This window comes from Rutilus rutilus, assembly GCF_951802725.1.
Source record: "Rutilus rutilus genome assembly, chromosome: 4".
NCBI classification, from domain to species: Eukaryota; Metazoa; Chordata; class Actinopteri; order Cypriniformes; family Leuciscidae; genus Rutilus; species Rutilus rutilus.
In genome coordinates, this window is record NC_140212.1 from 18,905,622 (window position 1) to 19,049,800 (window position 144,179).

Genomic DNA, 144,179 nt, shown 5'->3' on the forward strand with positions numbered 1-144,179 from the left:
TAGTGAAAACAAACTGAATATGATTAGCTCAGAACATATTACGAAAAACCTCTGTTAAATTATGATTAAAACTTTTTCATTCAAATGAACCACAGTATTTAGTTTTTCCTGCAAGCTGTTTTAAAGTATCATTGATATTATGAATATTTTTTCACTAAACGTTTCCACAGTTTCTCTCTACAGCCAATTCAGTCACGCGGCGGGATATTTTTCACTGCATGGGGCATTCCAGCAATCTGTGTGTTTGTGTTTGTGTGTGTGTGTGTGTGTGTGTGTGTGTGTGGGTGTGGGTGTGTGTGTGTGTGTTGTCCTTTCATTTGTATTCACTGTGAATGACTCGGTACAATCTCAGCATGCGAGCTGCTTAAACAGAGATGGTTTTGAGAAAACTGTTTCATATTCATTCATACTTCCTGTAAAAATAACACTAACAGAAGCAATAATAGAGAAAGTGGTTTCCTATCATTTCCCATAAGCATAAACAGGCCTTATGTTACATTTGCGTTCAATGTTTTCCACACTAGATAAAGAATTTGAAATGCACATTGTTTTGTTGTATAACAGATAAATGATCTTACTCCAGAGTTCATTAGTACAGGCCACACTTTTTGCTTATTAAAAAATAACATTATTAAAGTCTAGTTGGATTTAATTATTTTATCCATTGCTGAAAATAAGTCAAGACCACACACAAGTGAACAACTTTCGTCAGCGCAGATGGTGTCTAAGCGTTTGGGTTTTGCAATGCATCTAATTAGTTTCTAGTTTTATATATACAAACAATATATCTATCTATCCATCTATATATACAGTGGGGAGAACATTTGATACTCTGCCGATTTTGCAGGTTTTCCTTTCAATGTAAAGCATGTAGAAGTATGTAATTTTTTATCATAGGTACTCTTCAACTGTGAGTGACGGAATCTAAAACAAAAATCCAGAAAATCACATTGTATGATTTTTAAGTAATTAATTTGCATTTTATTGCATGACATAAGTATTTGATACATCAGAAAAGCAGAACTTAATATTTGGTACAGAAACCTTTGTTTGCAATTACAGAGATCAAACGTTTCCTGTAGTTCTTGACCAGGATTGCACACACTGTAGCAGGGATTTTGGCCCACTCCTCCATACAGACCTTCTCCAGATCCTTCAGGTTTCGGGGCTGTCGCTGGGCAATACGGACTTTCTGCTCCCTCCAAAGATTTTCTATTGGGTTCAGGTCTGGAGACTGGCTAGGCCACTCCAGGACTTTGAGATGCTTCTTACGGAGCCACTCCTTAGTTGCCCTGGCTGTGTGTTTCGGGTCGTTGTCATGCTGGAAGACCCAGCCACGACCCATCTTCAATGCTCTTACTGAGGGAAGGAGGTTGTTGGCCAAGATCTCGCGATACATGGCCCCATCCATCCTCCCCTCAATACGGTGCAGTCGCCCTGTCCCCTTTGCTGAAAAGCATCCCCAAAGAATGATGTTTCCACGATTTCCATGATTCACGGTTGGGATGGTGTTCTTGGGGTTGTACTCATCTTTCTTCTTCCTCCAAACACGGCGAGTGGATTTTAGACCAAAAAGCTCTGTTTTTGTCTCATCAGACCACATGACCTTCTCCTGATCCAGATGATCATTGGCAAACTTCAGATGGGCCTGGACATGCGCTGGTTTGAGCAGGGGGACCTTGCGTGCGCTGCAGGATTTTAATCCATGACGGCGTAGTGTGTTACTAATGGTTTTCTTTGAGACTGTGGTCCCAGCTCTCTTCAGGTCATTGACCAGGTCCTGTCGTGTAGTTCTGGTCTGATCCCTCACCTTCCTCATGATCATTGATGCCCCACGAGGTGAGATCTTGCATGGTGCCCCAGACCGAGCGAGATTGACCGTCATCTTGAACTTCTTCCATTTTCTAATAATTGCGGCAACAGTTGTTGCCTTCTCACCAAGCTGCTTGCCTATTGTCCTGTAGCCCATCCCAGCCTTGTGCAGGTCTACAATTTTATCCCTGATGTCCTCTGTCCTCTTATCCCTGACAGCTCTCTGGTCTTGGCCATTGTGGAGAGGTTGGAGTCTGTTTGTTTGATTGAGTGTGTGGACAGGTGTCTTTTATACAGGTAACAAGTTCAAACAGGTGCAGTTAATACAGGTAATGAGTGGAGAACAGGAGGGCTTCTTAAAGAAAAACTAACAGGTCTGTGAGAGCCGGAATTCTTACTGGTTGGTAGGTGATCAAATACTTATGTCATGCAATAAAATGCAAATTAATTATTTAAAAATCATACAATGTGATTTTCTGGATTTTTGTTTTACAGACCTCTACATGCTTTGTAAGTAGGAAAACCTGCAAAATCGGCAGTATATCAAATACTTGTTCTCCCCACTGTATATATATATATATATATATATATATATATATATATAATGTTATTTATTATTATATTATATTATATTATATTATACTATACTATACTACCTTGTCTAGTAGTTTTATCAAATTTCACAATTGTCTTGCATTGTACAGTAAAGTTAAATAACAGTAAAAAGTACAAAATACACAGCAAAGTACTTTACTGTGAACATTAAAATTATTTTCCAGTATTGAAATATGTAAGATAGAGTGGAAAACAAAACTATGTAATGACAAGAATTTAAGTATCATGTAAAGTATTGTAATGTTTGTTTGTTTGTTTGTTTTTTTACTTTGGAATTATGAATTTTGTACTTCAATTTATGAAACATGAGTGTAAGTAGCCATGCCATATATAAATATTTCTGCAGATATAGATCTGGTATATCTGGAGGAGTAAAAGGGAAAATATCAGTCAATCTATATATCTAATATCTCGATCATTATCTAAAGAATGTTTAACAGTGATATTCTACAGTCAGTATTTCATTTCTGTCATAATTGGAGTAAATCAATCTCATTAGATAAAATAAAATTAAGAGAGGAGTTAATTTCCCTAGAGCTTTTATTAACTAGCTACACACTGAGATTAAGTGGGGCTTTTGGCAGATCCCTGGGATTTGATCATAAATCTAAATAACAGACACAACAATTGCTTCTTTCCAAAGCTTTGGATTCCATTCAAATAATTAAAATGAAATTTATTCAGACATTCCCACACAATCACACAGGATCTCTCTCTCTCTCTCTCTCTCTCTCTCTCTCTCTCTCTCTCTCTCTCTCTCTCTCTCTCTCTCTCTGTGTGTATGTGTGTGTGTGTGTGTGTGTGTGTGTGTGTGTAGGACTTTCGCTGGGGGTCTCCCAGATATCCGCCAGCTCCCTCACAGGTTTCCATGGCAACAGAAATATAGAGTGAAGGCACGTTCCCTGATGCAACGCAACAATTACTATTCTCTTACTCTTCGTCCCATCCCCCCATATTTCCACCCCTCCCTATTTCTCCTTCATCTTCCTCTCTTTAACGCCACTCACTTAGGCTACTTTCCCCAAAACAAAGAGTGCAATAAAACAAATTCTCACAATTCATCACGCCCTTTCCATGTGTAAAAATGGCACCATACAAATCAATCCTCCATCTGTAGCTGGTTAACTGTCATTTAGATGTTTATAATACCAATTGCCTAATTTATTTATATGTTTATAACTACTTCTAAGCAATGCACTGTATACCCACACCATAAAGTTTGGCTAAAGCTGTTGGCTTTTGTATAATGTTGTCACACATAGTAAATTATGTAATTTAGAGCTAAAAAAAAAAGTTTATTCGCTGAAGTTGTTATTTTGAACAAGTATATACTTTGTTTCTCAAACAGTATTTGCACATACTGATAAATTTTGCCATATTCCTATAGCACCTATAAACACCTTTTTTATCATTTATTTTACTCAAATGATGTTGCTTCATCACTAAAATAAAATAAAATACAAATTTCCGATCACAACACTTTTAGAAAGAGAAATCATTTGCATGTCTCTGTCTTTTTGAGGACATGGGTGTTACTGCGGCGATTTTTTATTTTATTTTTGTGTGATTTAGCGCCGCCTGCTGGCAGAACATTCCTATGATTCATTTTACTGAATCGTTTGGTTTCTAAGAACCGGTTCAAAAAATGATTCACCAACTCCAATCACCAGTCAAAAGTGCATTACGTGTACAGTGTTTTCTGTCACTTATGTTTTGTCTCGATTGAACCTTTCTACTTGAAATAAACAGTGTTTTGGGGCAAGATACGGTATTCTAATTAAAAATAAACATGAAAGTAAAAATAGTCAGCTGTAATTGAATCCAAATATATAAGAATAAAAACAAATCTCCGAAATAGAACAATTATTGCTAGTGTGTCTATCAAATGTCTGTAACATATGTAGCCTATCTGTATTTTGTAAAGACTATAAAGTGCCTATAAATAACGTAATCGATTCCCTTTGCGAGTGAGCCGTTTAAATCATTCAGATTTCAACCCGTTTGACTAATTCATCGAGAAGATTCGACTCAAAAAGAGTCTAAAGAGCCGAGCAAAAACAGCACTTTGTTTGCTGAAATTAAATATGACCGACAAATGTAACATTGTAGCATTCGTTAACACTCACCAGCTTCTAAATAATAATAATAATAATAAAATAAAGCAGGTCACAAAACACATTTTTACGCAACAGGTATTTAGGCTATGTATGTCTACGGATCCAAAAATATACTGAAAAATTAAGAATGAGAACTTGAATGAGAAAATTAAGAACTTTGAGCCTTCCATTCCACATTCATTCCATTAAAAGAAGCTGACCTATATTTTTGTAGGTAACTGCAATTTTGCACACCGCAAAGCACTTGCTTTCTGCTTCCTTTAGTTTAGTGTGTGATGATGAGAGGTGTGAAACGCGCGGCGCGCGCGTAACGTGCGCGCGCAACCTGAACCTGACGCCTTGCAGAAGTTCCATAAGCAGCGAGTCCTTTCAGAGTTCTGCACTGGGTAAGTGCTGGTTTTATTCTCTTTACCTTATATGTATGAGCCTTCAGCTTCATTTAAAGCTTTTTTTTTATTTTTTTAAAAACTCTATAACCTACAGAACAGCATCAATAAAAGAGAAACACACTGGCTGTCAGTGCTGCTGATGTAACCGCTGACTAGAAGTACAAGTTAGCCTAACTGTTGCCTAAAAAAAATCACTAATTATATGTTAACGCACCATCACACACCATTCTGGAACCTTTTCCAGTTGGTTTTGCTTTTAGCTGTTCGTGTGGCAGTTGCAGGAAACCACAAAACGTAGAAGAAAGCTGTAAAAGTTAACTTTGCATTCAAGAACTTAGTCTTCTGAAAACATAATGTGATGTGATCTTTTAAAACACCATGTGTGGGATGTATCAAGAAGATTTATTCTTCAGTTAGAAGAAGGAAACCCACACAAGTGTAGTAAAAGGCAAGTGGATCACGAGCTTTTGTTGCAGTTCAAAGCACAAGCTTGGATTTTCATTCGGATTGAAGGCTTGTGTATCCTTTATTTTATTGCTATTTTGGTCTATTCTAAATCAGTTGTTGACATTCTGAATTGTTGTGGCTTTAGCCTTACCTACCGAGATGTAAATTCTACCCACAGAGGTGAATGAAGCTCTTTTATAGGTCTCAAGAGATATTACTACTCAAATCTGGCTCTTTCAAAGCTCAGGAGACAGTTAGAGTATGTTTCATTTAAACTGACTCCGACGTTTCGCCTAATATTCGACAGTTGTTGACTTGGAGGAATTTGGTGAGAAATGGTGAGTTCATATTGAGATTTCTTTTGATAGCATATTTTGGTATCTTGGCAAATCTGAGCTCAGTTTGAGGCATTGAAATGTCTTCTAAAACTTAAGACACTCGGGTCTTTACCTCAGCAGAAAAAGTGTCATATGAATCAACTGAGATTTGTAGAGAACTTTTTAACTGCCAATTATTGCTCGGAAACAACAACATTATTGTCAAAGAATCACATTTTCTGAAGACATGATTTATAGTTAACACCTAGGTGATGTGTTCAATATATTTTAAAAGCATTTTACTGTACATTACAGTGTGTAATGTGTGTCTGCAAGTGATCCACCATCCATAAAAAAAAATACACATTTGGACAGGCTGGTCTAGACAAAACAAAACTATCAAAAAACAAGACGAAAAAAAAAAATTAACATACTAAGTACCTTCTGTGGTGTGTATGACACAGAATGTGTGAATTAGAGGAACTACAAATGTTGGTCACTGGAACGTCTTACTCACAATCAGACTGCAATTTCCAACCACACTTAAACCAAGAGGAGCAGAGCCAGTGTTACATGATTTAAAACGGGTTACTTCAACATTTAGGCCTACCCTTTTAATATATATATTGCATTGTACCTGAAATAGCGTTCATCTAAAGCTAACCATCAAAAAGGGAATGGTTTGTCATTATAATTACCAATATGATTTATGCTATTCAAAGGTTAACTAAGAAAATGTGGATGCTCAGTGGTTATAACGTTGATTTCTTTACGAAGGTTGACATGGTGCTAAACCTCAAATACGATGCGATAACGGTTTATCGAGGGTGCCATGTTATTTCAACAGCCTTGTGGCAGAAACCCACCATGGGTGCGATACACCAACATGAATAAGTGAATACAAGCATTAATAACAGCAAATAGCTGAATAACAGCAGCTATAAGAATATTGAATGAAAAGGTTGTGAAAAATTGTGCTGTTTTTCAGTTGTTCATCTTTAAGTGATTTTTTGGGTTAAAAAGACACTGAGTCGTAAGTTCTAAGAGATACAGTACACATTCATTTTCTGCTCTTTATCTTTGAATATTATGGAACAGTGGTGTTGCATGAGAGAGCATGTACAGTAGATCTGCTTTTTAGTTATGTATAATATACTTAATATACTATGTTATAGTGCTGAAACCTTGAACACACTCGTTTGTTTACAAAAAAACGCAGGTGTACTTTACCTCTCAGATAGAAATGCACAATATTTCTATTTTTGAATTTACATAGCTGTTAAATCTTGACTCGCATTGTTTGTCAAACAATAGATGTGGTTGTCAGTCCAGGTTCTGGATGTCTTCATTTCCTGAAACACCCAGGTTTCGATCTTTCAATTTACTCATGTGGTGGCTTCAGTGTCACATGATCATTCTATTATGCTGATTTGCTGATTTAAACTTGACAGGACCTAAAACACGTGCAATTGAATAGCTTTCGCTCTATGATTTTTTTAACTTTGAAATTTATCCGAGAATCACGTGCGTTATGAACTGTGGTGCTTGGTCCACACAGATCAACTACAATCCCAAAACTTGTCATCGCACATTCTGCTATGTGACTATCGATGCTAAAACCATATATCATGCAGCCCCAATTCATAATAAACGAGTAAGTCTGGTATCCGTGTTTTTACATTATGCAACACTAAAAACAAAAAGATCTGAAAACAAAAGACTGTCAGGATCTGAGAGAAGAAAAGTAGTCCCATCCAGCTTTATTTTATTTATTTTTATTTTATTTTTATGTATATTTTGAATTAGCTTTTACTTTTGTGTGTTTAGTTTCCAGGTTAATTAGAATTTTTTGTAATATCCTTTTATTTATTTATTATTATTATTATATATTTTTTTTTAAATATTGCTGTTAATTTGTTTTATTTCATATTTATTTCCAGTTAATAATTTTAGTGGGTCAACTTAGGCCTAACCATATTTCCTAATGCTTAGGCCTATATTTTATTTTATTTCAGTTTTATTTGAACAGAAAGGTTTTTAATAGTTCTAGTTCACAATAATAACCCTTGTCCCATCTCAAAAAAAGACAATTTAGACAATGACAGCTCAAATAACACTTTTTTTTTTTTTATATACAGAAGAATTGTTTTAACAAAATTCAACCTTCACATTTCTGCTTATAAACGCTCTAGGTTTACTTGCCCCATAGACTTCCACTGTAGGTGACTTAAAGGGATAGTTCACCCAAAAATGAAAATTCTGTCATCATTTACTCACCCTCAAGTTGTTTCAAACCTGTAAGAATTTCTTTTTTCTGCTGAACACAAAAGAAGATATTTTGAAAAATGTCTGTAACCAAACAGTTGATGGACCCCATTGACTTCCGTAGTAGGAAAAAAAATACTATGGAAGTCAATGGGGACTCAACCCCATTGACTTCCATAGTAGGAAAAATAATTATTTTTTTGTGATTGACAGCCCTAATATACACTTCTGTTCAAAAGTTTGAAGTTGAATGGGAAGTCAATGGGGTCCATCAGATGTTGAACCTGGAATATTCTTTTATCAAACCTTATGAGTTGAACCTCCCAGGAGGCTTGCTAAAGCTCAAATGTATTTATAGTTCAGTTCAGTCCAGTCCAGTGTGTGAGTTCAATAGAGGGGTTTGTTGTTTGATCCCACACTTCTTCCACCCCTGCAGCTTTCACAAGCTGGGATAGTTCAGTATTGACCACACACACACACACACACACACACACACACACACACACACACACACACACACACACACACACACACACACACACACACACACACACACACACACACACACACACACACACACACACACACACACACACACCGTTTGATGAAATATCACTCTCATGGAGTCAACAAAGGCCTACTATAAAGTTATGACATTAAAGTGTCTGTCTGTGTCCTGCTGTGTTGTTTGTCTGTCTTCTGTCTATCCTGGTAGCAGAAGCAGGTAACAGCAGAAACTCGCTATCTGTGCTACAGTCCTTCAGTGATGCAGGAAGTGCGGTTTGAGCTGTCAGTCAAACGACAGGAAGCGCTTGGCAGTCATGCAGACGCATTTACCAAACAAGAAAGAGAGTTTTGAGAAACTTGAGCTGAGGAAAAAAAACTATATATGAATATTGTTAGCTGCTTCCGACTTTTTAGCATAACAATGTGTGAGTATTATTATTATTTTTCTGTTTACACATTACATTTTAGTATATGTTTTTTTTTTTTTTTTGTATATCATCTACAATCATCTTTTGGTATTCACTTTTTCATATGTTGGATGGAAAAAACATGAAAAAACAACATCACAGAGACTTGGAGAAGGGCTATTTTGACACCTAGTAACTACTTAGCAACGCCTTAACAACCACTCAGAAACCCTAGCAACCACTTAGAGCACCTTAACAACCATTTAGCAACACTCTCGCAACATTTTTGTTATGTTGTTTAACACATAAATACTTTTCTACAAGTCACTGATAATGTTATTCGGGCCAACATTAAAATCCTGACTTTTCAATAGGATAGCTATACTAGACGTAAATATTATGCGTACTACATTGATTTTAGTGTGAAGAAATCGCTTACTAAGCATTTCTGTGTAGTTACATCCAATTTTACATCTTTGTTGCAAAGACAACGTAATGCTAAAAACCTAAAACAACCGAAAAAATTACGATAACGACTTTACACAAATTGACAGAATAACTGATGTAAGTGCTTTACTAAAATTGTAAGTTTCACATTTTCGCTTTTAAAGCTTCCAAAAATTGGCTCCATTTACTTCTATAATAATCACTTCTCCGCAATTGATTTTTCCTTCTTTTCACCTGTTTTTTTGTTTTTGAGGCAAAGGATGAGTGGACATGATATTATGTTGTAATTAACATTACACCCCAAATGCTGTCGATTGAGCATAACAGAATATTTCTATAACAATATTTTTAACAAATATTTCTTGGTTTGTTATGCCACCTTTAATATTGTGGTGGTAAGTTAGTGCCACTCACAATTTATTGCGTGGAAAAATCGTCTTTTTTTTGTTAACAGGGTTTTGTGAAAACAAGAAAGAGAGTTTTGAGAAACTTGAGCTGAGGAAAAAAAACTATATATGAATATTGTTAGCTGCTTCCGACTTTTTAGCATAACAATGTGTGAGTATTTTTATTTATTTTTCTTCTGTTTACACATTACATTTTAGTATATGTTTTTTTTTTTTTATATATCATCTACAATCATCTTTTGGTATTCACTTTTTCATATGTTGGATGGAAAAAACATGAAAAAACAACATCACAGAGACTTGGAGAAGGGCTATTTTGACTCAGAACACCTAGTAACTACTTAGCAACGCCTTAACAACCACTCAGAAACCCTAGCAACCACTTAGAGCACCTTAACAACCATTTAGCAACACTCTCGCGACTTTTTTGTTATGTTGTTTAACTCATAAATACTTTTCTACAAGTCACTGATAATGTTATTCGGGCCAACATTAAAATCCTGACTTTTCAATAGGATAGCTATACTAGACGTAAATAGTATGCGTACTACATTGATTTTAGTGTGAAGAAATCGCTTACTAACCATTTCTGTGTAGTTGCATCCAATTTTACATCTTTGTTGCAAAGACAACGTAATGCTAAAAACCTAAAACAACCGAAAAAATTACGATAACGACTTTACACAAATTGACAGAATAACTGATGTAAGTGCTTTACTAAAATTGTAAGTTTCACATTTTCGCTTTTAAAGCTTCCAAAAATTGGCTCCATTTACTTCTATAATAATCACTTCTCCGCAATTGATTTTTCCTTCTTTTCACCTGTTTTTTTGTTTTTGAGGCAAAGGATGAGTGGAAATGATATCATGTTGTAATTAACATTACACCCCAAATGCTGTCGATTGAGCGTAACAGAATATTTCACAATATTTTGAACAAATATGTATTGGTTTGCACCTTTAATATTGTGGTGGTAAGTTAGTGCCACTCACAATTTATTGCGTGGAAAAATCTTCTTTTTTTTTTTTTGTTAACATGAATTCTCATAATTTATCATTTTTTTCATACTTTTTTCTTTTGTCAAATCAACTTGGATAATTTATGTGGTTCATATAACATAATATTTTCTGTTTTTCTGTTCATTGTATTAACAATTTTTTTTTACTTCGATCAACTTAAAATTTTAAGGCAACCAGGTTGGTTACTTTAAGTTAAACCAACTATAATGTTTTACAGTATAACATGGAAGCTCGTTTCCGCCACTGAATTAAATAAAAAGAGGTAATTGAGACTTTTTATCTTGCAATTCGGACTTTTTTTTACTCAAAAAGTCAGAATTGAGAGATACATTTTTTTTTTTTACATTTATTTATTCCATTGCGGAAACAAGCTTCTATAATAACATGCAGAGTTTGAGCAAAGTGTAAATCGCTGACCATGACGTGTGTGTGTGTGTGTGTGTGTGTGTTACTGTATGTTTGACTGTGACTCAGCGGGGAAGTGAATCCTGGCTGTTTGGATGGTAGTTTTGTATTTCACATCTATAAATAGTCGTTTCTCTTGGTTTCTCTCCCTTCACCAGTTACCTTACGGCTTTCAACGGGTAAGTACTCTGTAAGTGTTCACTGTGGTTCTGTGGTCCAACTGTTTAACAAGCCTGCTTAGTTTCCTTGTTTTCTGCTGAGTTTTATGTAAAGTGTTATTGATTGAGTGAAACATTGGTGGTTGGTGTGAACTGGTGTCATGTTAATTTAAAGGGCATGTGTACTGTGTAGTATGGAAAGAAGTTAACTCATGTCTTCAGCTTCAGTGTTGATCGGGTTTCCATTCAACAGAGAGAATGATCTTATGATCTTACAACCAGATTGTTTGCAGATATTTTTCTTCTATAGGGTTTAGTGAATAGTTCAAGTCATTTTTCCTGGAGACTTCGTTATTAAACATCATGTGGTCTTCTTTAACAGATCAGATTCATATGAACATTAAAAGATGAAAACATGAGTTTTACGACATTTCTAACCATTAAAACACTGGATGTACTTCCAATGAATTGTTCAATTCTGATTGGTTTTCTTATTTGATTAGAAGATATTTTACTTTTCAGTTAACTTATATAACTATATAAAATATATATTATATAATATATTTAGATATAAAATTTTTTACATTTAGAATCAATATATTACACACTGTAGATTTTATTATGCCATTTATTATTAGTTTGTTTTTCCTTTTTATTATTATACTTTACTATTATTGCATTTATTATATTTTATCCTTTTCTTTTTAGATATTTCCCAAGTTTTCATCCCAACATCATTCCTTCTAAAACTGCGGCTATAAGAGAGACAGATTTGATGGACTAAGGACAAAGTTAAATGTTCAATTTTGAAAAATATTACTTTGGATGCCACAGAAACAAAGGACACCACGATTCCAGACCAGCACTGTCCACTTCTGAGAGTTTGGAAACCCATATGACGGACACCACAAATATGAAAATAAGCATCAGATAGGAGTACATCACTGTTCAGAACATTCCCACAGTGGAATTAACCAGCGGACACTGTATATCAGAGGCTATTGCGGTTGGATCTGAGAGTTTACAGTCATGTCTCCGTTCCTGAGGATTGGGTTTTCCAGCTTCGAGATGGACCCAGGGCTTGCCTACCACGAAGAAGTACTCAATCCATACTGTGCTGTCTACATGAAAGAGGCTGTGGAGACTGGTAAGATATCTTTGCTACAGATATATCAGGATAGTTTAAGTGTAAAGTGCAAAAAAAAAACACACTAGCTAGAATATAGACACCCCCGAAGTAGTTTCTTCAGTTATGGCCATTATTAAGTTTTTATGGTCACACTTTAGTTTAGGGTCCAATTCTCACTATTAACTATGACTTTTGCCTTTATACACTCCTAATTACTACTTATTAATAGTTAATAAGGTACAGTAGTTGTTAAGTTTAGGTATTGGATAGGTTTAAGGGATGTAGAATATGATCATGCAGAATAAGGCATTAATATGTGCTTTATAAGTACTAATAAACAGCCAATATCTTAGTAATATGCATGCTAATAAGCAACTATCATAGTGAGAAATGGACCCTAAACTATAGTGTCACCATTTTTATCAGCCAGATGTTGAATTTAACTTTTGTTATATGAAGGTCACATTAGAATTGGCTTTTTACCATGCTTTCATAATTTTTTTTGCCACTTTTTCAAATGCATTTTCTATTTATAGATTTTTATTTTCCTATTTATAGATATCTATTTATTTATTTTATGTCTTCTAGGACAAAAGGTAAATATATATAAATATGTACAATATGACATTTTTACTTTTACTTACAATCTGGTGTCATTACCACAACAACCAATAATTTTACCCCCAATAAATATTTTGCAAAAGTTAGTGTGCTTAGTTATTAAGTAGACAACAGTATCAGTGAAAAGCATGTTTAAGATTAAAAATGAATTATGTGATGCGCAAAGAAAACAAAGAACAATCTAAGTAAATTATTTAGAAAATAGAATATTTTTATTGTGCATCAAGCTGCGATTTTGGCAAAGTATGAAAAAAAAGTATGAAAATATAATTTAATTGTGTGTATTATTGTCATGATTTATAAAAAGCTATAATGCAAACATTTATTTTTAAAAAGTAATTTATACCACAAAATAAATGGTGGTTTGAGTTGTGGTGGTGACGATGGTTCAAAAAAATTCAATAATGAAATAATTTTCCTGTGATGCATACATGTTAAAATGTTACATGTTAAGAAACATGAAAAAGGATATTTTTTTAGAAGTATATTTTCTAAAAGTCTACAAGGACAAAATTGCCCATAGTGGAAAAATAAACACCCACATGACCCACCTACTCAGTTCTTCTTAGTAGGTGAAACTGAGAAATTGTGCAAGCAATGTGTTTGGTCAAAGTTTATTGAATATTATTTGTCTAAAGTGTGTCATTGTCAGTAAAAGGGTGGTATTTGTTTCTTTCCTATTATTCTTAAGAATTTAGCTTGTGATTCGTCTCACACACTTCCCAGAATTTTAAAGAGGGGCACTTTCAGTAAGTCATTAGACTAACTATTCAGCCAAATATTTCGTTTATGATGACAGACAGTCAGTTCCCAAAAATATGAAGCCAGCACAATTTTCATCATGTCTGTTAGCATTTGACAGCAAAATATGTGATATTTCAAGATGTTTAGAAGATGCTGTCAAGATATGTAGGTACTGTATATGTCAAAAAGTGCAACTGGATAATTGATTTAGTGAGAAATTGAGAATTTAATCTATTTAATCCAATTTTAAACTGAATCAACCAATTCATTGGTAAGACTTATAATAATAATGAATTATAGACTGATCACCGCTTCTGTACTGCAAGTGATTGTGACAATTAGAATGCCAAAATCAACGCAGCAAACGAATAAAAACATCGAATTTATATTAAAGGAGTCATTTCTGCAAAAGTGCATTGGGACTCACCGACTGCATGCATGCGTTTTTTGAGGACTGTGGTTATTTTTTTAAGCACATTTACTTGCACTGACCTCTAAATGTGGGTGTAAATCAGATTAGATGAAATGATATGCAGTTGTACACACACACACACGTATCACTCAGACATGGCCACTGAGCAGTATTTGCAGAAACAAGGATTTCCCAGCAACCCCTTTGGTTTCAATCTTTAGAACCAAACCACAACCACACATACCTGTCAAAATATAAAGTGTCACGTCATTTCCAAACTTCTATGAAACGTCTTCACTGCCAGATAAACTGCATGTCCAGTTGTTGTTGTTTTTATGTGTTGGATGCAAAATTACTAATTTAACTCGACGTGAAAGAGTGTTCGCGACCTGTTTTAAGTATGTACTTCCGAGTGAAAATGTAATTTAAAAAAAATCCAGGGCTGAATGTGATTTTATTGAATTTGGTGGATTGTGAAAAGTGGGTGTTACACACCATCAAGTCCTTTTATTCTGAAACTGAGTTTCAGAGGCGGAGCAAGTAATGAAAAATTACGTAGACAAGTTTTTTTCTAACATTCATTCTTGCATCATAAGACCAGGAATAAAAAGGTAGAAATAGAGCTGATTGTAAATGTCATGTTGACTTTATGTCGACATTCTACCAAAATTGCATGGGTTCATTTGAATGGTTCTATACATGTATGTTTTTCCTGCTGTAAAAGCTGTCAGATTACTATATCACACAGTCAGAGCATTGTATCATTCCAGTAGCATTAGTTTCAGATCCGATAAATCCAGTCATAATGCTGTGAAACACATAGAGGATTGTTTTGCTGATACTTTTAAAGCTTAGTCCAGTCAGGTTTTCAGTGGTGTGAGACTCTGATTTAGTGTGTGTGTGTGTGTGTATCTGTAGAAAAGGGTCAGGTGTACAAGCAGAAGCGTCCCACCATGTATCCCCCCTGGAGCAGCACATTCGACGCTCACGTCCACAGAGGACGGGTAATGCATGTGGTGGTCAAGGACAAGACGGCTGAGCTAAAGACGGAGGCCACTGTCCAGCTCGACACTCTCGCATCGCGCTGCAAGAAGGAGAACGGCAAACTGGAGATCTGGGTGAGTGTTTGTGTGGCAACATGCTCACTATACCAAAGCAAAACGAAATGGAAACAAGTGTGTTCCCTCAGCTGATATACTGTACATCCATTGACTTACAGCTGCATTTTTTGTTATTAAATGGTATTTATTTAAAAAGATACTTTTTAATTAAAACACTAAACACTCGTATTAAAAGAATATATGTGAACCTGGATCACAAAACCAGTCAAAAGTGGCACGGGTATGGATACAATACATTGTATGGGTCAGAATTATCGATTTTTCTTTTATGCCAAAAATCATTAGGATATTAAGTAAAGATCATGGTCCATGAAGATATTTTGTAAATTTCCTACCGTAAATATATAAAACATTTATTTTTGTGAGTGAATGCAGCACAATTGCAAACATAAATGTACAACTTTAAAGGCGATTTTCTCAATGTTTCGATTTTTTTGCACCCTCAGATTCCAGATTTTCAAATAGTTGTATCTCGACCAAATATTGTCCTATCCTAACAAACCATACATCAATGGAAAGCTTATTTATTATTATGAATAATTCTCAATTTAAAAAAAGTGACTCATGTGACTGGTTTTGTGGTCAAGGGTCACATATAATTGATTGCTAATTGATATCTAATATATGTTTTCAATTCATTTTCAATGATTTGGTAAGATTTATTTTTGTGTATTATAGGTGGAACTGAAGCCACAGGGTCGCTTACTGATGGAGGCGCGGTATTTTCTGGAGAGGAGTGGTAAGTGTTTCTTTTATTCAGATCTACACACCGTCTCACACAGATTAGTACATTTAGTGCTGGGCAACGATTAATCGCGATTAATCGCATCCAAAATAAAAGTTTGTGTTTACATAATATATGTGTGTGTACTGTGTATAATTATTTTGTATATACTGTATAAATACACACATATGCATGTATATATTTAAGAAATATTTGCATGTATATAGATATTTATACATAATTTATATTATATATAAATATTTTAATAAATAAATAAAAAATCCTTAAATGTATACATGCATGTGATGTGTATTTACAGTATATAAACAAAATAATTATATACAGTACACACACATTTATTATGTAAACACAAAATGTTATTTTGGATTCGATTAATCGTTGCCCAACACTAATTATTATTTATATTATGATGTTATATGTCATGTTTTCATATACTGATGGATCAAGCCCAGTGGTGGAATGTAACGAAGTAAAAATACTTCGTTACTTTACTTAAGTACATTTTTCACGTATCTGTACTTTACTTAAGTAGAATCAATAGTGCATACTTTTGACTTTTACTTCGTTACTTTTTGCAGCAATTATTATACTTTCTACTCCACTACATTTCTACAACGTTTCGTTACATTTTCGTTACATTTTCTGATCAGTTTTCCCCTTGCCAAACAGGGATTGAAAAAAATCTCCATGTTTTCGGTGCTGACGCGATCATGTAACATGCAGCTGTGGCGCTACCAATAAATCTGTCACAAAGAACCGGCAAAAGTAATGATTATGAATATGTAAAATATAACAAGGAGACATTTTAATTAATGCTGATGCGCGATCTTTGCAGTGAACGCGCCAGAGAGAAATGCACATTTCATACGGATTACATGCAGAAAACAGTCTGTTTTCTTTCGTTTTGAATTGTTCTGTTTAAAAGTACACATTTCAAGTTTTCTATATATATATATACATCTCAGGTCTGTGAGGCAAGTACAGACCTGAGTTTCGGTTCATGAGTTTAACCAGTTCACGCGCCCGCGCCTCCGTGTCCTGATCTATTTTCTGCTATATTTAGCCTACTTATTTATTAAATCCATGAAACATGAATGAAATATTGATTAAAATTAAGATACAATTAATACAGAACGAAATTCACAAGAAGGGCTTTTGAGGTCTCTGTGAATGTTTTAAAGCAGTATTTTGGTGCCGCTTTCAGAGCGCTCACGTGCGAAACGGAGAACTGACACGTCCGTAACATTGTTTTTTCCTCATAAATGTGAACACAAAAAATAAAATGAATATGATATGTTCTGTAATATGTTCTTCACCCGGTGGGTATTACTTTTGGTTTGCACAGTGAAATTCACAGAATTACTAAAAAATATTTTGCCACCTAAAAGTTAAAGATTTTTTTTGTATCACGTCCGTTACGGATTTATATTTCCCTCATATTAAAATATAAAACGCATGTGTCTGTAGACTAGTATTTTTCTAATGTCTGGACTTCTTTATTAAGGGAGTATGGATATATAAACAATTTCAATTGGTATTTGAGAATTTACATTTCAAGTTTTTACTGCAATTGTCACGACCATAACGCTGGGATTGCCCAATTTTAAAGAATTTATCCAGGTCTACGTATTGTATAATGTTAACTTCAAATAAGGGGTGTGTCGCGATTCTGCCTTCTCACACTCACACCGCGACACAGGTTCGTGGATCCGAGTGTCAACGGTTTCATATTGCATATTGTTACAGCCCTAATTATTAGAATATAGACATTAAGAGAATAAATTGTTATGAAAGTACTTTTACTTTTAATACTTAAAGTACATTTAAAATCAGGTACTTTTTACTTTTTACTTAAGTAGGGTTTTCATTGTGGTACTTTTACTTTTACTAAAGTAAATATGTCTCTGGTTATTTGTACTTTTACTTAAGTACTGAGATTCAGTACTTCCTCCACCACTGATCAAGCCCAGCGTTTTTCAACTAGGGGGCTTTTTTTGGTCTTTTTTTGTGTGGGTTCTTGTTTGTTAGACGCTGCAGGTCACGGTGAAGCGGATGGAGAAACTGAACGGGAAAGAGAAGGGATGTTCGCCCTGCACCACAGACGAGGAGCCATCAAACAGGCCAAAGTTCACGTGGTCAAATGTCACGAGTTTACCGCCACCTTTTTCCCTCAGCCGACTTTCTGCTCGGTCTGCAAGGAGTTTGTCTGGTATTATACACACTCTCAAACTACCACATGTACAGTAAAACAACCCTGATACTAAGAAATTAAATAGATTTTTACATACAACCCAACTTCCATAATTTCATGCATTTTTGAGTGAAAACTGAATATTCAGGGGGAAATAATGTGGGCCAAGACTTTATGGATTTATCTATTGTGATTTGATTGGATGGAAACATGCAAAAACAATGAAAAAAATTAATAAAAGAAAAATTGGTTTCACTTTATTTTAAGGTGTCCTTGTTACAGTATAATTATAAATTTAAGTATTATAAATTTGAGTATTATTAACTAACTACATGTACTTACTATAGGGTTAGGGTTATGTTTAGTTGCATGTAATTATGCATAATACGAGGCAATGCTATAACATTTAGAAGAAACATTTTGATAAAGAAAACTTTAAAATGCTGTGAACTGAGGAATTGTGAACAGTAAGACTTTTTGATGTTTTAAATCTTTAAAATATCACAATCACTAAATCAATCAATAAAAAATAATTAATTTACGCTCTAAATATTGTCTAAATATTAAAATCCAATGAAAAATTTTATTTATCTTTTATTTTACAGTGAAGTCGTTGTATGATATGAAGTGTATGATATGCTGATAACATAACAGTGGAAATATATATATATATATATCTTTTGTATATTTTTATTTGTGTAATTTAGCACTGTATATTACATTACAGTACACATTACAAATATTTTCTTTTGCTACTTCAGGGGCCTGAATAAACAGGGATACCAGTGTCGACGTAAGTACTTTTTCTCACATCCTCATTGCTTTTGCAGTTCTTAAACAAGTTTCCATTGACTCAGAGTCAGGATCCCTCCTACACATTTCTTGTCATTTTTTATTCCCAGAATGCAATGCCGCCATCCATAAAAAGTGTATCGACAAAGTCATCGCCAAATGCACAGGCTCAGCAATAAACAGTAAAGAAACTATGGTAAAAACAAGTTTTTCATCTCCCTTTCATACAAACACATCAAACACACAAAGCGTTTTGTTTTCGTTTTCGTTTTGTTAGTAGACTCTACACTCTGTAGTAGAAAATCTTGCCCTGATTTTTAAGCCAGAGACCTTTGGACATTTTGTGCAACTGTAGGCTAAAAATAGATTCAGCAAAGCTTTAGTAATCTGCAGATGAAAGTATAATTATAAGTATTGAAGAAAATGAATCATCTTTTTGTCTCAGACTCCTTCCTCTTTCAGTTATTGGGAGACGTCATAAAATAGTCTTTCCACAGAAAAATTCATGACGTTTTGGATATTTTCCATGTTGACATTGTGTATCAGTATATGTTCAGTATGTGTTCTATGCTAAATATGTGTGTGTGTGTGTGTGTGTGTGTTTCAGATCCATAAGGAACGATTTAAGATTGACATGCCTCACAGGTTTAAAGTGTATAACTACATGAGCCCGACCTTCTGTGAGCACTGTGGAACCCTGTTATGGGGTCTTGCCCGGCAAGGCCTTAAATGTGAAGGTGATTCATTACACAACCACATGTCAACTATGAATGTCTAAGGGTCATTCTGTGAAACTGTCGCCTTTTAGATTTTAAAAGGTGATTTTTAATGCAAATTTCAATTATATAATTCTGATATTTAGCAAACATTTGCTTGTTCCTTAAGTTCATTTACCAGAAGGAGGATGTATTTTTTTATTATGAACATATGGAGTTATGGAGTTTATTAGTTTAAAAGGGTAAAGATATGATGTTAGCAAAGTTTATGCACAACCTTGGCACAAGACTTTTTAATAATATACTATAAATAAAGAGAATAAAGTCAAAATGTTAAGTAAAAATAAAGTTGCTAAGTTACTAAATAAATAAAGTTTGAAAAATTCATATATATGCATAAATTAAAAGGCATGAGATAAAACTGTATAGAGAACATTAATATGGGAAGCAAATGTCATCTGTTTTGTAGAATGACCCCTAAGGCCTTTTTTAAGCATTTGCATAAGGAAAAGTTGCATTTAGATGAAACCCACTGATGCAACACAAAGTAAATGCAATGCAAAGTAACTGCGTGAAATGCATGACCATGTTTTTATATACTTTTAAATGTATTAAGCGTGTTTTCATTGCAGAATGTGGCATGAACGTTCACCATAAATGTCAGAGGAAAGTAGCAAACCTTTGTGGCGTCAACCAGAAGCTAATGGCAGAGGCCCTGGCTATGATTGAGACCACACAGCAGGTTGGAAGGCACACACATGCTTTGGAATGAAACAGATGTCACAACATTTTACATTTTACACAATTTACTGTTGTTCTGCGAATTTCAGCGAATGTAATCCAGCAATTTTAGCAGGTAACTGTAACATTTAGTTGTATTTTTTAGGTCAACTACTGTCAACAGAACATGCTAGTTAAACTCCAAGTGTTAATAGCATAGCAACCTAATAACACAAACATTTGAAGGTAGCTCTATCGCCCCCTTTATTACTAAAGTTTGTTACTATCTTCATAGGCAGCACTTTTGTTAACAAGCCACTCAAAGTACAGCAATAGCGCAAGAGACTCAAGTAATGCACAGTTTATTCCAATGGAGTTTGGCATTAGCATGATGCTAAGCTAACAATGTCATGCTCTAAAAACAATTTTGAGTACTGGATTCAATAAATGTATAATCAATCCCCCGGTTCCACAGACAAAAGGCAAAAGTCCCAGACTAAAATGCTTTATTGAGGTGTTTTAACTGAAAGCAACTTTCACTGACATATCTTAAAATATATCAGTGCCATTGTTTTGTCTCAAGATGCACACCAGTAATGTTTTTTTTCTGAGGCATGTTTATAAACCTGGCTAAATCTAAGCCCAGTCTGTGAAACCAGGCCAATATCTATTGACACTCGTCTGCCATATTTATTTAATGAAAATGTTCACAATGCAAATTAAAACAGTTATGTACAAAGGGACCATAGTGCGTTAGAGCAAGTTTCTGGACTAACTCAACTTAGTACGTGCTGGGCACAACATGACAAAGCCTGAAGGGTGTGTATGACCTACATTATCATGTGGTGTGAGTTGTTTAATCTGATATGAATTCAATGTGCTTCTTTCCATAGCAGGCTCGGAGTTCGCGGGATAGTGATATTGTTGGTCGAGAGGGTCCAGTGGGCGCAAGTCAGCCAGGGGTCACTAGAGAGCCTTCAGGACACTTACCCATTTCTCCTCTCACGCCTCCACCAGCTCTGCCACGCAAAGGTACGTATACCATATGCCAAAACGACGTGCACTCACACACTTGAGTGTCACAGAGTGTCGAACTTGCTACTAACCAAAAACTAATTTAATCAAATTACCTTAGACCAGGGGTTTTTAAAGTGTGGGCGCGTTTCAAATGAATGATTAATCATTTCGATCTATACATTATAGTGGAAACAATACTTTAAAAAAGTGAAAAATAAGCAGGTTTTTGGACAAGAGATGTCATTATGTTTCCGAGATCATTTTAAACCGTAAATATAGCTTAGAAACTGAACAGTTCTAGCATATATTTCTTAGTCAATAAATCCCACAGCTGCACTATTAGTCACTAATGCATTAATATAAATGTAATCTTTACTGTGCTACTTTATCTGTTTCTGATTTAGAACAAGCAGAAATCTGTGAGAAATATGATGACCCAAAGACAATAATAAAATAAGCTGAAGGAGCAATAGCCTCGTGGGCAGCGCTGTCATGTGTCATATGCCATATGCCATAGCAGTGTAACAAAGTTCAGGCTTATCTTTGTTCATTAATGACGTCATCAGGGACTAGTCGACTCGACTTTAATAACATAAAAGTCGACTTTAAAGTCACTAGGTAGTTATGTAATCCATTACATTACACATTTAAGTTAATATAATTTGACTACTTTTAGATTACTTTTGATGTAACTCATTTATCACATTGATTTGAAAAGGATAATCTTGTACCATATTGATATAAAAATACAAAGAGAAAGAAAATATATTCCATTCTTTGTTATCAAAAACATGAAGTGCATTCAATATTACATTATGTCAGGGTTTCCCAGACTGGGGTTCGTGAGTTTAATGAAAAGCTATTAATTAAATTCATAAATTTTTTTAATTAAAATAATTTTTTATACAATTTTAAAAATAGATTAAATATTGTATTTGTTTACCTGCATGTCATGTGACCATTAACCAACATCAGAGAACTGTGAAATGAATTGTATTGTTATTGTTGTTATTATTATTGATTTTATTATTGACCTAACTCTCAGGGGTACTTCAAGTAAATATATCAGGTCAAAGAGGTTCAGCTGACAAAAAAGTTGGGGAATCCCTGCATTGCATGTAAATATGAAATGAGGTGAATTTGTACATTTTTGAAAAGTAGGTAAAAAGCCTTCCAAAGACAGTAATATATGGTTAAATGAGTCACTGTAGTAATGAGTCACTAGTAAAGTTTTGATGGATGACGACTGTAAACAAGATAAAGACGATTACATTAGGCACACGAGAAGAGAGTACGTTATTATTGATGCACGAACAATGTGGATGACGTGTGTGTGCGGCGGTCTCTGCGCACTGATCGCTTTTGAAAATCAGGAAAAATTGGGGGTGGGAAGTGCCATTGTGTAGTTGTCATACAGGAAGCCCACAGTCTTTGACTTTGAAAACCCCTGCCTTAGACAGTCCGCTACCGATAGTTTTAGGTGACTGAAACATTCCCTGTATGAGGAATGGTTTCAATAAAAACATATAACATTCCTTCTCTAAAACTTCCCAGAATGGAGTTGTGCTTATAAGGAACTAGGTAGTTGATTGAGAGGTCTCCTGTGACACTGAATTTAAATTTAAGCTCAAATTACAGTTGATTTCAGTGGAATTTGACATTAGCATGTTGCTAAGCTAACAGTGCCATACTCTAATAAGCACAACATTTACATAGTACACAAAAAAAACAGGATAAAATAGGACGTTTTAATTACACAAAATTATTTTCTGTGAAAATTCGACCAGTACTTGATAAAATATCTATTGACATTCATTCATCCATTACTGAGCATTCTGGGATTGCCTTACACCAAAAAAACATTGCCGTTCTGAGAAGCTAATCAGGTTTTGGAACAGAGCAATTGATTTATTGATGCTGTCTTGTTCCATCTATTGACGTCCAGCTCTTCTCCGTTCCTCCCAACAGAGCATCAAGGCATTTCTTGGGACGCTACAGCTAAAGGTCGCAGGACAAGTCTTGAAGAGCCTGAGCCCCTGTATGCCACCCCACGCAAAGAGCACCACAAATTCACTCTAGACAATTTCATTCTGCATAAGATGCTGGGCAAAGGAAGCTTTGGAAAGGTACGAGTTTCTCAAATTTCAATTATATATACGGCTACCATATATTAACTTTTGAAACGACTGGCCTAAATACAAGGTATTTTTTGATTCTTTGGGTCAAACTGAGACAAAATAAAAATCTTTAATGAATAATCGTTGAATACCAAAAAGGAAATGAAGCTAAATCTTGGGAAAACATTGCCGTATTGAAACTAAACTTGGTAATTGTTAGCAACATACCTCTACAGTATGACCAGTTCCAAATTGGATACATAACACCTACTGGTCAAAGGCTGCAAAGCACAATTAAATCTGCTTTTTAAGCAACTGGCATAGAACCATAGTTCTGCTGTACTTCGACTTAACTGCTTACTCAATGTCCCTTGAAGTCAGTTCATTTTGTGGCTATTTTGGTAATGTCTATTGACAGCTATTATAAAAGTCACCACTGAATATGACTGTGTCCTATTAAACTGCATCTGGGAACATCATTCTGGATGCATTTTCTATAAATCTTGCATATATGCGTATGTGTGCTTGCAGGTTTTCCTGGCCGAGCTGAAAAGCTCAGGGCAGTTCTTTGCAGTGAAGGCCCTGAAGAAAGATGTAGTTCTGATGGATGATGATGTTGAATGCACTATGGTGGAGAGGAGAGTGCTGTCTCTGGCCTGGGAACACCCCTTTCTCACACACCTCTACTGCACCTTCCAGACCAGGGTAATACACACTGACACACTTAGCGATGGGCAGTTCGACATATAGCAATGTGTCATCTGGTAGAGACTGGTTGTTATTTGCTATGCTTTTGTTCTGTGGATTTAAAAATATTGTTATTAAAAAATCTTTTAAGAAAATAACAAGGGTTTGCAATGAAGAAGGGCCATTCTATTTCAAATATATTCACTTTATTTAGAATTAATAAAAACATTGTGAATAAAAAATAAAACATAATAATTATAAAAGGCCCTGAAATACTACAATATAATATTTTGTACATTCCACCCACTCCTATGACACACATTGAGCCACCCCCACATACTGAAGTAATTTGGTTATGTTAGACTGATTGTTTCTGTATTGGTCTTTAAAGGAAAATCTTTTCTTCGTGATGGAGTACTTAAACGGAGGCGACTTAATGTTCCACATTCAGACCTGCCACAGATTCGATCTCCCACGGTCCACGTGAGACTCATATGCAGCCCCCACAAACACATTTTAAAAGCTGAGACTCTGTGCCTACTCTTCTTTTCTGTGGTTTCACCCTCTTCCACCTCCTCTCTTCTCTTTGCTGATAGGTTCTACGCAGCAGAGATCATATGCGGCCTGCAGTTTCTACATTCTAAAGGCATTGTGTACAGGTATTCACTACTGTGGAAACTCTATACCATAAAATGAGCTAGATAGATAGACAGACGGATGGATGGATGGATATTTTATACTGTAAGTTATGTTTATTTAGCCTGGAAAATGTGTCAACATTAAAGGGGCCATGACTTGTTTTTTTATTTATTATTATTATTATTATTTTAATATGTTCCTTGAGGTTCACTTGTTAATGTTAATGGGTTTTTTTGCACAAAACACACACACACACGTTATGATTGGCTAATGTCATTGCATAGGAAACAGTATCAACGCCCACTTGCTATTGACTGAATGCTATGGTGCGATGATGTGTAACTATTCATCAATGTCTTGCTCTGGAGGAAGTCATACGAAAATATGTTTTCCCTTGTGACGTCACAGATCCCGCAATATGAAAATAGTAATTTTTGAAGCTTGATTAAATAAATGCATTGTAGTATTTCAAGTATTTCACAAGTAAGGTGTACATTTTCGAAACTCTTGACGAAAATCAAAACTGATAAAACAGCTAGTCATTCTTTCAAAACCTGATCCCATGCTTTTTCGTTAGTTTCAGTCCACATTATCATTGTTTCGAACACTTAATTATTGTAATGTAATGAGGACATTTGGTTTAATTACTGTATGATCTTCTTTCAATTTAGTACTTTTAACAATCAGTTCATTCAACAGCAAACAATGCAAGATACATGTTTCAAATCACCCTTGTTGCTAAAATAATTACAGTGATACAGACTACAGTTACCACATTAGAAAATACACTTGCATTACCTAACTTATGTAATCAAATCCATAATGTTTATAGTAATGTAATAGCATCTAGTGTTTTATCAAAAGATGTGATGAAGTTAAACTATAAACTATAAAACATAGTTTGCTGGCAATACAGTAAATGTTCTCACTGTGCCATATGACTGAATCTATACTGTAGTTGACCTTTATAGGGGCGAGTTACAGTAATGTGCCAATCTCTAACCATGGTAATCTGTTTACACTATCACATGGCATACATACCTTAATGCAAAATGCAGTATTTGATGCTGATGTTTCCTCTCCCTTGTACTCTATTCTGCTCTAACTTCACAAATGGCAAATTTCGCTGTCTCTCTCTCTTGCACACACACACACTTTGGACATAGTAGTGGTTATTATCTACAAATCACTCATGTAAAAATAATTCATTACATTTGGTTATCCATATCTGAAATTGCAAACAAGTTCTACAAAAATAAAATAAATCAATGTCTGTAGAAATCTATAGATGTACCAAATGATGATTAACCATTAAGTTCAGTTGGATTAAATAATAGACAAAAGCATTAGCCTAAACTGACCGAGAAGAGATACCAATCAAAAGTTGAATAGAAATACCATTATGAAAAGCAGTTTCTGTGAATGAAACATTTATATAGATGAAACACTTAGTTTGTGTTGTGAAAGGATACTTTGTGATTTTGTGTAAAACATATTGAAATGTTTGAAAAAAGTACACTTTTGATGATTGTGATATTAGTACTAAGAGTTTTGAAAATAGTATCAAAGCGAATAAAAAAACGAATAATGAGGAGGGCGTTTCAAGTTATGAAACTTACTGGATGTTTTAATAGTACAAAGACCTCTTATGTCAGAAGATCAAGACAAATTTGATTTCTCATGTCATGACCCCTTTAAGTGTATCTGGAACATGAATTTGCATTGAATTACAATGCACTTCCTCAAAGGCCATCGCTGATTTATTTGCGTGTTGTGACTTCGCAGAGATCTTAAGCTGGATAACATTTTACTAGACATTGATGGTCACATCAAGATTGCAGATTTTGGCATGTGTAAAGAGAACATAATTGGAGAAGCTAGAACCTGCACCTTCTGTGGAACACCAGACTACATCGCCCCTGAGGTGAGGATCTCTACCACCATTCACATATGTTAAAATAAAATAAAAATACTTTTATTACAATAAAAAATATTTGCATAAAAAATTTATTTAAGCAAATAAATCAATCAAATGTATTTGAACTATACGTTGTATGTTTCACAGATTCTGCTTGGGCACAAATATGGGACTTCTGTAGACTGGTGGTCATTTGGTGTACTTCTTTATGAGATGCTGATTGGCCAATCCCCATTTCATGGACACGACGAGGAAGAGTTGTTTCAGTCGATTCGCACTGATGACCCATGCTACCCACGCTGGTTAACCAGAGACGCAAAGGACATTCTTGTAAAGGTACGTAAGAGCCAATGATACAAAAAAATTAACCCTTTACTCTGATTTGTGAGTATAAACTATAACTGGGGTTTTATGACCGGTTCTAGCTATTTGTCCGGGAATCGGAGAAAAGGCTGGGCGTGAAAGGAAATATACGACAGCATCCGTTCTTCAGAGACACAGACTGGAACGCACTGGAGAAACGACAGGTGGAGCCGCCCTTCAGGCCCACTGTGGTAAGTTCATTACAGCCGTTGAAGTCTGTTTGTTCTGTTCCAAAACCTAATGAGCTCCCTACACAGGCATAGGATCACATGTATCATGAGTCTCAGTCTCAGTGGAACTACAACTGTCACAAAAATATGAAGACAGAAGTAATTTTTGCCGCTTTTCCACTACACAGTAGCAGCTCGCCTCGACTCGACTCGCCTTTGTTTGGTTTTTCACTGTGTAAAAGTTGTACCTGTACCTTTTTTTCGTATCACCTCCGGCGAGGTTCTGAGCGAGCTGAGGCGATACTAAAATGTGACGTGAAAACACGGCAGACTGCTGATTGGTCAGAGAGAATCGTCACTATTCACTGCGTCATCATTTCACACCGCCAGACGGTGTGTGTCGCGTAGAAGATTACGTCACGGCAGTTTCCTGCGGCGTCGCTATGATGACCAGGGACTATTGTGGAGGTACTATCTGCAATGGAAAACGGAGCGAAAAGCGAGCCGAGACGAGGCGAGTCGAGTCGCGTTGAGCTGGTACTGGTAATGGAAAAGCGCCTATAGTTCCTCATATTTTCATTTTGGTGACTTAAATGCATGGAATATTGTGCATAGATGTTGAAACCGAAACAAAAAGCTTTTAGGGATCCTACTCTCAGCCATCAACTGGTAAATTTTCACGAAATTGCTTTGATTCTTTCAAATAAACAATATACAATTGCATAAATTATTCTTAAACTGACCAAAGTGTGCAAAGGGAGAAGGTTACATTAAAAACACATTTTTACATAAAATTTTGATGTTAAAGGTACAATATGCAAGAATTTTGCATTAAAATATCCCATAATCTCAAGGCCAGTGTTATATATTTTGTTAAGTTGATTACTTACAATATCCCAAATGTTTCCAACTATTTTTTAATTGTGAGAAAATTGCGATTTTAACCAAGGAAACGGGGCGTTAGAGCAGGGGGGAGCTGGGAGTCGCCAGTCAATTGCGTCATATCCGCGTTATCCTCGGTTTCCGCTCGTACTGCGTGGAGTCCTGGACAAATGCGGAAGTTTTAGTTGTAGCGTCTATCAAGCAACAAACGTTAGCTTGTTTTGTGCAGTCGTTATGGAACACATTTATTCTTTACCGATTGTAGCTGGTTCTGTCGACAAAGCATGCTTAATTTTATATTTTCCAAATGTAGCATTCGGTAATAGTTATGTTTATGTAAGGGAAGTATTATTGCTTTAGATTTGTGTTTAGTTCATTGACATTGTTTATGGTGTTTATGGCCATGTAAATAAATATAGCATGTGTTATACATAAAGATTCATCAGTATTTTGGCAAATGATGTGGGTATGTTCGAATGTACTTTTACAACAATTGTTTAGAACACGTAAAACTGCGCCGCGTTATCACAACAATGAATTCGACATACAGTAACATCTATGATAACCAATTTAGTATTAAACCTTACTTTTCTTGCGGTTAATTCATTTTAATGAAATAAAAGTGTGATGAGGTTCAAGAGTGAGGAAGGAAGAAGACAGGGGTCGGCGTGACTGGGACTTTATTAAAATAAAGCAAAACAAACAAAAGTCCCGCACAACGCGCATTCACCGTGGCAACCGCGACGGCACAAAACAAAAATGAGAGCTCGGATCCACCGGTTTTCTTTCTCTGCGTCCAATTTTCTCTTCAGTCTCTCTCTCGTTCCAGCGCGTGGCTTATAAGCAGTCTCTCCACGCCGATCACTGCAATAGACCTTTCTCACAATAACCGGAAATACGTAATCGTTGTGGAAGCGGCGTTCCTGTCAAGCGTCAACACACCAGAAAAACATAAACGCGGGCAAGTTTAAAATGGATCAAAGAGTCTACACAACTTCATTAACGGATTTGCCAAATATTACATTTGCTGATGTGACGACTCGTAGAGGAAAACTCCATCACCAAAAAGAAAAAACTAAATAAAGGGTAAAAAAATTTCCACACGGAATTTGTCCATAAATATCAAGGTAAGTAGAGAGCGAGGCTAACTGTTACTGAACTGTTAATTAAAATGACACATCATTAGCGTGTCAATAGCTCTTGCTAGTTGCTTGCGCCATTTGTTTATGTTGCTTTGACTGTGGAGGAAGTAGATTACCACGACGATTGCGTATTTCCGGTCACAAATACGGAAGTTGTGAGAAAGGTCTATAAGACACAGGTGTTCGTCATTTGCACTTGACCTTCTTGCTCGTCTCTTCTCTCTCCCATTACAGACCGCACTGAACCACACCCGCCTCGCCACAAAAAGCATGTCATTATAAAAATAGAACTTAGCCTCATCCATGAACATGATTTTTCGATTCCCGTCTGACTGATTTACATCCACGTTGGAGTTTAAAACGACAGTTCCCATCATTCCACACTCCTTCACATCGTCATCAAGCTACGCCGTTGTTGTTGTTTGGAATGTAGCGCCCTCTAGAGGTCAAAAATTCTTGCATATTGTAGCTTTAAAGCCCCACTATGTAGGATTTCCGTTTTGGTCAAACAACGACCCCTAGAGTCGCTGTGGACTACTTGTATTTAACGTTACTGTCGTAAATACCACTCACGCAGAGCAGTCTCTTCACTCACGGCCTGATTCCCTCCCCCCTGTATACCGGTCCCCGTTCAGTCGGAAAGAAGCTGTAACGAGTGGAAATAAGGTGTGTCCCCTTTAAGAGCTGCGCGCGCCCTGTTTAACTTTCGGCAGTCTGTATTGTATGTGCGCCTCGAACACCCCGTAAGCGGGTTGTTTCTGTTTGACGCTCATTCTTGTCCTATTTTTGTCTATCAAGTAATGCTGTGGACGGTAGAACATGTGACAGACAGTTACACGAGTTCGATTGGGGAATAAACACAACGCGTTACAAATCGTCGGACATCGAACAAGCACAGCTAGCCTCCGAAGATGTCTACTAATCCATCTACAAGAACGCCAGGTGCTTGTCCGAGTGATATACAATATAAGCAATATACTTACAAGTCCAACAGCATGTGAGGACGTGTTGGGGGAAGTGAGGTAGCCTATGCCGTAAAGCAGTCGAATTTTGTAGTTCTTTTTGTGCGCGGGTGTTACTACCCGAAACCCGAAGTTTAAAAGTACGATTAAAAACTATACAAACCCCGTCAGGCTATGGCAGACGTGTCATTCAACCTATTTTAAGTCGATGTACCATCACAAGGATTTTGGAAATATATTATGAAGGTTGAAAAGTTACTTAGTGTTACTTTAAATCCACTGTTGTTTTATACAGAATTATTCTATAGTCCATACAGTATTTAATGCAATTACATCAGAAGTAACTGTAATTAAATTAACAAACATTAAGAGTAATCCCCTTACTTTACTTTTTAAAGGGAAAAGTAATTAAATTACAGTAATTAGATTACTTGGTAATTAATTACACTCAACACAGTGTGCGACATTATTCCCTATGAAGATCATTTCTCGGGAACTTTTCAGGTTCCATTTCAGTTAAAGGATTAGTTCACTTCAAAATTAAAATTCAGTCATCATTTACTCAACCTCAAGTTTTTTCAAACCTGTATGAGTTTCTTTCTTCTGCTGAAAACAAAAGAAGATATTTTGAAGAATATGGGTAACCAAACAGTTGATGTACCCTATTGACTTCCATAGTATTTTCTTTCTTCCTACTATGGAAGTCAATGGGGTACATCAGTTGTCCGGTTACCGACATTCTTCAAAATATCTTCTTTTGTGTTCAGCAGAAGAAAGAAACTCATACAGGTTTGAAACAACTTGAGGTTGAGTAAATGATGACAGAATTTTCATTTTGAAGTGAACTATCCCTTTAAGGACCTGACTTAGCAGGCAGTTCCATATGTAGACATTAAACTGCAAAGCAGCAGCTCACTAGATTTTAGACTGTTACCTGTGACTAACACATTGAGCCTTTCTGTTTACAGAAATCAGCAAGTGACTGTAGTAACTTCGACAAGGAGTTCATAAATGAGAAGCCTCGGCTCTCCGTCACAGACCGTATCATCATCAACAGCGTGGACCAGAGCATGTTTGAGAACTTCTCTTTCATCAACCCCGCCATGGCCCGTCTCAAGAACCCCTGACTCACAAACATTCATTAAAGACATTTGTGCTAATACTGTGAACAGGTCCAAAGCAAAAGACAAACACTCACATGAACATTATATCAGCCTCTGGTCAACCTCATTTCATACTACAGTATGTGCAGTGATTAAAAGACACAGTAATGTCAAATTATATATAATATAAGATATATATATATTGTTATTATTATATTATTTAGTGCCTCCTTGCATTTTTGTGAGATGAAACAAAAAAGAGCATATGAGCAAAATAACCACATGTTGGATTAGGGGTTTCAAACAACTAACTAACAGAAAAAGTTAAAGTCCCCCTGTAGTCGATCATTGTATCCCTTATATCCACTCATCTTTGGCATATTTAAACATTTTTTACTGTGATTTTTTTTTTATTATTATTACTATTCATGCCTTAAAATAGCTTGAATGTAACTCTACACCCTTCCCAGACAGCAATATAGTGTCTGCCCTGATCCGGCCCACATCTGGTATGTGGATTCCACGTGTATTAGATGTGGGCCGGATTTGGGCAGACACGTTGCTGTCTGGGTTGCTTCATTTAGTATAACCGGAGTCGTGAATATGCAAATGAGCCCCGCCTCCACTCACTCACACAACGACAAGTCGATGTATCAGATTGGTAATGCGTTTTATGTATCGCTCTCTACAACGTCGAACACATTACGATGATCAATATGATTAAGCGCCTTTGGCTTGATGTTATCAAACAGCTGATAATGTGTTGCTAATGTTACACAAACCCCTTCACCATCTCAGACTCAGACAGCTGCCTTCTAACAATCAGCATCCTTAGAAATGTTTTGAACAACTTAGAATCTCAGTGGAGAAAACATAACATCATAATATACATCATATAAATAATTCACCCAATATATTGCTAAATGTACCCGAATTTTAATATCAGCAGAATTATATACCATGAGAACTTGGCTTCTCTTGAGACTCTAATGATATGCTAAAGCCCACCCCCCTCATGACGTGATTGGTTACAAAGTAGTTTGTGACGTCAGAAACACCAGTAATTTGAAATTATGTTTTTGAGACTGTCTTTGGTTCACTGCAGTTTTAAAGAGAAAGTACTCAGCAATGGTGTTGACATGAATTTGCACATGGTTTGTCTTAAAGCATATTAAAAACACCACATAGACAAATAAACAACATTAAAAGATTGATTTTCACCACAGGGGGACTTTAATATTGACTAACTTACAATTTTTTGCTCAGCCAACCGAACTCGAAATAGAATCAAACACAACAGATGTGAATGATACCTGAATGAATTAATCCATATTGAACGAGTCAGAGTGAATGAGGCACTTATCGCCACCTACTGGTATAATGACGCAAGTTACAAAAAAAGGCCAATGAAGAATCCCAGACAACAGTGTTGCCCATAGACATTATTAAATATGGAAGTGACGAAAGTGAAGTTGTGCAGGTGATGAATTTGAAAAAAGGTTCACATTTCATATTGTGGGTTGTATTTGTTTGAAATGCATTTATTGTCATAGGCTATCAAGATAGTTGTGCCTGGTTGTGCATCATCAAAGTCACACACACACAAAAAAAGAATATTAGATTCAATATGTTTTATTAGAATGAATGTGCTGGTGTCCTTATCTTTAATAATGATCAGATTTATGTGTTCCATAATACTGAATTCTAAATGCCTTGTATAAAAGTGTTGTGGCAAAATATCACACTGTAGCAAACTGTACGTTCAGTGGAATTCTGCTATGTTCTTGGATTGTACAAAGTTATATGTGAATTCTTGAAAATTAATGTGTAGTGCATAAAACTGAATATATTTAGAGAGACTGTTGTCGTGTCTGTGTAGTCAGCATTATGATTTCTTGTGAGACGTCTAGAAATGATTTCCTTCATTATATTAGGCTATGTATGGTTATTTTACGGTGCATGAAAATTAAAGCTTTATTGTTGAATAAATTAAACTGTGCTACAACAAAGCCACGAATAATAACAACAACAACGAAAGCTGAATTGTTGATTGGGGTCTTTGGGACAAAACTAATCGAGGAACAAGTGTTTTAGACGAAAGGCAAGTCAAAATTGAAATGTTGGCATAGTAGCCTATATTACATTTGCTATAGTATAACATAAGTATAACTCAATAGGCTTCTTTATGAAAACGTCTGTGACAACATGCTACTCAATAGGCCTATTGAGCTACAAAAACTTTGTAGGCTACATGAATATTTTTAAGTTTAGACGGCTTTTAATCTAGGTGTGAAATCAACATAGCATTTACATATTTGGACTTCTGACTCAAAACATGGAGTTACAAATATTTAGCCCTTGTGAATACAGTGAACAGTGATATGCAAACGCTTACATTAAAATCAACAATGGCACATTGAGTCCACTAGAGGTCAGAATTTACTTCAGAATGAAATCGGAGAGCGAGAGACCGGAAAAACAACGAGACAAATGTTTAGCGCACATGACCATTGAGTCATAGTCAGGAAAATGAGTCATGTTTTGTATCAATGTGATATAACACTATTCCATGTGTTTTAAAGATAAAATAGTTGGCACACGGATAAAAAAAAAGTTCTCAATTACTTGAAGTGACTCTGGTCATTAGCATTTTATTCGTTTGCAGTGCTTGGTTCGATTCATAGAGAGATGGACATATTCACTATGCCCACAGACTCGGAGACAGATTATTGTCTCGACGGTCACCTAAGATGACCTGACCGGGCGGTTTAACTTATCTTTCACCTTCAGACAACTAATTTCATCACCCTGAACTTGTATAAACTGTCACACACTCTTCCTCGTGACATTTCCCCTACACCACACACACACCCTGCCTGCAGTGCATACGCAGTTCACTTTATGATGCTATGCAGGTGCAAGACCATAAATGGAAGTGAATTTCTATCACGTGATATCCAATATCACTATTACACACATGTTAATTACCAGCTGTAATTTATTTATTTTATTTTATATATAATTTTTTTTTTTTACTGAACTATGAATTTGCGTGTATGCATGTACTTTCAAACACTGTCTGAGTGTCTGTACAAAATACTCCTCGTTTGATGCGGTTTGAAAGTGTTCAGATTGTACACAGCCAAATGCTTTGGGTAAATGCATGAGCTGCCCATGAGTTCATTTGCATGAGTTCATGCAAACTCGCTGTCACACCCTGCAAACCACCATAACCTGGCATCACCTAATTAACCCATTTCCAAGTAGGCTGATTGCTCAGTTTGTATATTCAAAGGCTCCATAAACAAACACGTGCACAACTGACTCCACTGTGGTCAAGGTTAAATAATGTAGCCTAGACATGTCACTGTAGCTGAAGTACTTTGTCCCCAAGGGATTTATTGTTATAATGCTCAAAGTCTGTCTATCTATTTATCTGTCTCGGTCTGCCTGTCTGTCTATCCATCCATCCGTCCATCCATCCGTCTATCTATCTATCTATCTATCTATCTATCTATCTATCTATCTATCTATCTATCTATCTATCTATCTATCTATCTATCTATCTATCCGTCTGTCTGTCAATTGATCTATCCATCCATCCATCTGTCTATCTATCTGTCAAATGATCTTCCCATCCGTCCGTCTATCTGTCTGTCTGTCTGTCTGTCTATCTATCTATCATCCATCTATCCATCCGTCTGTTTGCCTATCTATCTATCTATCTATCTATCTATCTATCTATCTATCTATCTATCTATCTATCTATCTATCTATCTATCTATCTATCTATCTATCTATCAATCAAATGATCTTCCCATCCGTCCGTCTATCTGTCTGTCTGTCTGTCTATCTATCTATCATCCATCTATCCATCCGTCTGTTTGTCTATCTATCTATCTATCTATCTATCTATCTATCTATCTATCTATCTATCAATCAAATGATCTTCCCATCCTTGTCTGTCTATCTATCTATCTATCTATCTATCTATCTATCTATCTATCTATCTATCTATCTATCTATCTATCAATCAAATGATCTTCCCATCCTTGTCTGTCTATCTATCTGTCTATCTATCTATCTATCTATCTATCTATCTATCTATCTATCTATCTATCTATCTATCTATCTATCTATCTATCTATCTATCTATCTATCTATCTATCTATCTATCTATCTGTCTGTCTGTCTGTCTGTCTCTCTATCAAATGATCTTCCCATCTTTCTTTCTTTCTTTCTTTCTTTCTTTCTTTCTTTCTTTCTTTCTTTCTTTCTTTCTTTCTTTCTTTCTATCTATCTATCTAATGACCTTCCCATCCTTCCTTCCTTCTTTCTTACTTTCTTTCTTTCTTTCTTTCTTTCTTTCTTTCTTTCTTTCTTTCTTTCTTTCTTTCTTTCTTTCTTTCTTTCTTTCTTTCTTTCTTTCTTTCTATCTATCAATTGATCTATCTGTCCGTCCGTCTGTCAATTGATCTATCCATCCATCCATCCATCCATCCATCCATCCATCCATCTGTCTGTCTGTCTGTCTGTCTATCTATCTGTCAGTTGATCTATCTATCCATCCGTCTGTCTGTCTATCTGTCAAATGGTCATTCCGTATGTCCGTCTGTCCGTCTATCTATCTATCTATCTATCTATCTATCTATCTATCTATCTATCTATCTATCTATCTATCTATCTATCTATCTATCTATCTATCTATCTATCTATCTATCTATCTATCTATCTATCTATCTATCTGTCTGTCAATTGATCTATCCATCCATCCATGGCCATCTATAGTTTAGTGGCAGTGATCTATGGGCAGTGTTATTTTGAGAATGCTGCTTGATTCAGTGCACGTATTTGCGCGACCCTGTACTACCTGAAAGTAGGCATGCGTTTCTCTTTGTGTATGTGCACGACGTGCTTGGCTGATGGTCCAGCATTGAGAGTAAGTTAATCTAGATGGGGGCCAGAGTCAGTGTGCAAAGTAATGGGATCTAAAGTGATCAAGGTCAAGAGCAGACAACAGTCTCACACATCCAGCCTAGACACTTGCGAGATTAGTCTATTAAACAGTCAGCATTGAAGAGATTTCTTACGCTCGAATGAGTGCAGTGGAGAAACTATTTTATCATGTGAGAAGAAAATGGAGAAAATTACATAGGAGAAAGTGGAAAACTGGAAAAGGATGCTGAAAATGTTAAATAAAAAGTGGTGAGACGTTGACATGGAATTATACATTTAGAAATTACATAATTACAAAACACATTTAGATTATGAGGTCTTATACTGTAAGGCTGAAACACTGCAAGACAGCCAGTGACATGACGCATGGCATGTTCGGGAAGTGATCTATTACTGATTTCGTGATAACAGGATTAGGTTTAACAGTGAGTGTGCATGATGCAAGGTTAGCAGGGAGAGCACTGTATCGTCATCAAAATCCATTAAAGGGTTAGTTCACCCAAAAATGAAAATTCTGTCATTAATTACATATCCTCATGTCATTCCAAACCCGCAAGTCCTTAGTTCATCTTCGGAACAATATTTTTGATGAAATCAGAGAGCTTTCTGACCCTCCTTAGACAGCAATTTAATTACCACTTTCAAGGCCCAGAAAGATAGTAAAGGTACTACGCTATTCACATAGTAAACACAGCGCTTCCAAAACGCTTCCAGCGCTTTCTACGCCAAAACGCCGCCTCACTATTGGCGGACGCATGCGTGTGATGTTGACACAGCCAATGATGAGCCGCCGTTTTGACGTAGAACCCAGAGGCGCTGCACTGTTTACTATGTGAATGGCACAGGAGACTGACATGGAAGATAAGAGATTGTTGAATAAAGTTGCTATCTTTGTTTTGTTTTTGCGCACAAAAAGTATTCTCGTCGCTTCATAACATTAAGTTTGAACCACTGTAGTCACATGGACTATTTTAACAATGTCTTTACTACCTTTCTGGGCCTTCGAAAGTGGTAATAACGTTGCAGTCTTTAGGGCAGTCAGAAAGCTCTCTGATTTTATCAAAAATATCTTAATTTGTGTTCCGAAGATGAACGAAGGTCTTACCGGTTTTGGAACGACATGAGGGTGAGTAATTAATGACAGAATCTTCATTTTTGGGTGAACTAACCATTTAACACAAGTAGTCAGAGAGAAAAAAAGAACCTTCATTTAAAGTTCACATTGTGCAAGGTCCGTGATAAATAGGAAGTTCTAAGCACTGTTCCCCCACACACAATGTGCTCTCATCTTGTTGTAATTCTTTGCTGAAATGTATACAAAACCAGAAAACTGACTAACATTCACCTAGTCTGTCAGTTTAGCAACTCTGGACAAACACAAACCAATAACAACCTCTTCAGGAAAAGACACACAGAAGCAACCGTTTAACCCTTGACTGATACTGGGAATTCCTAAAACACGTAATATTGAAAGCGGTCCAGAAAACGTCTTTTATATCCTTTTATCTCGGCCTGGAAAGTACTGTCATTTAAGGTGGTCTATTGTATTTTCTAAGCAAATGGACAAAAAGCTCCATAGACTAGGCTACATTGAAGGTGAAACTTGTGAGTGGGTTGTTTTGAGGCAAGTAAGACCTTAGCAACCACCTAGATCAACCCAATCGAAAAGCAACAAATTAAAAAACACAACAACTGCTTAGCAACACCCTGGAAACGACAGAACACCCTAGCTAACACCTGGCAAGGCCTAGCAAACATCCAAAACACCCAAGCAACAAACGAAGCTAGCTAAACTTCTAGCAACAAACTAAAAAACCAGCTGTATAGTAACATAATTGTAAGGGAACACTTACCTCAACGTCATGGTAGTAAGTTCTGGTTGGTCAAACATCATATTTTCTTCAAATTAGGTTATTTTAAAGCTGAATCGCTGTGGTAACTTTTGAGCTACAGTATATGGTCAGAAATGGTAACTGACACATTAGCATAACCATTATTTTAGGTGTACTCAGTTCATTTGTTTTTGTTGAACTGGCTGATAAGATTGTCGTTTTGGGATTTATACTGACATCTAGTGGCATGGATGTATTATCAAACAAAGCTAAAGTTTTCCGTTTGTCACTGTAGAAGTGTGCTATTTGCAGATAGTCAACCGTTACTTTATTCTGTGAGCATAAGTGTCCAATAAAGGTTTTACAGAGATAAAAACGAGGCTGGATAAAGCCTATGGTCTCCATGTAAAATAAATAATTATAAAAAGTAGTCTAATAAGCAGTTTTTATTAGGCTACTGATATATGATTGCATCTCATCTTCTTAAAGGAACCGTATGTAAGATTGTGGCCAAAACTGGTACTGCAATCACTTTCAAATTACTGTAGAGCGGTGTATCCCCTCCCCCTCCCCCCTGACTCGAGGTTGCCAGATAGGCTGCAGGATCCAGCAGGAACGTTTGTAGCTGCAGCTGTGGTAACTAGAGCTGAGCTGGCAACCCGGATGCCGAAACACTACTGACTTCGTGATTGGTAGATAGGTGGAGGGTGGCGCATCAGGCCAAAACACAACATGACAACATCAACATCAGTTGAGGGCTGCAACTTCACTTTTTAAATGACAATATCCTGGCCGGACTACTGTTGTCAGTGATATAAGTATTTGAAATGAACATGATTTCTAGTGACATATCAGGGCCATTTTATGATGAATTGAAATACATTTCTTACATACGGTTCCTTTAATTTTAAATAAATGTTTTCAAATGATTTCACTTGTACACTCTAAGAAATAAAGGTGCAATGGTGTTCTATATAGAACCCTATATGGGTTCTTGACTCAATTTTAAAGAACCATTTATGCCAAAAAGGTTCTATATAAGGAGGAATGTCTTTAATGATTACACTTAAAAAAAATTGTTTAACTGTTTTATTATTATTATTATTATTATTATTGTGATAAAGTATGTTACGATCTGTTTAATTCATAAAAATTCAAATAAAAAATAAGGTTCTATTTTTAATGAGTGAATAAATATTGAGTGCACCTTTTAACATTGTCTAAACTAAGTATTTTAAACTTTTTTACTTTAATTGGATGAAAAAACCTAACAGCTGTCCAGTACATTTTGAAATGTCCCATGTTAGAGGTCACGGTGTCACACCATTTCTGGCCCAACAATGCCAGTAATCGTGTGATTGTGATGTAATGGTCTGGCAAATGCAGTGCTTGTTTATTTTTCTCCTTCGAATTCCTGTCCACTCAATGACATCATTCCAAAAAAAGGGCAAGGGAAATGTACTGGGAGCTCATGAGCAGTCTAATTCAAATTCATTGGGTCGCTCATGCAGTGTAAATCAATGGGATTTTTCCGTTTCATTGTCTGCCAGTAATCCAATCAAATAAGCCAAGAATATTACATCCTCACTTTAAAACAAAATACATAATTATCCCCCACAAACCACTCAGTAAATGATGCAAAACAAAACAAACACTGCTAAATATGTTTTGTGTGTGTGTGTGTGTGTGAGTGTGTGTGTGTGTGTGTGTGTGTGTGTGTGTGTGTGTGTGTGTGTGTGTGTTTTCTTCTCACTGGTATGCCTCACATTGCTTCCTGTACATTTTAAAGCACAATGAAGCTTTTGTGGTCACTGTCAGATGTCTAGGCCACATGTGCACAGATACACATTTTGGAAATACCACCATTTGCAATATTAAAAAAAGAGTGTGACCTGTCCTTTTGTCCTTTTGTCCTTTTGTTTGCCTGTCACTTCTGCATTTGTGTGTACATGTGTCCTCATCTGTCGTTTTGTAACTGAATGGCAGTATTAAGTCAGTTTTTCTTGGGCAACTATAGTTATGACAACTCTTTTAGCAGGGCTAATAAGCGCACGCTCACCTGAGATCTGACTGTTCAGGACTCCAGGGACAGTTGTTGGATGACATTCAGGAACTGGTTTAGGTTACTGATGCACACTCGCTCCTTTGAGGCTGGACTTGGAGCAAGGGGAAAAAAGGAACTGAACCAAGCCCCATCCAGTGAATGTGAGAAGTATCACGTCCACCTGAAAGTCTGTCCTCCACCCCCCTCTATCCCGTTCTCTCACTCCGCCCATCTTATTCTTCCTCCGCTGTTCAAACCGTAATTTAGAGACAGAACTGGGCGAGGTTTGGCACAAATGAGACGCAGACATCCCATCATTTTGTATCTGCACTGTAAAGAAATAAAGAAAAAGAAAAAATGTAGTGTTTGTCAAGCTCAGAAGATGAAGAAAAATCTGGCTTTACAGTTTTTCTCCATTGGTTTGGCTCATTTCTTGAAACAGAAATGACATTCTCAAAACAACATGGACAAACCTCCAAACCACTTGGCAATTGTTCACAACAGAATTTAATTTCTCATTCATTTCATCAAATTGCAAATGTCTAAGTACATGTCTCAATGTCTCAGAACATCTTTGCAAATGATTAAGTACAGGTAGCCTACATTTAGCACAATTTCCAAGTGAATAGATCTTGTTGATCTAAACTGATTGTTGATTCTCAGTCTAATGGTTGTTTGCTCCAAAACGTGTCAGCGTCATTTCATTGTATAAGTCATCACATGCACAATAGTCTGTTCAATTGTCAAAATTAGTCAAGAACATAATACCATGAATACCATATATGTGTGTGTATAATTTTTTTTTTTTTTTACATTTTCAAACGTAACTAACATTTTCAAACGTATACCATATTATATACCGTATAACATTACTGGCCACCGGGCCACGGTGGATGTCCCAGGCCAGTGACGGGGCAATATAAACTATGTGTGCTGCCATATCTGAGAATGGTGTGGCCACTCACATCGCAGTCTTGGCCCATACAATACACAGAAGCTCCTCATCTTCTTGGACCGCCTTCATTTTGATTTGATCCCTGAAAATGAGAGAGGCCTTGTAGGGCCTCACCTACCACAATATGTCATTGTATGGGACATATTTTCATAATATATTAGAGTATATTATGCTGTATACATTTTCTTTTTACTCTGATGTATGGAAGTTACTTTATATGTATGAATGATAATGGTTACAATTTCCTTGGCAGTATGAGTGCAATATGTGATGTCAAACCTTGGAGGCTACTCTTAGCCTAAAATCCTATTCTTTTTTTTTTTTTTTTTTTCTGTCTTATACACAATTGTATTCTGTTAGCTAGACAAAAAAACAGTACAGTAACCATTGTCAATGAAGGACTGGGCTAAGACTGAAAGGTGGACATGAGGGATATTTCAATGGTCCTCTGCCATAGTGACAAAACATCGAAACATTTTGACTTGCAGTGCTTACACAATGCCAAAGGGACGAAGCATTTTGGGGGCACTGACTGTTTAAATGAGAAGGAAATTTAGTTTTGACACATGAGTGAACTGTTTTGGGAGAGGTATGAACTTTTACAGGTGAACCATGGTGTTGTGCCGAACCATCCACGTTATTCTGGCAAAAGCACCAAGAGTGTTGAGAATGTCCGATCTGTTTCAAGAAATGAGCCAAAGCAATTGAAAAGGATATTTGCCATTTTCGTGGCACTGACTCTTTATATGGGAAACAAATTTAGTTTTGAAGCATGAGTGAACAGTTTTGGGAGAGATGTGAGCTTTTGCAAGTGAGCTTTAGTGTTGTGCTGAACTGTAAGACTGTTTTGCCAAATGATCTTAGAGTTTTGAGAATGTAATTTCTGTTTCAAGAAATGAGCCAAACCAATGGAGAAAAACTGTAATTGACTTTCCTCACTAAATAGCCAAGGGGGAACTTTTATAGAGACTTTTAAGAGGCTTAATGGAGTTTGCATTTATGCTGGCTTATAAATTTGTCTCAGGTGTTTCTCCTAAAATTCATTTCGATAAAAACTTTTAGAAGCATAGATTGTGATGTTGAAAGATGGATGGATGGATGGATGGATGGATGGATGGATGGATGGATGGATGGATGGATGGATGGATGGATGGATGGATGGATGGATGGATGGATGGATGGATAGATAGATAGATAGATAGATAGATAGATAGATAGATAGATAGATAGATAGATAGATAGATAGATAGATAGATAGATAGACGGACGGACGGATGGGAAGACCATTTGACCGATAGATAGATGGATAGATAGATCAACTGACAAATAGATAGACAGACAGACATACGGATGGATAGATCAATTGACAGACAGACAGATGGATGGATTGATCAATTGACAGATAGATAGACAAACTGAGAGATAGATAGATAGATAGATAGATAGACAAACAGATAGATAGATAGATAGATAGATAGATAGATAGATAGATAGACAAACAGATAGATAGATAGATAGATAGATAGATAGATAGATAGATAGATAAAGAAAAGGAAAATTTGAGCCATTAAAAAGATCACATTTATAATTTTTTCAATGTAAAGTTTTATTGCTAGAGACTGTTGAATCACTCCTCCAGTGAATATGAATACTGGGCACAGTGAAAGTGAAGCCTGCATGATGTAGCGTTTCCATGGAAACCCTGAAAGATGCCAAGTTAACTAAACTAAAGACTGTCTCTTCTGCAGTCTGGTACACTTTTATGGTCACTTCTGAAAAAAAAGAAAAAGAAAGTTGACTAAGCATTTCTTTTCTATTTGAGTGTTCATGTTGGCCAGTATGAGCATGCATGTGTGAAAGGGATGGTTAGAGTGGGGCGGAGAGACAGAAAGTGAGTACGTGAGTCCGAACACACCATACTCTGGGATTAATTATTCAGCCGTGAACGAGGGATAAAGAGAGAAAAAAGGAGGAGAGGCAAACGTGAAAGAGATCTGCGTGCCACATAAGGACAGTGGTGCCAGTCTGCCATCTCAGTCGATATCTTAATACCCCATAGATCCGTTGATGAACGTTTGTTTTTCTTTGATGGGTGTTTCTCAGTGAATTTTTTTTTTTTTATTCAACTTTTTTTTTTATGTGAAGGTCACATCAAAAATGTGTTCGAATTTTTTTTATCATTTACCTTTGGTACTTTAACATATGCTGTTATGTATTTATTTTATTGTCTCAAAACCAAAAATCTAATCATAAAATATGAAAAATCTATCATAAAATATTAACATGGTTTTAAACCTTCATAATCTAAACAAAAAGTGAAAGAATCACACAAACTGTTTCAATTTTCATTGTGTTAAATTAATTATTTATATATATTTTTGGAGAAAACTTTATAAGAGGCAAATTTGTTGATCTTTAAATGACCCCATAAAATTAGCATTAGTTTAACACTGGTGATAAATAAAATATAATCTTTATATTTTTTAATTTTAAACACTACACTTGCTTCCACTTCCATTGTAGTGCATTACTGTAATTTTTTTTGTTTGTTTGACACACAAAAATATGAGATCAAATTCTGTTGTCATCGACAACAGCATTGAAATGTAATACAAATATTAAAAATAATTTCTGTTATTTGCTAAAATAAAGAAAAAAAATATATATATACGTATATATATATATATATATATAATAAACTAATATAAATTACAAAAGCACATAACCATACCAAAATGACCCAAAAAAGCTAAAATGAAAACCGAAAATATGTAAAAGTAATTTATTTAAAAATATATATAAAACCAGCTAATTTAAAACAGTAATAAATACTTTAACAATAATACTGAAGTTACACTGAACCTGGAACATTACTTTAACAGACTCTGCAGATAAGAGTGTTTTGCATAGAGTTCAAGGTGCAATTAAGTCTTTTATCTCTGATAAAATTGTACACAGGTCGCTTCTTCTCTGGCTTCCGACAGGCCTTGCTGAGCACGTATAGCGTCGTCATTTTAGGCCCAGTGACGCATCATGTAAACCTGTGCCTGATGGGTCAGCTTTGACTGACAGGATTAGAAACCGGCCTTCCTGTCCTTATGAGATCAAACAAAAGATCTGACTCAGGGTTTTACGAAAACCCCATCCCAAATGAATACAGCACGTCAACAGGATGTGAATTCGCCCTTTTATTATGTGTAGTGAGTAGCATGTCCCATTTAGCTGCAAAAAAGAACATTAGCTCAGCTCTTTTTCCCTTCAAAACCACATATCACTTAATAGGCGCTAATTGATTTACATGAGAAAGTGAATGAGAAGCCGTGGGAGCGGATTCATTGGTATCCTGCGTTGCGTGTGTGTTGCCAGTCATGCTAAGTCACCACACTGAACTAATCTCCTGAGAATTACAGCTCTATTTAAAGACACAGAGCTTAGCAGGATCATGTCAAAACAGCCAGTAGAACAACTATATAATTTATTTCAGCTAAGCCAAACAGAAAAAGTTTTTTAAAGGACAAGTTTGGTATTTTACACTTAAAGCCCTGTTTACAGATCGTTTCTGATGAAATAGAACGGTTAAGATAAAAATTTGGACACATGCTGCTGTCCCGAGAATTTTAGGTTTATTTCGCTTTCCCCCCCACCTACAGAATGGCTGCATAGGTGCACTCGAACATATCCTTCCTAAAACGCATTAAACTTTCGTTTACAAAGAGATGAAACTCACCGAGTGGTCAGGGGTGTTCACTGATATGCTCATACAAAAATCGCTGCAAAAGATGCTTTCCAACAGGTGTTTTACCATTCGTTGTAAAACTGTGGATCTATTTTTCCAAACGTCTCACACCCGTAGATTCTTCCGATGAGAGCTTGAATAATAGACACTCCAGCCCAGTTGGTGGCGATAATGCACCTTTGCCAATTGCAAGCAAACCACTGGCATTTCATTGAATACACAGAAGAAGCAGAAGAAGAAGCGGCGGAGTAATACCAGAGCCCGTCTACGGAGAGCCTGCCCACTCCCTATTAAGCCCTATTGTACCGAATTTTGGTTGTAGTACCACCAGAGTTCCACTGGGGGGCGATCGCCATGAGTGCAAAATGAATGGGAGTCAATGGGGCTAGACAGCTAAATTTGTCTCTTTCACCCGATTGCCGTTGAGAAATCTCAGATCTGATTGTAGATTTTGCAAGTTCAACATGGGTTTTAGGTCGAAAGTTGATTGAACGAGTACTTATGTCCTTTCGATTTCTTACAGGTTGAGTTGTTGTTGCCCATAACACGCTAGCATTCTGCTAATGACGTCAGCATTCTGACGTCATTGACATTTTGAAAGACTTTTTAAAGCAAATAAGTGACTCTAAAAAATCTAACACCCAGCAATGTGTAATTTCTTTGCATCTCCTTTCGAATACAACATTCAAATTACTAGACAAAAAATTATATCCTGAGAAAAGTGGATTTTGAGGGGTATACCGCCATTGACCTCCATTCATTCTGCACTCGTCCTGTGAGCGTCCTCATATGGAATCAGAGTGGAACTGCAACCAGTTCAGAAGCCGGAAGTGTAGTGAGAGTGAAACTTCTCGCCATATTAGACATTCTCTGGTAATACCGTACCTCACACAGCTCTTTCAATACAAGTCAATGGAGTTGGACAAAAACTACAATAAAACCTGTTGGAAAGCATCTTTTGCAGCGATTTTTGTATGAGCATATCAGTGAACACCCCTGACCACTCGGTGAGTTTCATCTCTTTGTAAACGAAAGTTTAATGCGTTTTAGGAAGGATTGTTCCAGTGCACCTATGCAGCCATTCTGTAGGTGCGGGGGAAAGCGAAATAAACCTAAAATTCTCGGGACAGCAGCATGTGTCAAAATTTTAATCTTAACCGTTCTATTTCATCAGAAACGATCTGTAAACAGGGCTTTAAGTGTAAAATACCGAACTTGTCCTTTAAGAGCTTAGAGACAAACGTTGATGGCCATGACACGTGTGTGAAGCCATCATAACTGCATGCTAAATGCTAAAACTCTTAGCTAGTCATCAGTCAGTTGTTACTTTATCTTAGCTAATTATATTATTTATGGCTAAATGCAAAGTACATATTTTTCACCCAACAATGCTTTAGTGTTGGCTGCGCTTTGTTATGGAATTGCTACATGCTAAGGTGTTTTGAGGGTGCATGTTGAGGGAGTCGTCGGCCATTTTGTTTCAACCACAAAATCCTTCCAGTGCACTGAAACGTTCACACAATAAAAGGTCCCACAATGCACCGTGAAAACAAGGTAGCATCGATGCTCACTATGTTCCCTTAGCGTGAAACATAAATTGCGCAAACCAACTCAAACACCATGAGACGGGTGTTTTAAAAAAAACATAATTTAACCATATTTCAGCACGAACATAAGTGAACATACTGTATGTAGCCACCATTTATAGTTAATTTGCAGCTGAAATGTTGAAGAGATTTGTAAGAATCAAAGTAATTATCATAATGTATTGTAAATACCATTACAAAAAAAAAAAAAATCAGCAAAAATCTGTTTCACTACAGCGGTTCGGGCTGCAGGATTGCCGAATGACTAAAGAAACGTTATCAAAATATGTGGGAGAGTGTTGCTAGAGTGACGATATTGCAATAGCTAGCATGTTAATGTTAATACTGAGTTAGCTCAGGTTATAATTGAGAAGATTTAATAACAGTATTTGGCTATGGTTAAACTTGACTTGGTTACAAATTAGATGAATGAAATTGTATAAAACACAGTTAATTGTACCCAGCATTTATGTAGAATGTTACCTAAGAGATAGAGAGAGCAAGAGAGAGAGAGAGAGAAAGAGAGAGAGTGAGAAAGTGTTGAGAGAAAGACAGATGGAAGGCAGAGCTCAGGTAGAGAGGAAGAGCAACGCCCCCAAGAAGAAGAGACAAAGAAAAGAAAGAAAACATCAGAGAAAAGCCCTAGAAAAAGAGACCAGAGCAACAGATACAATCTTCTTTTATCACTTCCATGTGACCATGTGGCTGAAACCCAAATGTGAGACATTCGAACTGACCAATCAGAATATTACAACTTCCCCCACTGCACTAAAGGTGTGACAATTAGCGGACCCGCAAACATTTTGGCCTACAAGCCTTGAGCACTATCAACACCTCTTATGCCCTTGGAGGGGGTTGACACAGGAAAGCAAAAGTCATTGTTGATTGTCATCCTTACACTGTTGTTCATAAATACCTGTAGTGACGTGATGAAGGTGATTTCAGCCAGTGCAACATGTTCCTGGATAAATATATTTCATGCTCCTAGAACAACATTCCTACCAACCAATCAGAAGTTTACAGTTTATGTCCAGTTTAGTCATAGAACTTCTACATCAGTTACCTATAATTCCCCTCTGATTTTAGGGATAACTTATGGGTAGGGTTAGGTTGAGGGATAGGAATATGGTTAGGACTAACAAAATATGTTGAACATGTCTTACTTGGCAAAATTATGACCGTAGTGATGATGTCCCAATGTCAGTGTCCCAATGTTTAGTGAGCCAGGGTCCTTACCAGAGCCTGAACTTGTGTACACCAGGAGTGCCCAGTCCTGTTCCTGGAGATCCTGTAAAGTTCAGCTCCAACCCTGATCGATCACAACTAAAGCAGCTAATTAAGATCTTCAGGAAGAAGGTTTTACTGTCATTCATGAGACATTTAGACAATGTTGCACAAACAATACAACACTCAAAACGCAAACTTTTGAAGCGGATATCGCTATCATCTCCAAGTAAACTAGAAAAACTTGAATTTGTGAAATGGTGACGTCATGCGCATGCGTAATATGTGTTTACTATATAGGTGCGTAGTGTTTCTTTACAAAGTGACATCGCCAACTACTGGTCTGGCATGAATAATACAGCGTTTTTAGTCGTTTACGCGGATCTGTGTAAACGGGGATCGTTTTGACAATGTTGTAGTCTATACGTGAAAAAAGTACAACTTTTAAGGGTACCGTTTTGTCACGTAAACGTACCCTTAGATCAGGGTTTCTCAAACTCGGTCCTTGGAGGGCCACTGTCCTGCACAGTTTAGCTCCAACCCTGATCAAACACACCTGAGCAAGCTAATCAATGTCTTCAGGATCACTAGAAACTCACAGGTAGGTGTGTTTGATCAGGGTTGGAGCTAATCTGTGCAGGACAGTGGCCCTCATAGGACCGAGTTTGAGAAACTACTACTTTCTGCTACTTGCTACTTTCTCTCACATTCTAACACTGGCCAACTGGATGTTACATGTTATGAAGGTTTTCCACGGACCAAAATAGACCAAAATATCCACACACACACAAAAAATAACCACCTCACAGGAACTTCATAATGTCTGTCAGAGTTTATGAAGTCTCTTTAAGCAGATTTGAGAAAATGAGCGTTAATTAACCAGCGCAATTTGCCAAAGTAATTAGAACCGTCTTTGTTTTCTGAGAACGAGTGGAATTTCTAGCCCATTGCACATTCATGTCAGCTCTACTCAGAGGAAGCTGTGTGGTTTCATTATTATCATGACCCTGATCCAACTTCCTTCAGCCACAATCTCCGGTTGTAAGAAAACAGTACGAGAAAACACAAGTCTAGCACTTTTCGTGAAAAACAAAACTTTAAAACATTAAGCGATGACATTATATTGATATAAAGCGACCATGTCAAAAGTAATCCAATGAAATCAATATGTTAATTACTGTATGTGGATTTTCATCCATGTCTTTGGCTTTAGATCTGAGGTCATCTATAGAGTGCTGCAGGAATGAGTCCTAAAACCTGGAAACAGGGCAGTTTTGCTCTTCTGGTTTCATTGTCTAAAAGTCAATGGGTTTTTGAATGGGTTTTTGGTTAAATGGCTGAAATAAAGCCTGTGGTTTGAACAAGCTCAAGATTTTACATTCATGTTTTATTCTATGACATAAAATACATCAGTAATACATCAGATTTAAAGCTTTTACTTTCCTTTAAAAAAAGCAGTTGCTAGGGACTGCAGAAGACTACAGACTTTACACATCATCATGCAAAACAGGAAAATTAATCTACTCTAGTCCGCAAACTTTTCAAACTCAACTTAAAGAGGTGCAACTGTAGTTTTGTCCGTTCATACCCTTACTTCAGTTTTTTACTTCTGCCGATGTTATTTAGGGTTCCGAATTCATGAAAGTTGTTAATATGTGAAAATGATCAAAACGTGTAAGAATCATACACTTTAGTTGGTCACAGAGCTTACTGCCTGCAATGATCTAAAGCCAATGCAAAAATTCCATTGGATTTTTGACCCATGGTGAACTTCTGGGTTGGCTTACAAAAATGTACATGTTAATGTACTCCTAAAAATAACACTTTTTTTGCATATGTGTGCATTTAAACCTTTTTCTTCCTGGAAAACCAAAATATTAGGCAACAAATATTGGCAACATACCACCTGCATCCAAGTAGAATTAGCACACTAGTACATCATGGTTTATTGCAATAATGTAACCCAAATCCAACTAAAAGAGTAAGCCCTTTAAGTTCCCGTTCAAATGGGAAATACTCCCTCACAGGAATTTAGATGAAGCTCATCAATAATAACAAACTACTTTCATTTTAAATATGTGTCACATTCCACAATCATCAGCTGCTTTTACAGATATTATAGATATTTCCAAAACACAGCTTGTGGGACATTTCCATAGCGCGTGCAGCATGAGGTGACGGTATCCATGTGCACGTGAATGACTGTGGTGTTGGGTTCCTCTCATGTGATAAGCTGTAACACCGACGACCTGATTCACACTGATCTGATTGCAAGCTGTCGATATATGTTCTGCATTTCTTTAGCCTGGAGCTCAGACTCAACACTGAGCTATAAATAACTATTAGAGATATCCCTGATAACAGTCACATAGACTCTTGAGCTACACTGTCATTTACTACATGGTCATTTTAAATTCATAGGTACAATTAAGTATATTTAGGGTGTTATTTATTTAGTCTGAAAAGTATTTTTGAAAATTATATTGTCCAATTTCAGTACCATGCCTGGTATCGTATGACATTTGGGAAGATGGAGTCCTCCAATTTTCAGATACATTCAGGAAGGGTTGACGGTCAGTGAAAAATGGCCTTAAATTGCAAATATGCTGGTTACACCACAGCACATTATGTACAATCACTATTCTCTGTGCTTTGTGTATATATATATATATATATATATATATATATATATATATAATTATTCTTTTTTTTCTCTAATTAACAGTTGATTATTGAGCTTGAAGAGGTAATTAATAAAGACATTTACTGAAATTACACTGCACCTCTGTTTTAACCATGTGTCTGCAAGATGAAACTGTTTAATTAAAAGGAGAAACATAACAGGGTGAAAATTAAGTGCAGAAACAAATGTTGCATTTTCTCTGATAATGCATATAGTAAAAACTATGCATATTTTAAGTTTAACCAAGCAAAATATTCTTTAAATACGAAACAAATAAACAATCCAATGTATAAGCAAACAAATGCAAAGATTTATATATATATGTATACATACACACAGTATACACTCACCTAAAGGATTATTAGGAACACCTGGGGCCGTTTTCACAAAGCATTTTATCTTACCACTAGGAGTACTCCTAAATTGCACTAAAAGATTTTAGTTAGGAGTTTTCTCTTAAAAGTGATTCACAACGCCTTTCAGACCTACTCTTAGTAAAGAAAAATGACAACTCCTAAACTAAGAGTGAGTCTTCGTTGCTATGGATGACGTCATTACTCATGCACGAGCTTGACTGAAGTGACCACCTTGATTGGCTGATGATTGTAACGCGGGAATGATTCCAAACACCTCCCCTACGATGATGAGTGACAGGTGACAGGTCTGAGAATGCGTGCGCTTCACAAGTAGTGCGAAGGACGGAAGATGATGAATAACTGAATAAATAGCCTAAATGAATAAAGAGTAAGGCAAAACAAATAGCCTAGTAGCCTAATGAAACATATGGATTGATGCAATATCTTTGCAACATTATTGAATTAATCTGTCACTATATGCCTCTGCCTACGTTTGCAAAGAGAAGAACATTTTAATTTGATTCACAATGAAACGTTACAATTAGTTTACATGCTATGAGTAGCCTAGTTTTGGTTGTTGTTGGTGGCGTTATTGCAGCCCTAGTTATGCCTACAATGCAAAATTGTTCCCTCGCGATTGGAAGCTCCTGTAGCCGCCGCATACGCATTTCAAAACATTGCAACGTGAAATGCCACAAAAAGCGGTTTGTGAATAGGTCTTAGTGAGTTAGGAGTCCTCTCGACTTCTTTTAAGCTGTCCCAGGCTTAGGTGCTACTTTTAGGGCTAAAATGCTTCGTGAATTACTCTTAGTCAAAAAAATTAGGAGTCCTAAAGTTACGAGTGACACGCCCATTATTTTTAGGAGTTGCTCCTAAATTCGCCAGTTAGGAGCTACTTTTAGCCTTAAAATTCTTTGTGAATACGGCCCCAGTTCAATTTCTCATGAATGCAATTATCTAATCAACCAATCACATGGCAGTTGCTTCAATGCATTTAGGGGTGTGGTCCTGGTCAAGACAATCTCCTGAACTCCAAACTGAATGTCAGAATGGGAAAGAAAGGTGATTTAAGCAATTTTGAGCGTGGCATGGTTGTTGGTGCCAGACGGGCCGGTCTGAGTATTTCACAATCTGCTCAGTTACTGGGATTTTCACGCACAACAATTTCTAGGGTTTACAAAGAATGGTGTGAAAAAGAAACATCCAGTATGCGGCAGTCCTGTGGGCGAAAATGCCTTGTTGATGCTAGAGGTCAGAGGAGAATGGGCCGACTGATTCAAGCTGATAGAAGAGCAACTTTGACTGAAATAACCACTCGTTACAACCGAGGTATGCAGCAAAGCATTTGTGAAGCCACAACACGCACAACCTTGAGGCGGATGGGCTACAACAGCAGAAGACCCCACCGGGTACCACTCATCTCCACTACAAATAGGAAAAAGAGGCTACAATTTGCACAAGCTCACCAAAACTGGACAGCTGAAGACTGGAAAAATGTTGCCTGGTCTGATGAGTCTCGATTTCTGTTGAGACATTCAGATGGTAGAGTCAGAATTTGGCGTAAACAGAATGAGAACATGGATCCATCATGCCATGCCACTGTGCAGGCTGGTGGTGGTGGTGTAATGGTGTGGGGGATGTTTTCTTGGCACACTTTAGGCCCCTTAGTGCCAATTGGGCATCGTTTAAATGCCACGGCCTACCTGAGCATTGTTTCTGACCATGTCCATCCCTTTATGACCACCATGTGCCCATCCTCTGATGGCTACTTCCAGCAGGATAATGCACCATGTCACAAAGCTCGAATCATTTCAAATTGGTTTCTTGAACATGACAATGAGTTCACTGTACTAAAATGGCCCCCACAGTCACCAGATCTCAACCCAATAGAGCATCTTTGGGATGTGGTGGAACGGGAGCTTCGTGCCCTGGATGTGCATCCCACAAATCTCCATCAACTGCAAGATGCTATCCTATCAATATGGGCCAACATTTCTAAAGAATGCTTTCAGCACCTTGTTGAATCAATGCCACGTAGAATTAAGGCAGTTCTGAAGGCGAAAGGGGGTCAAACACAGTATTAGTATGGTGTTCCTAATAATCCTTTAGGTGAGTGTATACTGTATTTATATAATGAAAATGATCCAACAACATGTTCTGACGATGCAAAGTTAAAAAAAATTTTTTCTAAGTTGAAAATAAAAACAAAGATTATTTGACTATGTTTTACAAGAAAATTAAGTCTTTATACTTCAAAATGTCATATTTAATTCATTGTATTACTTGCTGTTTCTTTGTAAATAATTGTGAATTTCTATAGCAATTTCTGGGTGAAAATCATCTCTACTTAATTTTTTTTTATCACTTTTTTCATTTTTGTTCATGAAAACTTTTATTTAAAAGGAATCAAAATGTAGCATATAATGTTCTAAATAAAATATTACGTTTTTTATTAATGAAAGTTAAATAAACATATACAAATACAACGATTTAAAATAAACTCAATTTTTTTTTTCCTGAGAATTAACTAAATATTTTATCCATGCAAAGATATAATGTTTTAGTGTTGTTTATAACTAAAATCCCATCTGTGCTGATCCTGTTACCAGTGGCTGTTTTTGTTTACGCTGGTTATTAAACTGTTTATGTTATCCAATGTTTTAAGGTTTAATCTAATATTGCCTTCCTGCTGCAGGGAAAAGTTGGCATGTGACAGATGCCATGTGACTAAAGTGACATGTAAATTGCATCATCTCACAATAATTTGAATGGTAAATGAAAGGCTGACTGGTTATACAATGAGTTTCCATTGAGGGCAACAGTTAATATCTGTTCCAACAGGTAAGCAAAGCAAAGAGTCCAGAGGGCCATAAAACATAGATAGTGCTCATTAGAAATGAGGCGGATGTGGATGAGGACTGACTGATACTTTGTAACTAAATAAAAACAGATGGGAAACCGTCGCCCTGTATCTGACCATTTATGGAAAAATGTCAAGATAAGGAAATGCAGTTCTGTGAAAACAAATAAACACCCACAAACCCTCTTTTAGACCGTTTATTGATTCAGTAAATGCATTTAAATGATTCACTTTCCTTTAGAAAGAGACAATTAGACTTGATGATATGCTATACAAACTCAGCAATGAACAAAGTGCTTAATAACACAAAGTCTAGTACAAATAAATAAATATTATTTTAACAAAAAAAGGAAAGATATTACAAAATAAGTTTCAAGTATCAGAAGCGAACAAATGAATTACCATTTCGAGCCAATGTACAACATTGCACCTATAGTTGTGCGATGAATAGAAAACATAGAAACCATACATTTACAGTTAAAGCTGGTACTTAGATTCGAAGAGTTAAAATTGGACTCTGTTCCTAATAATTCAAACCGTAAACATTTGAATTACAAGGGTACATCTGTACACAAATTATCAAATACTAGTTTAATCTCTTGTTCAGGCTGAGACATGCTAACAAATTAAAAAATAAGAATTAATTTCTTTCAAATGTTATTTTTTTTTAAACATAATTCTCATAGTAGAATGTACAAAAAGCAGGTCTGGCTTGATCGCTCAAGCACTAGGCACTCTAGGGAATCAATCAATAAGCAGTATAAAAATGTATCTGATATGCGTCACGCCATAAAATACATTAATTATAAACAACAAATATAAACACTGTTTCAATTTGTCTCATCCAAAGATGCATAAAACACCCTGTTTTTATAACCTCGCACAGTGACCTTGTCACCAGGTCTTAGAAACACACAAAAAAGCACTCACAGTCCATAACACAAATCATCTGAAACTGCAGTGGACAACATGAGAATTTTAAACAGCCTTCAAAACTGCCAGCAGCATAAAAAATGGTAAGATTCATTGTTGCACTCAGAAGATGCAACTAATCTAAATGTGCAATTGTAATGTGCAATTAATTTGCAGCATATCTTTGAAAGTGTGTGCAGAATAGACATAAATCAGCCCGCAAGCATCTGCAGGAGATCTTTGGTCTGTTTTAGTATCATCCTTCAAAGTTCAGGGCATATTCTTACCGTCAGTGTTAAAAAAACTAGCCGAGACTAGAATAAAAACGTCTACAAGTGGTATCCTGTTACGCAAACAGGGAATAGTGTCCAAAAATGTGGGGGCGGTTGACAACATCACTTAGCCGAATGTTTAATCCCTGCCACTGGGCTCCGATTTCTCTTCATACACAAAACACACATAGAAAACATTAAACTCCACACTGGTTCAATTCATAGACGAATAGAAAAACCCAGGTGGCACTAAGTGTCTATTTTTTGGGAGAAGGATGCACACTCCTCTGTGAGAGGAAAAGAGGAAGCAGCCTGGCAGGAAACTCGTCCGCGCCGAGTAAAGCAATATAGCCGACCAATGTCACAGGCAGCGCTGAGGGGGTTCGTGGCACTCCATAGAGCATTTTTTCAGGTTCTGCGAAAAAAAATGATGCAGAACATTCGGTTAGTTACTGAACAGTTGGTCTACTCAACAAGCTAACAGCTAGCTAATAGCATTTAGCAATTAGCATAACAGAAACTTGCTATTATTGTTATACAAGTCTACATGGAATCTGCGCTCAAATATTTTCAGAGAATTCTAACAACGAATGCAAGCTCTACATATTTTGCACGCCTTTCGCGTTTGTTTATTGAATACTTGGCTAATTTGCTAGTAATAACCCAGTTTACACCTGGTATTTTGATATTGACATGTTTCGGATGGTTAGCAAGCACTAAATGTAAGTACCAGATGTTAATACCAGTTATAAACAGGGCTCAAAAGTGTAATTCTACCTCCATTTAACCACATTCAAATGTATTCTGCAGGATTTCTGTAGATTTTGTCCCAAAATGAGTTCTTATTCACAAATTGCTATACTATTTAGCTACTCTACATTATTAGGTTCTGTGAGCATTACCTCTGAAAGAGCAGCACTGAAACCACTTGTAGGTAATGTAAAAAAGTGCGCCTTTAAGCATGGAAAAGATGAGCAAGAGACAGACTGTGACCATTTGTAGAACAAATGAGAAAGCTGGTATCTACATATAAATGAAGATATAAACATGAAGTGATGTGTAACTACTGTGCTTGTGTACATGTATTTCTTCATCAATGGTCGTAATTTGGTTTTACGTGGCCATTTTCCACCCTCTCTCTAAAATAAACAAGATTGCTACTGTACCTTTAAGACTTATATATGCAAATAAGGTCGGTTATGATTGGCTAATCTTTATGCCATGGTTCACAATAACGTTCATTAGGGCAGGCCAAGTTGTAAAATACTGAATAGGTAATGTTATGTAAATCAAGGCTGTCTTATGTTAATGAACTTGTGACATCATAATCACAAAGTCTTCTGATTGGCCCCTTTTTGCAGCGTAGTTTCAGTAAATAACTACGTGACATTTGCACTAAGATATAGTTTGAGTTTGATTGGATGTCAACAACGAAAGATATGAGAAATGTTTTCTTGTTGCGGTTAAAAGTCGATACACCTATTTAAGAAAAATGTATTATGGCATTTATGGCGCAAGTATGAGGAAGTCAAGTTGGAAAGGTTAGACGAGGTGAAATGATTTAAAGAAGATAAGAAAGAAACAGAAATACTTACAGACAAGCTTCACTAAGCCAGTGCTGTAGCACATAAAGGAGAATGAGGAAGGATAAATGGAAGGAAACAGGAAGAGAATGTGAAAGGGCGAAGCATGAAATGATTAATATGTCACTATAGGGTTATGAGAGTGAAGATATGACACAGGTTATAGATCTAAGAACAGTAACTGGCTCACCTGTGTGGACAGAGCGAGTGTGGTGTGTGATGTTGAACACAGGGTCAGTTGGGCGGGCGTCACTTCTCTGACGATCGGGTCATCTAGACCCTCAATGCGAGGCTTTTTATTGGGTTCAGGGCTGGTGAGAGGGGTCACACTGTTTCTCCTTATCAGAGTGCTGGGGCCTCTCTTCACCTCCTAGTGAGAGAGAGAATACAGAAGAAGATATCAGAAGCTGAAATGGTACAGCTTTTATGTGTATGTATATGCAAATGTGTGAGTTTGTGCTTACCTCTGGTCTGTCTCTATGCGTGTTCACTGCGTCCACATTCAGAGAGATAGATTCAACCTTGCACCCTTTAAAATACCAAAAATAACACAATTAGTTAGCATTATACTTTTCAATATTATTCAGATTTGATATGTCAGAGATAATAAGCTAAAAAAAAAAATCTTACCATAAGCCACTGGGGTCAGCTTCAGGACTGTGTGGAGTGGACACTTCAGGTATGGCATCTCATCTGCCAACAGGAAATTAAAGGTTAGTATGATTGCACTTCGGTCACACTTTAGAATAGGGTCCAATTCTCACTATTAACTACGACTTGGGCTCAATAAACTCCTAATTACTTCTTATTAATAGTTAATAAGGTGGTTGTTACGTTTAGGCATTGGGTAGGATTAAGTGATGTAGAACATGGTTATGCAGAATAAGGCATTAATATGTGCTTTATAAGTACTAATAAACTAGTAATATGCATGCTAATAAGCAACTAGTTAATAGTGAGAATTGGACCCTAAACTACAGTGTTACCTGCACTTCTATTGAGGACGGAAAAGTGTCAGCTGATGAAGATGAGGGGATGAATTTAAAGGGATAGTTCACCAAATCGGACTTTTTCTTACATGAAACACAAATAGAGACATTTTGATGAATGTTCATGCTGCTCTTTTCCATACTATGAAAATGATTGGTGCTGTCACACTCACATAATTAACATAATTAAAGTAGTCCGTATGACTTCTGGGCTGGTTGAATAAAATGCTTAGACTAATCTTAAGTTTATCTGATTTTTTTCTTTAAGCCTGGTCATAACAGCTACATAAAGATGTAAATCGGCCTAATTTGAATCTGAAACATTAAGTCTAATTACCCCTTGGCTAACTGCTAGTTCCTAGGACATGGTCTTAATATAGAAGCTATGTGTATGCAACTGGCCCCTGAAGTCATATAATAGCTTGGTATCATGAACAGGCCAAAGTTTTAAGAAAACAATCTTGCCCTCAATGACATCAAACCTGACCACTGTCAATAATAAGTGTGCTTAATTCTACTGAATGTGCACTTGTAGTGTACTTCAAATCTTAAAAGTACATTAAAAAACTGTATTTGACGATAATAAATTATTAATGAAATAAAAGCCAACTTAAGTGTACATAAAGAGTTTTATGACTGTTTCTTAATAACACACTTAAGTATACTTTATAACTGCGCAAGTTTGTGGCTCTTTTGTTTTGTCATGCTTTATAGAAGTACACATATTTTGATGTGACTAACATACTAAAGCACATGTAAAGTTCGTGATTATAATTTGAACTGTAGTGTGTTATTCAATTTTACATTTAAAGTTAATATATGTTCTCAATTGCAACTTCACTGCCAATGTACATGACACAAGTTTCAAAAGAGATGACATTCAAGTATATGTTTGCAGTGCACTTTATCCATATTTCAAAGACAATAGAAGTAATTATATAATTAATTACATATAAAGTAAAAACTTAAGTGCAACAAAAAAGCACTTGAAAGTTCATCTAACTGCATTTAATATAATTTTCATTTAAATACAATTAACGTTACATTCAGTTTATAGGCTACTTAAGTATATTCTTTCCATAATAAGTACCCTTTTAAAAGTATGCTAAAGTACCTTTTTTTTCATTCAATGAGGAGCAGAACAACAGCTTAATTTCAGTCTGTTCCTCACATGAACCTACAAATGGTTTCAGAAGTCATTTGGACTACATTCGAAGCTCAACAGCACTCCCATTCTCTTCAACTTCCACTTCCATTAGTGTGAAAAAGAGTATGTGGGACAATATGCTGAACTTCTCCTATTGTGTTCCATTGAAGAAAGAAAGTCATATGAGTTTGGAATGACTTGAGCGTTAGTAATTCATGGCATGAAATTCAATGGCTATTCATTTAAGAATCTCACCTGCACTTTTATCCAGGAAGTAGGCGAGTAGGCAGCGCATCACAGCCTGGTGACAGATGACGAGAACGTTCTCCTGTCGTTCCAGCTCCATGATCAGTGGTTCCACCCGCTGAACCAAGTCCTGATATGACTGGGGAAACACAAGCATTTAATTAAAGGACACTTTCTTTTACTTTGTCATATTAAAATGAAGGCGTTTCATCTGTTTGTACCTCTCCGGAGGGGTAGCGGTAGTAGTATTTGTCCTGATCTCTCAGAGCAAACTCTTCTGGAAACCTCTCCCTTACTTCTTCATAGGTCATCTCCTCACACACACCCTGCAGACACCATACGCACGTTTAACGGGAATGGAAATCAAGTAACGTAGCCAAAAAAACAAGTTATGAATGCGTGAGAACTTACAGCATCAATCTCATTCAGGCCTTTCCATTGCTCGTACGGCACATTGAGGGCCTCGGCGGTTTGGATACTACGACGCAGCTGGCTTGTCCAAACCTTCAAGTCCTTCAAGTTCTGTTCCTTCACAAAGTTAGCAAGAGCTCCTGCAAACTACAGAGTGGGACGATTTATTACTCTGGGGAGTTTAGACAAATTGGACACATGGGTAATTTAGTACTCTGTACTAGAACGCACTGTTTTTAAACTTTACAAATACCATCCTTGGCACCAAACTGAGCTTCATGGCAGAACATTACTGTTTATGAAGGCTTGTGAAGTTATATGTCATTTTATAATGAGGCAAGGGCTATTTAAAAGTAACTACCCTCGTACCTTCGCACTGCATTATGTTCATTCTTTTCCGAGATTTAAGAGCATAGTACCTTTCGTCCACGTGTAGACAGCCCAGAGTCTCCTCCCAGTCGGCCCTGCAAGTTGTGTTGGCTCTCGCCGTGACGGCACAAATAAATAGACCGCGGCTGCACGTGGATGTTCATCAGGTAGTAGACGATCCGACTCTGGATGTGGTCTTGAATACGGTTGACCAGGAATCTGCGACCGACGTCAATCACTTTGATGAAAGACAAATTCCTGAGGATAATCAAGGAAAAGTGGTTAAGCCTGTGATATTAAAGACACAAAGTCAGCGCCAAAGAAAGTATATAGGTAGTGTACCTGTCATATTGGTCAGGGTCAAGCGGTTGATAGTTCACTCTGTAACATTCGATTCTTTTCTTAAAGTCCTCCACGGCATCCGTCTTGTTGCAGTCTTGGTAGTCAGGACATGACACCTTCACTTCCTGTTTAGGGATTGTATTGTTTAGAGGTTTTGCAGGTTTGATTATTACTAGTTATCTCACTGAATACATATAAGACTAAACAATCTTTATCATACGACTTACCAAAATATTACAGGCGATTACATTTGGGTCATCACAAACAGACTCAATGAAGAAAATCTGCAAAGTACATTTGTATTAGTGGTCTTCTTCATCACTGTAATTGTCCTCAAAAGCAATCTTCAAGAGAATACGACTGACCTTGAAGCCATTTTCGGCACCAAACTCCAGGATTATATCCCGCCGCTCTCTGGTTGTGTTTGTAGCATCAAAAACCTGTGGAAAGATCATCGGTGATGATCTACTCGTCTTTTTAGCGTGTCTAAACTGTTTATGCATTTGCAGCAGATACTTACAGCCACTTGACCTTCCTCTTCAGTGAGATAAATCTTGACATCTCTCAGAGCGGCCAAAGCACACTGCCTGGGGACAAAACAAAATTATATGGATTACTCCATTTATATTGCCATCTATATTTATAAAAATTACATATATATATATGATTTGTATATAATGGCATTGAGTAGCTTCAGCACACAACTCACTGTCGAATTTTTACAGCATCCTCATTGTCTGATTTGAAGAAATCATAGGAGCTGAAGTGTTTCACCGCTTCTCGACGATACTCGCCAACATTAAAGACTAAAAATACACAAATTCAACAATTAAGAATTCCAGCTAAATGTTACCATTGTGAATAGGTGAAATAAATAAAGCTAATATATTATATTAATGTAACATTTTTTTGTGATATATTTGTTTGGATTTTGTACCTTTTGTGGGAATACCAATCCAGTTGAGGTAGCGTGTGAGTTTCCTTGAGATGTAGGTTTTGCCCCGAGCAGGAAGCCCGACCATCACTATCACCGTTGGAGGGTTTGCCAGGTGGGGGCCTCCATGTGCTGAAATACAAAGATGAAGTGAAATACACGGTCACACTTTGCTTAAACAACAGAAATGCCATTAGCCTATATTTTAAGGGTTTTATAAAGGGAATGAAAAGGGAAAGGCACTTTTTTTCCTTTCAATCTCACTCCAGTGGTTGCCCGCATGATTTCTCAGCACGTGCCCTGGAACCTGTTAGCGACCCTCCTCGCCAGCCAATCAAACAGCACAGCCATGGGCCGGGTCATGTGCGCACAGAAGCATTTTAAAAACTAAACATTTACTACACTTAAATGCACGTGCACATTCCACGCCGCCAGCGGAAAGATGGGTCGGACGCAGATAAGTCTCACTTTCTCGTACACACGCAGACACATAAATCCTCTAGAAAGTAAATGTTTGTGAGTATGTCTTATGTTTCATGGGAATTGCCACAAAATATATGTATTTACGCAGTTGTGCATTAGGCTAGGTCTACTTCATCATATCATTTATGGGTTAGAGTGATCCCTAACAGGGAGAGAGAAAGGACACAGCTGTTTTTCTCATTGAATTATTGATGTCCATTGGCAGGTGGCCACATGAATGGGCAGTGTGAACCGGCGCAGTCGGGGTTAATCCTTCAGAACATCCTTAAGAAGATCCTCAAACTCAGCTCAGTCAGCAGAGACAGACAATGATCGTATTAGGCTTTCACTGGCTGTCCACGTATACTGAGCAGACAGAAACTGCTCATGTCTAGGTCATGATTCACCCCAGAATTAAAATTACATTTTTATTAAATTAGATTATTATATTTTTTGAAGCCTATTCTTGGAGCTATTAACATTTTAGACATGTGTTCATGTTATTTGACTTAAGAATGTTTAACCTCAAATGTTTAACACACATTGTGTGTGTGTGTGCCTAGTTAACTATATTTTGTGGACAAATTTGTTCCCAGAAGTGACCAAAACCTGGCAAAATCTCCAAAAACCTTCCTTTAGGGACGTCCTCATGGTATAAAAATAATGTAATTAAAGTTTTTTTTAGAAATGTTAAAATACAGAAAGTTTTTTGTGATGGGTAGGTTTAGGGGTAGGGTTAGTGTAAGGGAACTATGGAATTTAATCGAATTAAATGTGAGTGTATTTATAATTCTCATTATTCCTTATATTCTCATTATATTCTACAATATATTGTAAAACAGATATTAAAAAACACTGTTCTGGATCCTATCTATTTTTTGTATTAAAATCTGCATAAATTCGAAGTGATACATAAAAATACTACCATGCCAAAAAAAAAAAAATACTTTACAATATATCATTAAATAAATTATTAAAATCATATTGTTTATATTGAATCTGTTTTATCGAATAAAATGAACTGCTATATTATATTAATATTTAGACGAAATAGAGCTCCTATTATTATTATAGGCTATACTTGTTCACTTTCTTTCACACATCCCCGCACAAAACGTGAGTTCTTGTGTATATTTACTATTTATTGCAGTAAATGTTGCCTAAGGCCACAGTGATATCATTGACGCATCATATTAAAATGCACTTTTAATGAAGAATAATTCATAAGCATCTGTTACAGTCATCATCATGCTCTGCCAATCGCAGGTAAATATATTCGACCAATCATAGCCCACTATGAATGAAAAACGTAATATTCCCACATTCCTCTGTCGAATCCCCATTCAGAGCTCGATTCAATGCATGATGTCGTCATCAGTGTACCATTGAGTTAGAACGTCTTTACAAAGGCGATGCTCGAGGGTTTCCTTGGCAACCGAATCACGCGAGGCTTAGAATCGAGAATCAAGAATGTGCATAGAACCAGTTCATTCTGTTGTCATGGCTACCGATGACCATCACCTTAAAGTGTCTGTTTCAATGCACATGAAATTAAACTGCTCGTTACAGTTAAGTCACATGTTCATTTATATTAACCAAATATTTCACTTTATTAAATGTAAAGTGCTCTTTACCGTTGAAATGATAATATTAGGTCTTATACTACTACTACTTGTACTACTACTAACCTACTAGGCTTACTAAAGATTAATAATAATAGTATGTATGTATGCCCTATATGTGCAGAAACATTATGGCAATACTGGACAGAAATGTTGTGCTTTTCATTTTTAATATGAAAGAAAAAGTGAAAATAATCTACTTACGTATGCGGGGCATTGAAGGTTTGTCATCCTTAGAGGGAATCCAGATTTTTTGGATCCTGTTTTGAGTCAGTTCCCTTGGCATTCCTTTAGGATGGAAAAATATCAGCAAGAAAACTGCGGCAGGAAACACCGGCTTCGGGAATTCCAAAAAAAAAAGTAGTTTAGTTTAGAGAAAATAAACAAAAACGTAAGAATTAAGATGCTCTTCTTTTGTAACTCTTCTTCTTTAAAAGCTGTTTGAATATTTGTATCGGTTATAATGTAGAACACCACCTCTCTCTGCTTTCCGGTAATCTCTCACATCACGTTTCTCATCCTCTGCGCTTTAAATACGGAACCGGCGACACGCGGGGGTAACGTCACCTCGGAGGCGTGTCTGTCAGTGAGCGCGCTCACGTGCGCCACCCTGCGGCCAAATGTAAAACATTGGTTAAAATATAAAACAAATAATGATGCACAACTATGCTATTCGTGTTCATCCATGCATTTTAATAATACGAAAATTATTATTTTTATATTACATAATTGTTTTCTGGATGCTAATGATATAGATAATAGTAAAAGGGAAAGAAAGGCAGTGCTCAAAAGCATCAAAGATGCAGGTTATGCATCGAGTGGGCATCCCCCACACCACACATGCCTACGTGCGGGGAGTCACTGCATCAATCCATCAATCTTCATCCATAAATCCCTGAAATCACAGCACCTTCAAGCTGTAAATCATTGGCTTGTTGATTTAAAAAATTTTTTTTTTATTTCCTTTAATAAAATAACGGTCAAGTGTTGATTGTAAAATTATATGGTTCTTTTGTAGCCTATTTCCGGATCTGTAGGATGTTAACTTATGAATAAAAAGAAATCAAATCAAATTTAATTTACGTGTAATTACTAACGTTTATTGATTTGTAGGACATTTACAGCAACCGTGATTTGAGAGAAATCTGTCTGCAGTAGCCTACGCTATTCAATTCCCAATAATAAAACTTCTAAAGCCTTTTAATACGCTATGCTATAGCTCATAAGAAGGAAGGGCATATAGGATATGTGCACGTATCGAGAAAAATGACTGCGATGCATTTAATCCTCTGTTTTAAAAAAAAGCCTTTGTTGGTACTGAGATCTTCCCTAAAATGCCGAGCTGTTGGTGACTCGCACATCTGCACGTACATGATGAAAACTGTCGTAGTGACATCACTGCAGCCTCACATAGGCTACTCTCCTTTAGCAAATATTACTGCGTTAAGTAGGAAAACATGACCAAAAAATGAGATTTTTGTTTCTCACGTGACCATTATTTAACGTTTAGTATCGGGAAACAATTCGTCTGTCTAATCCATTCTCTTACAGAAATGCGATACCCAAAGAAAGTAAGTTAATTGCAAGTCACGTGAGAACATTTAGGTTTTTCCTCAAGCTTCATGTCAGCTTCGCGTGATTTCCCACTCTTCAAGCCTTTGTTGGCTACAGTGCACAGTGAACCTGTTTTCATTTGGCTGCTGTATGACCCAGTTCCAGATAACTGTCTGGCTGCATGAGCTCTCGGGTTATGGGTAGGTTTAGGTATGCGTTAGGCCGGTGACACACTGGATGCGTGGCGTTTCTGAAGCGTGTCAGATGCGTGGCGGCTGCGTCGCGTTTTCTGTGTCTTTGCACACCAGAAGCGTGTCTGACGCGGCGCTGCTGCTGCTAGGTGACATATTGGTGACATGGGGAGAGAGTTGTGGAAGGCCTATACTTCATGTTAAACATAAATATATAGCAGCAAAGACAACGTCGGCAGTGTTGACGGCATATAGACTATAGAATATTTCGTTCTGTATTGACAGGTGCAGTATTTGAAAATCGATAATATTTTTTTAAATTGCATTTATATTTGCATTTATGTCAAACCCTAGACACTTTCAAACATCAAAATGACATTTATTAATATGTATTTGTGTCAAAATGTCATATAAACATCTTTTCCTATTCAATTTTGCCTGGAAACGCTTCCAAGACGCTTGCGTGTCGCGTGAAAAATAGGCGTCGGTTCTATTTCTAGCAGGCACGCGTTTTCCGCGCGGCTCGAGCCGCGCCTGAGACGCGCGTGTCACGCACGCACCACGCAGTGTGCAAGCTCTAACCTGTTAACATGGGAGCCGAAATAAAAACGGACACGCCACGCAGCTGAGACGCTCACGCCACGCATCCAGTGTGTCACCGGCCTTACGCCTGGTTCACACCGGATGCGGAAGCGTCGCGGAACGGAAAATCACGCGCGGTCCGGCGCCTGCCTGTTCACACTAGAGGCGTATTGTTCGCAGCGGTCGACAAGCGCTTCTGCTCAGTTGTTGTTTATTCAGAGCTATTTTTTTACATCATGGGTAAGTAAATAACCTCATAAAATGAATACACCATGTTTCTGTAACCAAGAAGTTTGTACACTTCTTGTATTAATACTTTTTGTTAATACTCGCGGTATTTTAATTTGAAAATTGCTTATATTTTGACAATTGACCGGATGTCTCGTGTTTCTTGGTGTGACTTCCTGCCGGAATGGACGCGAATCACTCGCGGCTCGCGCAAAAAATAGACCAGACGCCGAAACTGGCGCTTCACGGCGCGGGCCGGCCGCGGCGCTCCGTGTCTGGTGTGAACGACACCATAGGTTAACATGGGCGCCGAAAGGAAGCGGCCTCCGTTCCGCGCCGCTTCGGCGTCCGGTGTGAATGGGCCTTTAGGGTACCGCTAAGAGGCGCTGCTGGTGCGCTTATGTCTTCGTCTCATATGGACGTTTTAGGGGTACCCTTTTCGTCGTATATTGCCGTTTGGTCAAGACGCGTCAGTATGTGACGTTTTGGGGTGAGACTGTGTTGGTGAGATTTAAAAAAAGAAAGATTTAGGTTACATTAAACTTCAGCATTTCTAGGGATATTGATAGGGTAGCATGTGATGCATCAGCCAATATGTTATTATAGGAAATAAGAAATATTTGGTCATTTTGGTCATGACTTTTGATATTCATAATATTTTTTATATATGTTTTTGTAAGAGTCATAAATGTAAAATACTAAATCAAATATATTTAAAATGTCAAACCGCGTTTTTGAGACACTGCAGTTTTAAGGAGAAAATACTCAGCAATGGTGTTGATTTATGAATTTGCACATAGGGGGACTTTAATAAACAATGCGTAAAAGTTATGTGAACTTGACAATTCCACGTTCTCACTATTTTAAGTTAAGACAACTGATCACTTTTTACAGTGCAGTAAAAGAGATTCATCTGAAAGGTAAAATTATTTTGTGACTTATTTAAGCATATTAATATTTACATATTTAATTGTCCATATTTAAATGTAAGATACGCCATAATAGCAACACTATGAATGCAAATTTAATAATTTCACTCAACTATCCCAGGTTTTCGTGAAAGCAAAGATGTCTAAAATGTACATCTAATTCATGGAAATACTAAATAATAACCCTATTAATTACAATAAGTATTACATTTAAAAAATAATAACACTAGTAACAAACATGACACTAGGGGCCTTCTGTGCCAATTCAGGGGGGGTCATCTTACCCCAGGGTCTAATTTCATCTTTCTTTATAACTTCCACAAATCGAAAAACATGAATGTGTCCACAAATCCTTCAATAACAAATAGACACAAAAATATTCAACATAATACATCACTAGATCACTATTTTCCAGGGACACAAAAATAGATGTTTCAGCTGACTAAATTTCACATGTTGATATTCAGATGAATTTTCTTTTTTTTTTACTTTGGCCAATTAGCAACCACCTAAACAACCGAGAGCATCCTATAAACAGCATAGCACAACCATCACTCATAACATCTTATCCGAACACTCTAAAAAAAAACCTAATTTCTTTCTCATTAATGAGGACACACTCTCAGACAGCTCCACGCAAGAGATTATATTACTGGAATTTGGGTTAACTCTCATAGCGGTAATGGCTTTTCATTCACTGCTAGAGCTGTCGTTTAACTTACACACAAAATAACACATCGTAGAACATGTTTCATGTGAGATTTAGAAATTTAGACTTATAAAGAGATTGTTATTACAGAATCTTATTTGTTCAGATGCATGAAGCAGGCATGTAGGCCTACAACAGGAAATTTAAGTCTCAAGTAAACACTAAACAGTACACACGTTTCTTGGGATCCAGTGTGAAGTGTTGACTCGCTAATAGCGAAAATAAAATAGCAGAGTGAGAAAAGCAAGTGTGACGCAGTTATACTGAAGTTGTCCCTCAAGCTGATTCACTCTTCACAAGGATAAGATGTCAAAACCAGGAATAGACCGGCGGAGAGAACATGAAACACACACACAGTCAAGTGTACACATTTACACACACTCATTTGAATGTTATAGTGCAACAAATTAACCTTTTATAAAAAAAAATATTAAAAAAAATCATTCTCTCGCAGAGCCTTTGAGATTATATTTTCTAATAAGTGTACAAAGAAATCAACTTATATGGTAGCTTGCATATTAATGAATGTAGTGTCCTTCAGGTGTGTTTTTTATGGAACTCCCCAGACGTTACTGTACAGTGATTAAAATAGAGTCATGCATCATCAATTCATTTCGCAAGTTAAAGTGTAGGGAATCACTTCCCAGTAAACAGGGTTTCAGACTGGTGTCCTGATGTGCTGTTTACTGTAAACGGAACTAGTAACCCAACCCCATACTCTCACAGAACACGCACAAGCAGTCTCTGCAAATCAAAAACAAACAGCAACCAACCAACCAACCAACCAACCTCCCTAGTGTAGTTAAGCATGCAATGAACATGAGATCAAAGTGTGAAATAAAGGTTATACTTGAGACTTAAAGGTATACTTCACCTAAAACAATTAAATTCTGTCACTATTTACTCACTCTTATCTGGTTCCAAACTTGTAAGACTATTTCTTCTGTGAAACACAAAAGATGATGTATTAGAACTGTTTTTGTCCATACAATGAAAACCAATTGGGTCCAAACAAAATCAGACACGAGAAACAAAACAAAAACACAAAACACTGAGACACAAGACAAAAAAAACAAAACAGACATGAGACAAAACAAAGCACTGACACGGGACAAACAAAACAAAACACTGAGACACGAGACAAACAAAACAAAACACAAAAACAGAGACATAAGATAAACAAAACACTGAGACAAGACAAAACAGACATGACAAAAACAAAACAAAACAAAACATGACAAACAAAACACTGAGACAAGACAAAACACAGACATGACAAACAAAACAAATCTGAGGCATGAGACAAACAAAACAAACTGATACAAACAAAACACTGAGACAGACAAATAAAACAAAACACTGAGACAAAACAGACATGACACAAAACAAAACAAGAAATGACAAAACACACAAAAAAAACCTGAAACATGAGACAAACAAAAAACAAAACACTGACGGTGTCGTCCGAAATCGCTTACTGAGTACATTTGAATTTGTACTTTGCGACCATTAAAAAAAAAAGTATGTTCTATATAGTATGATTGTAGGTAGTATGAATGTAATCCAGACGTACTACATAGCCTCATAGCATAATTGCCTAAGTCATATTTCAATTTCTTTGGAAAACAAGAAAAAACAAAAAATGACCATATAAGGCAATTATGCTATGACTGCCATGATGTCATTATAACATGACCTACCAGCGTCAGTTACCTCGCTTCCCTATGGTCGCTTCACTGCCATTCATAAATTCTCTCCAGTGGGATAGTAGTGTCCATCGAATGAGCACTTCAAAATCTCGCCGGAAGTAAGTTGGACAAGGGTAATGTTGTGGGAGCTGTTTTTATGGACCTAAAAAAGGCCTTTGACACCGTGAACCACAATATACTGAGTTTGAATAAACTCACCACCTTCAGCTTCTCTGAACATGCTATCGGCTGGTTTGCATCATATCTGGAGCATAGAGAGCAACGTGTTAAAATAAACACTGAACTCTCAACACCACTACAATCCATAATGGGTATCCCACAGGGCTCCATTTTGGGGCCTCTGCTCTTTAGTTTATATATAAACGATTTACCAACATGCTGTCAGTCAGCCAACTGTCAAATGTATGCTGACGATACAGTAATTTATGCATCAGCTAGGACACCAACTGCAGTAGCAGAGACCCTGACCAAGGAAATGGAGGGTATATCCCAGTGGCTTAAAGACAATCTGACGCTCAACGTCAAAAAGACTGTATCTATGTGCTTCTCTATAAGAGGGAAAGCTAAGTGCACTATCAAAATAGATCAAGAAGCCAAAGAGGAAGTTGAGGAATTAAAATTTTTAGGTATTATTCTGGATTCACAACTCAAATTCAATAAACACATTAACAAACTCTGTAAGACTGTCCGGACAAACTTGAACTGAAGGTCTCATATACCTGTCAAGGCAGCTTTACTGTTTTTTCATGCCATGATACTCTCTCACTTATCTTATTGTGTTACTGTATGGGGCCAAGCCTCCCAGACAACAGTCAAACCATATCATTATACAAACAGGCACTGAAAATAATTGATCAGAAACCAACTATGTGGCACCACTGTTTGATTGTACAGAAAATTGTACAGAAAAAGCTTTTAGATTTTGATAGTTTTATTAAGTTCTCTTTTCTTAAACTGACTTTTAAATGCGCAAATAATCTAGCTCCAGCCGTACTCTTTCCTTTTGTGACAAAAATAAACACAAGGAGAGTGGCCACTAGGAGAGCAGTGGGTGGCAACTGCATAGCAGAGGGGCACTTTTGGCCAGTCATGTTTTTCAGTGATAGGGACCCATTTTTGGAATGATTTACCAACTGAAATAAAAACACAAACCGAACTGAAAACATTTAATAGAAAGGTGAAACACTGGCTGAAAGAAAACCAAATATGTGGCCACTGAGTCAGTTTTGTTGTAATGTATTGTCTGTGCTGGATGCCTGGTTGTTTGCACATGGCTGCAAAGGATCACCCCATGGGGCCGGGTCTTGGGTGTGGGAGATAATCTTGTAGCGGCCCAGGCCCTCACTGTTGGGGTGGGTATAGGGGAACAGGTGTGAGCGGCTGGGTGCTTGGGGCTTGTGTTGTTACGTGATGTGCGGTTTTGTGTAATGTGGTCACGATTCTGTGAAATGCTGATGTTAGTATATAATGTATTTGCTGCATGATTGTGTAACTCACAATATGTAGATCTTTTTAGAAAGGTCTGACCAGGGACTGGGGTTGCAAATTAGCCTATTGGCTAGAAACCTTTTATGCAACACATCTATACATATTGTTATGGCTCTGACTGTGATAATTATGTATGTAATAATGTGCGCTGCATTGTCCCTGACAAATAAACTAATAAAATAAAAAAGTAGTAGGTCATCAAGGGACTAGTAGGTCATCCAGGGACTTTTCACCTACTGTTTTTCGAATACTATGTATTCGGACATACTACTCTGTTGGCGAACTGTTTTCGCATACTATATAGTAGCAAACAAAACAAAACAAAACAAAAAACACTGAGACATGAGACAAACAAAAAATAAAACCGAGACACATAAGATTAACAAAACACTGAGACATGAGACAAACAAAAACCACAACACTGAGACAAACAAAACACTGAGACATAAAACAAACAAAAACACAACACAGACATAAAACAAACAAAAACCACAACACTGAGACAAACAAAACACTGAGACAAAAAACAAACAAAAACACAACACAGACATAAAACAAACAAAAACCACAACACTGAGACAAACAAAACACAGACATAAAACAAACAAAAACCACAACACTGAGACAAACAAAACACTGAGACATAAAACAAACAAAAACAGAACACTGAGACAAACAAAATACTTAGATAGGAGACAAACAAAACAATGAGACAAACAAAACAAAAGGAAAAGAAAACAAACACAAAATTCTTCATAACAGTTTCTTGTGTTTTCCACAGAAAAAAAGAAATGCAAACAAGTTAGGAACATCATGATGGGGAACAGTGCCCTTAATTTAAGCATTTTGCCTGTTTAAAAAAAAAAATTAAAAAAAAATTAAAAGTGGGCAAACCTAAAATAGTATGTCATTAAGCTGTTTAAACCACCACAACTGTAAATATCTTTATCCACCTCTACGATTATTTCCCCACACGTGCTAGGATGAATGAAGGGGTGTGGCGACCATCTCATTGGTTGGCACTGGCAGTAATAAAGCCAGAAGTCTTTGTCCTTATGAAACCACATATTACATGTCTTCAGTCCCTCATTATCTACAACAACATTCAAAGTCCCCATGGCTTTCATGATTTAGTGAATAAGGGTTACGGATAGGGAGTTTACTGAGGCCTCCTAGTGGGCCCAGAGACCCCGTGTGAGAGCCACTCAGATACCTCCTACAATGGAAGCCTATGGTTTTTCCAAAACACTTAAATGACAATATGTAACCATTTTGAACTCATGCAGAATCATATGAATTAATAATAAAAAATAAAATAAAAAATGTTTAATCATCTGCTCTCGCCACACTGAGGGGTAGGTTTAGGGCTGGAGCTTCCTTTTTTTCATACAAATCTGACATTTTCATTAAATTCGTACAAAATTGCACACTTGTAAAACAGATATGTTATTGTGTGATCCGGCTGGATTTTTGCAAATTTTATGCACCAGGTCAACTCTTTAGAAAAGTATGCCTTACGATTTGAACTACCATACATGTCCGCAGCACAAATATGAGTAGGATCTGGGGTTTGATTTTCAAACCCCTAACCATAAGTATGAGCAATTGTAAACTTAAAGTACTAATCCAAACAAAGCCATAACCCATCTACAACCCGTGCGTAATACCTTTAGCACTTTTACACAGCGTACCAGCTTAATTCCCAGTGCTGAACTTGTGACCTGAACAGCTCAACCCTGTTCTGACATGTTTCAGACTCTCTGCTCACATAAGAGTCATTTGATGAGGATCTGTTCTGTTTGAGTCAATCCTCATGGAGTTCAGTCTATTCTTTACTTTATTCCCCAGCACCTTCGTATTGCGTAAGTGCGTCCTTCTCACCAAAACCAGAACATCACACCATCACTGACCCAGTCTAACACACATCCGCACACATTCTGCATGAAAATACACTATCATGCATAGTTATCAGATAATACACACAAATATTATTTAGGTGATGCATTTATAGGCATTTGAAACATCCTACAGAGACGCTTCTGAAAAACTTGGCATGTACCGAAGTCACCTTTTATTGAGTAACGCACAAAACCCTATTTCCGTTAGGGTCAAGACACACATTAAGAAATAGTTTAATACTTGAAGTCTATCAATAGTGTGTGGATCATAGAGTGAGGGCTCATGGGAGTCGCCGTTATGTCACAACAGAAGAATGTAGGTTTCCTACTTTCTAGAGTCGCACAGGGACATGATGTCTGATTATATAAATCATGAACCAGGGCTCATTCATTATAACATCATCATCTTCATCAACATCATCATCATCACCCCATTCAAAATCAGTATACCATTGTTCTTTTCTGTAAAACCATGTAGTAACTACTGGAGTATTCGCGTAAAACCCGCACCATTGCTTTGAAAGCACCACAATGAAAGTCTAGAAGTGCAGAGATATGAAAAAGTTGAACATTTAAAGAGACACATTTTATGTTTAAAACAGAACCAACCCTCAAAGTTATTCTCCCAAAAGCTTTTTTTAATTCTGGGTTCTTCATCACATCTTATTCACAAGGACAGGACAAAAGGATATTTTTAACTGTGACGTAAGAGAGACAAGAAGAAATAAAAAAAAAAGAAGAGCAAATTAAATCCTCATTACAAAACGCATTGCGGGAAGGGGCACATAAGCTAATGTTTTACAAGGGTGTATAAAATTACTCATGCTATATACAGAAACGACTTCTTCCTGGTGTTTACTCTTTCCTGGTTGTGCAGGTCTGGATCTCCCACTCACATCTGATCTCCCAGGTCTAAAACACGGAACTTATCCAAGTTATAAAAACAGGCCTTCACCACCCGACCTCCAAAGTACCGCCCATTCAGATCCACCACAGCTGAGAAAAAACAACAGCAGCAGCACACAATACTGTTATGTCCACATTCAAAAAGACCAAAAAATGTATATGTAGTTGAACTGTAAATATACTATTGAACTGCATCATGACACAAATTAACGATTATATTAAATGCTATTAAATCTAAATTATTTCATTTATAAGATTTCATTCAAAATATGACAAAAATATAAATTCTAATATATAATACAATTTCTAATAAAGACGCAATTATGAGGCCATGAGCACAAACTGTACATTGTTATTTGAAATAAAACTGTTTGGTTATAACATCTGTGACTTTAGGACAAGAAATTCAAAGGCTATGGATAGATTTACCATTGTTTATAACTTCTGACCAGCTGATGGCACTGTCCTAAAACATATCACGAGACGATGGCCTTAGAGTCTGTGTAAAGATACTGAGCTTTGTTTCAATATAACAAAGCGTTGCCAGGATGTTATTTCATTTCCTGTTCTGTGTTTTTGCAGTTACATTTGTCATCGTGTTACAGACAAATGTTTTTGAAAAGAAAAAAAAAGCCAAAATTCTGTCAAAATTTTGATTTGTAGCAAAAAACTAAAAGAATATAACAATTCAAAAGCTTGGGGTCAGAAAGTTTAAGAAATTAATACTTTTATTCAGCAAGGATGCATTAAACTGATCAAAAAAGACAGTAATTACATTTATAATGTTACAAAAGATTGTTTAAAATAAATGCTGTTCTTTTGAACTTGAAAAAAACAACTTGAGCAGATTTCAACATTGATAAGAAATATTTCTTGAGCAGAAATTTACCTGGGATATTGAGACTTTTATTTATATAGTGCTAAATATACGGTTCTAAGAGTTGACCCAGACAGACAACCAACCACAAAAAGCAGAAGAGGAATAAGAACATATGCTTTGCTGCTAAATCTGTTATTAAAATGTTTTTGGTTTTTCCCATGTGATATCATCAGTGCCGGTGAGCATTAAGCCCTTTTAAAACAGGAAAGATAGTGGCATCTTGATAATGATCTGGTATATGATCAAAAATACCCTTATTAAAAAAAAACAAGGGGAAATCCACGGCTATATATATATATATATATGTATGAAGAGTTCAGATGCAAAAGCCTCTAAGTACCATCTGAAATTTTCTTCTAGAATGATAATTTTGATCAAGCTTGTTTATTTAAGTTAAATAATTTCACTTAAATGGCAATGAAAATGACCTATTAATTGTCATTTAAGTGAAATTACTGAACTTAAACAAGCTTTATAAAAATGATCATTCATATATATATATATATATATATATATATATATATATATATATATATATATATATATATATATACATACAGTCGTGGTCAAAATTGATGGCACCCCTGATAAATATGATAAAAAATGGCTGTAAAAAATAAATCTGCATTGTTTATCCTTTTGATCTTTCATTCAAAAAATTCACAAAAATCTAACCTTTCATTGAAGTAAAAGAATTGAAAGTGGGGGGAAAATCACATTACAAAATAAATGTTTTTCTCCAAAACACGCTGGCCATAATTGTTGGCACCCTGTTATTAAATACTTTTTGCAACCTCCTTTTGCCAAGATAACAGATCTGAGTTTTCTTCTATAATGCCTGATGAGTTTGGAGAATAACTGACAAGAGATCAGAGACCATTCCTCCATACAGAATCTCTCCAGATTCCCAGATCCATGTTGGTGCTTCTTCTCTTCAGTTCACTCCACTCATCAGGTCAGGGAACTGTGACGGTCATGGCAGAAGCTTCATTTTGTGCTCAGTTACACATTTTTGTGTTGATTTTGATGTTTGTTTTGGACCGTTGTCCTGATGGAAGATCCAACCACGGCCCATTATAAGATTTCTAGCAGAAGCCGTCAGGTTTTGATTTTTTATCTGTTGGTATTTGCTAGAATCCATAATACCATGTATCTGAACAAGATGTCCAGAACCTCCAGCAAATAAATAGGCCCACAACATATAAGATCCAGCAATATATATAACCGTAGGCATGGGGGACTCTTCATCCCTGTTTGCACCAAACACATCTGCTGGGTTTGCTGCCAAAAAAGCCCTATTTTTGTTTTATCTGACCACAGAATCCGGTCCCTTTTGAAGATCCAGTCGTGTCTGACCACTGAATATGCTGGAGTTTATTTTTGGAGGAGCGAGGAGGATTTTTCTTGAAACCCTCCCAAACAACATGTGGGGATGTAGGGGTTGTTTGATAATTTTTTTTTAGGCTTTCTGACCCCCAAGACTCAAGTAATCTCTGCAATTCTCCATCTGTGATCCTTGAAGAGTCTTTGGCCACTCAAACCATCCTCCTCACCGTCCATTAATACAATATAGACACACGTCCTCTTCCAGGCAGATTCGTAACATCTTTAGTTGATTATAACTTCTTAATTATTGCCCTGATGGTCAAAATGGGGATTTTCAATTCTTTAGATATTTTCTTACAGCCACTTTCTATTTTGTGAAGCTCAACAATCTTTTGCTGCACATCAGAACTATATTCTTTGGTTTTACACATTGTGATGGATGATTAAGGGGATTTGGCCTTTGTGTTTCCTCATATTTAAACTCCTGTGAAACAAGAAGTCATAGCTGGACAATTTCATGTTCCTAGTCACCCTGGTGTGCTAAAAAAGGTAAATATTAATGGGAATATACTTCAGAGATATTTTTCTCATAAAAAATTCTAGGAGTGCCAACAATTATGGCCAGTGTGTTTTGGAGAAAAACATTTCATAATGTGATTTACTCCCCAATTTCAATTCTTTTACTTCAATGAAAGGTTAGATTTTTGCACATTTTTTGAATGAAAGATCAAAAGGATAAACAATGCAGACTTATTTTTTACAGCCATTTTTTGTCATATTTATCAGGGGTGCCATCAATTTTGACCACGACTGTATATACAGTGAGGAAAATAAGTATTTGAACACCCTGCTATTTTGCAAGTTCTCCCACTTAGAAATCATGGAGGGGTCTGAAATTGTCATCATAGGTGCATGTCCACTGTGAGAGACATAATAATAAAAAAAAAATCCAGAAATCACAATGTATGATTTTTTAACTATTTATTTGTATGATACAGCTGCAAATAAGTATTTGAACACCTGAGAAAATCAATGTTAATATTTGGTACAGTAGCCTTTGTTTGCAATTACAGAGGTCAAACGTTTCCTGTAGTTTTTCACCAGGTTTGCACACACTGCAGGAGGGATTTTGGCCCACTCCTCCACACAGATCTTCTCTAGATCAGTCAGGTTTCTGGGCTGTCGCTGAGAAACACGGAGTTTGAGCTCCCTCCAAAGATTCTCTATTGGGTTTAGGTCTGGAGACTGGCTAGGCCACGCCAGAACCTTGATATGCTTCTTACAGAGCCACTCCTTGGTTATCCTGGCTGTGTGCTTCGGGTCATTGTCATGTTGGAAGACCCAGCCTCGACCCATCTTCAATGCTCTAACTGAGGGAAGGAGGTTGTTCCCCAAAATCTCGCAATACATGGCCCCGGTCATCCTCTCCTTAATACAGTGCAGTCGCCCTGTCCCATGTGCAGAAAAACACCCCCAAAGCATGATACTACCACCCCCATGCTTCACAGTAGGGATGGTGTTCTTGGAATAGTACTCATCATTCTTCTTCCTCCAAACACGTTTAGTGGAATTATGACCAAAAAGTTCTATTTTGGTCTCATCTGACCACATGACTTTCTCCCATGACTCCTCTGGATCATCCAAATGGTCATTGGCAAACTTAAGACGGGCCTTGACATGTGCTGGTTTAAGCAGGGGAACCTTCCGTGCCATGCATGATTTCAAACCATGACGTCTTAGTGTATTACCAGCAGTAACCTTGGAAACGGTGGACCCAGCTCTTTTCAGGTCATTGACCAGCTCCTCCCGTGTAGTTCTGGGACAGTTCTTTGGACAGCTCTTTGGTCTTGGCCATGTTAGTAGTTGGATTCTTACTGATTGTATGGGGTGGACAGGTGTCTTTATGCAGCTAACGACCTCAAACAGGTGCATCTAATTTAGGATAATAAATGGAGTGGAGGTGGACATTTTAAAGGCAGACTAACAGGTCTTTGAGGGTCAGAATTCTAGCTGATAGACAGGTGTTCAAATACTTATTTGCAGCTGTATCATACAAATAAATAGTTAAAAAATCATATATTGTGATTTCTGGATTTTTTTTTTAGATTATGTCTCTCACAGTGGACATGCACCTACGATGACAATTTCAGACCCCTCCATGATTTCCAAGTGGGAGAACTTGCAAAATAGCAGGGTGTTCCAATACTTATTTTCCTCACTGTATATATATATAAACATATATACATGCACATACATACGTACATACATATGTATAAACACACACACACACATCACAAACTAATATAATATAAATATATACAAATAAAGTTATTCATTTTAAACTGTCCTTTTTGAGGATAACAATGTTTTGAAGGATGAGTTAATTTCCAGCTTGTTAATATTTCGGTCAGTGTTTGAAAGTGAGTGAGTAAAAACTGGTTTGGTCTGCAATCCCTTGAGGAAGTGATGTAACCAGCCAGGTGATGTAACACCTAAGGGACAGTCCTCACACACTTACCTGCTTTATTAAGCAAGATCTGGGGCACTTGAAATAAAGACCATCTACACACACACTTCAAGTTTGTCCTTTAATCGCTCACCTTTAATAGCCGATTCGACCCGTTCGAACTCCAAGAAAATGCGGACGGCCTCGTCGTCAGTCACACCTGAGATCTGAAAACAAAAGCCAGACACACAGGTTTCATGTCAGCGAGAGTTGACATCTGCAGCTTACATACACGAGAAAGAAAACTTGCTCGACATGACCCTCACCTCAAAGATGACGCACTTGGTGACTTTGCCATATTTCTCACACTCTTCTTTAGTCTCGCCTTCCAGGTCTTCGTCCACCTCTCCCCTTCCAACCATGTTCTACACACACACACACACACAGTTTTTATGTGCAGATTAAACATCAAATGCTTTTGACTAAATTGTCCTGAGCATCTTATTCAATATAAAGTCAAAAGAGGGCAGAAATTAACTAGGACTGGCAGCAAATCTTGCACTGAAAATGACAAAAAATAAATTGCACCGCCACTGTATTGAAGTGAGAAGTTAATTGGGGATTCTGGTAATGAAGTAAATAATTGAAGTGCTTCAACATAAATGGGAAAAACAATTGCTTTTCAATTTTTATTTATTTGATATATTTATTACAGGCATTTTTTGCTGGGACCAAAAATGTTACCGAAATGTAAGGAAAAATTGCATGTATCATCACAAAAAAGGAAATTCATCCAAAGATGTGAAAAATGTTAAAAGATACTTATATTTCAATAAATAATAAAGTGTCTCAATAAAAAGGTCTTGTATTAAAATTATTTTATGCAATATTATTCTTATTAGACTATTGTGTTATTAGCTTAGCAACATGCCAATGTCAAACTATTGAAATCAATCAGCATTCTAGTCTCCCATGCGTTTCACTTGAAGAGTCTCAATAAGCTTTCCAAAACACACATTTATGAAGTTCAATTTAATTTAGACTGATTGACACAGCTTACCCGCAGCAACACCACCTTTGTTGGACATTTGAGAATCTCTGTAAGAGGGTTGGTATCGTTTTTCTTTGAGGGATCAGCTATAAAACAGATATCATATTTACATTTACATTTATTTCAAAACTTCATATAAAAGAAAAGTCAGCTTCTTTTAATGAATGTCCACTCTGATTTTAATGCCTCCTTGCTGAAAACAGTAATAATTTATTTCAAAAAAATAATTTTTACTGACCCCAAACTTTTGAATGGTACTGTATATGCATGTAAATATTGCTGTTTATGACTATGTATTGTTATACTGGTGCATATAAATGAGAATGATTAAATATGATGCTTCCTTTGAGTTCATGTAGTGAAAAGGGAAACAGGCCTTGATTATTTTTACTGTATTTTAAATCTTGCATTAAACATGAATTTAATGGCTGTTTGGTTAAGAAAACGGTTCACATTATTAAAATAAAGAGACAGAAATACATTAAAATACTGAACAGATACTCTATGAAAGGACATCTGAAAATTTTTTACTATAACAATCGTTTTCTTATGTTAGGGAAGTTACTCATTAGCACTGTTTACATAACAGGCACAATGGGGACAAATTCTGTTTCCTATGAAAAATGTATCACAGATGTGTTCATGTGAGTGGTGAAGACACATACAGATGCAAACAAACAACTGTTGTAAGTCAATGATTGATATGGGAAACAGGAAATAAAATAAAATCAAACCTGAATTAGAGCCATGTGGATCAGGCAAATTCTGACTGGATGCTGATGCTGAAACAAACACAAACAAAAGTGAATGAACCAAATGATACACTCACACCCACTGTGCACATGACAACACATGGAATTGAAAACAAACATGACACTCGAAACGATAAAAAGGAACAGAAAAAAACCCCAAGAATCCTTGATGTGAGAGCTTGTACATGGTTGCTGTGTATTTGTGTTTGTGTGTGTGTGTGTGTGTGGGTGTGCCTGGATGTGATCTCACTCTTTTCTGTTGAGTCTCCAATAATAATCTTGCCCCCACGCTTGCTGGTTTTCTCCACTGACAGCGCTGTGCTCAACCCCTGCTCGTGTTTCCCCAGACCCTGTCCTTCGCGGAATCCATACTTCTGCATGATTTTATGAGCCACGGTACCACTGAAAAACACACAGACAGACACGTTCATCCAATCAGTGCAACAATAACATATTCATAAATCATAATGACTTTGAGTCTACAGAGGGATTCTTTGTTTCAAGAGTGCATGGAAGGACTCTTACCCCATGTTGGCCAGGAATGAATTAGTTGGTCCAGGGGGAGATCGTGGTCTATCCAAGTCATCAAACACAGGAGGTGGGATAGCAGCTTTCGACCTCTGGCGACCATCTTCTTCATATGAATATGATGCTGTCATGACAACAAATGCAGTTTTGTTACTGTAATCCGCAACTGGATTTAAGACTGTGTAAAGCTGCGACCTATCAGAGACCGCAACTGGATTTAAGACTGTGTAAAGCTGCAACCTATCAGAGACAAAGCGAAAACACACAAAATCATACACCGATGAGCCAAAACATTATGACCACATGCCTAAAATGCTGTTAGTTCTCCAAGCGCTGCCAAAACAGCGCAGACCCGCCAATGAATGGACTCTACAAGACCCCTGAATGTGTCCTGTGGTGTCTAGCACCAAGACTTTAGCAGCAGATCCTTCAAGTCCTGCAGGTTGTGAGGTGGAGCTGCTGTGGCAATCAAAGTTGTTGGTCCAGCACATCCCACAGATGCTCAATTGTTCATTCCTGAACAATCTGTGCGGTGTGGCAGGGTGCAGATCATATCTTTATCCCTGCCCATTTCTCCTGCATCCAACACACTGTTTACGAGAACTGATTGTTTGCTTACCATTTAATCTACCCAGACCTTAATATGTGTCCTCGTTAGGAGATGATCAACGATATTTGCTTCACCTGTGACTGGACGTAATGCTTTGGCTCATCAGTGTATATTGATTTTAAATGTGGCAAAACAGGAAAAAAAAGGTTCTAAAAAGGTCTATGGGATGTACTTACATTCTCGATCCATTAGTGATGTCGGAGGGGCGATGGCAGCTCCACCCATACCTGTATGCCATATGAACGACATCTTATAACCACACAGAAGATTATACCAAGGGCCCTTGTTTAAACATGGTATTAACATCTTGGATAATCCAATCACAATTGTCAATATACAATCAATTCGATATAAAAGAAATTGAGATGAAGAAAGGTTTCATTGGGAACTCACTCCTCTTCCTCTTTTCTCTCTCAAAATCCTCCTCCTCATCTGATTCGCCTTCGGGATTCGGGAAACGTGAAAATCCGCTTGGAGCTCCCCCTCCTTCATGCCTCTCTTTACGTTTCCTAACAGACAGGGGCAAAATGGTCACAACTCAACGGACAACAAAACAACACTGATCTGTGCAGATCAGGCAAATGTTTAAGGCTGTGTTCAGACAGGCAGCAAAAATAAGATTTTATGGAGAAAAAAAAAATAGTTCTGTGTAATCTCAACAGCTAAAAAAAAACCCCCAGATTTTTACAAACCTTTTCCGAATCACCTGCTCTGGCTCATTTTGTAAAACTGATTGGAATTGTGTGTTTTAACTAATAGTTCTAATTCTGTGAGAATAGGGAAGTCCACACCACAGCTATAACAACGACGATAACATCAGAAGAACAATAAAGTTGGAATCCCTTTCAGAATGATTTTTCCAGCTGATAAATTACAAAATCATTGACAGCTAATCAGAACCCATCATGCTTTAAAAAGCTTGAGCATTTAAAGAAGTTTTTCACAATTTACATTGAATGATGTTTTAAATAGCGTTAAAACCATTGTTTGAAGCAACTGCGTGCCATATTTTGATATAAAAATAAAAAACAAGCTGGAAACACTCTTCCTGAAAAACTTTTATTGCTTCTGTATAGTATTAAGCCTCAAATGTCAACTAAACAATGGTTTGGTTTCTTCTCCTTAAAAAAAAAAGAAAGAAAAAAAATAGGAAAAATAGGCATAGTTTAATAATAGGGGCTTTCGCACTGGGTGGTTATAGGAACTAGCCACCAGGGTGGTTCCCAGAGAACTAATGTTCCCCTGTGTCCATTTCCCTGGTTGCATTCGCACCGCCAGTAGGAACTCTGAAGTGACGTAAGCCGCACTTGTTGTTGTGACTTATTTTGACAGCGCTGAGAACACGCCAGAGCCTGAGCTCACAGTGCTCCCACTCTCCGTCTTCACTAGTTTACCAACTGTTTAACAATCCTATCTTATATATGATTAGATAGAACTGTTATACAAAGTAGACAGTATATGAAAAAGTATTAGCATTTGCCGCGTGGTTGATGCCCAATGTCGCTAGCTGAGCAGAAATACATAATCATGTTTCGCTTGGTCGACTCAAAAGTTGTGTTGGATTTTCTCCTTAGCGTAAAGGACTATCACTGTTTTTCATGTTCGTAGAGTTAGTTTATGAAGTAAATGGGCTGTGTACATGGCTTTTTAAAAATGGCGGGTGCTGGTGTTTCGCATGTGTTGGACCAACCAGCGTACACTTACTGTACGTCACTGATAGTTCCTATTGTGCTGGGTTCTCTTAAGTAGTTGTGATTCCCTCTCACAACGTAACATGCTCTAAACACACCTCTTAAGCACGCAGAATACTGTAAGTGGACTTTTTGTTTTTATTGCGGATTTGAACGATTACGTAATCGTGGCATCCATAATCGTAATTGCGATTAGAAATTCGATTAATTGTGCAGCCCTTCTGCATGATATATAAATTATCGGAATATCGCGATATGCATATCGCAATGGCTAACAATAACTGAATGGTTTTAATACTTCAAAAGATTACAAAAACTCAAAGTTTTAGGTTGATGCAGACATAAGAGAATAGACTAGACACATGATTGTTACATACATCTGACATGACTACACACGCGCACAGAAAGCCGCCTCTCAGACAGCATAAAACTGATTTCAGTTCTATTCCACAGTTTATATAACCAAATAATACACACAACATTGTCAAAATGCCATCTTGGTGAGTATTAACGTAAAAACAATCAGTTATTTAGTAAGTGGAGTAAACAGTTGAGAAAAAAAGCGTGCATATAACAATATATTGGATCCGTGCAGCTCTTAAGGTGTACCTAACAAACCTACTTCTGTCTGTGTGCTTATTGTTAATCAAACAACAGACAAAGAGAAAATCACTCACTGCTCTTGACTGAATTCATTTTGCAACTTTAATAAGAATCAGTCTATATTTAATTCATACAGTGAAGCAGTGTTTTATTTTTACATTTGATAATTCAATTTCTGTCGTTAAATAAACCTAATGTAGGCCTACCTGAAACCCTGCGTTTGCACTGACGTTAAAATGACACTTACTTTTTATGTAACGCTACAGTAAAACCCTGTTGTTGACTTTCAGAAGTTGTAGAGATGCTTTCTTCTCTTAAAAAAATAGAATGTAAAACATGTATATTGGTTATATCATTTTCAGTTTTTAAATATAATGAAATAAAATTAAAAATGTATTTTACACACTCAAAGCATTATCGTATATCGCATATCGAATATCGCATTATTTAACGAGTTATCGCATTTTTCTTCAATAGTGGATGCATACTTCTCTCTCTCCTCAATCTCCTTCTGTCGCTCCTGCTCTCTCTGTCTTTGTCGTTCCTCTCTGTGTCTCTTCACCACTTTCTCATAGTCGTTGGGAAACATGGGGTCATACTCATCAGCTAATGGAATCAGCACATCTCCGGATGAAAACCCACCTGACACAGAGTCCTAAAATGGACACACACAGACATAGTCAATGAAACCTAATGTTCTAACTTAAGAAGAGCATCTTAGTATAAAGAACCACTTAGAGAGAAATCCTCATTCATTTTTTTAATGCAACATATTACTGGGAGAAAGGGTTGTGATTTTAACAGATCAAATGCTGTGATGTCGCCTTTTTAAAAGCATAGAGGTGCCAGTAGGGCTGCAATATTAATCAAGATAAAACAGAAATTGTGCAATGGCTATGATCTTTAACATGCAAGTAGGTCATTATCTGGTGTTTTCAGTGATCTCTGCATCTGCTCTGAGTTTGGGTTGCTTTGAGAACGCATCAACCATCTTCATAAAAATGTAACCTGCTGCTGACAACAAAAGAGAAGTGTAAAGGGCTTTCTAAGTTCCAAGGGTTTTCTGACTAAATTAAAGCTTGATGGGTTAACATTTGAAAATTAAGTAATTAAGTTGAACTGTAAAATACATGTATTATTGGTATTATAATACATTTCTTAAATATTTTAATAGTAATATTACAAGAGTAATAGGCCTATTTCTTATTATTTTTAAAATATTTGTATTTAGTAATGACAATCATACTAAAATAAAAACTAGATAGTAAAGTATTTTAATTCAGGGGTGGTGTGACGCAATGGATAAGACACATGCCTTTGGTGTGAGAGACCCGGGTTCGAATCCACTGTGAGACACCAATGTGTCCCTGAGCAAGACACTTAACCCCTAGTTGCTCCAGAGGCGTGCGACCTCTGACATATATAGCAATTGTAAGTCGCTTTGGGATAAAAGCGTCAGCTAAATGAATAAATGTCAGCTAAATGAATAAATGTAAAGTTTGAAAAGACAAACTTTAAAATAGGCTTAAAAAATCCTAGCCAGAAAGTTTGAAGTAGTTTTAAAAGCTCTAAGTTTTTAAGTTTGTAATAGTTTTAACTTTTAGTTTAGTCGTTTTAAAAGTTAGCTAGCTAGCTAGCTAGGACGGACAGACGGAGATAGACAGATCTCTAGGAGGAGTAGCATTTGAATAGAATAGGTGAATAGAAACTCTCACGACGAGGAATACTTCAAGGAAACAGGTTTTAATATCAAATACTCGGAAACAGGATTAACGCAGGGGAAAACACACTTACATTGACGAGAAACGACAATGAATTGAAAGAAACGTTGTATAAATACACAGGGAACGACAGACAGCTGCAGGTAATCTGTAACCAAGGAGACTAAGCAGCTGGAGATCAGGACTGAACTGAAGCACATGAAAAACACACTGGAATGAAATAAGACAAACTGTTACACAGCAAGATAAATATTTTTCTTATGTGATTTCAATCAATGCTGTTGCTTATACATGATCAATTTTGTTAATCTTACGTTACATAGATTTCCTTACATAATCCTTACTTGACTTTCTAATCATGAGAATGTCATTTGTTTTTGACATAATAGACATATGTGTGTAACCGTTGCATGTTTTGAAAACACATTGTCTATGTGACAGAGGGAGTAGGTGAAGGAGGACAAAAGTAATGGTTTCAAAAGAGTGGTATCGGTTTAAGAATGTAAGAGGACGAACCGAAGGTTTCAAGCAGGTCGCTGCCCAACAGAGGTTATGCCGTACATGTAAGGGGTAGATTTTGATTGAAGAGCATGGAGATTTTACTATTGAGTGGCCTGACTTATAGGTGAATTTCCACCACAGGCTTTTATCAGAATACAGAAAAGCACTACCTTTTGTTAGACTTCACATGATCCAATAGAACCCTGCGAAACAACTCGGACAGGATAGCTACTTTGGAAAGAGACACTGATGTCAAAACAAAGTAAAGATTGCAGCAGCATCATTGAATAACGTAAACACAGAGAACCAACAAAAACTTAAAGGGATAGTTCACCCAAAAATGAAAATTCTATCATTGTTTACTCACCCTCAAGTTGTTCCAAACCTGTATGAGTTTCTTTGTTCTGCTGAACACAAAGGAAGATATTTGGAAGAATGTTTGTAACCAAACAGATCTCGGTCCCCATTGACTACCATAGTATATTTTTTTCCTACTATGGAAGTCAATGGGGACCGAGATCTGTTGATTACAAACGTTCTTCCAAATATCTTCCTTTGTGTTCAGCAGAACAAAGAAACTCATACAGGTTTGTAACAACTTGAGGGTGAGTAAATGATGACAGAATTTTCATTTTTGGGTGAACTATCCCTTTAAAGGTTGTATTAACCCCCCCCCCCCCCCCCCCCCCTTCTGGGCTCCTTCCAAAGCCACGCCCCCAAAACACATGAACGCGCGATGCCGACCGCTCAGCTTGGAGGACGCGTTTGCCAGCGCCAAGCGGAGAGGAGCGCAGTGCATGCAGTGACATCATGTCAGAATCACATGTAATAAAATACCTAACTTTATCATTATAAATATAAACATAATCGATACTGGTAAAGCTTCAAATATATTGAGTTTGATTCGGTAACGAGCTAGTATCATAAGAAAAAGCTAAAAACAGGTTGCATTGATACACGGTTTCCCATTACCATCAGTTACACTGTGATAAAGGTGAATTTCGTGTAAGATTCATAACATACACTGTGTTTTGCATGTAAGAGCTTCCACGATGAAAGCACTGTTGGCTCTGATGAGGACTAACGTTACACTCCGGAGACAAGTAGCCTACCTTTCTATCTTACGAGTTCCTTTTTTTTGCCTTGTTTGCCTTCACTGACTGTATATGCAGGTTCTGGGAATTTTGACTGCTCTTTCTCTGCCATAATTGTGATTCTTCCTAGCTTCCGTGCCTCTTCCTCTCCACGAGTCAAACGGGTGCGCGCATGTGGGCAGCTCCTGTAGTAGCAGGGGTGGTAGCCATGGTAGCGAGGGAGAGTGACAGTCGCCCAGCCAATCATTTCATTCGTTCCGAATGGAAATGAGTAGCTGTGTTTATTGCAGCCCTGAGAGGACTACAGACACTCGATTTGTATACTCTCTTTTTCAGAGTACTTACATTTTAATTATGTATTGGTATATAAAGACAGTTTAAACAAATTTGGGAAAAAGTTTTTGGGAAAAATCCTGCCTACCCTGCCTTTAAAATAGCCAATTTATATAGTAAAATAAATATATTCTTAGATATATCATATTGTATTTTACAGGCCATCAAGATTCGTTTTGATGCTGTACTGGATAGCCAAGAAGGACTTCTTGCAGAGGCCACTTGTCCCAAGTTCAAACTTCGATGGCTGAGAGATGAGCGTAGGAGAGAGCATTTGAACTGGCAGCCAGCCCAGCTGAAATTGATTTTGTTGATTTTGAGAACCAGCCCACAGAAAGCTTCTCAGCAGAAAATGAAGTCACTGACTATTTAAGGTCAGGGTATGAGCTTGAGATTCTGAATAAGTTCCCAAACTTCAAAAAGATGTACATGAAATACAACACTCCAACTCCATCCAGTGCACCAGTGGAACGGCTGTTCAGTTTAGGTGGATTGGTGCTTTCCCCGAAAAGGAACAGACTGTGTGATATGAGGTTTGAGAAGCTTCTGCTGATGCGATATAACCACTGTTGCACACCGAAAGAAAACAAAAAAACATAGGGCCTTGTCAGGGTAGCCATAAAATGAGACTGGACTAACAGCCTAAAGGTGGCATGCAACAGCATTTTCTGTTTTGGTGAACTCATTTTTACTCCTCTCTGCACTTTACTGTTAAAAGACGTAAATGTTCATAATTTGGGTCAGGAGAGACTTATTATTTGTATTTTGTAAAAATATTTGTATTTTATATGCTGGAATATGCAGAAATATAAGTTAACAGAAGAAGGACTTTCTTTATTTCATTAAAATATGGTGGAATGTGCAGAAAATAGGTTTAAATGTTCAACTATTTTCTTCCAAGTCTGAGATTGTTGCATTTAATTTAATTTTTGCTTGATGCAATGTGCATAAAGTTAAAATATTGAAACTAATAAAACAAGTTTTAAAAAAGAGAATGTTTCATTTGATTCAATTTTAGATGATGGAATATGCAGAAAGAATAGAATTAGGCTGAAAGGTCTATTGCTTTATAGCGTATTCAGGTCGTGCATCATGTTTTTGAAAAGTAACTAATTACTTTTGAAAATAAGTAATCAGTAAAGTAACTGGATTACTTTCTTGGAGAAGTAATCAGTAATCAGTAACTAATTACTATTTCCAAGTAACTTGACCAACACTGGTTACAGGTATGTGTATATGCCATGATGTCTTTATAAGCGGCACCCTGGTGTAAAGCAACACTTCAGACATCCATGAACAAGTCTCATCTGATTCTGAGCGACTCTACGTGGGAAATGGACTCCACATTTATTCAGGCGCCATGGACTTTCAGAAATTCCACTCTTATGCTACATGGTTTTCTGTTCATGTAATTTGTACGACATGTTACCATAACTTGTCGTACGTGTCAACAGTTGTAGTTTTGAAAAGAACTAATACAGGACTGCCCACTCAAGGCCTATAAAATACAATGTCCAGCTCCCTTAAGGCCCCGATATACTTCAAGCGAAATCGAAGAACGAACTGATGTGACGTAATTTCGAACAAAACCAGGCCGAAACGAAAAACAGCTTGCCAAAGTTAGTTCCGGCTGCTAAACAGCTTTGTACAATCATTGGTCCGTGGAGATTACATAATAGGTAGGTGTGTGTGGAGGCTCCGCCTTCTTTCACATGGAAATATTTTCTGGCTCATTTGGCCTGTTAAGTCGGCCGAGGTCAGACATCTGCGAGTGAAAACATGAACACACTGGAAGAGCTGCTTTATAGTAGAGAATTAAGTTCTTCTGATGAAATGATACACTGACATTGGTTGTCAATGTTTAATACAACAAAGCTGCTTGTGCAAATAAACATATCCACGTTGCTAAGATCAGATGCTTTATTAAAATGTTCGCCGTTTTCTCACTTTTATTGTGTGTTTATTTTGTTATTGAGAGGAAAGCATGGCATATATTTACATTTTCATCTAAACTTTGCTCTCTCAGCAGTGTGGGCGGCGTTGTATGTTCGATAACAGTATATCGCTGCTCACGTATTTTGAACTTTGTTTTACCCCTAAACGAAGAACGAAAAAGAACTTTGCCGTGACGTTCTTAATTAAGAATCCTGCTGAAGATACAACCAAGTCTCCTGGAAATTTCCAACAGTTTGCAGATGAAAAACTTACCAAGCACAATGTTCTCACACCATTCCTGATTTCTAACACTCACCGCGTTCGGCGTTGTCTTGCCGCTATCAGAGCACAAACTAAAGCTGATGCTCTTTGGGCGTTTCTCCATCGTCTCCAGTCGCATAAATATGTAAATTGTGTGAGCTTATTTAGTCCATTAGATCTAAAGATCTGAAAAAACCCATACGTTTACCCGCCCATAGACGGTCCCCTTGAAGACATCAGGACAGAAGTGGTTGAAAGTGGACAAAAGAGACAGATTAAAACACCAGGTATAAACGGGTAAGTGTCTCCCTCGTGTACTTGTCATCCGATCGACCAAAACGCATCTTAATACCAGGTGTAAACAGGGCCATTGATACATAAACACAATTTTGTTGGCCACTAAAGCCAACACATATAACCTGGAGCTTTAAAAAAAATTCCTTAAATCGTGCATAATCAGACGGTAATATACACATTGTTTACCTTCATCCCTGCAGCGATGTGTGGAGGTGTATCAGAGATCTGTCTGTCATCTGCTGAACTTCCTCTCTTTAGATCGATAACCGGAGCTAGAACATTTGACTGTCTCGTCCTCTGAGTCTGCAAAAGAAGTCAGTTTCATTTGTCCGTCACACTTTTCGACTTTCCATGACTCAAGAATTAATTTCCATAACTTTTCAAGTTATTTGTAGTTACTGGATAATCATGTACAAAAATATATGTATGATATATGTTGTTATATTATAAATAACATAATATATGATAGAGATATTACTCACAATGATCCATTTTTAGCTAATTAAATATTTTAAATCTAACCAATAATAGAAACAAAATAAATGAAGACATTTCTGATTTTTTTCATGGAAAACCATTTTAAAATTCCCTTATATTTTCAGGTTTTACATGATAAAGGGAACATTGACACCTAAACTCTCCAGTTATTAATATAAGAAAGAGACACACTGTATTATTGTCAGGCATGTGGCATAAACACTGACCCACCTTTGCTTGTGTCAATGCAGCTTTCTTCACTTTCAGCTGAGACTGAAGCAGTTTAAAGTTTTTAGACCATCCTTCTGTTTTAGTGTCGCTCGTTGCGACCCCCAAATCATCATATAAAGACATTTTACCTCCTTCCCAAATAAAAACACTGAAATACACAAACATGAAACAGGATTATACATATAAACGTGTTCCAAACATCAGTGTGCAATGTAACAGAAGCTAAAGTATCACACGAGTTGTCAGTTAGACGTCTATATGTATTTTAAACATAAAACCACATTCAAAATTAACCTACAGTTAGAACTTCCGTTACAAAAATGATAAAACATGGTTCTTACAGTCAAGTATTATTTATGCATTTAGCATTCACTTCCAAACGGCTTGCAACGCTTACTGTGCTATATAAATATAGTAAATTATTAATGTCTAAGCTTAAACCACTCATGCATTTTAAATGTTCAAATATCTGAAGCTAGATACACACCTTTTACGAAAATAAATGCTCTACTCGTTCTGCACTGTCGGTTAGCATATCATGCTACAAGAATGATGTCGCGGATGGATGACGTCAAAGACTGTGGCCAAACGCACTCGCGTCACTCGTTTTCTTTCACTATAGTTTTTTTCTTTTCTTTTATTGTGCGGACTGCGGAGCCTTGCTTTTTAAATAAACATCAACATTATTCATGCACTTTCGTTCATATTCAAATATTAAATAATAATGCATATGAAATAAAACAGAAACAGAACAAGAAAACAAGAAAAAAAAATGTATTTAAAAAAAGTGTCAGGAAGGTAATAATATAAAAATCTAAATAAGAGTACAATAGGGTAAACAAAATCAAATAAAGTATTTGAAGAGCTCACAAACGTTCAAAAAGATAACTAAAATACAGTGTAAACAAGCGTTCTGGCGCCTCTAGTGGCATCCTGTATCAATGCAGATTCATTCACGCTGCAAAAAAAATTTTTTTTGGTCTTATTTCAAGATGCATTTTACATAAAACAAGTAAAATTATCTGCCAGATAATTAGCAAAATATGAAAAATGCACTTACATTTTTACCCGTTTTACACATTACTTACACGAACTTACCGTTCTGCCAGTTTTCACCTCTGTTATAACAGTGATTAAGAATTAAATTATGTACGGTAGATTCGGAAGTATGTATCTCCCCCACACTATATTTAATATTGACACTTAATTTTAACAGACTTAATTCGTCCATTTACACTATGAATAACTGGTGTCCAGTCCCATGGATTAAACAACAAAGGGGAAAAAGCTTAATTTCCCAAGTATATTTTAATATTTTAAGTCTATATATCTCAAATCTCAAATATCTTTTAGGCCAGTCACCTGAGCTTTAAATGCCAGGTGACTAATTGTTCTGGAAGTCATTAAAATTATATCATGACAGGCTGATGGTGCCACAAGAATGAGTACAGATACTCTTAGAGCATTTTATTGGACAAAAATATGTATGCCCTAAGCACATGAATGTGGTAGTACCAGTGCAAAGCATTATAAGCACCAATCTGCAGGGTTACACAATCCTTAAATCCTTCTAATATGCTGAAACACATGCTTTCACTGTTCAAAATGGTTGTGCTGATAGGAAAACGCATGTCCTTTTCCAGGATTCACTGATAAACAGGTAAGTTTAAAGAACAGCATTTACCTCGACCTTTTACAAATGTAAAAAGTATAGCCTACGGAGCTCTCTAATCGATCTAATCTCTTCAAGTCTATCAGATTTGTTTTTGTTCTCATTCTTTCCGGTTGGCGTCCGCTCATTGTCTCTAACCTACTCCCCTCTTGATTCCGCTTCTTTCTGCCCTTTTATCATTGCCAGTGTGTTTTAGTGCTTGTCTAATCTGTCATTTCTCTGGCTTGACCTTCACCTGTCTGACATATTTTGGGATCTATCCTGATGCTTTTTTTTTTAAGCAAATGTATTTGTCGTTTATTTGCTATATTACAGGCCAAACTGGGGGCCTGGAACTTATTTGTAGCCACTTGAAATGGCTCTTTTTTTCCTTGCTGATCTGAAAAATGATCCGATCCATAACTCAAAAACCATAATGTGATCCGAACCGTGAGTTTTGTGCTCTGGTCGAGGCAAGCACTGCATTAATCACGATCCAAACAAGAATGCTGCACGCATGAGCAGTTGTTTTTGATTTAAATTAGATTGTAGAATTTCAAGATTTAAAGCAAAAACAGAATGGTCTAATTTTATCTTTGTGAAATAATTATGCTACGTTAAACTGCACAAAACAAAAACAGCAGACAGACTGAATGAAAATGCAAATTCACTCTCTGACAGTAGGTGGCGCTTACCGTTTCCTTTGTTACCACTGTTTCTCGATAGAAATTACATCAAAAGTGGAAAAAGTTGGTCAAAAATATACTTTTACTCACAAACTGACCACCAGCCCCAATTTCAAATGCCATTTTTATTTTTTCGCTCAACTGTCATGGAATCGAACGCACGAGATAGTGAGATATCATAGACAATGAAGATATATGATACATCTATGTTGCCTTCAAAAATCTCAATAGACAGAATGTTACATAATCATTGGATTTGGACATTGCCATATGTTGCTGCGGAGTTAGCATTTTTCAGCTTTCGGACACAGCCCTTATAGACAGGAGGTGTGTGTTTTCCAAATCATGTCATAAATCAATTGAAGTCCAGCTGTGGTATTTGGACAGATTACTCTGCTGGCATACTGGTTTTCAGATAGTAGGGAAGTATTCGAATTCGGATGCAGTGCATGTCAGAGTATGGTGCACCGTAGCTAAATTTTAAGTATCTTAGCACAAAGGGTCTGCATATTTTACATTTTTAATTATTATTAATATTTTTTTATATATAGCCCTGTTATAACAAATATGTTTTTTTTTTTTTTTTTTTTTTTTTTTGCTGTCATTATGGAGTAGATTTGTTTGGAGAAAAAAAAAGTTTTTAAAGCATTTTAGCATGAAAAAAAAAATATATATATATATTTTAAACAAATCTATAGCATACTCCATAATGACAGCAAAAAAACAAAACAAAAAAACAACAACAAAAAAAACTGCTTTGTAAACAAATCATATAGTGCTTTTAGATAATATTGACCCCTTCATTTTTTGTTGCATCTATGATAGATGGAGCCTAAAAGCACTATAGAGTAAACTATACAGGCATAGTATGTAGGCTAAATAACCGCTGCAATAACTTTCGGATGGATTGGTTCTCTTTCTCTCATGTACTTGCATAATGAATTGTGATTGGTCCATTCTTTATAATTGTTATTTCGCAATCTAGCCTTAAATTTAACACATAGGGAAAAGACGTGCACTGAGCGTCGTGACAGCGGCATGATCGTGACAGCATTGTGCAGGCGTTCGTTTACAGTAGGCTACAGACACAACAAGAGTAAAACATTTCGGCTACTTGCCCTTAACTGTGTTGCCTACTCTCCATGTCCATTTAAAGCGTAAGCTAAGTGCCTTGTAAGCCCTGCTATATCCTAAACCGCGTAGTTCGCACGGGCGCGCCCACGAAGTGAAAGTGAAAGATGGTGTGGACACAAAGTGACGTTTCCTATCAAACCCACTCAAATGTCGCACCTCTCTGCCTGGCGGTGCGATTTCATACACATTTGTGAGGATTTACCCGTCTGCGTTCCTTCTGAATTCACCGGGACAAGTGGACATGCATATGCTGGTTATATTGATTTTAATGACGGCCGCTCATCAGCATAATACAATTGCCAGAGCAAGCGGTAAGTTGAGGAACATCACGGGAATAATACATTTATATGTTTGGCAAACCTAAACAGTGTTATTGCATAGGTTATAGCGCATATGTTGAGGTTTAGCGTTACTTTGTAACCGTGGACTCTACAACCTACTAAATTGAATTGCTTGGCTAAAAAAAACGTTTTTCATTAATTGCTCGTGCATCACATGGCCTTCAAGTAAAACAAAAAACAAAAAAACCGAAACCACGTCTTGGAAAAAGAAACTAGAAGAAACTTTAACTGAAATATGAAGATTCGAAAACTCAGTCTCGTGACAGTCTCCCAGATAGCCTTATTGATATCCTATAATAATTAGCCTATATAATTTGCAGCTTGCTTGTTTGTTTATTTATTCTTAAATATTGTCCTTTTTCCATACTGGGAAGAACTGGAAGGGAAAATGCCTGATTAAAAGACTGCTGAATTTGATCCGAAATGGTTTTCAGTAGGCTGTGACCATTCGTGCTGATTGGTCTTAACTCATAATAGTAAAAAAAAAAAAAAAAAAAAAAATTAATTGATTGATTGATTGATATAAAACGTGGTACAGTTTTGTATAAAGTTATACATTTAAGTTATACAATTTGTATGTATTGGGATCTTGAGCTAATTCTTCAGAAATTGGGAGTTTATATTGTTACATTACAATATGTATTAGATTTATGTGTCATTATTTACTTTTCCTTATGTTCTTTTAAACCTGTATGCAAGTATTGTTTATGTTGAACACAAAATTCAGTCCTTTTTGGGAACACTTTACAATAAGGTTTCATTCGTTAACTATTTTAGTTAACATGAACTAAGAATTAACAAAACCTTTACAGCACTGATTATATTGATATTAATGTTAATATCAACATTTACAGATGCATTATTAAAATCAAATGTTGTATTTGTTAATATTAGTTAATGCACTGTGAACTAACAAACAATGAACAGCTGGGTTTTTATTAACATTAACAAAGATGAATAAATACTGTAACAAATGTATTGTTAGTTTATGTTAGTTAATACATTAACTAATGTTAACAAATCAAACCTTATTGGAAAGTGTTACCTCCTTTTTAATACAACAGTAGTTCATAACATGTCTGTCAAGCTTCAAAAAAGCATATATGAAGTACACACACTCACTGGCCACTTAGGTACACCTATTCACCTGTGCTACAGCAGCAGCAGACACACAGAGAGCCACTCCTGTCAGCTAAGAACAGGAAAATGAGCTTACTATTCATACGGGCTCGCCAAAATTGGACAATAGAAGATAGGAAAAACATTGGTGTCGATTTCAGCTGCAACATTCTTTTTTTTTTTTTTTTATTAGTTTATTTGTCAGGGACAATGTACAAAATACATTAATCTTTCGAAAAGATGTTTTGTACCAGAATTAGCAAAAGCTATTTTCCATCTGTAGTCCCCGGACAGGTGCACAATATTAAAACATTAAATAAATAAAAAAAAAACTAATCAAAAAACCATAACATCCTAAAATATATACAACATAGTCAAAAACATTTACTTCAATATTACATTTGTAGACTTTAAATGAGCTGATGCTGACACAGCTGGTTATCGATGATGTAATTTTTTAAGTTTCGAGAGAAATTATTCAGATCCACAGATAATTTCAAACTATCTGGGAGTTGATTCCCATGATTTTATATGAGAAGGCTGTCTGTGCAAAGGCGGAGGATCTTTTCGGGATAGCACAATTTCTGTGAGCAGTGGAGCGGGATGTTCGGTTCGTTTGTTCAGAATAAAGTTTTATGATTTTTTTCATTGAGGGTGGAGCAATATTATTAACAATTTTGAAAATAGGTCTTAAATTTGTATATCGAATTAGAGAATCAAAACTTAATATTTTATATTTACTGAGGATATTACAGTGATGATAGCAAGGGGCTTTTCTGTCAAGCACCTTTAAGGCCTGATTATAGACCGATCTGAGCGGTTTGAGTGTGGTCTCGTTGGCCTGAGACCAACAGGACAAACAGTAGGTGATGTGTGGAGAGATCATAGCATTAAAATACATGAAAGATGCTTCAGTTGTCAAACTATTCCTAATGTGTCTAAAGATGGAGATATTATATTTAATAGAGTTGTACATTCTTTTAATATGTTTTTTAAAACTCAGGGTCGGAATTTGGCATAAACAACATGAAAGCATGGATCCATACCGCTTTGTATCAATGGTTCAGGCTGGTGGTGCTGTTGTAATAGTGTGAGGGATATTTTTTGGCCCACTTTGAGCCCCTTAGTGCCAATTGAGCATTGTTTAAACGCCACAGCCAACCTGAATATTATTGCTGACCATGTCCATCTCTTTATAACCACAGTGTACTCATCTTCTGATGGGTACTTCCAGCAGGATAATGCATGTCACGAAGCTCAAATCATCTCAAACTGGTTTCTTGAACATGATAGTGAGTTCACTTAACTCAAACAGCCTTTGGGAACTTTGGGATGTGGTGGAACGGGAGATTCACATCATGCATGTGCAGCTGACAAATCTGTTCCAGCTGCCTGATACTATATTGCAATATAGACCAACATTTTTTTGAGAAATGTTTCCAGCACAATGTTGAATCTATGCCATGAAGAATTAAGGCAGTTCTAAAAGCAAAAGGGGTCCAACTTGATACTAGCGAGTGTACCTAAAGATGCCAGTGAGTGCATGACTTGTTTTCTGAAGCTATAATGTCTTTGTGTGACAAACAGAACTAAATTTAAGTCGTTGTTCACAAATCTTTTTGACTAAACTAGTGGTATACTGAGGTTAATCATGTATAAGAAAATCTTGATTAAGGGGAGAATAGTGATGACGGTGTCCGTTATAAGCCCACATCTTTAATATTTCCGCCCACTGAACCCTAAATAACAAAACTCATTTATAATTTGCTAGATTTCCGTGGAATTATTAACACAGCAGCAGAGAATAGCACAGTTGTCATTTGTTCTATTCATGTTCAGGAGCCCTTTTTGGACTTGATATTACAAGAAATGTGCTCAAAGGATGTGGTGTGTGTGTGTGTGTGGCGAGTTTTTGATCTGTCACAGGAAGTGACAATTTGTCATCACAAATGACATCTTCAGTTCATTTTTAAAACAGTGTTAATTTTTTTTTTTTTTTTTGTGCAATAGTGATAACTACTTTTTTGTGGAATAATTTTTTGTGTTTTTGGTCCTTTTGTAACTTTTCAGATATAGTTAACTGTGTAGTTAGGCTTAGGGTTAGGCTTTCGCACCGGGTTGTTCTAGGAACTTATTTCTAGGAACTAGGTTGCGTTTGCACCGCCAGTAGGAACTCTGAAGTGACGTAAGCCACGCTTGTTGTTGTGACTTTTATTTTGACGGCGCTGAGAACGCTAGAGCCTGAGCACACAGCGCTCCTGTTCTCCATTTGTTTATGGTCTGTTTAATAGTCCTTTCTAATACATTATTGGATAGAACTGTTATACAAAGAAAGTAGACAGTATATGAAAAAGTATTAGCGTATGGTGTGTGGTTGATGCCCATTGTTGCTAGCTGAGCAGAAATACAAAATCATGTTTGGCTTGGTCGACTCAAAGTTGCGTTGGATTTTCTCCTTAGCGTAAAGGTTGAGAAGTCCATCTATCACTGTTTTCCATGTAGTCAGGGGGCCAATTCTGAAAAGGGCTTCCGTTAAGACTTTTGCGGACATGTTTTGGTACAAGCTGTCACCCTATTTTTTTAGTTAGAAGACACCCATAGGTAAGATATTAGGGTGGTTGTCAAGCTGATTTTTTTTTTTGTGACTTGTACAAGCAATTTCAGGCCAATTTTTTGGTTTCCTGCTCAACACGACATGCCAACAGTAAATGTTGAATATCTCCACAACCACAAGGACCATATTCATAAAAATGGTATTAAATGAAAGCCAACACTCATGGGATGTCTGCTGAAGTGTCAGAATGAACATCTATAGTACAGTGTAAGAGACAACAGAACTAGAACATGAAAAAAACAATCTCCGCCTAAAGAGAACCAGTTTTCAAAGTGAATATCAGCTTGGAAACATAACCTAGTATCCCAAAACCTCTATCAATCAGTACCCATATCTATGGGAATGAGTCAAGCCAAGTTTAAAGCTTGTAGGAAGAGACAGTGCAATGCTGCACAAGTTATAATACTTTAATATCAAGGCGGAAATTTAGAACTGTAGATGATGGTCTATGATGCTATTTGACTTAATTAGTGTACCAGGTTGTAACACAAATTATATTTAATTCACATATCACTATAGTTATTAATTCCATCCTAACAAAACTGCTCTCTTACTTCTTTAGGGTTAGGGGTTAGTAACTAGTTAGTAGTAATAACTATGTAATAGTCGTATGGCAAAGGTATGTTTTTCCCCATCAAAGCAGTGGCTCTCAGGTTGGCAGAGGTTGGCTCTCAGGTTGTCAGTCTCATCCCTTTGAGACTGAATGGATTGAATAAGCAAGGTCAAGCTAAGCGCAATGCAAATAATGGTGTGTGTCTATTATATTGCAAAAATATTGCACAATATTATACTACAATAATCTCTAGAAAGAGCACAAAGACACCACTTCCTGAAAAATCACTTCAATCAAAGGGCTTTATCTTGGCTGTATTTTCCATATTTGTCTTGACAAATGAAACATTTTTCCCAATCAATATCTCTTCCTATTTTTTTTTCTTTGGACGCTAGGCTAACAGCTCCCTCTGGATCCATGTTATCTCATCTGAAGGCAAAGAAATTTTTCACTACACTAGTCTGATTGGTTTCTGAGTGGATCACTACAATGTCCTCTGACATAAGCTGAGGGCTTTGCTATCTAACAAACTTATTAACACTTTTAGCTATAGAAGACTGTAAAATAGGCTGCTGTGCAGCAAATAAATTAAAAACATAATATTTCCATTACACATCTGCACAAAACTTAATTTACCTATTAGTAAGTAAGCTAGTAATTATGAAAGTAAATTAGCCTAGCTATACACTCACCTAAAGGATTATTAGGAACACCTGTTCAATTTCTCATTAATGCAATTATCTAATCAACCAATCACATGGCAGTTGCTTCAATGCATTTAGGGGTGTGGTCCTGGTCAAGACAATCTCCTGAACTCCAAACTGAATGTCAGAATGGGAAAGAAAGGTGATTTAAGCTATTTTGAGTGTGGCATGGTTGTTGGTGCCAGACGGGCCGGTCTGGGTATTTCACAATCTGCTCAGTTACTGGGATTTTCACGCACAACCATTTCTAGGGTTTACAAAGAATGGTGTGAAAAGGGAAAAACATCCAGTATGCGGCAGTCCTGTGGGCGAAAATGCCTTGTTGATGCTAGAGGTCAGAGGAGAATGGGCCGACTGATTCAAGCTGATAGAAGAGCAACTTTGACTGAAATAACCACTCGTTACAACCGAGGTATGCAGCAAAGCATTTGTGAAGCCACAACACGCACAACCTTGAGGCGGATGGGCTACAACAGCAGAAGACCCCACCGGGTACCACTCATCTCCACTACAAATAGGAAAAAGAGGCTACAATTTGCACGAGCTCACCAAAATTGGACAGTTGAAGACTGGAAAAATGTTGCCTGGTCTGATGAGTCTCGATTTCTGTTGAGACATTCAGATGGTAGAGTCAGAATTTGGCGTAAACAGAATGAGAACATGGATCCATCATGCCTTGTTACCACTGTGCAGGCTGGTGGTGGTGGTGTAATGGTGTGGGGGATGTTTTCTTGGCACACTTTAGGCCCCTTAGTGCCAACTGGGCATCGTTTAAATGCCACGGCCTACCTGAGCATTGTTTCTGACCATGTCCATCCCTTTATGACCACCATGTACCCATCCTCTGATGGCTACTTCCAGCAGGATAATGCACCATGTCACAAAGCTCGAATCATTTCAAATTGGTTTCTTGAACATGACAATGAGTTCACTGTACTAAAATGGCCCCCACAGTCACCAGATCTCAACCCAATAGAGCATCTTTGGGATGTGGTGGAACGGGAGCTTCGTGCCCTGGATGTGCATCCCACAAATCTCCATCAACTGCAATATGCTATCCTATCAATATGGGCCAACATTTCTAAAGAATGATTTCAGCACCTTGTTGAATCAATGCCACGTAGAATTAAGGCAGTTCTGAAGGCGAAAGGGGGTCAAACACAGATTAGTATGGTGTTCCTAATAATCCTTTAGGTGAGTGTATGTCTGGTAAGTATATAGCTAGTTGGAAAACAGTTTAGCTTACCTGTTTCTGGCAACATTTGATGGTAGAATGGTAGAATCTTGAGGTAAATGTTTGTGTAGACAAATAGATCAAGTTAATCTGTTGTGTGATTGTGTGATTCACTCCTTTATAAAGTTTTGTTCACACTGTACTGTTGACACCTGCTGTGATCATCTTCTCTGGATCTGCTGCCTCAATCTGCTGCCAAATCACAGCTGTGCTGACACAACAGTGACCCTTGTGGTGTGATACTCTTGTGGTATTTATTGATTATTATTTTTTAATGATCATGCTTGCACATAAGTTGGATTATATTGCACATTTGCCCAAAATTACAATAGGCAACATGGAAGAAAATGGAAGCACTTTGGGAAAAAAATCCGCTTTTACCACTTTTAAGAATATAGTATTAAAATGGACAAAAAAACATTTTCTAAGCTGACAACCTGGCTAGAACACATGTTGAGGGGTTAAATATTAATACTGGATAGGTTGTATACTTGTACCAAAAAGTGTCCAACCAAGTTTTAATATCAGTTTTGGCCCCCTGACTTAATGTTCGTAGAGTTAGTTTCTGGAGTAAATATATAGGCTATAATCTGTGTGTGTAAACAGCTTTTTTTTTTAATGGCAGGTACTGGTGTTTTGCGCGCGTTCGGCCAATCGGCGTACACGACACGTCACTGGTAGTTCCTGTAGTGCTGGTTTAGACCCTACTCTGAAGCAGGAGCTAAATTAGTTCTTCCAAAAGGAGTTCATAGAACTAAAATCGTTCCTAGTTCCTACAGTGTGAACACGGCAAAATCCGGGTACTTCTGCAAATAGTTTAGGAACCATGAAAATGTTCCTCCGGATGCGAAAGCCCTTATCATTCTTGTGTTCCATTGAGAAAAAAAAACTACTTGCGAGGGTGAAAAAGTAAATTCATAAAGTCAATCTTTATACACTCTAGACCAGGGTGCCTCAAACTCGGTCCTGGAGGGCCACTGTCCTGCACAGTTTAGCTCCAACCCTGATCATCAAACACACCTGAGCAAGCTAATCAATGTCTTCAGGATCACTAGAAACTCACAGCTAGGTGTGTTTGATCAGGGTTGGAGCTAAACTGTGCAGGACAGTGGCCCTCCAGGACCGAGTTTGAGAAACCCTGCTCTAGACGTACCATCATGTATTTGTATCATACCCTTGATGTAAAACATCGTATACACTCTTGCTAGTATAGTATTTTGCCTTTAACTGCCTTAGTGGCATAGATTCAACAAGTTGCTGGAAACATTCCTCAAAGATTTTGTTTCATATTGATATGATAGCATTAGACAGTTCCTGCAGATTTGTCAGCTGCACATCCGTGATGTTTATCGCCAGCTCCACATGATCCCAAAGGTCCTCTATTGGATTGCAATCTGGTGTCTGTGGAGGCCATTTGAGTTTAGTGAACTTGTGTGTGTGACCAGAGCGATCACAAGGAGAATCGCACCAAGGTATAAACGTTGGAGCGGCGTTAGCATACAAAAAGATGTTTATTACAAGCAAAACTTTTCCATAAATAGCTAAAATGAGCGCTCCCCTCCAGTTCGCACTTTCTTTGAGGCCATGCCCACTCAGCTAAAACAGGAAATGTAAAATAGCAAACCCCATGTAAATATTATAAAATGCATACGAACAGTAAGAACACAGTAAAAACAGTGATGGAAGACAACTTTCCATCACAGAACTTATTGTCATGTTCAAGAAACCAGTTTGAGATGATTTGAGCTTTGTGACATGCATTATCCTGCTGGAAGTAGCCATCAGAAGATGAGTACACTGTGGTTATAAAGAGATGGACATGGTCAGCAATAATACTCAGGTTGGCTGTGGCGTTTAAACAATGCTCAATTGGTACTAAGGGGCCCAAAGTGTGCCAAAAAAATATCCCTCACACCATTACAGCAGCACCAACAGCCTGAACCGTCAATACAAGGCAGGATGGATCCATGCGTTCATGCTGTTACGCCAAATCCTGAAAAATCCCAGGAGATCAGCAGTTTCTGAAATACTCAGACCAGCCTGTCTGGCACCAACAACCATTCCACGTTCAAATTCACTTCAAGGATTAGGTCACTTCAGAATGAAAATTTCCTGATAATTTACATTCCAGGATTTTTCACCATATAGCGGACTTCAATGGGGTCCAACGAGTTGAAGGTCCAAATTGCAGTTTCAATACAGCTTCAAAGGGCTTTACACAATCCTAGCCCAGGAATAAGGGTCTTATCTAGCGAAACAATCAGAAAAAACATTGATATACATTTTAGATAAGACCCTTACTCCATGGCTAGGATTGTGTAAAGCCCTTTGAAGCTGTATTGAAACTGCAATTTTGACCTTCAACTCGTTGGGCCCCATTGAAGTCCGCTATATGGTGAAAAATCCTGGAATGTTTTCCTCAAAAACCTTAATTTCTTTCCGACTGAAGAAAGAAAGATGACGTGGGGGTGAGTAAATTATCAGGAAATTTTTATTCTGAAGTGAATTACTCCTTTAAATCACTTTTCTTCCTATTCTGATTCTCAGTTTGTGGTGTTGCATAGTGGTTTAAGATTGGTCAGAGAGGTTGCGAAAGCACTATTGCACAAATGCTCCCACCCCCTACAGTACTGTATCCTTTTGAATACTGGTTATGGTTTCCAAATTTAGGCTTGTTTCCAATTCAGTGAGATTACTCTACGCTGTCACTAAACGCTAGTGAGATAAGCACTGTTTTGAAGTGATTGTGTTTCAGGGCTGTTTTTAATTATATTTAGGTGGATGATAAATGATTCGTTTTTCACTATTTCCTCATTCCATTAGAGGAGTAACATACCCCTCCAAACTGTAACTTTATTCTCTCCTTTTTGAACAGCTATGTGCACTGTCTTGTCTAAAAATGTACTGGAGAGATTTTGCACAGCAACATGTGCTCAAGGGCTTTTGTATCACAATTATTTTGACCTTCCTCTGAACCATATGTTGTTTTCAGACTTTATGTTGGTTTCAAATGATTTTAAACAGACTTTTTTATAAAATTTTCTAGACTTTTTTATTTTTTTATTTAATAATAATAAATATGTCATGCAGTGTAACCATCAAGTAAAACGTAATAACATATTTTCCATGTGACCAGGAAGAGCTAAGATCACAACTGGACCCCTTATTTTTCTTTTCTCAAATGTACTCAGGTTTGTTTCTCTGGTGTGCTCCAGTTCGGAAAACCAAATCATGAACCAAAGCAAACTCTGAAAACACACAGAGGTTACAGTTCAACCTTACAATATTGGGATGATTTTTTGCTACATGGCTTTCAGTCTTTGATGTAAATGTCTTCTCCACATGTTAAATGAGAGAGCACCAAAACGAACCTAAAGACTGTGATAATGCTGCCTGCTCCAGTGAATTACATTTAAACAGGGTCACCAAACAATCTGTGAAGAAATGTGTACACAGTACCACTCTGACTTTCGGTATTCACTTACCTGATGCCAGAAAGCTGTGTGACATTTATGCATTTGGCAGACGCTTTTATCCAAAGCGACTTACATTGCATTTCAAGGTACACATTTACATTCTTGTCTATTCTTGCTTTCCCTGGGAATCGAACCCATGGCCTTGGTGTTACAAGCGCCAACGCTCTACTGTTTGAGCTACAGGAAAGATATGTGTATTCCATGTGTACAGAAAGCTGTGATGTATTGATGTATTCCTGTATACAGTTTCCACTGGGTCAAAATCCAGTTTCGGTCTGTCTTAAAAATTTTCCATTTACCATTTTTTCATTTTTGTAGCACTAATATGTGAAGGATTATCAAAACTGTAGATATTGTATACTTTTTCCCTCTATTCCAAGCTCCAAACTCTTCCTTAAAAGAAAAACTGAAAGGGGAAAAAGAGAGAAACTATGCCATAAAGTCACTGGTATTTTCCGTTAACAGATGGATTGTGCATGTTGATTTGTGCACATTTCAGAGAATCAATTATTTATAATATCAATGCAATAATGATTAATTGGTTTTTATCTGAGTTTCTTTGATTGTATGTGTGATATTATTGTGACATTATTCTTACTTTGTCTCAGATTTCTGTGAACCCTGGAATGTCCCCAGCCACGCAGTTCCTTTTAATGAGAAACAACCTGTTAATATGAAAATTCGCATTCAGTGTGCAGAGGGCTACGTGAGGAAAGCAGGAACATCCAACCTCATCAGCTGCACAAAAATGGAAAATGGCACCACGTACTGGAAAACCGACCTTCGCCTTGTGTGCATACGTAAGATTCTTGCTTATTGCAGAGATGTCCAGGGCTCATGACATGTCCGCTCCCTTTTTTTTACTTTAGCTAAATCATGACCACTTCATAAATAAAATGAGGGAGCAAATGATTAAATAGTGGGGCAGAATTCTTAATTTGTGGCCACGACTTCTATTATTACTTCTATTTTTTTACTTTGAATGTCACGTGCGAGGCTCTAGATACTAGATGGATTCCTTCTAACATTTTTTGTCTTAGTTGTTTTGGCAAATTAATAATTAAAGCCACTGAATTATCAAAATACTAATCAGAGTCTGTGCCCATCATCCACTACACAATTTTCTGCAAAATCTGTCAAATCTGACTGCCCTAATCTACAGACTGGCAAACTGGGTCAGAGATCGCAGATTCTACCCACCCTAAAAAGCCTCCGCACCCATCAAAAAATCTCTATGAACGGAGCATATTAAAACGTGATATTAACTCAATATCAATATCAATAAATCAAATCACCAACTTAGTGAGCAAATCTGCTCGCCTTTCATTGTCAATTGCGCTCGTTCCTGTTGCGTGTCCTCAATGAGCATCAAGTCTGAGCAGAAGGGGGCAGGGGAAACAAGTTTCTCCATTATTTTGAATTTGGACTGCAGTACCCATTTCAACCGCTAGCTGTCAATCTCACATACTGTGACTTTAAAATGGTTTACTTTAGACATCAAATGTACAGAAAATTACACATATACAGCAAAATAATATAAATATAATTTCACTTACCTAGCCTATCATTTGAAGCAAAAATTCATCCTTCTGTCCCTTTAAATGTCCGTAAAAAGCTGATTGCTGTAGCCTATATCCAACTTAGGCATGGAGTCTTCTTTCTTTCTTTCTTTTGTTAAATATGTAGCTGCTGTTCGAATGGTAGCTTGGCAAATTTGTTGGTGATCAAATATTCAATATCTCCACTCTCCTTAATTAAGGTATTTGGTACATTATCAGTGGTAACAGTTCAAACTAACATCACATAATTTATATCTCTACAATGATTTGTTACTAGCCTCCTCTACAATGTATTTTTCTCAACACTCTTAACCGCTGAAAGTAAAATACTCGAGTCGAAAGCAATACACTACGAAAGCAATCCGGTCTAATGCTTTTTTGTCTACCTCTGGAATTTATCGAAAGTGGACTGCCTCAAAACATTTGAGACGCCATTTACACCTGTATTTAGCGTCGTCCACTTGTGATCCGGTCAACCAAAATGCATCTTAATGCCAGGTGTAAACAGGGCCTAGAGCACTTTTGCTAAAACTTAAGGGTTAGTTCACCCAAAAATGAAAAAAAAAAAGTCATTAATTCTTCACCCTAATGTCAGATGATTAATGTGGTGATTTTATTATTCCTTCTTTGCAGCTGATCCCAAAAAGCCACCTGTGACAAGTAAGTACAATCATAAGTACCAATTCCTCCCTGTCTCTCTGTGTCTGTTGTTGAAGTGAAAAGTGAGTTTTGTAATTTATGCTACGTGGTTTTAACATTAACATTGGTCACACTGAGCCAGTCACTGTACGTAAATACGTAAACAAGCAATCTTTGAGTCAAAAGTTTCTGGCTATAGATTTGTTCGAACACATTCAACCAAATGTTTAATTCCACATGAGTGTTTACACTACGAAAGCAATCCGGTCTAATGCTTTTTTGTCTACCTCTGGAATTTATCGAAAGTGGACTGCCTCAAAACATTTGAGACGCCATTTACACCTGTATTTAGCGTCGTCCACTTGTGATCCGGTCGACCAAAATGCATCTTAATACCAGGTGTAAACAGGGCCTAGAGCACTTTTGCTAAACCTTAAGGGTTAGTTCACCCAAAAAAAATCATAAAAACAAATCATTAATTCTTCACCCTAATGTCATTCCAAAACCATAAGACTTTTGTTCATCTTTGAAACACAAATGAAGATCTTTTTAATGCATTCTGGAAGATTTCTATCCCTCCATTGACAGTCCCTGCAACTACCTCTTTGTCACTTCAAAAAGTTCAGAATACAATCATAAAACTAATCCATATGAATTGAGCAGTTTTGTCCACATTTTCTGAAGAGACTGGATTGCTATATATGATGAACAGATTGAATTTAGACTTTTATTCACATATAAACATTGCAACATCATTGTTCATCATATAAAGCGATCGTGTCTCTTCGCGATGGACTAAACCGCTCAATTCATATGGATTAGTTTTACAATCTCTTGATGAACTTTTTGAAGAATCAAATTGGTAGTTGCATAGACTGTAAATGAAGAGACAGAAATCCCTCAGGTTTCATTAAAAGATCTTTATTTGTGTTTCGAAGATGAAAGAAAGTCTTACGGGTTTGGAACGACATGTGAGGGCGAGTGATTAATGACAGAATTTTTATTTTTTGGGTGAACTAACCCTTTAAGGCTAATTCACACTGCATCGACCAATGCCGACAGTCACCAGATTACATGTCACCGTTGTCATTGGTTGCCGTCTGCAGACTGAATTGGCATTTAAAAACCACTCAAAACAAATAACGACAATAACGACAGGCTAAAAAATACTCGGAACACCTTAGTGATTTCATAACAATGCCTTGGCAACCACTCACATCACCATTAGGAAACATCACATTTTCTTCTGATGATTCTAAAATGTATAAATTGGTTTAGTTTTACATCCTAACAGAAAGCAGATGATCAATGTGGTGATTTTATTATTCCTTCTTTGCAGCTGATCCCAAAAAGCCACCTTTGACAAGTAAGTACATTCTTAAGAATCAATTCCTCCCTGTCTTTCTGCGTCTGTTGTTGAAGTGAAAGTGAAGTTTGTCATTTATGCTACGTGGTAACTAACATTGGTCACACTGAGCCAGTCACTGTAAATACGTAAACAAGCAATCTTTTGATAGCGCTTACAGTGTGTTTACATTTTTTAGGGGAATTAACCAACAAATAGTTTACTTATAAATGTCTCTGGATATAAAACGTCTTTTAACAACAACAAAAAATTGCACACAATACTTTTAAACCCTATGAAGACTAAAGTGTCCTGTATTATTTATTTGCTTCAGCAGAGGCTACAACATCCACCACAGAAAGACCAGAATTAAAGAATCCCACAGTTCTTGGCACAAGCATGCCAACCACAGGTAAATATGTTATATTATGCTTGTATGTGTTGATATTTTTGGGTAGAACCACATTTATGTTAATGATATGACACACAACAGGGCATATAACTTTGACAACAACAAATGAAGTTGTCACAAACAAAACAAGAAGAACTACACACCAGACAACTTTGAAGAGCACAACAAAAGAGGCAGAGTCTTATACAACAACCAATGAAATTACTTCAACAAATTCAACATCCAGCAGCTTCACAAGCAGAGATTATATGACAACAACATCATCACATACCCCGCCAAGCCCTTTCACTACAACAACAGGTGAAGCCGTTCACTGTGATGGGTTGAAATGCATGGGACTAACATTAATGGAATAGTTCACCTAAACAAAAATAACATCCGGTTATTATTTACTCACCCTCGTGTTGTTCCTAACCAGCATGACTTTCTTTCTTCCATAGAACCCAAAAAGAGAAGTTTAGCAGAATGTTCACACTGCTCTTTTCCACAGTAAATAATAACCAAGATTTCTTTATTAGCTCATGCACATATTCAAACTTCCTACTGCAAGATGTGTCACAACAAGTTGAAAAAAAAAGTCATAGAGGTTTGGAAAAACAAAATTGATGACAGAATTTTCGGTTTTATTAATCTTCATTTCGCTAGAGCTGTGTTTATATAAATGTACTAACGCTTATACAGTAAAATTCACTAAATAGCTGCACCACTTTTGCACATGGTACATCATTGTAATACTTACTATTTACTATTACTATTATTAACTAACCATCCACAATGCAGTTTAGTTGGTGCAGTGCTGAAATTGTCAATATTTAAATGAAGCCATTGACTCTCCTTTTTATGCAAACACGCCTCCTTTAGGCCCGTTACACACTGCGGTTCATTCACTAAAATTGCCCAGCACAATTTGTATTGCACTATTATTGCCTAATGTAAATAAATGAACGTAGCCTAAACTATATGAAAAAGATGTTGAGTGCACTCTCTAGCAATCATGGCAATGGTAATTGTAACCAGCCAAAGGCATTGCCAACCCCTGCATTTGAGATGATATTCTGAACAAGAATATAATTTTTTAGTTAAAAGAGACTAAAATAATTCTGTTTTTTGTGTGTTTCCACCATTACCTGATCTACTTAAGTCCTTTGAATCTGCTTTTCAATATTCTTAACAATGAAAGTATAAATAGTAAATAGATCCTTTTTAGCTCACTGTATGCCAATTTTCTACGTAGTTTAAATCTAAATATGGTTTTCAAAATCAAAATTGTTTTATTTAGTGATTCCTGTGGGGATTGTTTAGTCATTATTTAGTGATTACTGAGATGAAATAGTTTTTGGTATATGAAGACTTTAGTTCAACTTTAACTTTAAGCAGAACAGGATGTAAACCAGACTAGATCTTACTTCCTGTTATGCAGAAAAAAATGTACCTCCATATTGCAAAACCTGCAATGTATATAACTAACCACACACAACTGACACGAAAAGTTAGGCCTTGTGGGGAGGGCTCCGACTTTCTTGTACCTTTTAAGACTTTATGTCCTTCAATTTGAGTCCTTAAAACGGAAATTCCTGGTCAATTTTTTTATTACAAAAATACTGTATTCCCTTATCTAAAACAGTGTGCTAGTTTTCTAAGATGTTGCAACATCGCTTGCACAAAGTGGACTTATTAGGCGATAGCTAGCCATGCTGTAGATGTGTCCAGCGTGTGTGTAGGTAATTCTGATCGACCTGCTCCCTTACTGGCAAACATGGCTGTGGGTTTTTTGGGTTTTTTTTTTAGCACCTTGTTGCATTTGTGGCCTGCTCCTCCTTTGCATTTTTTTTTTTTTTTGCACGGTTGTTGGATAGCCAAACAAACAGGCAGTGTGTCGCTATAACTGGGTCATGTGGTGGTGTCATTTTCACACAGGATTGCCTGATTCGTAGATTGTGAGGTCCATACATTTTTTTCTAGCTATATATCAGCCTATCACAAGTCAAGAATGGTCACTGGGAAATGTCTCACCCCTGGAATGCGATTTCAACTGCAAACCCCCCTGAGAAATTTAAAAGATGTGTGTCCTGGGATTGGCTCCAACATGTAGCAACATGTTGTTGGTCTTTCCCGACCCTATCCCCCCTCTCTCCCCTCTCTCCTATATAATTAAATCTTAACAAAAAAACGCTGCAGATCCCAGTAAGGAATAAGTCACCCAAAATTTGCTCACCCTCATGTTTTTCACAACTCATTTGACTTTTGAGCTAGGGAATGTTATTAAATTACTTTTGAGGGAGAGTTTTTAACAGCAGAACATCCAAGCTGCTTCTAACATAAAGCTATAGTACGACTTCATAAGACTTAGAAGAAGAATCTTATTGACTGATGATGCTATTTTGTGAGCCATGGTCATCTACTGTTATAGTGTTAATTATTCAAAAATGCTGTATAAATTGCTAAATTTCTCCTTCTGTGATAAGTGGATTCTCACATGATGGTGAGTATTTACTCAGGAGTGAACTATACCTTTAAAGGGATCGTATCGTATGCCTACATTTTTTATAATTTAGGCCATCATTTTATTATTATTTTAATGAAGTCCACTTGTATTGTTGTAAAGTATTGTGCCAAAACATTCATATTTCATGACCATTTTTTTGTTTTATTTAATGGCTCTCTTTTTGTTTTGTTTTTGCTGCTGCTGCTCCTTTAAACATTCCTAATCAAATTACCTCTTGAATGTTAACAGGACTAACACTATAAAAAAGTCTTTGACATGGTTGATTAACATTTACCACAACATGTTGGCTTTCAATCCATGAACTAGAGAGTTGTTCACCACTATTGCAATATTTCTGACAGATTTTCTATTATAACAATAATAATGCCAAACTTCTCTCACCCTCATGTTATTGCACTCACTCTGTCAAAACTCAGTCTCATTGTAATTCTGTCCTTCTCCCATTTTTATTAGGAGTCACTGTATGTGTGAACACCTCAACTGTTTCTGAAGGTAATTTCTTTGCTTGTAGTTAAATACCCTCTAACTTTTAGATTAGATTAGATTAGATTAGATTAGATTAGATTAGATAAGATTAGATTAGATACGCTTTAGAATAAAAGTAAAATCATTAAAAATAAAATCACATACATGGAATTAGGTATTATGCAGTGACTACGTGTTAAACAAATACAAACTCTTATATTTGGGATTCAAAGTAGCCTAGATTACAGCTCTGGGGTCTCATTTATAAAACTGTGCGTAGGAACCTTACTAAAAGTGTACGTGCGCCCATAGACAGTATAAGAAGTGGACAGAGCCATCTCATTGGAACTCAATTGAGACAAGTGAAGCCCATTTTTAGCGATTTTTTAGGACTTCCGTTCCTGACGCGCAGACTCAAACAGAGCTTGATGACGTAGATGTGACGTGAGCAACCCGTCTGTCTTCTAGTGGCTGTGGCATGAGAAATCTGAATCATTCCCTTCCGAAACTTGCAGAGACGGAGAGCGTGAGTAGGAGGTGTCCATGAGCTAGGAGCAGGAGAAACTTTTGCTAAGTATTCTGATTAATTATTTTGTAATTTTGCCTCCACGTCCCCCCGATTGCGCGCGAGCTTCTCCTCCTGTCCATACGGTAATTTCTCTACTGTGCGACAGAGAGTCGCGTGGTTATGACGCAGTCGTTAGCCTACTTTTACAAAAACTGCTTCTACGGGGCCATAACATAAGCTACAAGGTAATGGAGCATTTTATACATTTTCGTGTTTCTTTAGAAATAAATAATGGACAAATGGAGTTTTCAAACGCCTCAGATGTAAAGTTATTCACTGTCAAAGTGACGCCAAAATGAATGGGAGTCAATGGAATGCTAACTGCAGGTGAAGTTCTGCTACAAGATGGTGGCACGCGGCCGGCTTCAACTTCCGGTCGACTTCCTTCCCGCTTGGCGTGCGCCCGAAAGCCAAAAATGGCGTACGCAAAAAAATATTCAGACTTATAAAACCATGCGTACGCCAGAACCTGCGCAGAATTCACTTTATAAATCCCAGTCAGCGGAAGATTGTGCGCACATGCGTCTCCACCCGAAATAACCATATATGGAGCTTACAACGCCTAGTTTTACTATGCAGATCCTCATCTACATATCATTTGCATATGATTATTCATCCACGTGATAACTTAAACGTTATCACGTGGATGAATAATCATATGCAAATGATATAAACGGTACAATAAACATTACATTAATACAAATCAAGTAGTTGTCTATCCTTGCCTTGTTTTTGAATAGCCTACATAAATCAAATAGTGTAAAATACATTTCAGAGAAAGTTTTTCTCAATCTTTTCCACTTGCCGAATTGTATTTTTAATTGATTTATATTTTTAATGGAAACAGATAGGCCTTGGGCATTATTTGCACGAAACTATTTTCTCAGACAATCTGGTATTATCATGATTGAATTTAAAAAAATGTTGTAACTTCAGTAATGATTTCATGTTTAAGTGTTTAACTCCATTAATTTGAATGGCATATTTAATATAAATGTTTATATCAGAAGTATTTTATTTATTTAAACTGTTATTTGCGTCAGTTTCACTAAACGGCTCAACACGCTCGCTGCCGTGGACATTTAAGAAGGAATGGATATTTGCTTCAAGTGACAGGCTTGGTGATTGAAATTGTATTTGTATAATCTTTCTGTATAGGCCTATGTTTAATTTTCTTTAGATTTTCTGTATAAAAGTGACCAAAAATACATTTAACTCCAGCTCACCATCGGTGTCGCCAAAGTGCTCCATCTCCAAAACGTTCGTACGCATGGGTCAGAGTTATATAAAGTTTATAAAGTTTTTCTTTATAAATCCCACCTTTTGCGCAGGAACTGGCGTATGCATGTTTTCAGCCCCGTTTTGTGCGTACGCAAGCTTTATAAATGAGGCCCCTGGACATTATCTCAACCAGCTTCATTTTTATTACAACAGTATGGCTGCTTCTGAAATCACATACTTTCTTGAGTAGGTACTTATTTTGAATAAGTAATTACTTCACGAGCGCAAAAATTATGTTTCATAGAGTATGAATGTCAAGTCAAGTCAAGTCAAGTATATTTGTATAGCGCTTTTCACAATACAGATTGTATCAAAGCAGCTTCACAGTATTAAATTAAAATAATACAACAAGGTTTGTTTCTAGTGGAATTTATTGATTGATAAAATCAAATTAGATATCCCCAGAATATCCCCAACTGAGCAAGCCAAAGGCAACAGTGGCAAGGAACCAAAAAACTCCATCAAGTCACCTAATGGTGTCCTAAAACTCCATCAGGTGACCCAATGGAGAAAAAAAAAACCTTGGGAGAACCCAGGCTCAGTCGAGGGCCAGTTCTCCTCTGGCGTTTATTAACTAGAGGCCGGATTGTAATTTGAACTGTAAGATTAAAAATATTATATGAATGCCTGGCTGAAGAGATGCGACTTTAATCTAGTTTTAAACTGGGAGAGCGAGTCTGAGCAACGAACACTATCAGGAAGGCTATTCCAGAGTTTTGGAGCTAAATGTGAAAATGCTCTCCCTCCTTTGGTGGTTCTGGATATCCTAGGTATGACCAAAAGCCTTGAATTAAGTGATCTTAAAGTGCGCGATGGTTGATAGGGCGATAGAAGATCCGTTAAATAGACTGGAGCTAAGCCGTTTAGGGCTTTATAAGTCAGTAGCAATACCTTGTAATTAATACGGAACTTTATAGGTAACCAATGCAGTGATGATAAAATCGGTGTTATATGATCATATTTTCTTGATCTAGTACGAACTCTAGCGGCGGCATTTTGGGCTAACTGTAGCTTGTTTATTGAGGTTGCAGGACAACCGGCTAATAAAGCATTACAGTAATCTAGTCTCGAGGTCATGAATGCATGAACTAACTTTTCTGCATCAGAAACTGATAGCATATTACGTAGCTTAGCAATGTTTCTAAGGTGGAAAAAGGCGGTTTTTGTAACATATGAATTATGATTTTCGAAAGACAGGTTGGAATCGAGTATAACACCCAGGTCTTTTACTGTAGAGGATAAAGTAACAGGGCATCCTACTATATTAAAGTTGTATTGCGAGAGGATTTGTGGGCGGTTTTTTGAACCGATAAGTAGTACCTCTGTTTTGTCTGGATTTAATAAAAGAAAATTACGCGTCATCCAATCTTTTATATCTTTAACACACTCTGTCAATTTGGATAATTTAGCGTTTTCATCTGGCCGTGATGAAATGTATATTTGAGTGTCATCAGCATAACAATGGAAACTAATTCCATGTTTCCTTATAATATTTCCAAGTGGCATCATATATACTGAGAATAATAGAGGGCCTAACACAGATCCCTGTGGCACTCCATAGTTTACTGGAGTTATGATCGATTTTTCTCCATTTAAATAGACAAAATGGTAGCGGTCAGATAAGTATGATCTGAACCAGCTTAATGCTTGTCCTTGAACACCAGTATCATTTTGTAGTCGATCTAAGAGTATTGTGTGATCTATAGTATTGAACGCAGCGCTAAGATCAAGTAAAACTAGTATTGAGATACAGCCTTGGTCAGAAGCTAAAAGTAAATCATTTGTGATTTTAACGAGCGCAGTTTCAGTGCTATGGTGCGGCCTGAAACCAGACTGAAACTTTTCATAGATATCATTTTCTTGCAAGAAAGAACACAATTGAGCGGACACCACTTTTTCTAATATTTTAGACATAAATGGAAGATTTGAAATGGGTCTATAATTTGCTAGGTTATTATGATATAATTGTGGTTTCTTAATGAGAGGTTTTATAACTGCCAGTTTAAATGTTCTTGGAACATGACCTAAAGATAAAGACGAGCTAATAATATTGAGAAGAGGCTCTTCCACTATAGGTAACACTTCTTTCAGTAGCTTAGTTGGTATAGGATCTAATAAACATGTTGTAGTTTTAGATGAAGTGATAAGTTTATTTAACTCTCTTTGTTCTATAGTTGTAAAGCACTGTAATTGTTCTTGCGGGGTGATAATTAAGGGCTAAATTATAAGGCGCAATTGAAGATTGAACGTTTACAATTGTGGTTCTGATGCTTTCTATTTTCTCAGTGAAGAACTTCATAAAATCATTACTACTAAACTGTAACGGGATATTTTGTTCGGGTGACGTCTGTTTATTTGTTAGTCTAGCCACGGTGTTAAATAAAAAACTTGGATTATTTTGGTTATTTTCTATTAGTTTGCGGAGGTGTTCAGCCCTGGCCGCTTTTAGGGCCTTTTTATAACGTGACATACTGTCTTTCCACGCGATTCTAAAGACCTCTAAATTAGTTTGTTTCCATTTACGCTCTAAAATACGGGTTTCTCTCTTTAGAACATGCGTAGTATTGTTGTACCACGGTGCTTTAATTTTCTCTCTGACCTTTTTTAATCTAATAGGTGCAACAACATCCAATGTTCTAGAGAGAATAGTGCTCATAGTGCTAGTTAGTTCTTCTAGTTCATCTGTTTGTTTGGGTTCAGGCAGCAGCTGAGACAGATCAAATAAGCAATTTGAGAAATTATCTATGCTGGATGGAAGGATTGTTCTGCCTGGTTGATAACGCGGCGCCGCATGACATATTACAGCAGTACGTAATATGCAAGTTACCATGTAATGGTCAGTAACATCATCACTTTGCGGTATAATATCTATATCGGTTGGATCGGTTCCATGTGATATAATTAAATCGAGTGTATGATTAAGACGATGAGTTGGTCCGGTGACGTTTTGCTTGACCCCAAATGAATTTAATAAATCTGTAAACGCAGCCCCTAACGCATCATTTGGATTATCTACGTGTATGTTAAAATCTCCAACAATTAATGCTTTATTGACATTGACCAATAGGTCTGAGAGAAAATCTGCAAACTCTTTTAGGAAATCAGCGTAAGGCCCAGGCGGTCTATATACGGTAGCCAAGGCTAGAGATAATAGGGATGTTTATCTAACATCTAAGAGCGTAACATTTAGTACAAGTACTTCAAACGAAATAAACTTATAACCCGCTTTCTGAGTAACATTTAGAATATCTCTATAGATTGTTGCAACACCGCCGCCACGACCAATCAGACGGGGCTCATGCTTATAGGAGTATCCAGGAGGAGCAGACTCATTTAGACCGAAATAATCATTTGGTTTAAGCCAGGTTTCAGTAAGGCAAAGTACATCGAAGCTATTATCTGTGACTATTTCATTTACAATAACTGCCTTAGGTGTGAGTGATCTAATGTTTAGAAGACCTAGCTTTAGAAATTGTTTTTGTTTACTAATAGCAACATTTTCTGTTTTAATAACAATTAGATTTTTCCTAGATCCTGCAGTAGATTTATTATTTGATCTCACTAAATGAGGAATAGACACGGTTTCTATGCAATATTCTACACTAGTATTTATATCAGTTAAATTGGTGCAGCAGAGACTATGATTTGGACTTTTGGTCACTAGTCAAAAGGTATTTAACATTTTGGAGATGTTATCCGACAGAAGATCTGCTCCGAATCTGCTTGGGTGTAAGCCATCAGCACGGAAAAGCCTAGGACGCTCCCAAAACAGATTCCAATTATTTACAAAGAGCAGTTTCTGCTCATTGCACCATGACATTAACCATTCATTTAGCGCAAATAATCTGCTAAACTTTTCATGTCCTAGTCGGTACGTGGGAAGCGGTCCTGACACTATGATCGTTGTTTCAGGCGATGTACTGCGTACCGTATCGATCAGATTCCTGAAGTCTTCTTCAGAATCTCCGTTTGGCGCATCCTGATGTCGTTCACTCCCGCGTGCAGGACAACAGTTCCGACGCACTCGTCACCGTTCAGAATCTCGGGAACGTGAGTAGCGATTTCAGAAACACGAGCACCAGGAAAGCAGTGACTGTGCACCTTACTTTTACCTAACGTTGTGCGAACGTGCCGAACGATGGAGTCGCCGATGATCACAGCATCGCGTTCTGTTTCGCGAAGAGGGGAGAAGCGGTTTTGTGTGGATAACTCGAAAACCGGGAGGGTCGGAGAGAGTCTTGGTCTAGACCTGACTCGCGTCTTCCGCTGCGGAACCACCCAGGCTTCGTGGTGGCGTGTTGGAGCCGGAGTGAACGAGACCATGGCTGATCGCGACCTCGGCGCTCGGGACCGATGTTGAGAAACGCACGGAGTAGACGAAGTCGGAGTCAGCGGGTTAGTAACGTTAATCACTGATTTGTGTGCATCGGCGCGTGATGTCTCAAGAGCTAACCGCCGGTCTATCAGCTCGGCTTGTCTCAATAAAAGGTCGTGGATCTGTTTCTCAACAGCTTCCAGCTCAGACTGTAGTGCGTGCAGCTCAAATGTGTCCTCACCTGCACCAAAAGGTAGACTACTTACATCTGATATATTCGCCATTTTAACAGATGGACAGTAAGTTAGCAACGAAGCTACCAGTGATGCTATCAATATTAATACTAATTTATGACTGAAGTCTTAGATATAATCCGTCTTTTTAGTGGTACGGGTGTAGAGTAGACGCACGATAGACGAAAAATGTTTGTAAGTGAGTGTTGAGAAGACGCGTTCAGCCGTGATCCACGGACGTAACCTATAGGAGTATCCAGCGTTGGATCACTAACAGGCTTGAGACGCGTCTGCTCAACAGTCCGCGTTGTAATTTATGATTGAAGTCTTAGATATAATCCGTCTTTTTAGTGGTACGGGTGTAGAGTAGACGCACGATAGGCGAAAAATGTTTGGAAGTGAGTGTTGAGAAGACGCGTTCAGCCGTGATCCACGGACGTAACCTATAGGAGTATCCAGCGTTGGATCACTAAAGGCTTGAGACGCGTCTGCTCAACAGTCCGCGTTGTAACTATGAGGGTTGAGCAGTAGTGCTTCTCAGTGAGGTAAAGTAGAAAATGTTTGTTGTAAGTTTAAAGAGTAAAATCAAGATTTATAAATCAAATCGATGGAGCTCCAAAGACAACAACGCGTTCAGACGCGACGCATGCGCATTCGAAAAACAGCGGCCTGTAAATTCTATAACGGCCGGAATGTGTGTAGTATGAATGTAATCTGGACGTACTACATTTGCCATGTGGTTATCATCATGTGACCTACCAGCATTAGTTGTGTCGCTTCACCTCCATTCTCCAGTGGCCTCACGTGATAGTAAAGTGTCCATCGTATGCGCGCATCATATTCAGAAATTTGCCGGAAGTAGTAGGTCATCAGGGTAATTTTAGCCTACTTTTTTATAAGTACTCTGAATTCTTCTGTCACATACTGTTTTTCGCCTACTATATAGTAGGGAAGTATGCAATTTCTGATGCAACCTATGACATTTAAGGAGTTCCTTTCTCTCACAATTCATGAAAACATAAAAATGAATTTTTTCCTGGTAGTATGCTTCACTCTCAAAGCGTTCATACCATTTAAAGGTACTGTCAAGCTCCCACCATTAAAGTAGGTCATACTCATGCATACTCGTGCACTATATAGTAAATCTCCCGAAGCCATACTGTCACGTGTCAGTGCTTATTTGGACTTTCAGTTTGTGTTTTGATTGGTTCCTGTTTTCATTTGGCAGTGGCATTAGCATTCAGTTCAGTTAATCATCATCTGTATCTCCTGTGTTCCGTTAATCATTATCATCTGTGTTTGTATTTAAGTTCCGTCTGTTCAGTCAGTCTTTGTCCGATCTCCGTTATAATTAGTGTGTGTTGCTACCTGTTCTGCTGTCCTGTGTTTAATTAAATTCAACCTTCGAATTGAAAATATATCCTCATATCCGTCTGCCTTCCTGCAACCCACGTGACACATACGAGCAGACAGAAATTCAAGTTGTTATTCATGGGAAATCTTCCCCTCTGCTATAGCTATTTAATGTAGATTAAATATGTGCATATTAAAATATAGAAGATGAAGGCACTTGCATGTAATGCATCACACTAGATGTAAAAACATAAGTAAGTGCACATGAGATTAAATAATAGAGAGAAGATGTTAAGTGAAAAAAAATATGTCTGTCCGTCACAGAAAGCTGATATATGGCCTCAGAAGACATCATAAGAGCTATATGTTTATGGTGTGTTGATCCTTTTGGAGCTCTACAGCTTTTGGCCATGCTCTGTTCATGCTTTTTCCACAAAAGCATACATTATTCATATTTTTTAGTGAAAGAAAGTAATTTGGGTTTGGAACAACACAAGTGTGAGGAACTGACAACAGAATTTTTATTTTTGAACAAACTAACCCATTAAAATTTCTTTAATTTAGTAAATGATAAAGCGGAAGCCTCCACTGGGTATTACACATGTGAGTGCCATTTAATGCTGTTTATTTCCTGAAACAAATAATATTTAATATTTCTCCACTTTGTGCTCTTCATTGTATTTTTTTAAAAATGGGTTCTTTCTTTCTTTCAGCAAAAGTAGCTGGAGTTACAAGCATAATTATCATCTGCCTGGCAGCATCAGCTGTATTCCTTATCTGGTGGAGGCGGAGGTATGTTTTATAAAATCTATTGTGGAATGTTTTATTTTGTAGTTTTTTTTTTTTTTTTTGCTGCTTCTTATTGAATTGTTTTCACCCTCCAACCCACAGGTTAAGACACAGAGAAAGAGACAGTCCAGAAGCTTCCTACACACCTGTACAGTTGGTGCATCTGAGCACTGATCAGCTGAACCAAACATTGCAGTCAACAAACCCACAACAGACTCTGTCAATGACACAAATCAACCACGAACAGGCTCCGCCTATGGTGCAGACAACATGTGACAAGCTCCTCCCACAAACAGACTCCTGTTAAAGACTTTGCCCTTAGCAGTCCATGAAATACCATCTCAACCGCACATATTTGATCAACCTCCTCTATTGTACTTTATCTCACTCTACTCCTTTAGTTATCAGAAAATTAATAAAGTTTTATATTGTTTTTACATCATGGTCTTTATGTGTATATTGATCAATGACAAAACACATCACCCATCACAGAGATGCCTATTTGATATGCGATTAGATTTTTTTATAGCGTTTGCTCATCATCAATATGTCTCTAAAACATTTTAGAAAAATTTTTTTTTAGAAAAGTTTGATTTCGAGTGTGAGTAAAATCTATAAAAAAAAAAGTGTTTATCAGATGTTTTTAGACAGATGCTTTCCAGATTAATCACTTTTTAACAGACATCTTGGAAGACTTATATGTGCTGGGAAGAAACTTTTAGTGGTTTATCAAATGGTTTTGATCATGTAGTCAAGCGTTGCGTCTGAAAACTGATAAATGCTGCCTTCGGAGGACACATTCCAAGGACGGAAGGCATCAAGGCACATCCAAATACAATGTTATTTGCCATATTCACTTCCTGTCTCCTGGGATACCTTCATCTGATAGATTTTTGAAGGCAGCATAGATGTGTCCTTCGCTGCTTTTGATATCCCACAATTCTGTGCTTTCCATTCGATGATAGTTGAGCTACAAAAATAAAGATGGCGTCTGAAAATTGCAGTTGGACGTAAGTTTGTGTGTAAATGTACATTTTTAATCAATGTTTTCCACTTATGATGTCATTTCTTGTGAGAAATTACTATTGTAGTCATTAAATATTCACTTAGTTTTCACCAAATCTCGCTCTATGTTGCTGTAGATCATTAAATTGTTACGCTGCCTCAGAAGTCTGTCTGAAATCATATTCGTGAGGTGCCTTCGTGCGCAAACGCTGCCTGCAGAGTTATTGCCTGATAGAGCAGCGATGCAACAAGTCTGCCTAAGTTTTCGGATGCAGCCAAGGTTTAGCTTGTTAACATTAGCCCCTGCTGGTTGATGCCGGTAACTACACCATCTGGCTCCAAAAAGCATCTTTCTCCATTGGCCATATCAAAGGTGGTGTATTCTGTAAAAAATGTTTTTTTTGCAAGCAATATATTTAACACAAATATTGCTGTCATGACTCCACCAGGCTCTTTAGTCAACACCATTCAGCCAGTGCTCCCTCTCACCTGATTATTAATCACCTGTCCCTCATCAGCACCTCACCACAGACCTGTATAAGAGCACACACCTTCAGTCACTCTTTATCTGGCTTCATAAATGGATACAGACTCCTTACTTGCTCTACTTAGTAGGTCTGCTCATAAGTCTTCAGTGATCTCCTTAATTGTACTCCAAGTGATCTCTGGGTAACCTTCAGCTATATTTCCTGAAAAAACTCCTTTGTTTACCTGTGATGAAATATACTCACCTGATACTCATCCGGTGGTGCGTGCTTTTTAGTATTCTTGTTTCCCATCTGCACCCGAACTCTGCTTTAACCTGGTAACAGAAAAAAAAACCTCAGCTATTATCTTTGTATTCTTTGAAGCATCTGCTGTGCTATTACTTCTGCAATGCATCTCCGTTTCATGTTCAATAAATACCTGTTTTTGGATTCGCTCATCTCTGCCTCACAGTCTGGTTCTATTCTAACAACTAGAAAAATGCATTTCCGGGGGAGCTGCAAAGTGTGCTTGCTCGGGTGCGGTTCACTAACGTTAGCAGGTAGTGGATAAGGGTGCGTTGAAGTTTGCTTGATCTGAGAATTTCAACAATAGTACTTCTTTCAAGATTGTGCAAAAAGGTGAAAATTCATGTGCATTAAAGCGGGGCTCAATAACTTCGGGATTTCTTCGCTGTATTCTCGCTTTTCGCTCGCAGGTTTCTCTCTAGAGCTCCCCCCACAGCTTCGGAATAGATATTTGACAACACTGTTGTAAAAACTCGTAGGCGATTCTCGGACACCAGAGGCTAGTAGATCAACGACATCAAAGCAGATGGGACATTCTTTAAAACGTCTTCTTCATTCGGGTTCAAACAGCGTGAGGGAGCGCAATGATGACAGCATTTTAGCAGATTTCTTTTGGCCGTAAAGCAATTGTTTACATCGCGAGACCTGATATCACGCGAGACTTCCTGACGCGGCGGCCGGCGGCCCGCCGTCTCAAAGTTGCAAGTGCGTATTTTCCGCTCACGGGCACCAGGGGGGTGCGAAACGACCACCATTCAACCCGAAATGAGTAATATAACCATTCCAATGACTCCGAAGCTGTTCAGTTAAGGTAAAAAAGTTACTTAGTTCACCTTTAAGAGACATGTCTGCAATGTAGACTAGTGCCAATGGCATTGTTTATGTGGCTTGGTTGTTGGTTTTGAAATAATTGGTTATGAATATACAGCAGAGAGTGGGACTGTTTTGGGTGATTGAAAGCAGCACACTTATTGTTCTTCTTAAGGTTTATTATTATTATTATTATAAAATGAAAAATTTTTGGCCAGCTCCTGCGCCTAGGCCCTTTGAGACAGAGACACCGTTCCAACTTTAAAACGTACGGTCAGTACCGGTGTAAGTTGCTTGCGAAGATGACATCACGAGTAAAATAATAATAATAATAATAATAATAATAATAATAATAATAATACTTAAGAAGAACAATAAGTGTGCTGCTTTCAGCAAGCACACTTAATTACATCAACTAATGTGTTTAAAAGCATGAAATGGACAGGAGTAATCTGCCATGTGGATGATGTATGTGGTAAAGACAAAGCCCAATACAACGAGCGACTACAGTTACTGAGGTCCTGTCCAGACTTCAGAAGGCAGGCTTAACTGTGAATGAAAAGTGTTCAGTTGTTTGTATAGGCCACAAAATCAGTTCTGAGGCAATAGCACCAGATCCAGAAAAGGTGAGGGCAATTGTGGAGATGACTACACCCCAAAATGTGGCGGATGTTTAATGCTTCCTGGGCATGGCCACATATATGAGAAAGTTCATGCCCCACTTTGAACAGCTTTTGAAAAGATCAAATCTGACTTGTCATTGTAATGGAAAAATTTGATTTCCACTTGTAACCTGCGTCGCGGCGACAGTGCAACCCTCACTTACAAACAGCGAAATATGCAAATGAGCGTGAAGTGCACCGCTTCAAGATTTGGACCAGTGACCAGAAGACCAGATTCGCTCAAGAGACTGGGTCAACAGCAAGGGAAGAAAGAATTTGTGACAAACACTCGTTGCATTAGAAAATTTGGAATGATGTATTAAGGAATTAAATGATAAAGCAGTGAAATTTAAAACATCACATCACACAGGAGGGAAAGGAAAAAAATATATATATAATGACCAGGAGAACAGCAAAGATTTGCCGTGGAACAAATAATTGTAACCTTAATATAACCCTAATTTATATTTCCTATTTAGTTTATAATTATTATTGTTTCTCCTTTTTTATTACCTATATAGTTTATAATTATTATTGTTTCTCTCTTTTTTTATTCCCTATTTAGTTTCAAGCTAATAAATTTAATTGACCCTTATTTATTACCTAGATTACACCGACATTAGATTTCTCGAACATTGCATGGTGCACTATGCCTGAACCTATGCCGAAAACTGTCAAAAAATCATCTGGTATCATGGTTTAGTTGAATTTTAAAACACTGTTTTTTTTTTTGTTTTTTGTTTTTATTTTATCTTGTTTAATCGTGTATTCAGTCCATATTTATCAGGTTGATATTTGTAGAAATAAGCAAAATACATTTATAAAGCAAAAAGAACCAGTTAATGGCCTTGTGTCAGAACACAACAGGTCTTTTTATTGTAACTTTGAAAAGTGTAATACAGTATTTGATTTTTACACATTTTTTACAGTGTTTTCGCCAACTGACCTACCCCTGAAGTTATGACTTCTGAAGGCCTCTCATGTGCTGATTCACTCGGTTGAAAAAATGGTATTTTATTAGCTAAAATCATTGTCTTTATTCATAAATATGTCCTCATGGGTGTACAATGACCTCTGCCAATGATCGGACTTATCCTTGTAAGCGAAACATTTCTTATCTTTATTTACATGGGGCGGGTAAGTCCATGGAAGCTTCCATGTCGTTCCGCCATCTTGAAAAACTATAATGGCAGAGAGGGACAAAAAGCACTAGCCTACCTCAACACGTTTCATCAACGCGTGTTCGCTCAGAGCCGGCTGCCTGAGACCAGCTAAAGTGCAAGGATCAGTGAAAGGCGCTTGTCACTACCCCGGAAAATTTGAAAATTTGAAAATATCGGGATGTAAATAAATATCGGGATAGCTTTTCCCAGGTGGAAAGAGCTAATGAAGGAGAAAGACTTTGAAAGGGAAGTTGCCTGCTTTCTTCTCGACAGGTAAGTCAAAATGACGGTCTAAATGACAAGCTTTTTTCATTGTTTGGTTGTGTAAAATATGTTTTAGGCAGCATAACAGTAGAACATGAACAGTTAAAGGGGTGGTTTACTGCTTTTTTTCTTTGCATGATTGTGTTTATGGGGTGCAATATAACATGTCTTCGTGGTTTTTTTTTTTTTTTTTAAGCCTTATTTTTCATAAATTTCACCTTTATTGTAAGCTGCTTTCTCCTCTGTCATTTGAACGACCGGTTGACTTCCTGATTCTATGAAACCACTCCCTCAGAAACAGGCAATGGGCTCAGATTGGTTAGTTGGGCCGGTGTGTTGTAATTGGCTAAACTGCGTAGTGCACGTTGTGTGGAAACTTCACACCCATTACCTTTACGGGCGAAAGTTGCGTGTGCTCCGGTCGAATGTAAATAATGGTGTCAATACTGCTGTATCAGTTTGAGCCAGAGTCAGACCCAGAAAGCGGCAATGAAGAGAGTCAAGCAGAACCTCCGCAAACACGGCTCTTACAAAACGTTTCTGAATGGTACTTTTTTTTATTATTATTAATCTATTCTATTCTAGGCTACTATTATTATATAAGAATTTCGATACGCTGTTGAAAATGCTACTGCTGCTTGTTAGCTTTTGAGATACGGTTTTCTCCTGATTAAACATTTAATCTAACTGAAAACATGACTGAGTAATACTGTTTTTTAAAGTTATTGTTTTATCGATATAATGAACAACCGTTTATCTATTCACAAAACTTACTTTACTCAGTGTATCGTTTTCTTTAGGTGTACATGATGTGGCAACTGTGTTAAAATGCCAACAGAACGTGAAAACATCTGTTGCAAAGAAATAAAGGTATTGTAAAAATATATATGCGATTACATATAATTTGTTTTTAACTTTATACACGTTTGTCTTATAGCCTACACACAAAATAGCATCGAACTAACTGGCTACTATAAACAAACAGCGTTGGCATTGGTTTACGTTCTTGATCAAATCGAAAAATTACGTCATAAAGTAGGCTATACATGGAAAATACATTTACAAAATTAGTACATAATTACAAATTCAGGTCCAAAATGTTTGTACGCGTTTGTCATAGACACACGAAATAGCATAACTAAGTGGCTACTAAAGCCAGCGCTGACATTTTGTTTACGTCCTTGATAAAACTAAAACATTACGTCTGAAATTATACATGCAAATACATTTAAAATTATTAAGTCTTACTTACAGGTTGTGGCCCAACAACTGCTGCCACTGTTGACGAACTACAGCGTCAGTAGGAAGCCCGAACACAGAAGACCTGACAGCTGGATGAAAATAACACACTTAATTTCGACGGCATGGCTACAGCTCTCCACTATAACTCTTCCTCTTCGACAAAGCCGCAGAAATATGGCCATGCCCCCTTTTTTGCATATTCCGGAGGGAGGGTTGATGTAAATGTATGGGTTAGTTACGTATAAAACCAGGGAAGTATGTCGTTGTAGTCCCATTCGAGTCGTTTTTGTAGGCATTAAACTTCCTGATTTTTAAAAGACGATATCTCTGCTTACGTTGAACTTTCAGCGCAGCAACTTTGCAGATACTGTTCATGCACCAACAGCAACATTACACACTATTTAAAATGAAAAAAGTGAAATCCCAATCAACCACCCCTTTAAACTCGATGAAGCGCAATTGGAAGACATGTTGTCATAGCTTCTTGGCACATAACGGCTACCGCAGTTGCAACACGCATTTAAAAAGCGAAGCGCTAGAGAGCACTATTCGTTAAAATGCAGAATACAATTTCACCGCTAGATGGGAGAAATTCTTTTGGGAGAACTAACTTGTAGGGTCTTTAACAAAAAAGTCTCCAAAATCAAGGGGGTCAAAGGACATGCTTCCTGCTATAGTATCATCAGCTCTCCCCAAAGTCTATTCATACGGCCACCAGACAGATTTTAAACACCGGATTTAAACTTCTACATATATTTTGAGTAGATAACCGATAGTATATTCTCAGTAAAGGGGTTTCACCCTGTGTGTTTCCACACTGATTAAGGATAGTTTGGGAGTTACAAGTAAAAATGATCTTATGCATTTTATACGTGTGATAGATCATAGCTACCGGTAAGATCATGATTTGAATTAAGACGAGTAAAATTAAATATTCGCTCAATTCGCTGTGAATAGGATGTTGTATCAACTCCGAGCCACGAGGTGGCAACCATTTCCATACCATGCCTGGATGCGCTGCGCCACGGACCACAGAGGCACATCGCGTCTCTGAAATTGTGTGGTGATTTTCCAAATGATACAAACTTAGTCTAAATAAGGGCAATGTGGAGTCCTCGGATTTCTTAAAAACAAAACATTGTGACAAACGTTGACAACATGTTGTTGACAATCATTTTTGACAGGTGGTATAGTATATCAACTACTACTTTGGATATCTTGCCCTGTTCCCTGGATCAGAGTCCTGCACGGGTCCGATTTTGTAAATCCGCACCCGCCCATACCCACAGTGCTTAAAACCGCATCCGACCCGTTTTCCGACAGAAGCACTAATTAAAATCCGCACCGACCCGACCCGCTTAAAATAGAACCGACACCCGACCCGCACCCGAAATAAAATCAGTTTAGCCAATCACATTATAGACACATTTATACACTTGTAACATTTTACCAATCGAACAGACGCGGCTACAACACTTCGCGGCCACGCAATTTCGTTTAGCCTACATTTGACCATTTTGGGTTCAAACACGCCCTGCACACCACACATATTTAGTGTTAAATTTGAAAAAAATACTGTTCGATAGAACTGAATGCTTTGTTACCACAGTTATCTGCGTGATTCCTCGGCGATGAAGTTCCACATCTGCGGCTATCCAACACGAAAATGCATGCAGCAAATAAGCCGTTCACAATATTTTCTTCAGATAACTCCAAATTTCTCCCACACACTGGACTTGATTTTTGATGACGTATTGTCGACAACTTTACAATCTCCACTAGCTATTCTTTTCTTCAGCTCCTCAGCATCCATCTCGACGACTGCAAGCAGATCGCACGCGCGGTTATGATGAATTTTTTAAAGTGAAAGTAGCCTATAGGTAATTCCCGCGGGTACCCGAACCCATGCAGGATTACTCTCTTGCCTCTGGTCCCTGCCTGTTTTGTTTGTTTGTTTGTTTGTTTCTTTGCTTTGACTGCCTGTCTGTGCATGACTCTTGCCTGTACATTGGATTACGCCTCTGGATTGCCCCATACAATAAAGCTGCGTTTGGATCTAAACCTTTGTGTCTCGGAGCAGATCGTGACAAGGACCATGTGATATTTCAGTTTTTCTTTTTTAATAAATGTGCAAAAATGTCAACAATTCTGTGTTTTTCTGTCAATATGGGGTACTGTGTGTACAGTAATGAGGAAAAAAAAAAGAACTTAAATGATTTTAGCAAATGGCTGCAATATAACAAAGAGTGAAAAATGTAAGGGGGTCTGAATACTTTCCGTACCCACTGTATATTGCAAAGTAATGTGTCACATGTCTATATTGTGGAATGTGAACAGGATATATATATGTATGTTTGTACATCTGTCTCCGTGCAGAGTGAGACAGGATGGGGATAGCTGAAGAGTGACCTTCTGACCTTAGAGGTCATGATGCATCTAAAATTTAATCACAGTATTCTAATCACAGAAGTAGAGATGAATAGGAGCATGTGCAAAAGTGTGTCAAAGTTAGTGGAAAACTACTAGGAAAAGTAACAGCTGAAGGAGACCTTGGTAAAGAATATAAAAGGTGTCGCACAGCTCCTCTGTATGACTGTCTGACCTTCTCTTGCAAGAGAATAAATATTTTTAAAAGACAATTTGATTCTTGTGTCTCTTATGCAGTGATGATGATTGTTTAATTATTGTTTTTGCCACAACATCATCAACCCAAGTATTGGTGCAAAAAAGCCTGATGCAAAAACAAGAGTGTCTACTGATATAAAAACAAAGAAAAACAAAGAAAAAAACCCAGCTTGGCCTGATTAACGACTGGCTTAAGGCCAAAAATATGTCTGTGGACAAGGTAGAGAGAGAAGGGGGCAGATGCTTTAAATACCCAGCTTCAAGCTTTCTATGCCACCATTTGAAACTCATTCACTGTCAAGTTTTATTTTTGGACTGAACCTCTATATATCCAACATATAGCGTCATTGGGCAATCAGAATTCAAATAATCCAACGGCTGTCCTAAAAAGGTTTCCCAAGGCTGGGAAAGACATCAGTTCTAAGTATTCATTAGTAACTCACCATATCTGTCACCAGACAGCAGCCGGGTTGGTTCGCAAGGTCTGGTTTGACATTCAGCTGAACCTGGTGAGGAGGGGGCGTGAAGGAAATTGAGAGTTAAGAAAGCATTCATTTGTCATTAAAAAGACCAATATGGTAATGAATATATTTGCTTGACAAAAAGCCCAACCAATCCCAAAAAAGATTGCAACTAAGGATTCATGTTTGCCAACCCCCTTTGCTGAGTTAAAAGTTTCCCAAAGTAGGTACATCAGCAAATGCCCACCTGCCACATCCTTCTATCTTCATCCACTGAAAGCCCCACAGAAGGAGCTTGATGTTATTCCCATGAACTGATGGGTGTGAACTATCTTGGAAACATGTTTCCACGAATCAGCGAGACAGTCGGGTTATCCATAATATACACCAACCTTTCCTTAAGAAGCACTGCAGATCAAATGCTGTTAGAGGCAGGGCTTGAGAGCAGGCAAGTCATGTCTGTCACAAGCCTGAGAAGCTACTGGGCACCTTCGGCAAAAGAAAGTAAGTAATGGAGCCCGGCAAAAGACGTCTAATAGTCGTCCAAACACAGCCCTGATGCCTAGGCTAATAGTCCAGGCAAAATAGCGTTTTACAACAGACTAATTGTAAAATAATTTTTTGCAGCTTAGATCATTTCTATGAGGTGTCCAGAACAACATACTAAAAGTCCTAAGAAATCCTAGTTGAGGAAATATGTTAAATTCTCATCAATCCGAGATGTGTGCCAATAAGGCCAGGCACCTGTCACGGTTTATGAATTCTCTGCCTTCTTCATGTCTTGTGATAGTGTGTGTGTGTGAACTTGTATGTCTGTGTGGGTGTGTCCTCTGATTACAGCTAATCATCAGCTAATTATCAGCGCCAGCTGTCTTCACTTTCAACTTGTATATATTTTCAGTGACTGGTATCTTGTGTTGTCAGATCGTTGTGATTTTGTCCTGTGTTGGTTCCTGTCCTGTCCTGTCCTGTGGCATTCTTCGTGGTCTTCGTGCTTCACCATCTACTCAACTCATCACTTTCCCAGACTCTGGATTACCATTCACTGGATTACATCACCTGCCTGGTTGCCTATCGAGGTCCCTGCGTCACTCGCCAACTTCTGTGTTCTGTGTTTTGTGTCTTTCTGACCGTGAACTGTTTATTTGTCAAATAAACATTTTTACCTGCTATTGCTTCCACTCGTTTCCTGACAGCAACAATACACCCCAATGGGGCTATTTTTTTCCTTTACTTCTATCAAAATGAAACTTTACACAATGAAAGTACCCATGAAGAGTAAAACATTTTGTATTACAAGTTTCTTTGAAAATGATTTTTAATATGCAAATGAGCTATACACTAATTGAATATGCCCAAAATACACCAGAATAGGCTTATTTTTTTCCTTTACTCCTAACACAATAAAACTTTACATATTAAAAGCATACATGAAAAGTAACTTTCTTTTGAAATTAATTTGAATATGCACATGAGCGCCACACTTATTGAATATGTCCTAATTTGCATAGGCAGAAACACCATTCATATGTATGACAAATACACTCACCTAAAGGATTATTAGGAACACCTGTTCAATTTCTCATTAATGCAATTATCTAATCAACCAATCACATGGCAGTTGCTTCAATGCATTTAGGGGTGTGGTCCTGGTCAAGACAATCTCCTGAACTCCAAACTGAATGTCAGAATGGGAAAGAAAGGTGATTTAAGCAATTTTGAGCGTGGCATGGTTGTTGGTGCCAGACGGGCCGGTCTGAGTATTTCACAATCTGCTCAGTTACTGGGATTTTCACGCACAACCATTTCTAGGGTTTACAAAGAATGGTGTGAAAAGGGAAAAACATCCAGTATGCGGCAGTCCTGTGGGCGAAAATGCCTTGTTGATGCTAGAGGTCAGAGGAGAATGGGCCGACTGATTCAAGCTGATAGAAGAGCAACTTTGACTGAAATAACCACTCGTTACAACCAAGGTATGCAGCAAAGCATTTGTGAAGCCACAACACGCACAACCTTGAGGCGGATGGGCTACAACAGCAGAAGACCCCACCGGGTACCACTCATCTCCACTACAAATAGGAAAAAGAGGCTACAATTTGCACGAGCTCACCAAAATTGGACAGTTGAAGACTGGAAAAATGTTGCCTGGTCTGATGAGTCTCGATTTCTGTTGAGACATTCAGATGGTAGAGTCAGAATTTGGCGTAAACAGAATGAGAACATGGATCCATCATGCCTTGTTACCACTGTGCAGGCTGGTGGTGGTGGTGTAATGGTGTGGGGGATGTTTTCTTGGCGCACTTTAGGCCCCTTAGTGCCAATTGGGCATCGTTTAAATGCCACGGCCTACCTGAGCATTGTTTCTGACCATGTCCATCCCTTTATGACCACCATGTACCCATCCTCTGATGGCTACTTCCAGCAGGATAATGCACCATGTCACAAAGCTCGAATCATTTCAAATTGGTTTCTTGAACATGACAATGAGTTCACTGTACTAAAATGGCCCCCACAGTCACCAGATCTCAACCCAATAGAGCATCTTTGGGATGTGGTGGAACGGGAGCTTCGTGCCCTGGATGTGCATCCCACAAATCTCCATCAACTGCAATATGCTATCCTATCAATATGGGCCAACATTTCTAAAGAATGCTTTCAGCACCTTGTTGAATCAATGCCACGTAGAATTAAGGCAGTTCTGAAGGCGAAAGGGGGTCAAACACACAGGGTTCGTACGGGTGCTTGAAATCCTTGAAAGTGCTTGAATTTTGATGATGTGTTTTCAAGGTTTGAAAAGTGCTTGAATTTTGGATAAAATGCTTGAAAATGCTTGAATTTGCAACTATTTCTTTCACAAGAAATATCTTTCTGACGAAATAGTTCTTTATTAAACGGAGAAAAAAATGTAGCCCTTCAGAATCAGACACATATTAATTAGCGTTACGCTGGCCAGAGCAAAAGTAGGCGGAGTTTTCATTTTGATTTCCGCGGTTGTTTGGATGCACCGTTTTTATTGGCCACGCAGCGGCAACAGTTGAAGTATTTTAAACTTTGACCGCGGCGTGCGCGCGAGCTCGCTGAGCTCCGCTTTGGTCCGAGTCGCGCGGCGCAAGCCATTGAAATATATCGGTTTCATTTCATAGCGCAGCGCGGTCCGCGTCCTCTCTGAAAGGGCCGTTAGTGACAGAATACTTGGTGTGATAATGTAAGTATTACATGTCCGTTATGTCGCGTTCATTTGCAGTTTGCATATGCAGTGAACATTGCCAAAATTACAGAAGTGTAACGTGCAACCTGCAAACGTTAGCCCAGTGCATAACAACAGTCGTTGATTGCTGAACTGAAATCAGTCAGTGTCATAAGTAGTATACTGTTACTGTAAGGTTTAGGATGGCCCTATGCAATATTTGCACTGCTCTATTCCAGTAAATGTATTGGCTAACGTTATTGGCAATGAAATACATTTATCAGGCAGGTTCCTGTGCACTCAGATATTGTTCAAACCTTGTCTATATCAAGAATGTGTCCCAAAACGGGAAGGCCTGTCAAATATTTCTGTTCAAATCCTAAGTCTTCATATTTGAAATTATTTCAGTTTTACAGCCTATAAATCACATTATCTGGTAAGCAATGTTTGGACATTAATATAATGAAAAGTATATTAATCATATGCTTTAGGCTATATACTTAGTGATACATTTTGAAGAATAAAACTTGTGATTGGCTTAAATATTAGGGCTGCACAATATATAAAAATATTGCAACTGTATATATTACAATATGCATAATTGCATATCGCAACGGCTTGCAATAACTGGGATCATGAACAAAATACAAAAAATCACTCACTGGTTTTGGCTGACTTTTGTAGCTTTAATAAGAATCAGTATATTTATAACTAAGCAGTGTTTATTTTTACATTTATTTGATTAATCAGTTTCTGTTGTTAAATAAACCTAATGTAGGATAACCTGAACCCCCTAAACCCCAGTGATGTTAAAATAACAGTTCTTATGCTACAGTAAAACACTGATGTCCACGGTCTTGAAATTGTAGGGATATTTTCTTATCACAAAAAGAATGTGAAACATGTATGTGTAGGTTATATAATTTTAAAGATATTTTAAAGATAATTTAAGTTAATTTGACAGACACACTTTAAGCATTATTGTATTGCATATTGAATATTGCATTATTTAGTTTAATTATTTATTTAGTTATCGCATATCTAATTTTTCTTCAATATTGTGCAGCCCTCTGCTATTATGAAACATTTGGCTGTTTATCTCTTTTGATGTGATAAAAACACTAAATAATAATTTTAACTATGTATTGGTATGTAATTTACGGTAGTGTAAGGTGCTGGAAAAAGCTTTAAAATGGACCTGGAAAGTGCTTGAAAAGTGCTTGAATTTGACCTTGGAAAAAGTGTACGAACCCTGAACACAGTATTAGTATGGTGTTCCTAATAATCCTTTAGGTGAGTGTACATCGGCCCAATCTTCATCCAATCATCCTACTGCCAATGGGTGATGGCAATGCTGCTTTTAGACTGGCCTCTAACCTGAAAACTGCCTGGCTTGGTAGTACCTGCCAGGGGTATACTATAACCCCCGCCGGTATAGTCTTCAGGGTCAAGGATGCACACAAGCCTCCACCACAACAAGGTAGCAACAACAGGGGAGGTTTCTTTTTGGTGTTTTTTATTTTTTATTTTTTTGAACTAACCTAGATATTGCTGTTGCTAGCTTCTCATAACACTGCAAAGCTACTTTACAAACGGTGGAAGTCTGATGTGTGGTCCGCCTGGTCTGAAATACTTGCTACAAAAAGAGAAGCAGTTTTGGTGTCTGGAAAAATTATTTTAAAGAGCTGGAATGTCTGGAAAGTGCGTCTATCTGGTTTTTTATCTGTCTTCTGTGTGAGAGTGAATCGTTTAGTTGGATAGCTCTGCTATGTTGAAATGTGATTTATAAATAAAATGTACTTACTTAGTCATTTGGCCCCTGTTTTTTCTACTTGTGACTTTATGGTTTCTTGGCCATAAGTCAATTAGGCCTAGTGTTGAGCTCATTTGCATATTTAAAATAGATTTTTCAAAGAAACTTGTAAAACAAAAATGTTACCTTTCATGTATACTTTCACTGTGTGAGGTTTGATTGTGATAGGAGTAAAGGAAAAAATAAGTCCATTAAGGGTGTATTTTGGGCATATTCGATTAGTATATTGCTCATTTGCATATTCAAATTCATTTTCAAAGAAACTAATACAAAATGTTTTACTTTTCTTGTAGACTTTTATTGTGTAAAGTTTTTTTGTGGTAGGTGTAAAGGAAAAAATGAAGCCTATGCGGGTGTATTTTGGGTAGCCTATATTCGATTAGTGTATAGCTCATTTGCATATTCAAATTAATTTTCAAAGAAACTTGTAATACAAAATGTTTTACTTTTCATTGGTACTTTCATTGTGTAAAGTTTCATTTTGATAGAAGTAAAGGAAAAAAATAGCCCCATTGGGGTGTATTGTTGCCTGGCCTTATTGGCACACATCTCGGATTGATGAGAATTTAACATATTTCCTCAACTAGGATTTCTTAGGACTTTTAGTATGTTGTTCTGGACACCTCATAGAAATTATCTATGCTGAAAAAAATTATTTTACAATTAGTTCTATTTTTGGCTCCAAAATGAGTTACTTTGCCTGGACTATGAAAGAAGGCATAATTTGGGGCACACCACGGCCACACCTTTTGAAAAAGAGTGTTAAAAAGGATAAAAAGTTTTCTGTCTCCTGCATAACTACCTTTACTCCAAGATCCTTTATAATTAAAAACACCATAATGAAATATTGGCACCTAATATCTGATGATTCTTCTCTTCAGGATAAATTTAAGGATCCACCTTTGTTTGTGTCCAGACGGGGCCCTAACCTCCGCAATACATAGTTCCCACATGACGTCACAACATACGGGCATTTGCCGACCCGGCGCCATTTCTGTGGGCATGCTGTGGGCAGAACATTAGACGAAGAAGCTGAAACGAGTTAATTTCGTGATAAAAAGTGAAAATGGTCATCTCCTGCTGGGTCAATGGATGTTCAAATTGTGCCGGAGGTTCAGTTAAATTTGGATTTTACAGTATACCCGTCATTAGACTTCATGAATGTGACAAGACAAAGCTTTTGTCAGAACAACGATGGAGGTTATGGCTGGCGAGGATAAACAGGAAAGAAACTCCCTCAAAACACGCAAGAATTTGTTGTTTTTTATTGCGAGTGTACACAAACATAAGTTAACACTTTGCAGTTTGAATGATGTCCTGTATGTACAAAATGATGAGGTATTAAAAACATACAAAAACAACATTGTTTCCACTGTTCGATCGCGCCCGCGACTCTCTCTCTCACTCACACACACAGACACAGACTGACGCACACACACACATTCCAGCCTTGCAATCTCAGATGTCCCTAAAGAACCCGCGTATAAAGTAGTTCCGCATTAACTGTTACATTAATTTGCACGCGAGTTTTATTTATTTTCATACCGTGTATATTCATATTCATGCACATATTTCCAGGCTCGGAATTGCTTACATGTGTTAAAACTCCTAGCCAATACCAGATAATGGTACACATGGATAATACAGTATCTGAGCCAAAGCTGCAAAATCAGTGCTCAGTTTAGCGCATACGGATCAACACCATTTATGACTGAAATTTTCGCATTGTACCTCTCTCTGTCTTGTGTTAATAGAGTGTCTTTATAATCTCTGTCACTTTGTCTCTTCATGATTTTCGTAACATTATAAATAGAAGAAATCTTCGAAATTTGCTTGTAAAACCTTGTAAACACAGCAGCTTATGCCCTCAAAGATGGCGTCTCCGGGGAGGTCACGTGACATTAATTGGCCTGTGGGAACTATGTATAGGGTAGTTAAAGCATGTATAAGATCAGCTCCTACCCAAACACTCTTAGCACCCCTTAGGGATGGTAACTATCCCTGTGGCAATTGTGCCCAATGTAATAATACACATAAGACTTATAACTTTAAACACCCTAGATCTGGTAAGAGTTACAATGTGAAGGGCATTATTACATGTAAAACTAAGAATGTTATCTACATTTTAAGATGTTCTTGTGACATGGTGTATGTGGGAAAGACCATACGTAGTTTAAAACAGAGGATCAGTGAGCATAAAAGCTCTATCAGACGTGCCGACCCTAACTACCCTGTGGCCTGTCACTTTACAGAGTTTGCTCATTTAGTCTCTTCTCTCCGCTTTCAGGGAATTGAGCAGATTAAATTACCTAGAGGTGGCAACATTGATAAAGTGCTATGCCAAAGGGAACTGTACTGGATTCATACTTTGGATGCCTTATATCCCAAAGGTTTAAATGTGGACTTCGACATGAGTGTCATGTTATAGTCACAGGCAGCTATACTGTTTTTATAAGTCTTGAATACTGCAGTTTATGAAAGTTTTTACTGATGTCCTTGCAGTCTCCATGCACTTATGCAGCATGTATGTATGTATGTATGTATGTATGTATGTATATATATATATATATATATATATATATATATATGTATGTGCCTGTATTTTTGTATATTTGTATTTATGTTTGTTTCTTGTGGTGGGGATTTTCACTATGGGGAGTAAATGTGTAAACTACCTAGATAACTCAGTATATTGGGTAGGTTAAAGAAAAACTACAACTCCCACCATTGGACTACAACTTCCCTACCTGGCTTTCACAGGTGTGGTAATCACTGTTGATTGTCCTGATGTGTTTGAACACAGTTAAGTTGATTGCTAATTTGCTACATTCATTGTCTGTATGCCCTGAGGATGGTCTTTTGACCGAAAGCTTGGTGATTAAATTTGATTAAAGGATTCAAGTGTGCAGACAGTTTATTTTTTTAGATTACCATGCACAAATAAAAATGTCACTGACCTTTTGCTGTGTAATTGTAACAATGAGCACTCAAATACACCAAACCAACAATTACTAAAAACACACACAAAAACTGCTTTTGCACGTGTATATTATATATTATATTTCATTCTGGTGCGCTTAACGTTATCGCTACTGTGTAATAGTAGCCTATGCTATTCACCAACTAAACATATCCTATTCAATGCGTTCACAGTCTCTTTCACGGGCACCAAACCAACAATTACTAAAAACACACACAAAAACTGATTTTGCACGGGCATTTTGCACTAGTCATTATAAAGCCATGAAGGGTTATTTTTGTGAGCTCTGACATCAGGTTGTAACACATGCAGCTCCATTCCAGCACATAGGGGGATTGCTGTGTCCTGTGGAAGTAACATATCATGAGTATCACACACACACACACACACACACACACACACACACACACTTCCGTATATTTCACAAGATTTCACACTGACTAAAGTTGAAAAAGTTGAAAAAACATTCTGCTTCTGTAAAAGAATATAACTGAAATGATTATAAATACCTTACTAAAAATCTATTGAACCAATTATTTTAGTTTAGATTTAAAAAAATAATAATAATTTTACATTTTCAGAGAGTTGTAGAAGTAGCTCCTAGCACATATTTGTCAATACAACATATGAATGGGTTTACAAAAATGCAATAAGTTAAATAAAAAAGATCCCAGAAAGTTCCTCTCTCACACCAGCTTTGACAGTCTGTGAGTCAGAGGGGAGGGTGTGTGTTAAGTGACCAGGATGAGACATTGTGAATATTTGTTTTTCTTAAGACTTTAAATTAAAGTATATATTTTATTTATCAGAGGATATGTAAAATAATTCAAAATTTGAAGTGTCACTCTCACCCATGTGAAATTTTCAATAATAAGTTGTATCTGTAAGAAAAATCATCACATAGGTCTATCTTCAGAGAGAGAGAGAGAGAGAGAGAGAGAGAGAGAGAGAGCAACAATAAAAACATTTAGAGACTGTGAAGCCTCAGGCTGTCCCAATTTATAGGCTGCTTATAAGGTACTTCTAATCGCCAGCGTATCTTCTGAGAAAGAAGTTCCTTGACAATCATTAATGATAGCTTCAGGATATAGGGTGACAGACCAGATGAGCCTCTCTGCATCATGTCACAACATATGTAATGTTTAGTCTGTTAACACCTTTCCAGGGCGAAAGTTTTGTTCGTACTAAATTTATTTCAAAGCATAATCGTAAAAGTTTAAATATGATCTTTTAAAATGAAAATATTGTTTAAATCAAATCTTCTTAGAAGATTACTGTAATGATTTTGTTTAATAGTGACCTAATGTCACGGTTCATAAATCCATTGTCTTCTTCTTGTCTCGTGTTCTGTTGTCATGTGTGTGTTGTGCATTGATTGTGTGGGCGGGTCGTCTGATCAGCGATCATCAACAATTAAGCTCATCACTCCCGTCACCAGCTGCAGCTCATCTCATCACCCCATAAATACTCACCGCTTTCTCATTTCCCCTGTCAGATCGTTGTATGTGGTTCCCGGTTGTGTTCCCAGTCTTCGTGTCGAGTTGTGCCTGCCTTGTTCCTGTTCTGTTCGTGTTCCCTTGGATTCTGGATTATTCGTCACCTGGGAGACTCACCGCACCACTTCACCGTCTGCACTGGATCGTCTGACCATCGGGGTCCCTGCGTTGCCACCCTGTGTCCGAGCTGTTATCTGTTCATTGTTCCGCCTTCTCAATAAATGAGTACACTTGCAATTGCTTCCTCATCTTTTACCGTTACAGAACGATCTGACCCTAAGCATGGAAGCAGCGAGTGGTTCTCCCAATCCGATGGAGGATTTCCTGAATCAGTGCATAAAGAGGATGGACACGCAGGAGAAGAATCTCCATGAGACAGCTCGCGCGGTTCAGGCTCTGGTAACGCAGGTGTCCGGGCTCACCCAGCAGCTACAACAACCACAGGTTCCCGCTGCGCCCCCCGCACCGCCGAATCCCCCACCACCACCAGCGGACCCATCCCAGTCAGAGCCCCGCCTGCCGGTTCCGGAGGCTTACGCAGGTGAACCCAGTTACTGCCGATCCTTTTTGACCAGATGTTCTATGCATTTTTCTCTGCAGCCCCATACCTTCCGCGACGAGCGAACCAAGGTCGCGTTTGTTCTGGCGCTTCTGACTGGGAAAGCGGCGCTTTGGGGAACGGCGGTGTGGGAGAACCAGGAAGAATGCTGTTCCTCGTTCCAAAGGCTCTCCGAAGAAATGAAACTGGTGTTCGACCGCTCCGTGTCCGGACGCGAGGCTGCCAGAGTACTAGCCGACCTTCAGCAAGGAGAGAGATCGGTATCTGACTTTTCGATCGAGTTTCGAACTCTGGCAGCCGAGAGCCAATGGAACGAGGAGGCGCAGTGGGACATGTTCCTGCATGGGCTGGCTGACCGCGTCCAACGAGAGATCTATGCCATGGACCTCCCGGCCAGATTGAGTGATCTCATTGCCCTGGCGATAAGAGTGGATGGTCGTCTTTCTCGAGCTGATCGACGTCTTCAGTTCCAGCGGGTCCCAGGAGGGATCGAGGGACAACGTTCCAGAGAGAGGGACGCGGTCAGCCCCGTCGAAGATCACGAGCCCATGCAGGTGGGTCGAGCCCGGCTTTCCCGGGAGGAGAAGGAGAGGCGGAGGTCCCAGGGCCTTTGCATGTACTGTGGAAGAGCGGGACATTTTGCTTACAGCTGTCCGTTAAAAGGCCCAGCCCGGCAGTAAATATGAGGCTACTGTCGGGTGGGATCTCTGCCGAGAAGACCTCATCCACATCTACTTTCCTCCCGGTAAGGCTCCGATGGTCCTCTCACCGTCACGACTGTCGAGCACTTCTGGACTCTGGGGCTGAAGGTAATTTCATGGACTACACTTTTGCACTCAGGTTTCAAATTCCTCTCAGATCCCTCACTCATCAGATTGCAGTACACGCACTCAACGGTCAAGAACTCCCCACCATTTCACTTGCCACCGAAGACATCACCCTCATCACATCAGGCAACCACACCGAAACCATCTCCTTTTACATCATGGACACTCCCCTTGCACCCGTCGTCCTTGGTCATCCCTGGCTCACCCGTCATAACCCCAAAGTGGACTGGTCATCACAGTCTGTGTCTTCGTGGAGTAGCTTTTGTCATAAGTCTTGTCTAGTGTCTGCCTGTCCGTCTGTTTCTGTCCCTGTGTTTCAGGAGGAGACAGTGGAGTTATCTAACGTGCCCGCGGAGTACCTGGACCTGAAGGAGGTGTTCAGTAAGTCTCGAGCTGCTTCGCTTCCTCCGCATCGTCCCTATGACTGTGCTATAGAGTTATTACCAGGTACGTCTCCGCCTAAGGGCAAGTTATATTCACTCTCTGTTCCGGAGAGAGAGGCCATGGAGAAATACATTTCTGATTCTCTAGCAACGGGGTTCATCCGTCCTTCCTCTTCTCCAGCGGGGGCGGGATTCTTTTTTGTGGGGAAGAAGGATGGGTCGCTGCGACCTTGTATTGACTACCGGGGGTTGAACAACATCACGGTAAAGAATACTTATCCTTTACCGTTGATGTCTTCAGCTTTCGAGAGGTTGCAGGGAGCATCTATCTTTACGAAATTGGATTTACGAAACGCTTATCATTTGGTCCGCATCAGGGAGGGGGATGAGTGGAAGACCGCTTTTAACACCCCCAGGGGGCACTTTGAATACTTGGTTATGCCTTTCGGCCTTTCCAACTCCCCAGCGGTCTTCCAGGCACTTGTCAATGACGTGTTACGAGACATGGTCGATCAGTTCATTTATGTCTACCTGGATGACATATTGATTTTTTCTTCGTCTCTCCAGGAACATGTGCAACACGTCCGACAAGTGCTTCAGAGGTTGCTAGAGAATGGGCTTTTTGTCAAGGCGGAGAAATGCGTTTTTCATGCACAGTCTGTTCCTTTCTTAGGTTACATCATCTCGGTTGAGGGAATGCGCATGGATCCTGAGAAGGTTAAGGCTGTGGTGGATTGGCCAAACCCAGATTCCCGTAAGGCCCTACTGAGGTTTCTGGGGTTCGCCAATTTTTACCGGCGTTTCATTCGCAACTTCAGCCAACTAGCCGCACCTCTGACCGCCTTGACCTCCCCCAGTACTACGTTCAGGTGGTCAGACGCAGCCTCGGCTGCGTTTGCCAAACTGAAGGGTTGCTTTGTTTCAGCCCCTATTCTGATAACCCCTGATCCATCACGTCAGTTCGTGGTGGAGGTCGATGCGTCAGAGGTGGGGGTAGGTGCAGTGTTATCCCAGCGTTCTCCTTCAGACGACAAGATGCATCCTTGCGCGTTTTTGTCACATCGTTTATCCCCTGCCGAACGTAATTATGACATTGGCAACAGGGAGTTGTTGGCAGTCAAGTTAGCATTGGAGGAGTGGCGCCACTGGTTAGAAGGGTCGGGGGTACCTTTTATCGTCTGGACCGATCACAAGAATTTGGAATACATTCGGACTGCTAAAAGATTGAACTCCAGGCAGGCTCGGTGGGCTCTTTTTTTCGGTCGTTTTGATTTTACTCTCTCGTACCGCCCGGGTTCTAAGAACATCAAACCCGATTCTTTATCGCGCATTTTTGACCGTTCCGAACGCCCGTCTACTCCCGAGTGCATTTTACCAGAGAATCTATTCATCTCTTCACTCACATGGGAGGTCGAATCGAAGGTCAAGAGGGCCTTAGAAGGGGTAACGCCTCCGACTCGTTGTCCACCGAACCGTTTATTTGTGCCTGAGGGTCTACGGTCCAGCGTTATTCAGTGGGGTCATTGCTCCAATGTGGCTTGCCATCCAGGAGTTAATCGTACTCAATTTTTAGTCAAGCAACGATTCTGGTGGCCTGGTATGGCTCGTGACGTTCACAGTTTTGTTTTGGCTTGTTCAGTCTGCGCCATGGGTAAGACTTCCAATCGGCCCCCGGATGGGTTACTTCAACCGCTGCCGGTGCCTTCGAGACCCTGGTCCCATATCGCTCTAGATTTTATCACCGCCCTCCCACCCTCCCAGGGTCACACGGTAGTTTTAACCGTGGTGGACCGGTTCTCGAAGGCGGCCCATTTCATTCCCTTGCCCAAATTACCCTCAGCCAAGGAGACAGCGTTGATTGTCGTTAACCACGTCTTTCGGCTTCATGGCCTGCCGACAGACGTGGTTTCTGACAGAGGACCCCAATTTGTGTCCAAATTTTGGAGAGAGTTTTGTAGACTTCTGGGGGCGACTGTCAGTCTGTCCTCCGGGTTCCATCCCCAGAGCAATGGTCAGACCGAACGAGCCAACCAAGATTTGGAAAGAACGTTGCGATGTTTAGTGTCCAAGAATCCTTCCTCTTGGAGTCAGCAACTGTCTATGGTGGAGTACGCCCACAACACGTTGCCAGTGTCATCCACGGGCCTATCACCGTTTGAGTGTAGTGTAGGGTACCAGCCACCTATTTTTCCTAGTCTGGAATCCGAAGTCGCGGTCCCCTCCGCCCACGCCTTTGTCCAGAGGTGTCACCACACTTGGACTAGAGCCCGTGAGACTCTACTCCAAGTGGGGGCACGCACCAAGGCCAAAGCCGATCGCCACCGGCGTAGGCCTCCCGTATATGTCGTCGGTTCCAAAGTGTGGCTTTCTACTAAGGACATTCCGCTCCGCTCCGTTTCCAATAAACTTGCACCCAAATTCATTGGCCCGTTCTCTGTCACTAAGATCATTAGTCCGGTGACAGTCCGCCTCAATCTTCCTCCAGTGTACAGGAGGATTCATCCCGTCTTTCATGTGTCTAAAATTAAGCCCGTTTTTTTTGCACGCATTAATCCGCCAGCCCCGGTTCCCCCCCCGCCGCGACTCGTAGATGGGGAAACTACTTATTCGGTTAATCGTGTTCTGGACTCGAGGCGAAGGGGACGCGGATTTCAGTACTTGGTGGACTGGGAAGGTTACGGTCCGGAGGAGAGAAGTTGGGTACCTGCTAGAGACATTCTGGATCACTCCCTTATCGATGATTACAATCGACAGGTAAGGGAGCCTGGGAACGCCAGGAGGCGTTCCTAGGGAGGGGGGTACTGTCACGGTTCATAAATCCATTGTCTTCTTCTTGTCTCGTGTTCTGTTGTCATGTGTGTGTTGTGCATTGATTGTGTGGGCGGGTCGTCTGATCAGCGATCATCAACAATTAAGCTCATCACTCCCGTCACCAGCTGCAGCTCATCTCATCACCCCATAAATACTCACCGCTTTCTCATTTCCCCTGTCAGATCGTTGTATGTGGTTCCCGGTTGTGTTCCCAGTCTTCGTGTCGAGTTGTGCCTGCCTTGTTCCTGTTCTGTTCGTGTTCCCTTGGATTCTGGATTATTCGTCACCTGGGAGACTCACCGCACCACTTCACCGTCTGCACTGGATCGTCTGACCATCGGGGTCCCTGCGTTGCCACCCTGTGTCCGAGCTGTTATCTGTTCATTGTTCCGCCTTCTCAATAAATGAGTACACTTGCAATTGCTTCCTCATCTTTTACCGTTACACCTAAAGTATAATTTTTCTATAAATGTGTTCTATAAAATAAACTAATCTCTATTTTTAAATTAAATAATTATAAATAAAATATATAATCAATGAATAATAACAAATATGTTACTAAAATGTATTTAAAAAAATGTAAACATAGTTTTAGCTAAATTAATATATAAATAAAAAGTATAGGCTATATTTCAGAGCACTGAAGCAAATAGTTTAAGTTGTCATGAACAAAACAATCCCAGACCCTCCCAGTGCTAAACCACAGTGTGAAATGAATGTTCCAGACCCTCACAGAGACGGAGGAGTTACAGACCAGATGAGTCTCGAGGGACAATGTCACAGTAAAGCTACTATGCACTCCAGTCCAGAGCATAATACATCCAGAGTTTTATTCATAAATTCATTTAAAAGCATAACCTTAAAAGTTTAAATTAGATCTTTTAAAATTAAAAGGCTGTTTAAATCAAATCTTTAAAGTTTTATTAAAATCGTATCTTCTATTTAACTTCCTAGAAGACTTCTGTGGTAGAAATTATTTTGCATAAATTTAACCAAATTTTTACAATTTTAAAGCAAAAACTGTGCTTAGTCATCTTAGATCTTATTTATACAAAAATATTCAAGCTGTATTTTTGTCCATGCAACATAAAATACGTTGTCAAAGTTTGTCACAAGGTTTTTTTTTTTTTTTTTGTAAGAAATCTGAGGACTCTACATTGCTCTTATTTAGAAGAAGTTGTATCATTTAGAAAATCACGACACATTTTCAGAGAAGCGATGCGCCTCTGTGGTCCATGACACAGCATAAGTAAAGTTTGTCTTGTGCGAATATTTCATTTTACTCGTTTTAATTTAAAGCATGATCTTACTTTTTCCACGGTAGTTATGATCTATTGCACGTATAAGGTGTATATAATTTTTACTTTTCTTGTATCTCCCGAACTATCCTTAATCAGTGTGGAAACACACAGGGTGAAACCCTTTACTGAGAATATACTATCGGTTATTTACTCAAAATATATGTAGAATTTTAAAATATTAGCATTGTTGATGCGACAGACTGTCTGTTTGACCGCATGAACAGGCTTTGGGAGTGCTGATGATACTATAGCAGGAAGCATGACCTCTGACCTCCTCAATTTTGGAGGCTTTTTTTATTAAAGACCCTAAAAGTTGGTCCTTAATTTCAGATGTGTAAATTACAAAACAGCATTTTTCAACCGAGTGAATCTACACATGAGAGGTCTTCAGAAGTCGTGTCTTCCGGGGTTAATGGGTCTCCTGAGAATATTTAATTTCCCTTAAAAACCAAAGATTAAGTTAAATGACACTAGTTTCCAGCGTTCCCCCCAAAATCAAATACTCTATACGATTTGTATTACACTTTTTTACAAGGATAATCTTGCTTTAAAATTTGAGCACAAATTTAAAAGCATTTCTTCATATTTGCTGTGTTCTGACAATGCCATTAATTGGTACTTTTTCTTTTATAAAATGTACTTTTCTTATTTCTACAAAGGATCAATTTCAATTAATTTCCTAGCAAGTATAAAGTAAAAAATATGATATATGATATCTGATGCAATGTTTTTAAGAAATAGATATTGTAGATTGTGAACATTCGATTATCTGTTTATTTGGGGTCAGAGAACATCCTTAGTTCATTCATCTCTTTAATTTTGTGCTGGATGTTGAAGTGTTAGTTAAACATTGTGTCAGACGTATTTGGTAACATTATTCTCTTG

The 144,179-nt window shown here is 37.7% G+C and overlaps 4 protein-coding genes across 25 annotated transcripts; 2 read left to right on the forward strand and 2 right to left on the reverse strand.

Moving 5' to 3' along the window:
• Positions 1-4,797: 4,797 nt before the first annotated feature.
• prkcq (protein kinase C, theta) lies at positions 4,798-33,514 on the forward strand. Of its 3 annotated transcripts, none has more exons than XM_084408435.1 (18): positions 4,798-4,930; positions 12,021-12,459; positions 15,137-15,336; positions 16,018-16,078; positions 18,113-18,293; positions 19,037-19,068; positions 19,178-19,263; positions 19,675-19,804; positions 20,416-20,525; positions 21,397-21,535; positions 23,489-23,646; positions 24,169-24,342; positions 24,716-24,807; positions 24,921-24,983; positions 26,749-26,887; positions 27,029-27,217; positions 27,307-27,435; positions 31,369-33,514. In XM_084408435.1, the coding sequence occupies exons 2-18, from the start codon at positions 12,342-12,344 to the stop codon at positions 31,525-31,527; spliced, it is 2,160 nt and encodes a 719-aa protein (XP_084264561.1). In that variant the 5' UTR covers positions 4,798-4,930; positions 12,021-12,341; the 3' UTR covers positions 31,528-33,514. The 3 variants fall into 3 exon arrangements, with proteins under 3 accessions (XP_084264561.1, XP_084264563.1, XP_084264562.1); XM_084408437.1 differs by having other exon boundaries at positions 21,400-21,535; XM_084408436.1 differs by lacking the exon at positions 4,798-4,930 and adding an exon at positions 9,797-9,881.
• A 20,892-nt stretch (positions 33,515-54,406) lies between these two features.
• Positions 54,407-63,529, reverse strand: pfkfb3 (6-phosphofructo-2-kinase/fructose-2,6-biphosphatase 3). Of its 3 annotated transcripts, none has more exons than XM_084407515.1 (16): positions 63,229-63,445; positions 60,944-61,072; positions 60,716-60,812; positions 60,527-60,593; positions 60,372-60,446; positions 60,234-60,290; positions 60,007-60,131; positions 59,715-59,922; positions 59,296-59,442; positions 59,106-59,210; positions 58,894-59,023; positions 57,133-57,195; positions 56,967-57,031; positions 56,693-56,872; positions 56,515-56,537; positions 55,232-55,334 (listed from the first exon to the last, which is right to left on the reverse strand). In XM_084407515.1, exons 1-16 carry the CDS (start codon positions 63,308-63,310, stop codon positions 55,328-55,330), a joined length of 1,560 nt encoding a protein of 519 aa, XP_084263641.1. In that variant the 5' UTR covers positions 63,311-63,445; the 3' UTR covers positions 55,232-55,327. The 3 variants fall into 3 exon arrangements, with proteins under 3 accessions (XP_084263640.1, XP_084263641.1, XP_084263639.1); XM_084407513.1 differs by lacking the exon at positions 55,232-55,334 and adding an exon at positions 55,696-55,872 and having other exon boundaries at positions 63,229-63,529; XM_084407514.1 differs by lacking the exon at positions 56,515-56,537 and having other exon boundaries at positions 54,407-55,334; positions 63,229-63,529.
• Positions 63,530-72,929: 9,400 nt separating this feature from the next.
• Positions 72,930-93,528, reverse strand: rbm17 (RNA binding motif protein 17). Of its 5 annotated transcripts, none has more exons than XM_084407532.1 (14): positions 93,411-93,528; positions 89,956-90,103; positions 89,434-89,550; positions 83,594-83,760; positions 83,353-83,418; positions 81,205-81,320; positions 80,988-81,038; positions 80,199-80,325; positions 79,924-80,075; positions 79,656-79,703; positions 78,931-79,007; positions 78,197-78,295; positions 78,025-78,097; positions 72,930-73,308 (listed from the first exon to the last, which is right to left on the reverse strand). In XM_084407532.1, exons 2-14 carry the CDS (start codon positions 90,076-90,078, stop codon positions 73,205-73,207), a joined length of 1,320 nt encoding a protein of 439 aa, XP_084263658.1. In that variant the 5' UTR covers positions 90,079-90,103; positions 93,411-93,528; the 3' UTR covers positions 72,930-73,204. The 5 variants fall into 5 exon arrangements, with proteins under 5 accessions (XP_084263658.1, XP_084263656.1, XP_084263657.1 ...); XM_084407530.1 differs by lacking the exon at positions 93,411-93,528 and adding an exon at positions 90,443-90,572; XM_084407531.1 differs by lacking the exon at positions 93,411-93,528 and adding an exon at positions 90,297-90,426.
• On the forward strand, positions 93,276-119,369 carry il15ra (interleukin 15 receptor subunit alpha). Of its 14 annotated transcripts, none has more exons than XM_084407542.1 (10): positions 93,523-93,737; positions 104,076-104,267; positions 105,660-105,686; positions 107,005-107,031; positions 107,345-107,422; positions 107,504-107,722; positions 110,382-110,420; positions 118,708-118,746; positions 118,857-118,935; positions 119,035-119,369. In XM_084407542.1, the coding sequence occupies exons 1-10, from the start codon at positions 93,668-93,670 to the stop codon at positions 119,237-119,239; spliced, it is 975 nt and encodes a 324-aa protein (XP_084263668.1). In that variant the 5' UTR covers positions 93,523-93,667; the 3' UTR covers positions 119,240-119,369. The 14 variants fall into 14 exon arrangements, with proteins under 14 accessions (XP_084263671.1, XP_084263668.1, XP_084263661.1 ...); XM_084407535.1 differs by having other exon boundaries at positions 107,348-107,422; XM_084407545.1 differs by lacking the exon at positions 110,382-110,420 and having other exon boundaries at positions 93,276-93,737; positions 107,348-107,422.
• The last annotated feature ends 24,810 nt before the right edge of the window (positions 119,370-144,179 follow it).

What these genes read in the sequence shown, in the direction of transcription:
- rbm17 (XM_084407532.1), bottom strand. Translation starts at nt 90,078, where the DNA reads ATGTCTTTATATGATGATTTGGGGGTCGCAACGAGCGACACTAAAACA. An exon ending in GAGATTGAGGAGAGAGAGAA is followed by an intron (nt 83,419 to 83,593) that starts GTATGCATCCAC and finishes TATTTTTTTAAG; the next exon opens with AGAAGAAAGCATCTCTACAA. An exon ending in TCATTCCTGGCCAACATGGG is followed by an intron (nt 80,076 to 80,198) that starts GTAAGAGTCCTT and finishes TGTGTTTTTCAG; the next exon opens with TGGTACCGTGGCTCATAAAA.
- pfkfb3 (XM_084407513.1), bottom strand. Translation starts at nt 63,310, where the DNA reads ATGCCAAGGGAACTGACTCAAAACAGGATCCAAAAAATCTGGATTCCC. An exon ending in GATGCTGTAAAAATTCGACA is followed by an intron (nt 60,594 to 60,715) that starts GTGAGTTGTGTG and finishes TTTTGTCCCCAG; the next exon opens with GCAGTGTGCTTTGGCCGCTC. An exon ending in CGCATAGAGACAGACCAGAG is followed by an intron (nt 56,873 to 56,966) that starts GTAAGCACAAAC and finishes CTCTCTCACTAG; the next exon opens with GAGGTGAAGAGAGGCCCCAG.
- prkcq (XM_084408435.1), top strand. Translation starts at nt 12,342, where the DNA reads ATGTCTCCGTTCCTGAGGATTGGGTTTTCCAGCTTCGAGATGGACCCA. An exon ending in GTCTGCAAGGAGTTTGTCTG is followed by an intron (nt 18,294 to 19,036) that starts GTATTATACACA and finishes TTGCTACTTCAG; the next exon opens with GGGCCTGAATAAACAGGGAT. An exon ending in TTCGATCTCCCACGGTCCAC is followed by an intron (nt 24,808 to 24,920) that starts GTGAGACTCATA and finishes CTTTGCTGATAG; the next exon opens with GTTCTACGCAGCAGAGATCA.
- il15ra (XM_084407542.1), top strand. Translation starts at nt 93,668, where the DNA reads ATGCATATGCTGGTTATATTGATTTTAATGACGGCCGCTCATCAGCAT. An exon ending in CACCTCAACTGTTTCTGAAG is followed by an intron (nt 110,421 to 118,707) that starts GTAATTTCTTTG and finishes TCTTTAATTTAG; the next exon opens with TAAATGATAAAGCGGAAGCC. An exon ending in CTCCACTGGGTATTACACAT is followed by an intron (nt 118,747 to 118,856) that starts GTGAGTGCCATT and finishes TCTTTCTTTCAG; the next exon opens with CAAAAGTAGCTGGAGTTACA.